General features: G+C 36.5%; 1 protein-coding gene across 1 annotated transcript; it reads right to left on the bottom strand.

Annotated features, from left to right (window-relative positions):
* Nucleotides 1-27,953: 27,953 nt before the first annotated feature.
* LOC112042983 (lachesin-like) lies at nucleotides 27,954-128,600 on the bottom strand. Its single transcript, XM_024078217.2, has 9 exons — nucleotides 128,450-128,600; nucleotides 94,661-95,038; nucleotides 76,010-76,140; nucleotides 74,633-74,818; nucleotides 41,314-41,503; nucleotides 32,349-32,480; nucleotides 31,656-31,784; nucleotides 30,883-31,053; nucleotides 27,954-30,543 (listed from the first exon to the last, which is right to left on the bottom strand). The coding sequence occupies exons 2-9, from the start codon at nucleotides 94,770-94,772 to the stop codon at nucleotides 30,164-30,166; spliced, it is 1,431 nt and encodes a 476-aa protein (XP_023933985.1). The 5' UTR covers nucleotides 94,773-95,038; nucleotides 128,450-128,600; the 3' UTR covers nucleotides 27,954-30,163.
* Nucleotides 128,601-144,179: the final 15,579 nt, after the last annotated feature.

Here is a 144,179-nt window from a genome sequence, read left to right as displayed (position 1 = left end):
TACATCCGCATTATAATAGGAATGATATATAACTATTAGAGTAGGAAGGTATATACAGTAATAATTTCACTCGGATTGCATACAACGTAGGTACAGAAGCCAGGCGAAAGCGTTGAACCTCACAGCACTAGCGGAAAGACTCGATAATACACGAGTCCTCAGCGTCGGAGCATTAGGGATGTGACCGGCAATGCATTCCGTATCTATCGATCCCGTTTCCGTAAAAATGCGGGGATAAAATATAGCCTATGACACTCACAAAGAATATGGCTTTCTAGTGGTTAAATAACTTTCTAATTCGGTTCAGTACATTCAGAGATTACCCCTAAAACAAACTTAATAATATATCGATTGTCAAAGATTCGTAACGATCTCTTACTTTTAATAATGAAATTTAACATTAATAAATTTTCAATGCCTAACCATTCGTAGTAGAACATGAATTTCGTTTTTACAGATTTACTCCATCTAAAAAATTCACACTTCACACTTGATTGTTACGAAAAGGTGGGTCATAAATGTGAAAGAAAAGAAAACCCCGAGCCAATATATTTAAATTGAGATGTATTAGCTTTTTTGCCACTAAAAAGTCGAATTGAGCCCGAAGGATTGATTTATGACCGCCTGACGGGTCATTAGGTTTTGGACCCGTTTTTCGAGCAAAGACAATTTGTAGCGACCATTTCAACCGTTGTCTAATGACTGGCAGTTTTATTTACCAAATGGATTGTCAGAATTATAAGCCGTTTAGTGTTAATTTTTATTAAAACAGAAATTATAAACCTTCAGATATTTTACTAATTTAAAAATTCTAAAAATCTGCGCTGCATTTTACTAACGAGACCATAATTTGGTCAATCTATGTTCTTAGTATTTTGTTTCTCGAAATAATTCTTGAAATAATTTTTGAAGTGATAACTTTTTTTCATAAGGAATAAGCTCGTGCTTGACCTCGATCTCACCTGATGGTAAGTGTAGATGTGGCCTAAGGTGAAACACGCTTGCCTAGAAGATGTCTATTCACTGTCATTCTAAAGATGCCCAGGTTGTAAAAATTAGGAAATGCTGATTTCGGGAAAGAGTTCCATATCCGAGCCATGCGTATAAGAAACGAAGAAGCAAATCGCTTTGTACGAGTTCTAGGAATGTCATCGACGTATGGATGGAAACCTACCCGGTGTCTTGGAGTGCGATGGTAAAAAGGTGATGGTGATACAAGCTCAAGTAGCTCCTGTGCACACTCTCGGAAATATATTCTGTAAAACCGAGAGACTAGCTACCTTCCTACGATGACCAAGCGTTTGAAGTTTTCTCAGAAGGAGTGAATCTTCGCCTATAAGTCTTCTGGCTCGGCGATCTACATCGTCCAAAGCAGCCAACTGATACTTAGCAGGGCCATCAAAAAGGTTTACCCTCCCATAACTTCTCTTATGGGAGGGTAAACCGCTTCGTAACGTAACACCTTACTCTGTCTGGCTTCCCTTTCTCACACACATAAGGCAGCAGGTTTCATCATCATCATCATCATCATCATTATTGTCAGCCGATGGACGTCCATTGCTAGACATAGACCTCTTGCATGGACTTCCAAACACAACGGTCTCGAACCGCCAGCATCTAGCGGCTTCCTGCAACTCGCTAGATGTTTTCGGTCCACCTAGTGGGGGTTCGACCAACACTGTGTGACCAACACGGTGGTTCCGGTGTGGGGTCGTCATTCCAGCACCTTGGGAGCCCAAGGTCCATCGACTCTTCGAACTATGTGGCCTGCCTACTGCCACTTCAGCTACGCGACTAGCTGAGTGAAGTTTAGAAACTAAGAGACTTTGGTTCGTTTTACAACCCTTACAACCTCACAGACTTCCACTTTATAATAAGTGGAAGTTTGTGAGGTTGTAAGGGGCAATCTTTGGATCTGTTGAACCGATTTTGAAAATTCATTTACCAATAGAAAACCTCGTTATTTGCAATCATAGTATATGTTATATCCCCATATTCCCACGCGAACGGGTACTATGCGGGTGAAACCGCGGGGCGTCTGCTAGTCATAAATAATCTTTGAAGTTAACGCGATTGTTTCAACAATTGTTTGCAATACAGATAGAATGAACGTTTTGCTTGCTTTTAAACTTTATTTGAAAAAAAAAACCAGAATAAAGAATGAAGGAGACGAAACGATTGATTGATGAACGGCTGACGGGTCATTAGGTACTGGACCTGTTTTTTCGAGCAAAGACAATTGGAGCGAACGTTTCCACCGCTGTCTAATGACCGACAGTTTTATTTACCGAAGGAAAGTCCACGTTCCATTGAACTGCTTGAAGTTACACTTCGTTTTCATTTTGAAATAATAAAAAATGGTCACGTATTAGTATTGACCTGGATGTCCTAGTGTACTGGAGAACCTAGACTGTGTGATGTTTTTAATTCTTTACAAGTTAGCCCTTGACTGCAATCTCACCTGATGGCAAGTGATGATGCAATCTGAGATGGAAGCGGGCTAACTTGTTAGGAGGAGGATGAAAATTCACACCCCTTTCGGTTTCTACACTACATCGTAACGGAACGCTAAATCGCTTGGCGTTACGTCTTTGTCGGTGGTAACTAGCCACGGCCGAAGCGTCCCACCAGCCAGACCTGGCCTAATTAAAAAAAACCTCATTCGGCCCAGCCGAGGATCGAATCCAGTACCTCCGTCTTATAAATCCACCGCGCTTACCGCTGCGCCACGGAGGCCGTCGAAAACCGATCCGAAACCAAATAGGCTAACTACTGGACCAACGAGGCAATTAGTCCAGCTTAACTATATTTAAGGAGAGGATTTAAGGAGAGGGCGCTGCGGTGTGGTGACAGTAACATTGGCTCCATGTATAAAGTGTATTTTAAAATTTAAATTAGCAAGTTAATGCATATTTTTTATGAAATACTTGTAAAGCTGTAGACAATACGCAAGTGAAAGTGTTCTAAGCGTTACTCGACGACTAAAACAGTGCGAAAAAGTGTATAAACAATAACGCTGTCTGTAGCTAACCGTTAAAAACTTAGTGAACAACAACTTTGTTCCGCAACCAACGCAGATTTTTACGAAAATATAGTTATTAGATACTTCCTTCTAGTGTTAATAGTGCTAATAACCAATAATATAAAGTAAAATCACAGAATTGAAAGTTAATAATATATAAAACAAGTGAAGTGCAAAGAGGGTAAAAAAAAAAAAAAAACACTAAGTTTAATGACAGCTATAACGACGATACACGTTATAAAATTCACCGCTTAACTAAAGTCAATCGGTGGCGTATAAAGAACAGTTGCAGCCTACATTATCGTGTCCCTGAGTTCGAATCTCGGTTTAGAGTATACATTGTTTTGGATTTTTTTAGTTTAAAAAAATATTCAAAAATGGAAAATATTGTCCAACTATTACAAAAAATACAGGAAGACCTGAATGAGACAAAAGACAGTGTAAGAAACAGCGAAATAAACTTGTTAAGTAAAATTAATGAAAAATTTGATTACGTACAAAGTAAACTGCAAAACATAGAAGACACTGTTAGCAGACAAGAGCAGCGTATAAACCAACTTGAAAAACGAGCCAGAGAAAGAAACATCATTATTTTCGGCGTAGAAGAAAAAGAGCACAACTATGATGAACTTAATAAAAACATCTTCAAGTTATTTAATGACAATATGAAGCTAAGTTGTACATATTTAGATATACAGTCGCTGAGAAGAATTGGAAAAAAAGGTGAAAAAATAAGACCTATAGTTGTCACACTTTCTACACTAAAAACAAAGATAGATATATTACGCAACAAAAAATCGCTAGAATCACTTAATTATTATATTAAAGAGGACTTCCCACCAAACGTACTATTAAAAAGACGAGAACTCCAAAAAAAGGTCAAGGAAGAAAGAGAAAAAGGAAAAAAAGTATTCATAAAATATGACCAACTTATTGTTCTTTCAGAAAAAGAAACTTCTAATAGAGGAAATAAACGAAATCACTCAGAATCTCCTCCTGTAAAATCTAACCGAATTGCGATTAATAAAGGATCAATACAAACACAAAAAAAGAACACTTTAACATCATACTGGCACAACAAAAATAGTCAAAATTTGAACCAGAAAGACAAATTTTAACTCAATCGGAATCAACCCCACCCAGTTGCAGTGGCACAGAAGAATAGTAACACTTATTTATGGACCCTCTCTCTCCTCCAACACGATTGGTCATCGTGGAGGAGTATGACCAAAACCCCCCAGTCAAAACACACGAACTAAACAGGTACACTATAGGTAAATAAATCAACGATAATCTTTTTATAATGTAACACTAGATTCCTCGCTTCTGGGAGACATTATAGAATTGAACGATACACTCAAATACAAAATAAAACACTACTATACTTGTTACTAATACAAAGTAATTGCTGAAGTGAGTCGAGACAACTGTAAAATAGAAACATATTCAGATTAATCTTTTTCTATAAAAGAGCAGGATTACATGGCGAGTTGGATTCAGTGTAAAAACCACCAAGATGGACGGATGGAAGTGAAAAAAACTGGGGGAGGCCTATACCCTTGCAGGGATCCTTTTATTCAGCAAATAGAAAAAAAAACTTATGAAAGAAAAAAAAAAAAAAAAAAAAAACGAAGAAATCAAATAAAACTTATAAAATAACTTAGGTATATACTTAACTAACAAATTAGTAATAATTTTATTTTTTACTTTTTTTCTAGCTAACAATACTAACATTAGGTTTAAGAAAATTTTGTAAGAATGTTGAAAAAGGATTAATAAAAAGGCTTTATTATTATTATAACTATATTTAAAGTAAATTAAATGTATAGTAATTAGAGTATAGAGTGCCAGTTTACTCTGAACTTACAGTAACATTAGATCTGAGAATTTATATTTTCCCCCGGGATCGAAACTGACCCAATAACATCGAATGGGCAATCGAATTATCATATCATTATAGCTTCGAAGGAGGCCCTTAGCCTGCAATCCTAAAAAAGGTTCGTAGTTGAATCGTTTACCCGCCCTTAAACTCTCCAATTCTCTGAATTAAAATTCATGAAAATTTATATTCAATCAAGTTAACCCAATACAATTTTACATGCAATTTTAAAAATTGTGTACAATAAATCTTCTAATTTTATAAATGGGTGTCTGTTGGATTGACATTATTTGACACATCAATAAAGCAACGCTGTGATTTTTTACATAACAATGGCCTAAAAGCCAAATATGTATTTTAATTTGTTTTGCAGCACTGATAAAAAATATCTCGTTTGAAGTTTTTCACAAAGCATTCCCCGACTAAGCCCCAAAATAAATTTTTAGTTAAAATCATCAATAATAGCCCATTTGAATCACACACTACCAGACTAGGCTTTTGCATACTAATGGGTGAGCAATGAGCATTGGGAAAATAGTTCGTACATAACCGGGGTTTGAAAATAGAACCTGATTCTACTACAACTTATTTAGAGAAGTCGTCAAATAACAAGAAATCGACTAAGAACTAAACATTGTTGACAAGTCACCTAATTATCTAATTATTATTATCATCACCATTATCATCTTATTGGGCCATTACAGCCTACAGGGCTGGGTCTCCTTCCTTACAGGAGGGCATAGACTCCGAGCGGGAGTTAATGTTAAATTTTTTATTGACCACTATCATATGTTAACGATGTGACCAGGACCAACAGTTTAACTTCTCCTGGCAAGAGGGTGTAGCACCACCAACTTTCAAACTTCAGACTGAGAAAATTTTTTTAAAGAAAGAAAAGTTTACATTGAAAAAAAAGCTACTTATCTGAGCTACTTCCATATGGAGTTTGATAATTACTATTTACTATGGGTGTAGCATACGTGAAATATATGCCGTTTTTTTTAATAATAATAATAATAATAATAATCGTATACTTAGTAATAATGCAGTTTACTAGCAACACCATGCTACTTAAGGAGCTTTTATACAACACGGCCACAAGCGGTCTGGTGCAGTATTTTATAGCCTAGGTATTTTTTAACGTGCAGAAATCCTCATGGATATCTTCTAGCCACAGGAAAGCAAGAAGGTTAAGTAGCACTTCAACCAACTAAAACCCCACGATGCTCCGACTCGTCTAATGATTGAGCCACGGGAACCACAACACAGCCAGCGGCACTTTTAAATCAAGCTCTCCTGTTATGTTAATCGCTTCGAGAGTTATTTCATGGCCTGATTCAGGTCGAACCCACTCGAATCTTGTAATTTGAAGCCGCAAAGGCTAGCTACTGGATCAACGAGGCAGTTTTTTTATCTTTTGTTTTGCGATCAGTCGTTAGACTTTAAGCAGGTGAGTTGTGAGACTTTAGGGCGGTTTCTGACAGGAGAGCCACAGCTCTAACGTCACCTAGTTATCGAGCACGTCAGCTCGCTTTAGGCGTTTGATTCGCGGCGCTACCACCAATGAGCTAGCGAGGCGATTGGGATGAAACGAGGCAGTTACAACAAGTATCCAACGGCCTTTACATACATAAATCATTTTCATCTCACTTCCCGCCTGTCAATATACGTGACGGAACATTACATCAACATCAGAACATCGGAATGATGTAGCAATAATCATCTTGTACTTTTCATACCGATGCTCAAAAACAAAACAATTTTTTCTCCGAATATACTTTTTTCGTGATTTTTCCGCATATTTTGCTTACCGCTTACCGCTATTTATGGAACGAACATCTATTGTTTAAACTTCTTTGTCATTATCCGAAATATGTTTCTATTAAATTTATCGTGGATATGACCTCTGTCTTCGATTTGGAGGGCGTAGGTTGTCCTAGGCATGCACCTCCAACTTTTCAGTAATATACATTTTGAGAAATTAAATATCACTTGTCTCAAACGGTGTAGGGAAAACATCGGAAACCAGAGAATTTTCTAATTAATCTGAATAAATTTCAAAAGCGATAGAAATATGCTTCAAAGAATGCAATCAAATATAATATGGTACTATTTAGAGAAGTAATAAAAAGCTCATGATTAAATAAGGCAAAACATGAAAAGCATCGAGTCAATTTCAGGGCATTTGTCTGGTGGACTTTATTTACCGGTCGAGTAGAGATGGGCACGGTATTGTCTATACATTTTTAAGTTTGATCACAGTTTAATAATAGTACAGGCTGGCATCGACTATATCATTTTGACAGCCTCCGTGGCGCAGTGGTATGCGCGGTGGATTTACAAGACGGAGGTACTGGATTCGATCCTCGGCTGGGCCGATTGAGCTTTACTTAATTAATCCACGTCTGGCTGGTGTGAAGCTTCGGCTGTGGCTAGTTACCCTACTGACAAAGACGTAACGCCAAGCGTTTTAGCGTTCAGGTACGATGCCGTGTAGAAACCGAAAGAAGTGTGGATTTCATCCTTCTCCTAACAAGTTAGTCCGCTTCCATCTTAGATTATATCATCACTTACCATCAGGTGAGGTTGTAGTCAAGGGCTGCTTTGTAAAGAGTAAAAAAAAACTTAAAACTTAAAGCTTTGGCAGTGAGATGCCGTCGGTCTTCTTCTAATGGATATACGGTATTTACCTACGCCATGAAACCAACTGTGTGATCGCTAAACTACGATTACTTGTACACAACACAAGCCTCGGGATATTTTGCTGTGCAACCAAATCAAACGGAGTACACCTATAGGCAGGTAATTTTATAATGGTCTTTGGCTTGTCGTCTTTGCTTATACTCCTCTATAGGTCTATGATACCACAAGATACAAAACACAGCAGGAAAATTTTATATAAATTATATATAGAAAGAAAGAAGAAAGAAAAAACGTTTATTTTAAAATTGTGCCACACATCACAATGCCGAAGCACCGATGCAGCGTCCGATGCCTCATATATATAAAATATAATATAATTTAATGAAATTAATGACATGGCGATTATGATAACAATTTAAAACTTGACCTTGTCCTCGTGAGTTGGCAAGTAATGATGAATTCTGAAGATAGCGGGCTAACTTTGATGGAGCAATGTAAGTTTAACAAATACCAAACATTAACTTACCATCATTAGCTAAGACTCGTTGAGCTATGTCGCTTACTTGGTTCTTTTACGGATTTCCTCATTTTTGACTCGGTCATGCAGAGATACCCCAAGCATAGTTAATTCTATAGCCCGCTGCGTGACTCCTGTTTTAACGAGTCGCGAAGCTTAGCTTAATAGGCGGGGCACATAGTTCGAAGAGCCGATGGACGTTGGGGTCTCAAGGTGCTGAACCCACCAGGTGAACTGACGACATCAAGCGAGTCGCAGGGATTTGCTGGATGCAAGCGGCTCAGGACCGTAATGTTTGGAAGTCCCTACAAAGGGCATATTTCTTGCAGTGGACGTCCATCGACTGATATTATGATGATTAGCTAAGACCAAAGCCAATTTCAAAATAATTTTCTAAATGGCAGTTAATGGCAATACCCCGTAAGATGTAAATTTATATACAATAGGCAACCAGCAAGATATATTTCCTGTTTCTCGAGCCTATAAAGATATGATAATACGATTGCCCATTGTGTATCATTGGATAGGTCTCAGCGTAGGTCCAGAGGGAGATATAAATTTTTCGCGGTAAACGCGCAAACGTACCAAACACCTCTGAATCTTTTATAGCGGTTGTATAAAAGGAATAGCACTTCAAGTTTTAATAATAACTAGTATTGCCTGTCTTGCCTTAATAGTAGTTGCCTGTAACTTGAAAGCTTGATCAGTTTTCAGTCTGAGGGCCTAGTAGCTAGTCTATGTGTTAATCCAGGCTATAATATATCTTAATACCAAATTTCAGCTAATTTGGTTCAGTAGTTGAGGCGTGATAGAGTAACAAACATTCATATCATCAAAATCACCAGTTTTCGCAAATCTCGGGAAACCATGGATTTTTTCGGGATAAACAGTTGCCTATGTGTTAATCCAGAGTAAAATAAATTTCTATTCCAAATTTTAGCTAAATCGCTTTAATAGTAGCGGCGTTATAGAGTAACAAACATTCAAACGTCCAAACATCCTTCAGCCGAAGTCGGGTAAGTCGTGTGCCTATAGATAAAAAATCACCAAATCTAAAAATTTAATATCCGCAATTCAGATTTGACTGCAACGTTCTCAACTATAACGTATAGTTGAGAACGCTGCACTCGAAATTGTAGACCTAGGACATATGATCCAGTTAGGCAGGTCTAATTTCGAGAAAGAGGTGAGTCGAATCCAACTCGGCTGGGCTGCATTCGGGAAACTTCGTGACATCTTTTCGTCCGAAATTCCTCAGTGCCTGAAGACAAAAGTCTTGAACAGTGCGTGTTGCCAGTGATGACTTATGGTTCCGAGACTTGGTCGCTAACTATGGGCCTCATAAGAAGGCTCAGAGTCACACAGCGGGCGATGGAACGAGCTATGTTAGGAGTATCTCTGCGTGATCGAATCAGAAATTAGGAGATCCGCAGAAGAACCAAAGTCACCGACATAGCTCAACGAGTTGCGAAGCTGAAGTAGCAATGGACGGGACACATAGTTCGAAGAGCCGATGGACGTTGGGGTACCAAAGTGCTGGAATGCCGACCCCCCACCAGGTGGACTGACGACATCAAACGAGTCGCTGGGATTCGCTGGATGCAGGTGGCTCGGTATCGTGATGTTTGGAAGTCCCTACAATATGTCCTGCAGTAGACGTCCATCGGCTGATATGATGATGATGATGATGATGATGAATTCAGATTACCTGTGAACTAGTTGAAACAAATGAGAGGTGAATCAATAACAACTGAACCAAACATTTTACGCATTAAAGCTTTACGGCAAACACGGTAAGATAACAAAGGTCTCTAGCATTTGGATAACTTTTTGGTACAAAACCGTTTTTGCTAAAGAGGGATTAGTGTACCCTCTTCGGACTCGATTTTCCTGCGATGCTTTATCATTGGGGCTTCCGGCTAACATGCGGTTAACTTGTAATCTTAGCTTTATTTGGACGGCGACCTAAGCTCTTTAATAAGGAGATCTTTACGCTAACCTTTTATATACCACTTTAATCAATTTAAAATAGTGCCTAACGGCTGGTGATGATTAATTTTAACTTACCGTAAATATTCCTAAAATTAGAAAACACGTATGTATTTGAATTTGTAAATATTGTATTCATCTTATAAAACATATTATAATATTATAAAACTGAAGAGTTTGTTTGTTTGTTTGCCTGTTACTACTGGTCCGATTTGAAAAAATATTTTAGTGTTAGATAGCCCATTTATCGAGGAAGGCTATAGGCTATATATTATCCCAGTATTCCTACGGGAACGGGAACCACGCGGATGAAACCGCGCGGCGTCAACTAGTATTTTTATAAATAATATTTATTCAATAACATCTCTTCTATCGAATAATACTCATAAATATTTTTTTTATCAAAAAAATTTAACCGACTTCAAACAGTCGGTTAAATATTTTTGTTCAAAAAGATCTAATTTTTCTGTTTTTAGTGTGTCCTAGCATAGTGAACGATAACGCCACAGTACGGGAAATTTCGTTATTTTCTTTTTAACACAAATACTTAATCGATTTTCATGAAAATTAAATGGGACTAATCTGGAAGTATACTTTTTCAAAAAAAAAAGAATTTTTAAAATCAGCTAGAAAATTACGAAGTTTAGTACGAAAAAAACATACTCGTCGAATTGAACCTCTTCGTTTTTGTTTTGAAGTCGGTCAAAAAACAACTGTTTGAAATAACTATATATAAAAAAAAAAAAACAAAAAAACATACTCGTCAAATTATTATCCTAAAAAGAACCTGTCGTTATTATCTAAAGAAGAGATTCGATGATCCGTAACAAATAGTTTAAACAACATTATACAAATACAACAAAGTGATACTACAAAGTGACGCTACCTAAGATAAATAATTTAATTGTGTAATGGCCTCAAAACATGTGAGCAACATGTCAATAAACAAGCATCAAAGTATTAAAAGATTTACCACAGAAATACCATTCCTTTGAAGTTGAAAATCAAAAGTGTCACTCTTCTCTTTACTCTCATCAAACATTGGCTCACACAAAAATATGGAATATTGTGAAAAACGTCGAGTCAATTTACGAGCATTTGTCTGGTCGCCTTTATTTGCCGGCCGAGAGGACCCGGGCGCGGTAAATCAGCTTACATTTTTTTTCAAAGGCTTTCTGTGTTTGACGATCCGCGCATCAGTACGGTTACAGAGTACGAAACTCTTTCATGATAATCTCACTTGCTTACCGATAAGACTACTTAAACTACAGCCTTTCTTAATGAGTACTGTTTACCAACATACAAATTAAAAATGAGGGTATAAATCACTTATCATTTCACACCTAATATAATAATTATAATTAATTTGTTCTTAAATTAATAAAAATAAATTTGATTAATAAGCTTAGAACACTTAGATATGGTTAGTATATTTTATATAACATTTTATAAACAAACCACACATAATTTAAAATAAATAAATTATTAAATGACATGCAATTTCTTACTTAATTTCTTATTTATGTAGTTAGTATAGTTATTATTTTTAACGCATATATTGTGTTTTAAGTAATATATCTATATTATTATCTGTATTGTCTGTCGACCTGCACGGCTATTCTTTAACGATGTTTTGTATAACTCGCAAGTGCGAGTTTCGAATTCACCGCTATCTTTCTCATTCTAAAGTATCGTGTTAAACAGAGAGAGATAGAGGTGAATTCGAAACTTGCACTTGCTAGTTGTAAAAATATCCTTACAAAATAGCCTAGCTGTTAACATTAAACTCGAAAACTAACTGGACGTATTTCTGTGTGGTTTACTCTAATAGATAGTCACGAATTTAGGTTTTAAATTCGTCAATGTTTTTTGTAAGTTAGTAGAAATGAGACGATAATTGACATTGTCGGAAAAACTTAAGTTAACTTTGGGAAATTTATCGAATGGGAATCGCTACATCATCCCTATGAGATTTAACAAAACAATGCATGGTAGAGTAAACGTCTTTTATAGAGCTACGTAAAAGTCCGCGAAGACATATCTTATATTTATTTTTGGGATAACTTACTATACATACCTACCTTTAAAATCTTATAAAAAAACAAAGTTGTATAAAAACAACTAGGTTTTTATACAATAATAATTTTATCCCATTTTTTTCCACGCATACGTATTTTATTAGAAAAATTGACGCGTTCACAAAACCACTTTATTTTTGTCGCACTTTTTAAAGTGCCTAAAGTTAAATATGTTTCGATTTATGTTGTTTACGTTGATGACTTTTTTATTTATTGATTCAAATTCAGGTCATTAAGGTCATTAAAACTTATAACCTAGTATTATTAAATTCATTGGCATAGAAGTGCGATTATGAAATTGAATGCATTCATTGAGCAATTATTAGATTAGTCTCGGTCGAGCGAACACGCTAATCACGTCGATTTAGATGGCAGACATGATTGCATTTATAGAAATGGGTAAGACGGATTAAAAAACTTTTGCTTTTCCATTGAAGCGGGAATTTATTTTTCTTAGACATCAATAAAATCCCTGATACATAATAATTATAGAATATAAAACAAGAATAAGAATATAAAACAAATAGTGTAAGCTAAGAAAATGAAGTTATGATTTTAAGTATTCATCCTCTAAACATACACACACAAGTACATACACACACCTAAACCCACAAAACTTTTGGTCGAATAGTTTTGGAAGTGGGCGGTGACAAATGCAACACAATCTTTGGTACTATTTCATTGTTACCCTTGCCGCATTGTGTAAATTTTTATATGTTCCAAATAATAAATTTATTTGTAAGTTATTGTGTTCTGATCAATATAATATACTCGTAATATAATAATATGTCATATTACATAATCATAGTAAGAATAATTACAAAAAGTACATTAAATATTATGCTATAATAATTTGTATAACAGATACGGGACGCCTGATAGATGTTAACTATCTTAATAATTAAAGACTTTTAACCAGTTGTTGCACATAATTACTCGGAAACGCATACAAAAATACCTAAACTAAATACTATTAAATTTTAAAACAAAATATCAACTGCTGGCTAACTAAAATATTTTCAATCTTCGTGTCCAATGTGACGATCAATCGCAAAACTAAATGACCAAGTAGGTACGTGCAATATGATCTACGAGGCCTTCGATCACCATCCATCAAAGCGAGTCGGTTTTCGCCTTAACCTCAGTGCGAAAACTCACCAAAGACATGTCACTCGACAAAAAGTTGTACATGTATCAAATTTCAAAATATGAGTTACTAGCCGATGCTCAGCGTTTTCACATAGAGATAAATTATAAACTGTGACGTTCATAAATAACGTGACTTGCTACTGGTAATAAAATTGTCAAAATTGGTTTAGTAACCCCTATACAATACCGCAAACTTTATCTCCTTATAATTTTAGTCTAGATGTCATATGGCGAAGAGTAACAAGAAGTAGCTACAGTAGACAACATTGTCTATGATTTAAAAAGATCTACGCCTTGTTTCCGAAATTAGTAGACTACCTATTTGATTTCCGATACTGGATTCCCGCACTATGGATCCCCAAAATCCATAGGCTCTTCGAACTTTAAACGTTATTTTAACATGTAAATTGTTAGTTAATAATAAGCGTTATAAGTTTTTTTCATAGTATTCATAGCAAAGAGTAGGCGAAACAATTGGTCCGCCTCAAACAAAACATTAACCAGGCATAGAAAATTAGCTATTAAGTATAGAACACGATCTATAACAATGCACTTCGAATCGCTCTTTAAATAAGTATATAACAAACTAAATATACTAAAGCGATTTTACAGAAGTTACTTGATGGCAGAAGTAAACTCGTAGTAGCAGTCATCATCATCATCATCATATCAGCCAATGGACGTCCATTGCAGGACATAGGCCTTTTGTAAGGACTTCCTAACATCACGATACTGCCACCTGCATCCAGCGAATCCCAGCGACTCGCTTGATGTCGTCAGTCCACCTGGTTGGGGGTCGGCCAACACTGCGCTTACTAGTGCGGGGTCGCCATTCCAGCACTTAAACTCGTAGTAGCAGTACGAGTAAATTATTAATATTAATTTCACTCGGTTGGTAAAAAAACAGTATCACTAACGTTCTTTTTACATGAATCCAAAGGGGAAAAATATAAATGTTTGCGTCTACCTCATAACAATAGGGGAAAAAACTTTAAGGAAAGTATAAGTCGTCAGAGTCTAAAAGCCACTCAATGTGACACTTTCATTGCGATTAAAGTTATCGTAGTCTACCTAACCGAATACAAAATTCAAAACGACAGCTTTTCTCTACGCTTCATAGAAAAGTCCCGAAAATGTTTGTTTAATAATTATAAAAAAAAGGTTGACATTATAATGGAATTGCAAATATTTAAGATTTTTTATTAACTCGTTCATCAACAAGTATTTTTAGGGGTCGCATTTTTAATTTTATTAATTCTTGAAATCTTAATCGTTATACCGGTTATTTATATCGACAATTTACTGGAAAATAGTCTTAGTAGAAAATACTGTCAGTAGAAGGTTTAATGGACTATTCAGAGAAGAGATTTTATTAACTTCTCTTTTTAAGAAGACTAGTAATTTATTATGAACCAATGATCGAGGTGGCGGTTGCAGGTTATAAAACAAAAGAGTGTTAAGACACGGAAGATACAAACTCAACAGCTCTACTTGATGGCAAAAGTTGCTAACAGAGTGGCAGAAGAGGCGTTAGTCTCAAGAAAGTCTTGTTTAAGGAACATGAGAGAGTAGACAGAGGTCACGAAAGTCGCATATTTATTAGGCATCGCAAAAAATAAAGAAGAGTTTACGAAACTGACTGCCAACCGTTGCTAGTCGGAGAAGCACTCAGAGGAGAATGAAAGAAAGAAAGAAAGAAGAAAAAGAAGTTAATTTATTACGACAGTCAAATAAGTACTGTAATAAGTTGCTGTAATAAAATCCAAAATATTAAAATTAAGACACAAAACAAGGCAACCTTTTTTTTGCATTTTGTAACATTCACAGCTTTATATTTTATGAGTAACCCGTCATAAAAAGAAAATTTTGTCGTCTGCGAACAAACATAAAATAAACAAGTTATCCTTAGGATTGTCCTCAAATAAACTCAACTGTAGAAAATAAACTCTTCTGTCTTTTAACACAAGGCAATTTGAATTTAAAACGACAAATTCTAGTAACAACATTGTTATAAACAAAGAATTGTATGCTCTCAATATGCCTTATGTATATTTTTTTGTATTCTTTAAAAATTAGCCCCTGACTAATACTTTATGAAGGTAAATGATGATGCAATCTAAGATAGAAGAGTGCTAACTTGATAGGCGTAGAATGAAAATCCACATCCCTTTCCGTTTCTACACGACATCGGACCGGAATGTTAAATCGCTTTGCGGTACGTCTTTGCGCGTGGCCAAAAATTTTGGTAAAGAGATAAATTGGAACTAAGCGCAGATTAAAGGCTACCTTTATCTTTAAAACCCATGAATTTGTGAAAAACAGGTTTTCACGCGAACGAGCAGCAAGTGACCGTTAGTATTAGTACAGACAATTATCCAACTACCATATAAAGTAGAGTTAAACTCTTTATCATTTTACATTACATTAATATCGTATGATTTAATAATGTTTAAAATTTTACGCACAATGTTTGCTTAAAATTTAAATCATTCAAGTTACATTTATGATTTTTTTAAGAATATTGTGTTTCAAAGATTTTTAAAAATGTCAACCTTAAGGGATTAGGGTTTGAAATTCAATTATAATTAAAATTAAACAATTAATATCGTTAAAAGGTAAAATATAATAAAAATAAATCAGGGTTGAAATCATAAACTGATTTCACGTATACGCAGTCACAGGCGTCTGCTAGTGCTAAGCGATATTCATCAATCCTTTGTGAACGAGGAAACCTTCAAACATGGCCGCATTAGATATTTCTTCATAGTATGTCAAATAGATGAGCACAATAAATGTTTATTGTCCACGAATTACTCAAGTGAGAAACGGTTAGAGAAAGAATGGGGTGCGCGGAAGGGACCCACAAAGGCGATCCTTCTTGGGACCGCCAACCGTGACGACGCTTACATTAAGGTTATCGCCCGCCGCCAAACTGAATACAAAGCCTCGCCTGGGAAGAGCCCACTGATTCATGAAACTGTCTCTGTATAAAACCATAATATTGTCTCCGACTATCAATATTATTATGACGGAGTGTCATAGAACGAAAGCCTGCGACGGCCAGTTACACCACATTAATTATTCCCCAACTTTTACAACTTTTTTGCAGGATATGGACATTTTAGACAGGCTACTAGAATAGTAATCCTAATGCATGATTCATATCGAAAAACGCAATGTTTTTCTACCTGATTTATCTACTATAATTATTATTATCTAACCCCAGCCTCCCCCCCTACTATTTATTTATTTATTTGCGGACAACACAGATAAACACAATATGGTAGTACGTATGGTAGAACGTTGACATCAAGGGGATTCCAGGAAATCGTTGGATTCTGACAGCTCAAGATCAGTGTTTGGAAGTCCTTACAAGAGACTTTTATCCACTAGTGGACGTCCATCGGCTGAAAATGATGACAAATGATGATTTAAATTCAATTAGATGTGCACTAAAGAATGGGATGCGTGGAAGGGACTGAATACAAAGCCTCGCCTGGGAAGAGCCCACTGATTCATGAAACTGTCTCTGTATAAAACCATAATATTGTCTCCGACTATCAATATTATTATGACGGAGTGTCATAGAACGAAAGCCTGCGACGGCCAGATTGACCACATATTTATTGTAGGCTGAAAGTTTGTCGACAATAGGTAAGTACACGTCATAACAAAACATCGTCATTTTCATCGTCGTCATTATCACGTCAGCCGATGGATGTCCACTGCAGGATATAGGACTTTTTGTAGGACTTCTAAACATCACGATAAGATTTAGTAATGAAAGTTATTCGACAAAGTTTTGGATGTATTGCATTTTTTTTATGTCACAAGCAACATGGTCCCCAACTTACTGTAACTTATTTGGTAGTACTTACGTTGTTATTTATTATCACAAGAAATAAAGGAGCGCATAAAGAAGCTTAAATGACTACTGGATGGTCTGTTTTATATTATTAATCGTGTAGTTAGCTTTGCGAAGTTGGTATATAACTTTGATGTTTATTCTGTTGACGTACAGTATAGAGATTAAATTTCAGTTTTAGTTAATGAATTCATAGTTCTGTACTCCAGTGTTTGAACGGGCAACAAATATTGGTTAACGAAGTCTCAGCAACTTTAACATAAAGACTTCGGTTTAATACTAAGGAATAGAAAAGGAAACCTAGGCTATTCGTTTTATTATATTTAAGTTGGACAAATATGATTATTTTAAATTTTTGTTTATCATCATTCCCATATTCGGCTCACTGCTGAGCTCGAGTCTCCTCTCAGAATGAGAGGGGTTAGGCCAATAGTCCACCACGGTGGCCCAATGCAGATTGGCAGACCTCACACACGCAGACAATTAAGAAAATTCTCTGGTAACCAGGTTTCTTCACGATGTTTTTCCTTCACCGTTTGAGACACGTGATTAATTATTTTTTAAAATGCACACAACTGAAAAGTTGGAGGTGCATGGCCCGGACCGGATTCGAACCCATACCTTCCGGAATCGGAGGCAGAGGTCATATCCACTGAGCTGTCACGGCTCTAGGAAAGATTAGATACGTAGTCAAATTTCGTAGTTTTATCTAATAAGGGAATTATCCGTAAAGGAAACCAATAGTCTAAGAAGTCTATTCCAAAGAAGTTTTACAGCCATCCTCGATACACTTCCTTACTATTATGTATTATGTAAATGAGCAGTGCCGGTACAACTAATCTTATCGCGCACATAAGTGGAGCCAGCTATTCCTCCCAGAAACATATTTTACCTGAAAGCTTACGTTCTTAGGGGAGACACAAAGATATCCAATGAAAATTCACTATCTAGTTATTCTCAGTACGTCTTTCTGTACAGGGATCTTGTTTAAAACGATTTCTTGGCCTAGATTGTACTGTTTTTAATAAATTTAAATAGAAATTGAATATTTAAAATAGCTTACTAATTTTAATTCAATTATTAATATGTATTTGTTGTTAACGATATCTCATTTAACGCTTTAACGAATTTGAAATATCATATTTTATTTTACATTTTACATTTATTTTACATTTACCATTTTCTTTGCATATGTTTACTATCTATAGTCACATCAAAGCTTACTAGTGATTGCCCACCAACCCATAATGGAGTACCATGGTGGTGGTATCCCCTTTCACATAAGCACTCTGTGTGTCTCGGTCTTCGACCAAAATGGTGTAATATGAATGGTTTGTGAATAATAAGAATATTTATTGTGTCTTTCAATAAAAATCTTATTCACTTCTTAACTTTCAAGTGTCTTAGATGCCCACACAGAATCACCACAAATGTTTTTTTTATTTAACACTTAGCATATTTATCTTATACGTATTTTAGGGCATAGACAACTTAGTACAGAGCTTGGAGGAATGTATACCAGGCCGCGCATTAAATATACGACTGTTTAAGTTTTAAGGAGGCTATTGCCTTGTGTGGGCCGTTAAAATAAGTATATCTAAGCTAAGCTAAGCTAAGCAAACATTAAACCTATACATCTAACTGTAGGTTTAATTTAGCTGAACCGAAATAAACCTGACGTATCGCTTCCAAATGCAACAATCGATTAGCGTAAAGTATACATAAATACCTGCCACGTTGATACACTAACGGCTTTGAACTTTGAGTATGGAGCAATAGACAGGGCAGCTATGTTTTCACCCAAACTTATGCACTGCTATGCGCCGCGAAGACATAATAATTTAGCCATAGAAGTCTCATTCATCTATCTATACTAATATTATAAAGCTGAAGAGTTTGTTTGAACGCGCTTATCTCAGGAACTACTGCTTCGATTTGAAAAATTCTTTCTGTGTTAGATAGCCCATTTATCGAGAAAAGCTATAGGCTATATATTATCCCCGTATTCGTACGGGAACGGGAACCACGCGGGTGAAACCGCACGGCGTCAGCTAGTCTAAGAATATCATCCTTCCTCTAACTTTTACTACATTTATTTTACAAAGAGGTAAAATTTGCGAGTTTGTAAGGTTGTAGGGGGCTATGTCTGAATCTTTTAAGCTGATTTTGAATGTTCTTTTACCAATAGAAAGTCACGTAATTATCGAGTGGTAATATTTTATCGTTTTTGCTTTATCCATAAGGTTTTATGCCCATGAATGACCACGCTGGGTATGCGGGTTGGTCATTCGCAGTTCTAGACTTCTCGCACCGGTGTCGCTGCTGCCCGACACCGGTCTGTGATACTTGTGAAGTCTAGCCGAATTGAAACGGTTATCCCGCCATTTATCGGTCGCCAGAGCCTCGTCGGTCCATCTGCAGGGAGCACCACGAGCAGATGAGGTTGGCAGTTGGAGAGGCTGACTAGTACTAAGCTCACCCTTACACCCCTTCCATCAAACGGATTGCAGGAACCCGCTGGATGCTGGCGGCTCGAGACCGTATTGTTGGAGGTCCATGCAAGAGGCCTTTGTCCAGCTGAGTCCTTCAACTTATAACGTCCTTCGGCTGATAATGATAATGATGGTGATATTTTATCACCATATTCCCATGGAATCGAGAACTATGCGGGTGAAACCGTGGGCTAGACTAGTTTATTATATAACAAGAGAAGCTTTTCTAAGAAGTCTAACTAGATTGTACCCATTTTTATGAGGTAACCGTTCATAGCTACTAGCTACGAGTGTACTTACATTGTAATAAATTTTCATATAGCAGAAGCAACGCAATATAAGGAGGTAAAGTGTGGTATATTTCATTTCTGCGAACATAAGCGTCTACTTGATAATGCCTGTCCTGTGATATTGGCTAATAGGACAGGAGATAGGTGCGAGAAATATTGTGGATATAAATACACAATGATATTTAAAGATGTTATACTATATTTTTTGCTAAAGAATTTATTAGTAATCTTAATGTGTTAATAACGCAAAACGTATAACAACTTAATGATTAAGAGCTCCGTATGAGTTCGAACCTTGTCTCCGACGTTGCATTTTGTGAGTTATGTTTTATAATAAATTACTATAATAATATGAATAACTCTCACGATAATTTTAATTCTAAAACACATCCATAGAAACTCTACTTGTGGATATATTAATGAATCCAATATATTTCAATTACGGTCACTTTTAGGTACACATCCATTGCTACGAAGACTACAAAAGCATAGTGTGTCAAGTGACACAAACAATAATCTATACTAATATTACAAAGCTGAAAAGTTTGTTTGTTTGATTGAACGCGCTAATCTCAGGAACTACTAGTCCGATTTGAAAAATTCTTTCAGTGTTAGATTGTATCGAGGAAGGCTATAGTTTATATTATCCCTGTATCCACGACGTCTATTAGTAATATAATAATAGCATAATAAATATACTACGGAAAATAAATTAATAGTATTATGCTCAATACAATAAAACGTTTACAGACAACATTACTTACGAATGTTATGGCAACGTGTGAATTTGACAGATTGGTTAAGTAACAAATGGGACCTGTGGAAGTAGCTTAATATTTTCGTATTGTTTAACTGATTTAAAGCAAATTAAAATTAAGTATTTTGTTTTTAAGCAGACCCTCTAAAATGATGAAATTTGGACTATTCACTGATTCAATTTATTTAAGAGAATGAGAAAAGTCCGTGGTAAGTATATCATAATTAAATATAATGCGATTAAAGGAAAAAGCTCAAGCTTGGTGGGTCGAAGCTCTATATCCGTGGGCCGTTCCAATCCTACTAAAATTATAAACGCGAAAGTTTGTATGGATATGTTTGGATGTTTGTTACTCTTTAACACTGCAACTACTGAATCAATTTGGCTGAAATTTGGAATGGAAATAGATTTTACTCTGGATTAACACAAATAGGCTACTTTTTATCTCGTAAAAATCCACGGATTCCCGAGATTTGCCAAACTTGATAATTTTGATCGTATGAATGTTTGTTACTCTCGCCTCGGCTACTGAACCGAATCACTTAAATTTTTAAGTAGAGATAGATTATAGTCTGAATTAACACATAGGCTACTTTTTATCCCAGAAAAATCCATAGTTCCAGAGGGATTGTGAAAAACTAAATTCCACGCAGACGAAGTCGCGGGCGTCCGCTAGTAGGCTAATAATTATGATTATAACAGGTAATGCATCGAATTCTTATGATTATTGTAGCAGTGAATGTGAACGGATAGAAAAATAATGAAAATGTATTAAATTATCTCCTAAAAACACTGTGGTCTCGTAGATTAGACTATACATATGAAATAGATTTATGAGGTAGATATTACAATATGTTGGACTGTTGTATGGGAGCCCCCTTAAATATAACTACCGGACGCCTGTGACTTCGTCCGCGTAGAATTCAGTTTTTTACAAAACCTGCGGGAACCATGGGGTTTTCCGGGATAAGTTAATCCAGAGTTAAACCACTCTACTCAATTCCACTTCCAATTTTAGCCAAATTGCTTCAGTGGCCGCAGAGTAATAGAGGAACAAACACACTTACACACAAACTTTCGCCTTTATAATATTAGTGTGTGTTCTATATTTAAGTATTATTTTCTCTCATTTATTTATTTCTACTTTTTTTTTTAATTTCTAACAATGTTAAACATACAAAATCTAATACAAAAACTATTAAAAATTTATAAAAAAAATAACCCTTCCGCTGGGGGACTTGAGTGCCCAAGCAACCGGTGGTCAGGGCTCCAGAGTGAGGAACCTCCTCACAATATGCACCGTCTCAAGAATATTCTGTATCCGACTCTTGATTCAACAGCTAAGCGAAATCTTGTAAAGGTGTTGGTCGAAGGTTTTCGCTTTAAGACCATAACTGAAATAACTATAGTTGACTCAACATTCCACATACATCGTGAACAAGGTCCAAGTATTTTGATACTTTTTCCTTTTCAGCTTTAACCAGATTATCGTCATGTGGAACTGTAAGATCAACATTTATTGCACGGCGCACCGACCGATCACTAGCACTATATCAGGTCTGTTTGCAACAATATACTTTGTCAGTGATAATCGTTCGGACCCAGGTAGAGCAAAGTACTGCTATTTCCAAGAACTGACGCTGGGTCGTACCTATAGTAAGGCATCTCAGAATCAATAAGGCCATACTGAAGAACAAGCTGTTGGTGGATTATATTGGCTACTTGATTATGTCTGTGCAAGCAATCGCCGTTAGTAAGTTGAGAACACCCGGACACAATATGCCTGAGGGACTCCCTAGGACGATGACACGCTCGACAGATGTCTAGAGTGCCTTTTTAAGTATTTATGATTATAGTGATAGCGTTTCTGAACATTTCAACTAACTATCACGGTTCATGAGATACACCTAATGAAAGACGGACGGATGGATGGACTGACAGCGGCATCTTAACAATAAGGCCTCGTATTCCCCTTTTGAGCGCGGAACCCTAAAAAACAGGTCATTAGCTTACTTTCCACTTTCAAACGACCCCATATCAAAGGGCACTGACATTTTCTGCAATCTCTTCGCAACAGTAAATAAAGGAGGCCATAAATTTTCATAGCTCGATTTCGGAATTTATTTATTTCAGATAAGGGTGAGAAGGGCTTATTAAAGATAATTCGATACGAATCTGCTTTGTTATACTAACAATCGTCACTTAGTAAATTGTTTTTTTTAAATAGTTGATTCTGTAAAGCAACGTTTTAATGGTTTTTAATGATAGTTTCAATTAATTTGAGAACCGAATCCAACGATTGGAGATTAGACACGTGAAAGCTCATGTGTTTGATATAAACTTAAAGGTACATACAATCCTTCAGTGGCAATTAAGATAAGTATAATTATAATTTAGAAAAACTAGCAGACCCAGTCAAGCTTCGCTTTGACTCATGTGTTCTTCTTCCCTACCCTTCCCAACCCTACTGGTATCCTACACTTGCACTACCTCTACCTTACCCTACCTCTACCCAACCCCTACCTTACCAGAGAGGTCGTCAAAAAGATAGTTATTGTTACAGAAGCCCACCAAACCGCATCGGAGTAGCGTGGTTGGTCTGAACTTCATTGCAGTTCTATAGAAGTGAGTAGACCTGTACCTTGTTATCAACATATAATCACCTAACATTTTTACAGCCCACAAGTGGGACAGGCCTCTAAGGATACGGAACTTACAACCACAATGCTATTCCAATGTAGGCAATGTTAAATATATGCCGATTCCATCAACGGGATCGAACTTAGTTCATAATATAAAGCCTTTCAATAATAATGAGGGAAATTTAATACCCTTGTGAAAGTCTGAATAATGTGGTAGAAACATAATATAAGTATTTTCATTGTTTAAATACTGGCTGTTTACCTGTATTTTACAAGTATCTACTAGCAATTATCCTGGCTTACGCAACATATCATTGACTAGCTGACGTCGCGCGGTTTCACCCGCGTGGTTTCCGTTCCCGTAGAAATTCGGAGATAGTATATAGCCTATGGCCTTTCTCGATAAACGGGCTTTCTAACACTGATAGAATTTTTCGAATCGGACCAGTAGTTCTTGAGATTAGAGCGTTCAAACAAACAAACTCTTCAGCTGTATTATATTAGTATAGATTTTGTTGTTTAAGCTGATATATTAGGTAATCGATTAATTGCGAAACAAGTTATGTCTGTAAAGCTGTCTATTATTATTTTTGTGTACCTTGTTCTTTAATGTTCTTGTTGACTGTCTCCGTGGCGCAGAGGTAAATGTGGTGGATTTGACAAGACGGAGGTCTTGGGTTCGATCCCCGGCTGGGCCGATTAAAGTTTGGTCCAGGTTAGGATGGTGGAAGGTTTCGGCGGTGGCTACTTACCACTTTACTGGAAAAAATGCACCGCCAAGCGGTTTAGCGTTCCGGTACATTGTCGTGTAGAAACCGAAGGGGGTGTGGATTTTCATTCTCCTCCTAACAAGTTAGCCCGCTTTCATCTTAGATTGCATCATCAATTACCGTCAGATGAGATTGTAGTCAAGGGCTAACATGTAAAAACTTAATAAAAGATTAAATAGTTTTTTTCAAAGAATATTTGCCATATTTTTTTTATTCTTTACAAGTTAGCTCTTTAATTTTTTTTTAAATATAGCCACTATTCCCGCTTCCGTTCAAGTAGTAGAATAAAATCTGCGTTAGGAGTTGGTGGGTAGGTAGACCAGCGGGCGGGCATCGAACCACAACTTCTCGGTGATGAGTACGGCCCCATTACCACTAAACTATTGAGGCTTATTGTGACTTGCTAGTCGTACAGCCGGATTTTCTTAATTAAGTTGGGTCAAGCCCTCAGCTGGACACACTTTAGAAGATGAAGCCAAGTTGTCACCTTTGACAAACACGTCAAGGAGGACATCAAAACTGTAGAAAAAAGTATATTACCCACCCCAACCACGACTTATGCTGATTGCAGCACCATCTTGCGACAAAACTAAACAAGGAACAAAATAAAGCTTTCAAATCAGATTTCTTGAATAATGCTATGAATATTTAATGTGCTTCAGCTGATACCTACTCCGATGAAGTAGAAATACGGAATAACTTTACTTATCCATTTTACTCACATCTACTTAAAATATTGACTCATAATATTTCCGCGTTTCCTTAAAATGCAGTTCATATTCCGCGGATTGAGTAAGAGACTGACATATTTCACAGTTCCCCGAGACTCGGAATATTGATCAGCCGAATCTCTCATACCGCAACGCCAGATGCTCACCGAAAATTACTTTCGAATAAATCCGCTGAGCGCCACATAAGTGATATACTCACGTAAAACGTGCCACGACAATAGGAGTAATCATTTATTTATGAGATACTTGGATTCGGTGATTTATTTCTCAATTTCCCAAAGCCGCAAAATATTATACTTATTTTGCTACCCGCAACTTACTTACTGTGCGTTTCTTTCTTGTTACCTGCATAATATCAAATCAAATTTATTTCTTCTAGTAGGCTTCTATACAAACAATGAGTTGTGATACTTTTACCGGTTTGGAAAGCAATCCCACCTTTGAACAAAGTAGCTCTATTTCCTCCCAAAAATTTTGGTTGTGTTATCGCCGCGTTGCAACGACTTGCAGTACGGACGGCTTCAGTGTGCTCTTGGCGTTCGAGCTGTCCACATCTCTAGTTGTGTAATTCTTTATGGGTTACTTGGGATAGGCGAGGAGAGAGACTTGAGTGGAAAAGGGGAGTGTTAGATATCTGTCAAAGGCGCCTTTAACCCTACACACATCGTTCACAAGTGCGTGACTTCACTCAAGTTCATTGTCTGCTACTCTAGGGTCTTATTTTGGTTACAGATTAATTTGTTAATTAAGTTGTCCTGAAAAATGTTGTGAACTTCTAAGTCTACTACAAGTTGTAAGTCTAAAGTCGATAGCATGAACCCGTGTCTCAAAGAGCAAACGTAATTCATTGGTCTAATTAGTCAATATCATTAACATACTCGGATCGTGATCTTTGTACATCACCCATCAACCAGCATTGGAGTGCCGTCGGTCTAAGAACAATAGGACTTATGCCCAGTGGCGTGCCCAAGGTTTTTAACTATTAAAACTTACTTATTTTTCAAATATAGGGCCTGTAGCCACAAACGCTAACGCTTCGAAAACTAAAAAAAATATGGATATGACATGTCCGATCGATAACTTCATCACGTGACCTATCGACAGAAATTGTAATATTTTTTTTTTACTTTCCGAAGCGTTTGCGAACGTAGAAAGAGAATTGACTTGCCACATTGCTACAGGCCTAGGTTCGTAATGAGTTCTAAGGGTAGGTACTGTATTTTTGTATCTATGACGTGCACGTCTGCCCTACCAGTAAAATAAGCTGAGGATGACATTTAACTAAGCGACAACTGAAGGCAGTTATTTAAGAATAACTTCATTACAAGAATTTATCTCAACGATTCCGTGAGTTAACCCAGTCTTTGTCTTAAGTACCCACATTAAACGTTTTTCGATTAGTTGAATGAGAACAGTGTATTCGATTAATCGGTAATTCGGATTTAGATTCCCAAATGGATCAGAGAGAAAACGAACTCTTTTAAATTAGGTCAAACTATTTTCAAAAAAAAATCTGATTCCTAGCTAGCTTAAAACAACGACGAACAAGATAAATGCAGAAAATCTACAGTAGGAATGTGCTAATATGCATTTCAACCTACTTATTGGTAGATTATAATAGTATAGTGTTACAAATTAATAATATTAGTAATTAATTCTACTTTGATATTGGGCCACAGTTAACGACCCGGTCTCGGTTAACTGTGGTCCTCATAAAAAAGCTCAAAGTCATTCAGCGGGCGATGGAGCGAGCTATGCTTGGGGTTTCTCTGCGTGATCGAATCAGAAATGAGAAGATCCGCAGAAGAACCAAAGTCACTGATATAGCTCAGCTCAGATAAAGTGGTAATGGGCAGGCCACATAGTTCGAAGAGCCGCTGGACGTTGGGGTCCCAAAGTTCTGGAATGGCGACCCCGCACCCGAAACCGCAGTGTTGGTCGACTAGTTGGACCGCAGTGGACGTCCATCGGCTGTTAACGATGATGATGATGATGATGATGATGATGATGATGATGATGATGATGATGATGATGATGATGATGATGATGATGATGATGATGATGATGATGATGATGATGATGATGATGATGTTGATGATGATGATGATGATGACTTTTATATCATCCGCAAATTGCTGACGACACTAAGTATATTAAAACGTCACCCAGTTCGACTGAAAACCCTCTACAAACGTTTCAAAACAAAACCAGAGCATCCTGCGGAGATCTTGACTCTGCAGCGTTCAGATGCAAAATGGACTTTGGATCTGAATAATAGGTATAAACGTAATTTGTTGAACCATAACCTAAGTCGCCAGAAACGTACCTAACCTTCACTATACTCGTTGACTTTATTGTTTAAGTATATTTATTTATTTATTTTATTTAAGTTATTTATTCTAAATGATATACTTTATAAAATGTTATTCAAATAATATTAACTATATTTAATTGTTCTAAATTTATTAATCTAATTTTTATTTTTAATTTGTTTGCTGCTAAACAGTACACATGGAGTTGAGTTGTATAGATCTCCTTTTGAATAATCTTTTTTTTTTCATTACATATTTTGTCATTTTCAAAAAATTGCTACAAATGTGACTGGCCAATGCGATATGATTTTTAATTAATGCCGAGAAAAATTTAAAAATGCGCTATATACTGGGACAATTGGAAACACTGGACCCTTGAAACCAGCTACCTCCCAAAGCTATTATGGTCCGAAGGTCGAAAGACGAAGGTCTTATTAACACAGCAACATGTAACAGTAAAGAGTACGTACTCAATTTTATAATTTGTCTGCTATTATCACCAAATCCCTCCCAATTTTCATTAATATGTCAAATGACTTAGAATTACGATTGGCTGATTGGTTATTCTAACTGCTTTAGTCTTTATTTGTTATTCTGCACATTGGAAGTTACATTTATTTGCAATCAACGAGCAGCAAGTCAATGTGGACTCAACTAGAAGTCTAAATTAATTGCTTTTAAACGTGATTGAGACGAACGCATCACTTTTGATGATGAATTTACAAAATTAAAAAGATAGAATATGTATTTACATGAGTTATTAGAATAACTAAAGTAGTCGATAGAAAAAAAAACCTCCCAATAGAATATATCTTTTATTTTAAAATATCATAAAATGATATCAACATCTTAATTTTAACATTGATAAATATAAAGTTACGTTCATACTAGAAATGTGTTTAACTTGATATTAAAATATTTACATAATGTTACTAAAATTGTCGGATATTATTGTCATAACAACTTTTATTATAATTACAATTACATTTTTCCCTTTTTATGAAAGTTACATTTCAAACATAAGCATGTAGTTTTGCAATGACAATTCAAAATAAGTTATAAGTACTGTAATAACACTTAACATAAATAATACTTATTGTAGTACAGGTTATTGTCATTAAATTTCACAACGGTTTTACTATTATTAAAAGTTATTGTCTTACCGGTAAAATTATTTTACTAGTAACAATATAATCACACTTCAATAAAAATATCTTATTGAACTGTATAATTTGTAGACAAAATAAGTCCAATCATATTGTTGTAAAGAATAATTGTAATCACCGTTTATAAAGTAAATTTATTTGAAAATATTAAACAAATCGGAAGCTGCCTGTTATTCAGCAATAGTTAATATCATTTCAATTTAATCTCTATCCATAATAAAGTTTATAATAGAGACAATAATTCTTATAAAAATGTATTTCAATGATACTCATGTATGTAAATCTAATAAAAGTATTGTCAATTTTTGAATTCTGTAGTTTTATATTGTATTATACAAAAAGCGTTATTCTAAATCTACAATAAATTCTTTGTTGTTACTTACTCGTAGTTATTAAGAACAATTAATTACATACTACGTGTTACGAAGTTCAAAAGAAACTTCAATAGCTATACTAATTGTAATTAATTTGGCTCGTCTATAAGAGCCGAAACACTTTATAATCTACACGGAAGACAAATTTATTAGGTATCATAATTATTATCCAAATTTCAAATATATTAAAAAATTTATGAATATTGTCCACAATTTAAATGTTAGAGTGAAATCAGTCAAAATGTATTTCATAATAGTCGTGCTTTGTCACATAATTTAAAGGCATAAATTTAATTTTAATATTCGCATACTGTTGTTATACATTAAATTACAAAACACATTAAAATTAAAAAGATTTACATTAATAATTTTCTAGTACTTCTTTGATAATTTGTTTAAGCAATGAGTACTCGTTTTATCTTTTCTGGATCTAATATTATTTTTTTAAAGTACAAAAACAACATTTTTTGGCAAAAATTAACAGAAACTTTATCTCTGAAACAATGAATAGAGATGCACACGAAATTTGACTTCAGAAAATTGAGTCGCACCAATCTTTTGATTTTAACAAGCTCTATTTATCGCCACTCCTTTATATATGTGAATATGTAATTAAAAATAATTACATTAATTCATAAGTGAGTAAGAATAAACAGCAAAAAGTCGCATTTACTTTGCAATACTAAATTACAATATTTTTAATAACAAACTGCTTAAATAATTATAATATTGTAAAAATGTTTTGTAATAATTATAAACTTTTATATATGTTACACAAATATACTTGCCCTCGCTTTTTTGTTGGTCTCTATTATTGTCTTTACAATCATATTGTCATTTACAAAATACTACTACGTACTTAATAATTTAAGTTAATAATAATTTTATTTCTTATACGAATACACATTTTTCAGTATAACCACGACTAAATGTCATATCAACATATTTTTAAAATATTACATTATTTTACGAATGATTATTATAATATATTTATTTATATTCATCTCTCATGATTCATTATTCTACTTACTAATTAATATACTTATTAATGTTAATACAAATATTTTATGAACATTTACTTCATAACGTTTGAAGGGTTTTTTTAATCAAATATAAAATTGTATAAATTATAAACAAACATTCTTGTTTATGATGTGAATAATATAAAAAGTTGGTTTCAAAATTTTCGAATACTAAAATGATATGACATTTTTGATATTTTTGAGATAATATTAATAATATAATGTTTAATAGGACTACCTATAACACCGTCATACATAATTATTTGTTTCAGTTATTGTCATGATTTACTTACACTACACTTACATTAAAGCTGATATTTATTTTACCGATTTACATAACAATCTCAACATGTATGTACGGGCTCAATCGTTTACAACAATCTTGAATTACAATAAGTATTCTTAGAAAATTCAACAGCCATTTTTTATCACCTAATACGAAACTATATAAAAAATCGGTTTCTTTTACAATATTAATAAACTAGTTATGACAAAGATAATAAATAAATATTGCATTGTTGTGATGTAGCGTTGTTGTAATGTAGCGTTGTTGTAAACGACGTAGGGTCGAGGCGGGCCAGAAGGCCTCACTTTCTGCCTCTCTGTCCTCTGGGCGTATTCATTTTGCGTACTATTCGAGTGTCCATATGCATTCACGTTGTATAAATTGAGTGCGTTGTTGATTTCGTGAATTTCTACGTCGACTGTGTTCTGGTTTCTGTCTTTTTGCTTCTTGTTGTGGTGTCGTTTTGGTGGCCGAGTTGTCGCTGCGGCAGTTGTGCGTTCCGTTGTTGTTGTCGTGGTTGTCGTAGTTGTTGTTGTTGTTGTCGTCTTCTGCGGCGTTTCTGTTGATATGAATAGTTTTATCGTTAAAAACTTTATTGTTAAGTAATCTGTTTAATTGGAAAATTCGCGATAATATATTTAGTAACGACATATTCGGATAAGAATAGAAAAGTAAATAAACAAGTACGTAAATGTAAAATTACGATAAATAGGTACTTATTTCGCGAAGGTAAATTTAGATACTAAGAATTTGAATAAAAAAGCATCAAAAATCAAATTGTCGAGATTAAAATAGAGTGAAAAATCATGATGATCAAACTTTTTTTTTACAAGTTAGCCCTTGACTACAATCTCACCTGATGTTTTTGTTAAGTAATAGATTTTTAAAGTATACTGACCTTTTAATGTGATGGTCACATTCGCTTTCCCATAAGCATTGCCCGCTAAGCAAGTGTACTCTCCAAAGTCACTCTTCTTGAGCCGATTCACTGTCAGGTTCATACGCATCGCGTACTCGTTCAAATAGTTCTCGGATATTATGTATTTTGAGCTATTTAATAGCTTTGCACCTGTGAAGCAACAGACATGTATTTTTAATATTGTAATAGTAGTAATAAGTAACGCATACTCGAACTATGCTCGGAGTATCGCGCGATCGAATAAGAAATGACGATGTGCAAAAGAACCAAAGTCATCGACATAGCTCAACGAATCGCGAAACTGAATGTGGCGATGAGCGGGGTACATAGTTTGAAGAGCCAATGGACCTGGGGCTCCAAGGTGAATAGCATTCCCGCTCCAGAAAGTAGGTAACAAGGAGCCACTAGATGTTGGCGGCTCAAAACAGTGGTTTTTGAAAGAAGAAAGACAAGAGATTTAGGTCCATCAATGGATTTCCATCGACTGATAACTATGAAATACTGCAATCTATCTATGTAAAAATAAATAAAGTAAGCCTACTTTAAATAAACGGTACAAATTCAATTGATATACCTAATAAATTGATTTGCCAATGTAGAAATCTAATTCTAATAGCGTACCTAATTAAACTTTGCTTTGATAGTTACGCAAGAAACCAATAGTGAGATAGATATCGGCGAAAAATTTTTAGCCGCTTTATGCTATAAATAAAATGTCAGGTATGAAAGAAAATAGTTAGAGAGATATTTACCATTTGGTGACTTCCCTCGTTGCCACATAGTCATTGCCTTGGGAGAGGCTTCCACGTAGCATTGCAGAGAGACTTGTAGCTCAGCTGCACGCCACACGACCATGCTTGCCGCTCTTACTATTGGCTCGACTGTTAATAAAAACAAACAATATATCAAACATATATTTGACAAACAATTGACTCAAACATTTGACGAAAGTCAAAGTATAACACAAAAGTAAGGCAGCTGCGTAGCCATTGTATCCTAAAAGATTAAATTAATTATTATATTCTTTGCAATTGCACGTTGTAGTGTCAACATTTCCTGAGGATGCTCCGGTTTCGGGGTGAAACGTACGTAGAGAGTATTTTGTCGGACCTGTTTGCCTGGGTGACGTCGACTTTTCGCGGATGATAGCAAAATAAATAAATCGTTATATAATTAATAACTATAAGTAGTATAGTATAAGTTAATTTTAATGTTCAAGATAAAATAAAACTATTATCAAATTACCAAAAAACATTGAGACAAATTTTATTTTATTTAATGTTTTGTTCTTAGGTAATGTAGTCTAAGTTGAAGTTTTATCTAAGTATCGGTCCCACAGACCGCTTTTTTACCACTTGATGAACCTTCAATTATGCGGCTTATCAAAACTTTTTAAAAGAATATTTCCATAGTGAATACACAATTCATGTTGCAGTTATACTTACAGAGTACGGACACCTCGTAGCGTCGACTCTTTGTGGGAGGAATGCCGTTCGCAGCGATACAGAGGTACGTCCCCATATCCGCTCGCTTCAGCGCTCTCAGAGACAACGTCGTCCCTGCGTAGTTGTCCACCACTGGGTAATGAAAAAGGTTAACGGTAAAAAAGACTTACTACACGTACTAAACTTTATATTAACTACCAGTAAGTGCCGCAAATGCACTCACTAGTATCCCTTTTTCGGGGAGACTTCTCGCTTTTGTCAACTACATGCATAGGCGTATATAGCAGGTGGGCCAGATGGGCCGGGCCCACCCAAGAATGATCCAGTGCCCACCCTAGAATACTGGGCTACCGATTTGAAATTCTATGATGGACGCGGAAATACTAATAATCTTACACAAAATATAATTTAAAATATCAAATAATAACCATTACAACTTATAATAAAGAAAAACCTATAATAAAAATTTTGAAAAATATATTAAGTCCTTTATGGATACCTACCCAAGATACAAATAAAAAATAATAAAATAAGACGAGTCAGAGTTCTTCGTCCACAAATATTGTAATATGTGTTCAGTAATATGTAGGCCCGCCCCAGGCTCGCCCCAGGCCCACCTCAGGATGTAATCCTAGATACGACAATGACTACATGCTCGACAGTCTCACGTTGACTCCTTTTTTGAGACCGCTATCGGCTTAAAGGAGGCATCGGAGCAGCAGAGAGAGCGGGAACCTGACGACCCACTCCGCAGAAGAAGGAGGGGTGATAGAAGACGCCGATATGCGCTTTGTACACCTTTTTCCACCCTTGTAGACACCACGACGACGAGCGCGTCGGCATGCGAAAGTGCCTGCTTTCGCGATCTTTTCGCATCCCAATAGGAAGCAGGTGAGTCCCATATACCCGTCCGTAGTTTTGCCTGTCACTCTACGATCGGTATGCGTAATACGCATTTCCCAGCGTCAAAAAAGTGGTTACTCTATGTAACTTCTAATAAAGAGGTTAATATATTCTCAATCACCCTAAGCTTGCTAAGCCGAATAGGAGCAGCGCAGTGAGTCAAGGCTAGCCCTGATAATGATAAAATAACATTTTCAGTAATTATTACTGAAAATATAAATAAGCTCAATAAGCGATCTTCAGCTGAGTTACGTAATTACAAACACCTGCGGCTGTTTATTTATTGCTAGTCATCAAAATTCAAAATTAATGTCAACAAATATTATTTACAACAGTCCAAAAATTAATTCTAACGTACATTCAGCAAATATCTGTAGAGTATATCAAATCATTTTACTCAATTTCAATTTATTACAGTGATTCACATGATCGCCGTTGATGGATTGATTGTTTACTCGTACATTATAATTAACACAATTGTCTCTCATTTATTTATTACTTCTTTTTTTTTAAATTTTTAACAATATAAGTATAAAATACAAAACATTATTAAAAATTTATAAAAAAAATTCACCCTCCGGCTGCGGGACATTTGAGTGCCCAAGCAACCGGTGGTCAGGGCTCCAGAGTGAGGAACCTCCTCACAATATGCGCCGTCTCAAGAATCACTGCCTTTTGTATCCGACTCTTGATCCAACAGTTAAACGAAAGCTTCTTAAGGTGTTGGTCGAAGCTTTTCGCTATAAGACCATTGACTGAAAAAACTATTGGAACAATAATAGTTGACTAAACATTCCACATGGCGGTAATCTCGTGAGCAAGGTCCAAGTATTTTGATGCTTTTTCCTTTTCGGCTTTAACCAGATTATCGTCATGTGGAACTGTAATATCAACAATTATTGCACGACGCACTGACCGATCGACTAGCACTATATCAGGTCTATTGGCTACAATATACCTGTCAGTGATAATCGTTCGGTCCCAGTAGAGCAAGGCACTGCTATTTTCAAGAACTGACGCTGGGTCGTACCTATAGTAAGGCATCTCAGAATCGATAAGGCCATATTGAAGAGCAAGCTGTTGGTGGATTATCTTGGCTATTTGAATATGCCTGAGGGACTCCCCAGGACGATGACACGCTCGACAGATGTCTAGATGTCTAGATCTTTCATATTATTATTGTCATTATAACACAGTTTTTACGCTGACTTTTTCTGCACTTCTAAATCACACGACGTTATAACTGTACAGTGTGCATATCCGTTGATAACTAGCCGAGAAGCCAGTAACTATTGACTCAAATAATGATGAAGTAGCCCATTAAAATTATAAATTTCAAGCGATCGTACCCACAGGCGTATTTCGTGGGTCGTAGTTCATTCATTTATAGCCGAGCCATAAATGAAAAACCGCTTGAGCGAAGTGCCAACTACGAGGTAGCGTTGCCAAAACGTTGTCCACCAGATGTTAGGTACATCTATCTGATTTATCCAATAGTTACTTATTTTAACTAATTTACTTTGATATTGGATTTATCATCATATCAGCCGATGGACGTCCACTGCAAGACATAGGCCTTTTGTACGGACTTCCAAACATCACGATACTGAGCCACCTGCATACAGCGAATCCTTGCGACTCGCTTGAAGTCGTCAGTCCACCTGGTGGGGGGTCGACCAACACTGCGCTTACTAGTCCATCGGCTCTTCTAACTTCGGCGCCCCGCCCATCGCCACTTAAGCTTCGCAAATCGTTGATCTATGTTTGATTGGATTTATGGAGTTTATTATAAAATTAACAGGAAAAAAATGTTTGAAAATGTTTATTATAAACTGTATCACTAATAATAATATTAATGCGAATGCTTTAAAGCATAATATATGAAAGTTTATTCTGCCTTCACAGAAAAACTACTGAATTTATTTTAGTTAAAATTGAAAAATAGATATATTGTTATCTAAACTAACTTATAGGCTCCTTTTTATTACAAAAACCTAACGAGTTGTCGCGACATATTGTAAATTTTCAGCTAGTGCATATTGCACTAATGTTTAGTAATGTTAAGTTTGCTTTTATATTTAAAAGCAAACTTTAAATGTTGTCGTTATCACCATGTTTTTGCAAGAAGCTTTAATTTACAAATAATGAAGCATTACACATTACATTACATAGTAGTTGGCGCATTTTATAACCGTGCCTTAAAGGGCTAAAAAATTTAAACCAAAGGCACACACAAGTAAAATAACTCAACTCTGTTGCCTTAAAAAATCCGCGGTAAAATAATGTGGGACATGATTCATACTGGTTGATGCATTTTATAGTCAAGTCATAAAAGGAAAACCGCGTCAACGTAGCGTAGAGCTACGAGCGTTGCCAAACCAACGCTTACCGGATGTAAACTATCCGAGACTTAACTCACTTATACGAGCCTTTTGATAGACGATATCGTTCGGACCGTCGAAACAATATCAATTCCACTTTAAAATATTTATAAAGGTTATTTCTACCAGTAACGTAGGCAACAGAGTTATTCTCGAAAAATATTTTGATACAAAGTGAATTGCTTTTATTATAATAAACAGCATACATAAATATGTTTAGTTTTATGTTAATTAAAGGCTCAATAAGGCTTCAACAAATTTAGCTATTATTTTTAGTGATTAGCTAGGTACATCTTATAGGTACTATAATTTTCGATATTTATGATTTTTTTAGTATTTTTTGTTTGTTTTGTGGTTTTTTGAATTATTTTTCACCTTCCATTTTAATTTTAAATCACGATTTTATTTTTGTATCAAAGAATTTTGTATGCCAGTACAATTTACCGAGTTATTTAGTTATTGTATTAAATCTTAGTATTCAACATTTGTACACAAATTTTACCACACCTTAGTTTTGTAGTACATAATACATTTATATTCAGTAACGGTTTAATGCCTTGGAAGCAATTTGGTTCTCTGAGCTACTTATATTAGCTTGTAGCTTTGTCTATTGCCGTTTCAACTTCACTGCCCGTTAAACTTATTGTTATTATTTCTACAAATTCCCTTGTTAAGGAGAGAAAGAGATCTCACGAGCATCGTTATATTTATTCCTTTCGTAGCTTTCTCATATAACCTTTAGGGTTTGACCCTAAGATTCTTTGATCTCAATCTGTTTTCTTAACGTTAACCATTTGAAGTTTCGTATTACCAAATCCGTCTAACCAATCTACCTTAGATTGGACTTAGGTCCAGTAAAAAAGGTTATTATTTTTTTTTCTTACAAAATATTTAATTAAACACGTACTAGATATTATTAATAATAATATCTAATTGAATTTTTTTATAAGTTTTTAATAGTGTTTTGTATGTTTTGTATGTATAACATTGTTAATAATTAAAAAAAAAAGAGAAATAAATAAAAGAGAGTATATCTAATAAATGATATCTAATATCCAACCCACCAACCCGTATTTGATCAGCATGGAGTTCTAATGAAATGTGTATACCATAAATGATTTTCGTCGTCATCAACCCATATTCGGCTCACTGCTGAGCTCGAGTCTCCTCTCAGAATGAGAGGGGTAAGGCCAATAGTCCACCACGCTGGCCCAATGCGGATTAACAGACTTCAAATACGCAGAGAATTAAGATAGTTCTCTGGTATGAAGGTTTCCTCACGATGTTTTCCTTCACCGATTGAGACACGTGATATTTAATTTCTTAAAATGCACACAACTGAAAAGTTGGAGGTGCATGCCCCGGATCGGATTCGAACCCACACCCTCAGGAATCGGAGGCAGAGGTCATATCCACTGGGCTATCACGGCTCTCTCACAAATGATTTTAAGAATGTAAAACTATTTGTATACCCGTAGCTAGTATCCCTAACGTCGAACAGTAATTCACTTACGCTATACGCTTCATACATACCGCGATGGAGCATCGAAGCTAAACCGATTATGGAGCCTTAACGACGTTAAAAATTGTGTACACGAAAGTGGCTCTTAAACTATCATTCTTTACCTTGTTACTGGGGAAAATACATTTACACGAGAAAGCGGAGGTGAAAATGCAACCTGCATACTTCGCACAATCCTTACCGAATTTCATAGCGACGAAATATGAAACTGACCCTAATGTTAAGTTATAGAATGAAAAAGAATGTTTGGAAGTAGTTGATCCTTCTTCTGTAAACTGTAAATCAATTTGATGCTAAAGTTAGAGTTTCTTGCTTGCTCTTATTTAGAGTTAGAGTATAGTACAGAAAGCAGATTCTGTCGAGAAGATGGAACAAATTCTGAACCGGTAGTAGAGGCTACTATCTAACTAACCTAAGTAAGTACTGATTGACAGACTTGACTTTGCAATAGTGCTTTTATATGCCTACTTGTAATAAACTATTGAAATTGGAATTTGAAGCAGTAACGTTCTTTGATGATATAAATAAATGTTTACTTTCTAAACAGCCAAAAATGTATATGTATGTATGTAAATTACCATAGAAGCAAAACTAAACAGTAAACGGCATTTCGGAACGAATTTCACAAATTCTCTTAATTAAGCATCGCTAATCAGGCGTGCTTTAATCAAAACATTACGCCGGCAATTCGCCGTTTAGCGGAGACTGTCAAATTAAATTTAAATGGAAACAATTTATAACTTTATTATGGCATACGACCTCGATCCTAAATCTCGGGCGCAGACATAAAATACTGCGTTACGTACAGAGCAGCCAATTTTGAAATGCCATTGCGGAAATACGATCCTTATTTTTGAGGCAATAAGGATCAAATACCTTAAAATATACGTACAACGTGTTTAGGTGTATGTATAATATCAAAAGCGCCTGCATGAAATTGTGTTTTATTAACGGGTTATAAAGTCGGAGCGCTACACGTCGTTGGCAACTTGTTACTCCACTCGCCAACGATTTAGCCATTCGCCTTAATTATTACTTACGTGCTAATTGTTTTCTGATTCTATTACATTACAATGTTTTCTTATGAATTGTTTCCTTCGTTTGTTATGAACTACAGCAAAAAATCACGTGCTATAACGTCGGAGTATGCACGACTAGTTGCGACTTTCATTTCGTTGTTGACGGGTCCAATCAAAATGGCGTTCAGGAAACGTCGGAGAGTGTAACGGAACCTTCACCTCCATTTACTTACCTGGCGATCCCTCAACCAATGTCTCAACGCGCGCTACGAGCAGCCGCACGCGCCGCTGCGTCGCAGTTTGGATCGAAACTAGTCAGGCATACCTCGACGTTATATTACTTGAGTTTTAGCCGTTTCATAATAAATTAATATGAATAACACACACGATAGTTTAGACGTCGAGGTCGCAAGATGCTAGAATGGTGACCACATTGGAAAGCGCAGTGTTGGTCGACCGACACTAGATGTACCGACGACATGTAGGGACCAATGGATGCTCGCAGCTTGCCGTGGTATTTGAATGTCCAGCAGTGGACGTCCATCCACTGATAATGATGATGATGACATAAATGTTGGCACTTTTACTCCTGTATATCCTTCTTGTCTTTTGATATAATTTTCATCATTACCTATATTCAGAATTATAGGGGTTACGCAATATGTCACACACGTACAGAATTATAAAAAATCTCAGGTAACTATGCAGGTTTCATACTTGAGCACCTAGCACATTCGGGTGCGTATTCCAGTCCGGATTAGATCCTACGCCCTCCGAATCGAAGGGTATCGATTGAAAGGAAACTGATGCGTTATCGCGGCTCGAATAAACATTCTGGCTATTCATAAGGGCATTAAAACATTATTATTTTTATCGTTTCAATATTAATAACGCAACAATGATCGCTCGTGATGTTTAGTAACGAGTAAGTTAATTAACTGTCGCGCGGCCCCGTCGCTTGCTCGGCAACAAAGATAACTAATTGTAATTAACTAATCAGCCTCCGTGTGTGTGTTTGATTAATTATACGATACGCGGATGTACGGGGATATTATAGATGTAGCTATGGGACTCTTGACTTCTATGGGACTTGTCTCTATGGGACTTGAAGAAGATCTTCATTTGATAAAAGCTGAGAGTGGCTGAGAGATCTTGCCATAGGAAATTACAGTAAACAATTATGGAGTATGGACTGTGGTAGCATTGGCAAGTACATTCATAAGACTCTATTCTTTAAACTTCAAACGTTGCTAGTTAGCCATAACACAAGGAATGACCATGTCTAATAAATATGCAATACCAGAATTAGTTTATTACGTTAATTTTAATAACATTACATTATGGAAGCTCATTATGTTCGATAAATTTTTGTTTCGTTGTTATTAATTTTCTTATTATCATCTAAATGCACGTAGCAACGTTATTGAAATTGTATGAAATACTATTTTAAACTTTAAACCACATCTTTAGGAGTTATTGACTTGACAATATTAATTTATAAAGCAATAATTTACTTGGTAAATACCTGCATAAAGTTAGAATTTATGGTTAAAGAATAATGATGTTCCGAACAGATTAAAATAATAAGAAAAGAAATCACATCAACTCTCTTCATAAACGTCTTGAAGTTGTTTGCAACTTGCAAGTAACAGCAAGGAAATGAAACGAGAGAAGGACCGAACTGCCCAAACGGCGATCTCGATTTGTTGGAGCGTGTATAACATGTCCAATTAATACTGAGGCTGCGTTCTCTCTCACTCCTCAACTATTACATCCACCCTCTGTTTACCCACGACCGCAAGTCTTTTGTTTACGCTTAATGGCTTAAATAAAACGGGTCAAATACGTAAAACAGACTCGTAAAAAGGTTTTAAATACTCAACCCCACCCACCCTAATTTACACCTTAAAACAAAGAGTTAAGGTTTAAATCACGCCACATATTAAAACACATCGGAACAAATACACATAGCTACGTCCAATGCATAACGCCCAGTAATCGCGTCAAACTGTTGTCTTTTTACCTCGCCCTACGTAGGTAGTACAACTATAAAGATAACAGCTTAGGCAGGCCGATTTCCACTTAGGCGCCCATTTAATTTCCTGACCGAAACCCCGATTGTTACATCACATTGTTTAAGCAGTAATTGAGTTCTTTGAAAGCGTTCTTTTTCAAGGAAATGAATACCAATCTCGACATCTGAGAACACTACTTTCGTAAATTAAATTTTTTCGACAAATTTGTCTGTTCTCTACAGCGTTTAATACAGCGTCATTCGCTGAACATAAATTTCGTGCTACACACAAAATGTATACGGCACGTTGAAAAACATTAACCGATGTAAAATTTATGAGAAGTGCCGGGTAACCTCCGCTATACATTCATTTTACTCGGTTTGACATTATTCAGACGTTCCCCGAAGGTTGATGGCACATTTATTACATATTTTGCGAGTTCTTTCCAATATCTTAAGGCGATATCTTAATAAATCCCATAAAACTCCAATGTTTCAACCCGGCAAGCACCTGCTCCCGGCTCGGGCGGGCTTTGAATGCTAAATTAGCTTTGTTTCTTTTTTACCACTTAGCAGAATCCACCGATATGAGTCGAATTGAAAGGAAAATTGACGTTTTATGTCCCTCTTCCTCTTGGATACGACTTTATAAAAAACTGCGGCAGCTCTCGCGAGGTATCGTCACGTGCAATATAAGCACGTAAGTGAAATATTCAAATAAACGTGTCTACCATACAAAATTTGCTGATTCATAAGTTAATGGAATTCGTTTTTAATACATAAATAACTAAATTATTACAAGCTATCAAATATTTTATCAAAACCCGTTCACCTGTTCGTTTTTTTGTGTGAATTAAAAACTAACATCCAACCTTTCAAAATATTGTATTTATAACTATGTCTTTTAAACAAAAACGTCGGAAACAAAAATTCGTCTATTTAATAAGGACTCGATAAAACGGATTATTATATTTATCAAAATAAAATATTCTACTTTATTTTTCTTAACCTGGTTGCATAGAGCCGCTTGGTGCAGGCGAAACAAAACCGTGTTGTTCAGCAGTGGACGTCTATCTACTGATTATGATACAAGAATACATATACAAGAATACTTTATGAAGATTACCTTTCAATTCACTGCCGTCTTCATCGCGGAATATAATATTCCGTCCGCCAGCTCTCTTCCACGATACCGTAGGTTCCGGCACTCCGGTGGCTGTACAGCGAAGCTCCACGGACCCTCCCTCTGGTGCACTGGCTTCGGAACCATCATCGTCTGCTATATCAGGTGGTATCACGACCGACAGATGTCCCATCTACAACAATAAGTATCATCAGTATCAACCTATTTGATTGACCAACACACGGTAATTTTTTTTTTATTCTTTACGAGTTTGCCCTTGATTGCAATCTCACCTGATGGTAAGTGGTGATGCAATCTAAGATGGAAGCGGGCTAACTTGTTAGGAGGAGGATGAAAATCCACACCCTTTTCGGTTTCTACACGACATCGTACCGGAACGCTAAATCGCTTGGCGGTACGTTATTGTCGGTATGGCCTCTCACCAGCCAGAATATACTTCCTCTAATAGAAGAGGGGACTTGGAACTTAAACTTAATAGCTCCAATCCTGGTTAGAATGTAATAAAAGTGTCTGTGAGGATCGTTTACAGATGTTAAGACCAACGAATTAATCTGCTCTTTGAGACACGAAGGTCTAACACCAGTAACAGTTCCGGGTTGAAATTTTTTACTGAAAATTACTTAGACGAAAGAAAAGCTCAGTATTTCAGTCCGACCCAGAACCTCGAGATCTGAAACCACGTATACGTATTTGGAGATTTACGTATGATTCTATTATTTGGCATGTATTATAATACAAGTATTTATACTACTATAACTTCGTTCGTAACACTCCCAATGATCCGCGCGGGGCGGGGGACGTGTAGCGATGAATGAAAAACCCACGACTGATGCACCTCACTTCCCCGCACGCACGATTTCACACCCGCGCTGTCTTTCCCCCCGTCGCCCGCATATCATGGTAGTGTTATCAACTAATTTGCCAGGATATAATAAGGGTAGGTAATATAATAAATTATTATGACTACATTACGTATCAATTAACACCTACCAAACGTCTATATTATGTCAGTCGTAACTATTGTTTATTGTTTATGTGCTGAAATATATTATAAGATAATACTGAGCTAGATTTATTACGTCATGTATTAGGACCATTATTTATTGTAGCTATTTACGATGTATTATATACCTACCTATTATATTATTAATGGACATAAGAATTTATCGATATTATATTACATTGTAACCTAGGGGATATGACCGCTGTTTTCGAATCAGAGAGCATAGTTTCAGTTTTCAGTTGCATTTTCTGAAATTAAATCACGTGTCTCAAATGTTGAAGGAAGAACGTCGTGGAAAAACCTACATACATGAGGATTTTCTTAATTATCTAAGGTAAGGTTAGATAGTCTGCATAGGTCCAGCGTAGTGGACGATTAGTCTAACCCCTATAAGCATGCAGAGAGGAGACTCGTGCTCAATAGTGAGCCGAATATGGGTTTTCAATGATGATATTACACTAGTCTACTCGTATATATTATTCATACGCATAATTATTAATAAAGAGCTATACAAGAAGGCCTACTAACTACACACATTTAAAAGTCTCATTTCAAAAGTCAAAGTAATCCTTTACGTTAATTTTTGTATAAAACCGATGATCATCATCATCAGGTGCCCTCTTCAAACTGAAGTTCAGCGATCGAACGGAGAAACCTTTTCCGATCCTTTAAAATATTTCTCAGCTGGCTGTAATTTCTCTTGGTCCACTCCTTAATATCATCCACCCATTTACGTCGCTGTCACCCTGGTGCCATTTTTCCGACTATCTTGCCTTCGAGGATCAACCTGGGAGACTGGTAGAAAGATCCTCTTTGCATATGTCCGAAAAATGTTCCGATAAAACCGATGATAACAATATTTTAGTCGCTCACAGAATATCCTAGTAATTGAAATTTTTCAAAAAATATCGACTAAAAGTTACGTTTATTAATAGCAGTGGGGAAGGATGAAATTTTGACGAGGTTAAGTCGTCCCAAAGAAAAGGAAATTCATACCGCTTGATACAAACTCTAGGTTCTCATCATTATCACTATCAACCCTATCGGCCTACTGCTCAGCTCGAGTTGCCTCTCAGAATGAGAGGGGTTAGGCCAAAAGTCCACCACGCTGGCCCAATGCAGACTTCACACACGCAGAGAATTAAGAAAATTGTCTGGTATGCAAGTTTCGACATGTGATAATTAAATTTCTTAAAAGGCACACAACTGAAAAGTTGGAGGTGCATGCCCCGGACCGGATTCGAATCCACACCCTCTGGAATCGGAGGCAGAGATCATATCCACTGGGCTATCACGACTCCTACCTACATCTAAAATATTGTCGTAATTGTAATGTTTTCAAAAAATATCGAGTAAAAGTTACTAGGTACTTCCACATTACTAGGAAGTAGGACATTATCACCAACGGCGCATCTGTAAGACAGGCTTTACGCTCAAACTATTAGTTTCCCAGCGCGGCATTATGTTGTTATAACTGGGACAAGATTGTTATTGGTATTAAACTATTGGCTTGATATCGAGTCTGGAGTTGTTTGACGTGAATAAATGGATTGTCTCGGACCGCTTTAATGGAGTCGTTGGAAATGCTATCAATTATATTCGTATCTATACATAATAAACTGTCTTGTTCTGAATTAACTAAATATTAGGTAATCTAAATAAACATAAATACATCAATATAAAGTTTGAGTATCATCATCATCATCATATCAGCCGATGGACGTCCACTGCAGGTTATAGGCCTTTTGTAGGGACTAGCAAACATCGCGATACTGAGCCACCTGCATCCAGCGAATCCCTGCGACTCGCTTGATGTCGTCAGCCCACCTGGTGGGGGGTCGACCAACACTGCGCTTACTAGTGCAGGGTCGCCATTAAGCACTTTGGGATTGGGACCCCAACGTCCATCGGCTCTTCGAACTATATGCCCGGCTCATTGCCACTTCAGCTTCGCAACTCGATGAGCTATGACGGTGACTTTGATCTTCCTCAGTGCCTGAAGGCAAAAGTCTTCGAACAGTGCGTGTTGCCAGTGATGACCTATGGTTCCGAGACTTGGTCGCTAACTATGGGCCTCATAAGAAGGCTCAGAGTCAGAGTTAAGGCTACATTAGCGCAAGTGAAACCAACCAAAATCCGTTCAGTGGTTTCACCGTAAAACAGACCCAAAAGTAGGAATACGGGGATAAAATATAGCCTATAGCACCTGGGAAAAGTGTAGCTACTCAACACTGAAAGAATGTTTCAAATCGTTTCAGTACTTTCGGAGCCTATTCAATGCAAACAAAGAAACAATGAAATATTCCCTCTTTATAACAATAATTAATACCTGTCTCCATAGCCAAGTGGCATGTCGATTCTCTTTCTACGATCGCAAACGCTTCGAAAACTAGAAAAATGTATGGGAATCTGTGTAATGGGAACAAATCTTGATCACGTGACCTGTCGATAGTAAATGTCATTCCCATACATTTTTCTAATTTTCGAAGCGTTAGCGATCGTAGAAAGAGAATCGACGTGCCACTTAGCTACAGAGGCTGATTAGTAAAAAGAAATATTTACTTTCTTAATTATGATTTTGTAAACACTCATACTCGTACAATTACATATTGATCTGTATAGATTAATATGTAATTGTATAAGTGTTTACAAAATCTTAAAATGAAGAAAATATGAAAGTAAATCAGGTGAATATTTCTTCAACAATACAAAATAAAGGCTATTTCGCAATGAAATTTTAACACTTTTATAGTGTAAAGGATTTTTATATCCTGTAGTTTAGTCCCGCAATACATTTCCCCAGCCGTCGCGTACGTGATCGAATTTTGTCAACAGAATCGAATTCACTCTATATAATGCAGTGGGTTACATAAGGACTGTGAATACCTTAAACCCTTTCTATCTTCGCGCGAGACACGTGAGCAATTCTAAATACTCGCAGAATGCGAGGAGTTAAATATACCATGAAATGGAAATTGATTTCCCATTCACCGATCTATCACTTTAGAAAGCCTTAGAATATAGATTGAAGCAGATTTTGTGATAGGAAATTAGTCACTCAATTACTATAGTAGGTAAACGAGTAAGCAAATGCAGTTAATGTTTTTTTTTAGCCAGCGAATTACCATTATGCATACCATTGACGATCAATTATTCTCACGTTTCTGGAGCACCCACGATTATAACTGATCGTGTATGGTCACTACGTGCATGACGGCTCGACTTATGAAACGTCTTCGCTGCTGTTTGCGTTGCAGAATCGTGAGAATAATTGACCATCAATGGCTGACATTATGTTATCATTCTATGAAGACAACATAATTTTCAATAACCTATCTATTCGCCATTTCGCTAACTAAAGTTAAGAAAATCTATCTTTCTGTTCTTATCTGCTTTTCAATAACCTACTAACAGATAGTTTGACTATGTAAAGATAGTTTGCCTGTTACTGATAATCGAGGATAGCTATCTATCCGTAATCTTGGGTAGGTTATTGAAAACGGCCGTTAATAGTTGTACCACCAGTAGTATTATCTCTGTGACATGTTTTTATAGCTCGACAATGTGAGTTTTGAATTCGTCTCTGTCTAGCACGATACTACAGATATAGATAAATTCGAAACTTACAATATCGAGACATCAAAAATACATTACATAATATCTAATCTAAACAATGTCAACACAGAACGACCAGATTGAATTTTTTAGACCTACATGCAATCACTAAAGTAGGTAAACGAGTAAGCACATGCAGCTCACCTGGTATTACGTAATTACCGCATATACCATATACAAGCAACTCCAAAGGATCGTGGAGTGGGTTTCATTAGGAAAGTGAACAGAATCAAATTGACTCTATATAAAACAGTGGGTTACAATAAGGACTGTGAATATCTTAAACCCTTTCTATCTTCGTGCCAAACACGCGAGCGATTCTAAATACTCGCAGAATGCGAGGAGTTAAATATACCATGAAATGGAAATTGATTTCCCATTCACTGATCTATTGGTTTATAATGCTACAAAGATTATATAAGCTGAATCAAATTTCGTGAAACAGGAAACAGGAAATTAGTTACTTACCTAACGTTCCCGCTGAAGTTGCCGAGCAAATTACCATTCTGTTAGCATTCTATGTAGAAACTATTTAACAATGTAGTGCTATTTCTGTGACATGTTTTTGTCTCGACAATGTGAATTTAGAATTCGGCTCTATCTCTCTCTGATACTATAGATAAAGATATCGAGATGAATTCTAATCTCACATTATAAAGATACGAGTTTCAAAATTACGTTATTATCGTATATTACCGCTGTAATATTCGTCTCTATCTCTCTGTCCAACAGGATACTATAGATAAAGAGATATCGAGATGAATTCTAATCTCACATTATAAAGATACGAGTATCAAAATTACATTATTACCGTATAATGGTCAAAACACCAAGGTTTGATTCGGCACCTATGTTCATTTTTCAAAATTAAGTCATAGTTAGCCTTTGCTACAAAGATTTTTATTTTACAGAGAAAAACAGACAAAAAAAATATTTTTATCGAATTTATTTTAAACTCCTCAATAAATCCACGATAATGGGATTAGACACACTCCACAGGTGCTATAGGTTAAATCCCCGTCCAAGACTTCTGACGTTTCGGGCAGGGAAAAGGAGAATAAAAAAGAAGGAGAAAAAAAGGAGAAAGGAGGGGAAAGGGCAAAAAAATACATGGCTAAAATCAAAATTGGTTTACTATTGTCAGTTTACATTAGACAGCCAAGTATTGCGCTTGAATAAGAATAAAAATAATGCATTATGTATGTATAATGTATTTCTCGAACAAGCAAATATTGATTTACGTTCAACCGCAGTGTAAATTTTTGTATCCCGAGCACCTTGTGCATGAATTATGTTAAATTTCAGGAACGGAGCGGTTATATGTGTTAGTTTGAAAGTGCGGTAAGTGTAAAGGGAATAAGGAACGTTGGAATAATATATCAAATATGTGTAATGGTGCGAATCTTTAGGTACGTACTACCAAAAGATTTCATGTTAATTATAGACAAAAAATAAAAAAGAATATTTTTGGCTATAGTGTCAATTTTATAGATATATATATACTTTTTCAAAAGAATATTTGCCATTGCTTTTTTTTTTAAATATGACCAATATTTTCATTCCCCTCCAATTAGTCGGGAAAAACTGTGTTAGGAGTGGGTATGACAAAAGACCAACGGGGCGGGGATCGATCTACCACCCGGTGATGAGTCCGACCGCTCTTACCGTTGAGCTATTGAGGCTGTTCTGCTGCTGTATATTGCCATCGAATTATATGATGATAATTATAGATGGATGTCGTCAAGCGAATCGCAGGTATTCGCTTGATGCAGATGGCTCAGTATCGTGATGTTTGGAAGTCCCTATAAAAGGCATGTGTCCTGCAGTGGACGTCCATCGGCTGACATGATGATGATGATGATAGATATAGATAGATACAGATAACAATTAACATAAAAATAACTTGTAAACGATATCTTAACAAATGTTTAGGAAATCTGTTAGCAGACGCAATACAATTTGCTAAACAAAAGAACTCAAACAATCATAGAACAAAATTGGACTGCCGCTAAAAGTTTTCCCAAAATACTCATCAACTCAATTAAGTGAAACATTTTCTCGCAACACTCCCTAAGGTAACCACCCAGTATTTTCACATTCTTTACACAACAATTTGCTCTCTGTCAAGGAACAAGGGTTGATAGATACTTTTGTTAATAAAACACCTTCTTATTATATCGTTTTTTTCTCCCTTAAAGAAGTAAGTATCCTACCTACTAATATTATAAACGCGAAATAATGTATAGATGTTTGTTACTATTTATCGTCGCCACTACACAATCGATTTGGCTGAAATTTAACATAAAGATCATCATCATCATCATCATCATGATCAACCCATATTCGGCACACTGCTGTTAGTCAGGTCAAATGCTGTTGGTTAGGTCAAATAGTCCACGCTGGCCCAATGCACATTAGCAGACTTCACACACGCAGAGAATTAAGAAAATTCCTCACGATGTTTTTCCTTCACCGTTTTGAAATACGTGATATTTAATTTCTTAAAATGCACACAACTAAAACGTTGGAGGTGCATGCTCCGGACCAGGTTCGAACCCACACCCTCCGAAATCGGAGACAGAGGTCATACCCACTGGGTTATCATGGCTCAAATAAAGATATAGTGAAGATATTTATATCCTGGCTTCAATTCTACAATTACCGTGGTATTTTTGAAAAACAGAATTTTACCCGAATGGAATCGCGGCCAACCGCTAGTATGACAATAGCTTTCTAAATTTATTCTACATAAACATCATCATCATTTCAAATGAGAAACCCAGTCTCCATAAAAACTCGGGCCCAAATTATACGAATGGTACAGAGCTGAAAATTGGCTATAAATTAGGACAATTAAGGAGCACTCATAAAGCCAATTTTCAAAGAAATCTATATTTGCCTAATCAGTTAAATTACTTTTTATAGACGGGCAATAGTTCGTATCCCTTTGACATAAAATTCATTGCATTATCAGTGTCAAACTGACAGGCAACATTTTTAATAAGGATTTGACACTAACTTGACACATTTAGTTAAAATAGAATAACAGATTTATAAGAAAAATCCCTAGGAAACTGTCAATTTGATAAACAGAAAATTTGACAATGACATTCATTGATTGGCTTTGACATAGACAGCCTGCGTTGCCAAAGACAACTGTCAATCAGTGAAATACCCATTCTTCATTTCTATATCGTTCTGAAAAGTGGCTCCAATGTCGGACATCTTCTTTAGACTAATATGTCAAGTAATTGCTGCGTATATTATTAACAAACACTAACTTTCGCCTTTACAATGCTGATGTGATAAGCAATAATAGCATTGAATCAAAACTTTAAATTTCAAAACTATAAAAAAATCCCTGTCCTCCAAACTAATGACGCAGAGCAACAGGCTTGTATGTAGCATGAAGACATACGACTTCTACGTCGAGATACGCTTAGAACAGACTTTGACAAAATTCCAATAGAGTTTGGAGTGACGGCGCGCATCAGAGATTTATCAACTCGCAGGTACAGCTATCAATATTACTCTATGTATATAAAATGCTACAAGCATTTTTAGCCTGTATGTAGACAAATTTAAGGATCAATTTCAAATGGAATGTTATCTGCTGTAACGAAAAGGGGTATAGGTTAGTTTTGTTCTGCAATAAATTTTCTCCAACATCTATGTACGTGATCGAATTTCGTCAATACAATCTGATCCACTCAATACAATGTAGAGAAAACGTATGGGAACGTGGAGGAACTTGGGGGTATCTCTGTAATCCTGTTTTTAAAAGTGTTTGAAATAGTTGAGTACCTACCCACAAATAGGTAATTGAAACGCAGCCTGGGATGCGCTTGGATTTCCTGCTTTATATTAACTATGAAATAATTACGTACCTACTCGTAGATACCTTTTTTTGGTTGTTGTTACTTAGTAACTGAATGAGTCTACTAGTTTCAAAACTCAAAATAAATTCACGAGAACAATGAAAACCGTGATCTTCAAATTTCACAATGAAATCCTTGTTTTAAATTTTTTTCCCAACACAAACAAATTGTTTTAATTTTTTTTATATTTGTATGTATTGTATATTTATTTTTGTATATTCACTATTAGCAGTCGCGTATTTACGTGAACGGTAAATACGCGTATTTACCCGTTCCCGTAATATGTATAGGGATAAAATATGACTCAATGACACTCACAAAAAATGTAGCATGGTAAAATAATTTTCAAAATCAGTTCATAGAATTCAAAGATTACCCCTCACAAGCTCACAAACTTTACCTATTTGTAATATCAGTATACAATTAGTATACCTTTTAAAAATTACTAGATTACTTTTAATCAGAGGTCGTAATTAATCTCTTTAGTTCAATCCCTCCGAGGTACGTACAAAGTTTAAAATTAAAACTTCATTTAAAGCTTCTATTGTAATCGTTTCTCGTTGAACTCGCGGCGAAAACTTTCCGCTTTGGCTCGCAAAAGAAAAAAGGGGTAACAAAAACGACACGTTAATGCAAAGAGAGGCTAACTCAAAGTTGTTCGGAGCCCAGTCGAGTATGAAATGTTGCTCAAATATAACTTTTGCATATTTGAGAAGGGAATGTGACCCATTCAGTCGTGCCCGTGGGTCGCTCGCTAGGAATTCTGTCAAAGTACAAGAACGTCCAACGGCGAATATTCAGCCGATTTTCTACAAGATGGCGGTGTATGCGGGATGCTCTCTATCTTCATAGCATTATGATATTACTGTAATCCTTCACGGATTCCTTTAAAATTTTGACCTTTTATATTTCTACTTATTGTGAATTCTAGGCTTATATTTCTGTGTTTACGAGTATATAAATATATAAAAGCGAAATGTCGAAAACCTATTGACGTAAAAAGATGAAATTTGGCAGGGAATTATATAAATTTAGTACTCGTAAATGTCCGCTAAGAACGGATTTTGCCAGATAGCCGGATTAAGGAGGTAAAATAAAGATCTTTTCTATATAGGTCTAATATTAGTACTATATACACTTGTAGTTGTATATTCTACACAGTGGCGTGCACAATGTCTTTAATTATGGAACAATAGCGGACGCCCGCGACTTCATCTGCGTGGAATTAAGTTTATCACAAATCCCGCGAGAACCATGGATTTTTCCGGGATGAAAAGTAGTCTATGTGTTAATCCAGAGTAAAATCCATTTCCATTGAAGTAGTTGCGGCGTTAAAGAATAACAAATATCCGAACAAACATCCATACAAACTTTCGCGTTTATAATATTAGAAGGATAATTGAAAATGCCTTCTACAATACAGGTTTGTTATAAGTTCACAGGGTAGGCAATAGATTTTTGCTTCTATTTAGTGCATACCTCTTTTACTACTATCTTAGTTTTAATACCATGGACGCTGAAAATTAAAGAAATATTTTTGAAAACATAATCATAATAGGGATCGTTTAACTACTAAGAAAGATCGCAACATATTTATTTGAAACTTATCACTGAACGCATTTGCGGAATATCGAGTTGCAGCTTTAATTTCAAAACATTTTCCAGACCAAGCGATTTTTAAGTAAAGTAAGTCGCTCAAGCAATGAAACACTATTCGAGTGTAATTTCACATTATCACTATAACATTAATATGTCTGTATATGATTGATACAGTAAACATAGTATTGGAATTTTAGAAATGAACCGGTTTTAATTCGGTCCTGGGCATGTACCTCTAACTTCTCAGTTTTGTGCCTTTTAAGAAATTAAATATCACGTATCTCAAACGGCGAAGGACAAAACATTGTAAGGCTACCGGAATACCTGAGGATTCTCTAGTCTGCATTGGGCCAGCTTGGTGGACTTTTAGCCTAACACATTTCATTCTGAGAGAAGACTCGTGCTCAACAATGATCCGATTATAATATGCCGCCGATAGCAATGGTGTAAATTTAAAGTGCAAAACCTGCAAAATCGCGAACAAAATGTATTTTATAATCTGTTATAAACCTGAATCTGAGAGAAAAAACTATATCACTATCCATAAATCGTTTGGTCAAAGTCGAAAAATACATTATCATGGGTTCCATTGGAAAGTCGATCGCTCAAACATTATTTTATTATTTTCGGTCATTCGTGAAAATAGAGAACGCTATCGAAATGTAAAGTTTGAATGCAAAACGAATTGGACCTTAATACATTCGGAATAACTTTCAATTTTCAGGAGACACATAAACCGCGTATGTTTGACCAATTATTCGGAGGGTGGGCTGACATATGCTATGATGGATGACCGGCTGTTTATTACGTTTTTTGCCATTGACCTGTTTGTGTGAGGCTCTGTGAGGAAGAGATCCAGCATATTTAAGTGCGTTTAAATATGCTTTCATGTAACTAAATTGTACTCAGACTAATTACATAAGGAGTAGTATCACACCAATATTCACGAACAAAATTGTCTGTCATATTGTGAGGAAAACGAACTTAGATTATGCTGTAGTTTGGTACGTTTATCGTAAATTGCGGCAAACTTTCAAGTGTAAAATGAACTGTCACCCGCACCTTGCTACTGCGCACGATTTATAGGTATTTTTATATCTTATACTAAACTAGAAATTGTTGACCGACACAAAAAGGTATTTTCACGGAGCTCTTTAACCGACGAACACGATTATAACTATGAAACATTGATTCTATTGTGACAGTTTGTATAATTACATTAGATCATTGATCATTTAGCGCGGCGATAACGTCTAGCGAAGCAGGTCCTTGGGTAATTAGTCTAAGAAATTATTATAGGTGCAATTTTTACTTATAAAGAGGTATCAGGGTCAAACAATGGACTAAGAGACTGCGATAAATGTACCTCATTTTATATGGAAAAGAAGAAGAAGAAAAAACACAGTTATTTTGATATCACAGACAGACACTTCTTATTTAATTTACTTACATGCATTAGTTATAATTATTCAGAAATAACTGGATTTTTCTTTGAGTAGTACTTTTGAAACGTCAGGTAATGTTATTAGATAATAGTGACAAAACTTAAAATTAAAGTTACGAAGGTTCTAAATGCGCCAAACGTAAGTATACTATAGGCTTTTGGTATAATATCCCATTGTGCAATGTTTTATCCAAAAAACGGGTCCCTCGTGAAAAGCAAATTCTGTAAGGGGACGCACCTGTAGCACTAACAAAAGAACGCTGACTAATGCCTCTCGATTTTTCGGCTAAGAAATAACTCACTTGTTGATTCTCTCTCCCAGCCCTCGACCTTCCTCGTTTTCTCACAATATTTCAATTTTCTAAAAGGTTTCACTCGATCAATGCCATAAATTTACAGCTTTTTTTACAAAAAGAAACTAATAGTTTAGGAAATTGTTTTTAGGTTTCACTAAAATAGAATTCCGAAACAAAAATGGATTTGGGAACGACATTTTCTGATAGATCATCATAACAACCCCCTAAAAGCTCACTGTTGAGCACTGTTACCTCTGGCAGAAAATGTGGAATACAAAATATATATGTTACTTTGCATGTTACTTTTATCTAGATATTCCATGTTTACCTTTTTACAATAATAATAATAATTTAAGCAAGTCTTGATTCAATGCTAAGTTTTGGATTGTAACTTGAAAATCGATTAACCATGTTTCTTATAACCTCTCTAATTATACGAAGAACAGAAACTTAGTAAAAACATTAAACTTTTAATGGATATAATTCTTTACTAACGTCTTTGTGAAACTTATTCAGGATGGTGGATGATACATACAAGTCTGTAATCGAGCAATCCAATTTTCTCACTAAGACATCGCAGAGCATCTTACGGTACTATAATCGAGATAAGACCTAAGTAAATTATAAGATATTTCCGTACGGGCTTAAACGAAATAATCCTATAAATCGCAAATCCCATATAAGAAGCTGAGCCACCACAATTTAGGAGTGACAAAATATAGGCCGCATTGTTTGACGTCGTTATTATAAAATCAGAGATTATGTTATCAGAGGATCTTGAATTATTTTGGCCATATAGCCTGTCGCCTTCCCGATAACCTGGATAAAGTAATAGTGGTGGGCAAGGTGGAAGGGAAACGACCACGCGGCCGATCATCTACCCGCTGGTCTGACCAGGTTAAGTCACTCACTGGACTCCCTGTAACAACAACCATTAGAAAAGCTGAGGACCGGACTGTGTGGAGGGGAATCGTTAACAACGCATCGAAGGGACTGCAGTGCGGACACGACCTTCAGCAATGAAGAATGCGACCAAGAAGAAGAAGAAGATTATAAAATCAGAGCAAAATAATTGCGTGATAAAGGGGATTCTAAATTGCCAGCTTGGATTCTTCCGAACAGTCTCATTAGTTTCCTCAAATTAAATAATTATCAATTCATATTCGGCTCACAATTAAGCTCGAATCTCCTCTCAGAATGAGAGTGGTTAGGCCAACAGTTCACCACACTCGCTTAATGCCTTTTTTAGAATTCAGAAAATTCTCTTAAATGCAGGTTTCCTCACGATGTTTTTCCTTCACCGTTTGAGACACGTGAAAATTAATTTCTTAAAATGCACATAACTGAAAAGTTGGAGGACCGGATTCGAACCCACACCCTCCGGAATCGGAGGCAGAGGTCATATCCACTGCTGTCAAATTAAACAATCTACACGAATTTCTTATTCTCTCTGTTATCTCTGTGTGATCGCAATGAGGTAAAGATTGCATTAGAACTATATCGCATAAAAAGTAACCCAACCGATAGAGTTCAACGAGTCGCAAAGCTGAAATGGTAATGGCCGGAGCATGTAGTTTGAAGATTCTATGAAGGTTGAGACCCTAAGATGCTGGAAAGACAACCCCGCACCGGAAAGCGCAATATTGGGCGAAATAAATGGGCTACAGGAAGCTTCTGGAAGCAGGATGCTTAAAACCATATTGTTTGGAAGTCCTATGGAAGTGACGTCTATCGGCTTATAATGATCTGTTGGTGAGTGTTTAAGATTGGTCTACCATCAGAAATACCGAGATTTCACGTACAGGTAGAATAAGCACGTAACTCCTCACAGGACATAAAGCACTTAAACTACTTTTAATATCCGTGCTGGTAAGTCCACTACCATCTAGACTGTCAACATCAGTTAATGTAAAACCACAGTCAAAGGTCTCACTTACCATTGTTTAAAAAAATAGAAAATGTTTTTTAAAAAACGTGTTGTAGGTAGAGTTGCCACCAGAAACACTTTACTTTAAGACTAGTAAAGCTTTAGGTTAAGATATATTTTTTTTGTTTGATCTCTTAGAAACATTTTACTACTAATAAATAGGTCGGGCGATAGCGAAAATCCGCCATGTATTCCAATTATCCGGTCCTTTGATCCGTATTTATCTAATTATCTTACGACAGAATATTAAGAAAATAAGATATACAGTCCTTGATATCTCATCGGTTTAGTTCAACTATCCAGGGTAGTAGATTCAATCTTTTGTGTTCAATCTAAACACTCAATAACTTATAATTCTAACCCTTTGGTTATTCTCGTATTGATTGAATAGCTGAAGCTTACATTATTATTTATTTATTTGCAAGGAAAACAGTAATATTAGTCATACTAAAATAGTTTTTAATTTTCTTTTCAATCAAGAAAACACCTCAGGTAAACAAAGTACTCGTATTTATTGATGTACGTATTTATAGCTCACTCACATATAGAACGAGAGAAAGTGTAGCGAAATATTACAGGTAATAATACAATACAAAATAATATTGGGTAATAACAAGATATAATAATAATTAAGAGAACATCCAGATCATAGGTACAGTCAAATAGAACTTTAATTTATAATTATGCAGGAAGCATCGATTTCTAAGTTGGAAATATAAATTATTTAAAGCTCGGATACATAGGTACGAGTAAAGTTAGGTTTAAAGTATTAAATCTTTTAAAAACTATTACAAGACTATTACGAGGGTACATTTTCAATTCCAGATCAAAGAGATCAAAAATCTTCTAAGAGATACGACTATATTTACGTACGTGCATAGGCGGAAATTGAAGGAATACTTTTTGGGACAGCCTATATAGCGTCGGAGCAACATAATTATAGTGTGAGCAACATTCACACTATAATTATGTTGTTTATTTTACTACCCGCTAATGATTGTTATTTTTTTTTCTTTTCTCTTTTTGTTTGTTATTTAATTTTGTTATTATTGTATATGTAATAATAACCAGTGCACAGTAAAACCAACTGTGGTTTGTGTTGTATCATGGTTAAGCCTAATTTTTATATTTGAGCTTAATTTTTAAAATAAAACGAATTGTTTCGTACTACGTTTAAAGGTTTAGCATATAACACCTTAAAGGTGCGGAGATCAAGTGTTATTAGGTAGCCGGCAATGCAAAATAATAAAGATAATTCTGTAAGCGCTCAAAGATAATCCCATAAATCGCTAAGCCCGTATAGGTAGGCGAGCCCCCACAATTTAGGAGTGGCAAAATTTCGTCCGCATTGTTCGGCTTTGTGTTATTATGTTAATGCGAAATAATTGTGTAACAACCTCAGACCTGGTGTCTTGCGAGGCGGATTCCTCAAAGCAGTCTGATAAATTCCTCGGCTTCCTACTAAATGCTTAGCTAGTTGCGACAATACTGCAAGTATGTGTCGAAGAATGTGTCTATAGTGCCAAGCAGGCTCTTTAGCGGGGATTCCTCAGGTCATACCTTGAGTACGGCTTACTTTGTGGATTAGTTATTACAAGCACTCACAAACATTCCTGTGTGTTAGTACGCTACTGCATAGCGAATTAACTTTGAGAATTTACTGTCTCAAATTGTTTTCTGTTTTCTATTACGCAGTTAGTTATTACAGCGAGGTATTTCCATTTACAGGTAAAGACATTTAATTATTATAATTTTTTTTTTTTTGTAATAAGGTGACCTAAGTTTAGAGACGGGGTGCCTAGTGGATATGACCTCTGCCTTCGATTTTGAGGCCGTAGGTTTGAATCCGGTCCAGGGCATGCACATTGCACCTCCAACTTTTCAGTTATGTGCATTTAAAAAAAAAAAAATATTATTTGTCATAAACGGTGAAGGAAAAACATTGTGAGGACACCGGCATACCTGAGAATTTTCTTACGTACGTGCCAATCTGCATTTTGCCAGCGTAGTGTACTAAGAGCGTAGTGTCCCTCTAATAGGTACTAAGAGGAGACTCGTGCTCAATAGTGAGCCGAATGTGGTTTGATTATGATGAGCTAAGTTTTGCTGTATTAATGCTAAGTTGGAATGTTGATTTTGCTATTGATCCTTGACTTTTGATACTAGGCATACATTTTTTATTGATCCTTGACTTTTGATACTAGGCATACAGTTATCTTTAAGCATTTACCAAAGACATTTAATATAGGTTGTCATAGTAATGGTGATAAAGTATGTCAACAGTTTTTTTACAACACTTTTTACATAATAAATATATGCGCTAGAGTTATAATTATTACGAATACGAACAACATCCGAACATTTGTAAAATTTGTCACATTAAAAACAATAAACTTTTTAAACCGTCGTTAGCAATAAGAAACGAAATAAACTCTTAATCATATAAAATCGGGCATCTATCGCAGATGGGCCCGATTTCGGCAGTAAACATTCGCAAACGGACGCTAATCCTGGTCATAAAAGTAATCCCCACATAAAGTTACGCGACGATGGACAACATAAGGGTAGGGATTTGCTCGCACGAAGATTTCGAAGTAATTAAGATAAAATGCCAGGAGTTTTATACGTAACCGGAGCTACTCGTTTTTCAACGCTCATACCGAGTTAATCCTCGAGTATGCAATAAAGCTGCTAAAGTATTTGTGTTCCAGGCGAAATTACCCATATTGAAAATACCCTTCAGCGCTAACAGCCGGATAAAGGCTTATTTAAACACTAGCTTAGCCTCTCGACTGTGTCCGCTTACAAATATCGTTTTATGGTAATTATAAACTTTAATAAAATATGTTCTAAATAAAAAAGTTATTATATAAATAATTCAAATATCTAGAGAATTTAAAAGAACATAGGTACTACAAAATTTTCAAAGCTTTCACACCGATGTTATTTTAACAAACTAGTTGTTTAGTAGATTTGTTTTTTTATTTTGGCGGGCGATTTCAGTCTCTTTAATCTTATCGCCGCGTTGCAACGACTTGCGGTACAGACGGCTTCAGTGTGCTCGTGGCGTTCGAGCCGTCCACATCTCTTGTTGTGTAATTCTTTATGGGTTACTTCGGATAGGCGGGGAGAGTGACTTGAGTTCCACTCAAGTCACTCTCCCCCCACAACTTTCACAAGTGACTTCACTCAAGGTCATTCTCTGCCATTCTAGGGTCTTATTTTGGTTACAGTTTGATTTGTCAATTAAGTTGTCCTGACAAATGTTGTGAATGAACCTTTGTTCGACATTACTTTTCTTATTTTTGTAATCAATTCTGAGTCTGTTAAAATTAAGTATCAAAGTCCATCTGGCTAGGAAACCCTAAAAACCTTACAAAAATACAAAAATAAAAGATGTACAACCCGATCGCAATTTATTCAACAATATCCCTACTATACACAGACGTGCCTCGAGAACCTTATACTATAAAGCTAAGTAACTGCTTACATTAAATTCCGGAGAATTTCCAAGCTGCTCGCAGTCAATACAGTTCCAATAGACTTACGGACTCGATATCGATTTGCAATTATAATAACGCTTTTTGTTTAGATTGACTGCGCTAAATATTTAAAGTAAACCTTAACCGTTTGCTGGGTAGATTAACCATCAGTTATTGTACTAAATACGGACATCAAGCTACTTAACAGAACAGTGGTGGATTTACCAGTAGGCTAAGTAGGTTAGGGCGGCAGATTTTAGGAGGCGGCAAATTTGACCTTTTCTCTTCTACAGAAATAAATATAATGTAAGGATAATTTTAATATTTTAGTCTTGTAGGTACGTCATGTACGTGCCTACTAAAATATTAAAACTTGCAATTTTCCAACCTATCAAATATCAGAGTTCAGTAGAGGCTCCAAAATTCAATAGCCTACTATCGGCAAATTTGTAAATCCGCCACTGCAACTAAATCGAAATAATCATCAGGCCCTAGTATAGGTAAGGACGGTAGACAATATAGAGTGGTACCCACTAACTATTAACTGTTTTGGTAAATATATACTAACATGATTCTTTATATTATCCAATAAAAAAAATAGAATGTAAATTTTTACGACAAAAACAATTATAATTAAAAACTAGTATAAGTGGACTAACTTCCGGACCGAAAACATCAATCGAGTTATAGGGGTCACTGGTTGCTGGCGGCTCGAGACCGTGGTTTTTGGAAGTCCATGCAAAAGGCTGATGATGATGATGATTATGATGAGCACTTATTGCAAAAGTTTTTCAAATGAATAAAAAAATCAGTAGAGATGTAAATCAAGAATAATAAAATTACTCGAACTTAAAATATCCAAAATTTTAGGATAGCGTGGCAATCCTATTTTTTAATAACCCGCTTAGTGATAATTAAATCAAAAATGTTTTCTTTGGTTGACTGCTGGTTTTGGGTCCCATTAGATAATTTGTTTACAATAGAGACATTCTAGATTCAATTGACAACGAATCAATTTTAAACTATTTATTTTCTATATTGACTATTGATATGTTCTGGTACTCTACGAGTAGCTGTAGCTAGTTACCAAACAGACAAGATGATGACAGTGTTCTTTAGTATTTGTGTGTGTTTGTATTTAAACCTTATATTGAAATTAAAATGACATACATAAATAATCTATACTGAAATACTCCTATAGCTTGGCAAAACCTATTCATAGTCAGCTGCGAGATAATTGAATTCACAAAGATGTAGCTCGTTAGCTATGTGTTTGTATTTAGTCACAGAATAAGTTATCAAGCTTTTAGTGTATCCGACTATCCTACTAATATTATAAACGCGAAAGTTTGTATGGATGTTTGGATGTTTGTAACTCTTTAACACCGCTACTACTGAAGCGATTTGTCTAAAATAGATTTTACTCTGGATTAACACAAAGGCTACTTTTTATCCCGAAAAAAAAAACATGGTTTCCCGAGATTTGCGAAAGCTGATAACTTTGAAGACTTCACACTCATGTTTGTTACTCTTTCACGCCTCGACTACTGAACCGAATTAGCTGAAATTTGGTATTGAGATATATTATAGCATGCATTAACACATAGTCTACTTTATATCCCGGAAAAATCCATAGTTCCTGAGGGAATTGTGAAAAACTAAATTCCACGCGGACGAAGTTGCGGGCGTCCGCTAGTTGAGTATAAAAGTGAATGACTAATTATTTTGAAGCAGTTTTACCCTTCTAGCAGTTTCAAATGACTTAGTTTACAATAAAGAGGTATACTAAGGTTCAATTTCTAGCATAAATAGATTTAAAATTTGACAATGTCTTGAGCTTTTGTCGGATTGTATATTTGCCATAGGCTTCTTAATGGGAAGGAAAGCTTTATCAAGAAATATCAGGACTTCAATTCATTTGAAATTAAATTTAACACAAATCCCGCAAAAACCATGGGGTTTTTGGGGAAGTAAGTAAAAAGTAGCCTATTATATTAATCCAGGTTTTAATCTATCTCCAGTTCAAACTTCAGCCAAATCAGCTCTGTAGTTTCGACGTAATAGTGTGACTAACATATGTACATCCGTCAAAACGATCGCGTTATCAATATTAGTTGTATGAAATACTAATACTAGTTTATTACACGTTATCAATATTAGTGGAATACTCACGATAGTTTAAATTCCATTGAGCCGTGAGCAAAAATTATGTATTCCGTTTTCAAAAGCTTCCGTGCTTTTATTACACCGGTGCCATGAATCCTACCACAGTTGCCGGCAAACAACGCTAAGCCCAGGAAGATAAAAGTGAACAGAGAATTTGTATCCTATGCGCCAGATACGAGCTTAGTCTATTTGCTGAAACACAGACTATTCAAAATAAAAGTTTAGTTTCCCTTCAATGGGCGCATGACAATAAAATGTATGGCGAAGGCAAATTCATCTCTACTTGTCTCCTGCCTGCGCTTTTGAAAACTGTAGCGGAACTTTGTCAATTCGTTTTTAGCATGTCGTATAAAACAGATAGCCCAGTGGATATGACCTCTGCCTTCGATTCTCAGGGTGTAGGTTGGAATCCGGTCCGGGGCATGCACCTCCAACTTTTCAGTTGTGTGCATTTCAATAAATTAAATATCACGTGTCTCAAACGGTGAAGGAAAAACATCATGTGAAAACTGCTTACCTGAGAATTCTGTTAATTCTCTAGGTGTGTGTATAGTCTGCCAATCCGCATTGATTCAGCTTGGCGGACTATTGGCCTAACCCCTCTTATTCTGAGAGGAGACTCGTGCTCGACTGAGTCCAAATATTATGATCACAATATCACAATGATCACAATATTAGTCAATACATCGTCATCAATATTTATAATTGGATTGAAATTTTTGACTTTGATTTCATAATAACTGTGTTTTCACAAGTGTTAAAGTTATTTACAAGGAAATATAACACAAACAACGTTTTTTTAAATTTACTTTCTTTATGTCTAAAAAAAGTCTGTATTCATGTATGTTTTGTTATGAAACGGCTGAGCCGATTTCAATAGAACTTTCACTTGAAGTTAGAGAAGGTTGCTGAGTAACAAAAAGGCTACTTTTTAACCAAAAAAATCCCCGCATTTGTAAAAAAACTGCATTTCATGCTGAAGAAGTGGCGAGCGTCACCCAATGATTAAAATATTATTGAGAATTGATACAATTATTACAATTATTACCGTAATCAAGAAATTGTTTTTTACTTCGTTAATATGACTGTTTATTGATTGTTACCTAGTAATTAATATACTTTTTATATTTCACTTATTTTTCATAGCTGGATTTCATTTTATTTTATTTTAATTACTTTTTTCTCTCCCAAAAATAACCAAAATCGTATGTACGTAGTAGGTACATACTAACAAATTTATTGAAAAGCGAACAACGCTTTCTGTTAAATAAAAAATACCACTTACAAAAGTACAAATAAGCACTTTGAAGATCTAAAGTGAAAAGTTATGAAAATATTAAGAAAATACCACCGACTCTGTTGGAAAAGTATTCCGCGATTTGGAAGTAAACACATTTTCATTGTTTTAAAACGAAACATTGTGCGAATTAAAGAAAACAGAATACCAAACATTCTTTATTGCAAACAATTTTAATGTTTCGTCAGCTTTAAATACGTTGAATATTTTTATACCTTTACATTTCTGTTAAGTGCCTCGTTGTTTCAGTGGTTAGCATAAGAGACTTTTGACCATGAGGTCCTGGGTCGACCCAGGTTGAGGTTTTTTGTAAATTCATAGCGCGGAGTTTTAGAAAGTTGATGGTAACAAGTATACATACATCCCTTTGACTCGGAGAGTACGTTAAGCAGTCTGTCAAGGTCTTCATTATTATTGAAATCTGACAGTGATCGTTTATGAATTTAACATTATCACCCTAAGCCCATCAACTCGCATTATAGCAGCGTGGTGGGTCTAAGCTGCATATCCCTTCACTTCTCCAAGGAGGGAGGCTTGGCCCTGTAGTCAGCGGCATACAATCCATCGAAGCAAAAATCCTCTGCCTACCCTGTTTTGGATAGGGATTTTCTATTTTCTTCAATTATTGCATCATCATCATCAGCAACCTATGTTCGGCTCACTGCTGAGCTCGAGTCTTCTCTCATAATGAGAGGGGTTAAGCCAATAGTCCGCCACGCTGGCCTAATGCGGATTGGCAGACTTCACACACGCAGCGAATTGAAAAAAATCTCTGGAATGCAGGTTTCCTCACGACGTTTTTCCTTCACGTGACCTTAAATTTCTTAAAATGCACACATCTGAAAAGTTGGAGGTGCACGCCCAGGACCGAATTCAAACCCACACCCTCCGGAATCGGAGGCAGAGGCATATCCACAGGGCTATCGCGGCTCTCTCTATATTGCATACCCTAGTTAAAAACCTTGTGCACATAACTGTAGTGGGCCGTTAAAATAGGCTGATAATGATGACATTTCTGTAAAACAATTAAATATTGTTTATTTTGATCTGTTTTAAACTGCCTTCCACATAAACGATGCAAAAAGCGTTTAAACTGTCTTTTTGTCGACAGAAGGCTTGCGTTATATTTGATATATCGACATTTCAACAATGGGTCTGGTGAAATGAGAAAAAAAGGTTTGAAAAGGTCATCGATCACTACTTTGTCAACAGCGCGCCCCATCAGTGCCGCAAAACAATTAGTATGACAATATTTATTTCATTGACTAGATTTTCTACAGATTAGCCGTTTCTAAAACACATTTTTTTTTATTATTCTATACGAGTTAGCCCTTGACTACAATCTCACCTGATGGTAAGTGATAATGAAGTCTAAGATGGAAGCGGGCTAACTTGTTAGAAGGAGGATGAAAATCCACACTCCTTTCGGTTTCTACACGACATCGTACCGGAACGCTACATCGCTTGGCGGTACGATTTTGCCGGTAAGGTGGTAACAAGCCATGGCCGAAGCCTCCCACCAGCAATCAATCAATTTGAACTAACTGCGGTTAATTTATATGTAGTAGTAAAGTAGGTGCGAGAGGCATACCAGCAAAACTTCTCTATAACCTGCTTGAAGACCTTGGTTTCACTAGAACTGCAAGTTCTATATTGGAACATGAATGGAAATACGCAAAGCTGTTCTAGAATGATCCCACCAAAATTTGCTGGGCAAGGAGAACAACAGGAGTGGTGAAGATAAGTGCCTTTGGGCCCCATCAGGCGATGCTTCTGCGCTCGCTAAAACCCCCGGTGACGCCGCTGAGGTCCCATAAGGAGCCTACGGCACTTACACAATCAAAAAAAAAATGAACATAAGTGATGACCCACGTTGCCAAGGGCTCGTTGATCCAACAACCAAGTCATACTGCAGTTCTCGGGTTCTGCTTGAAAATTTTCTCCCACTTTTTACCAAGCCATACTGCAGTTACTGTAATTCTCGGGTTCTGCTTGAAAATTTTCTTCTGCCACTTGCCAAATTTTCGCCGCCATCAAAGTGAATGCGGTTTAGCGTTCCGATACGATGACGTGTAGAAACCGAAAAGGTGTGGATATTCATTCAACTCCTAGCAAGTTAGCCAGCTCCATCTTAGATTGCACCATCTCCTTACCATCAAGTAAGATTGTAGTCAAGGGCTAACTTGTAAATAATATAAAAAAAAGAAAAGCTCACTCAGACTTGAATCTAGGACCTCGTTATCTAAAGCCATATAGGCTAATCACTGGACTTTGAACTTGACGAGACTCTTGATATAAAAATAGATTAATTCACCAAAAAGTGCCAAAGTACTAAGTCAATGTTCCTAAGGTTCCAATTGTCATAGAATTTTATTTAAATAATAAAATCACTAGCTACCTAGGCATCACTTAGTACTTTGTAAATCCAGCTCAGTACTCAAAGCACCCAGTTAGAAAACATGCACTTATTCCAAACAATCAAATGAAAATGTGAGAGCGAACGAAACTCTCCGAGGCATTTTTATTTAACTCGCTTACTTGCACAAGTAAAAATTCTGTAAACAATTCCACTTGTGTGGAAGGAATGTTAATTGTGCTCTTTCACTTAAAAACTTCAGCCCCATGTTGGAGTTAGCAAATAAGTTCGAAAAAAAAATAAAAAGGCAACAATGCGCATACTTAAGTGTTCCGACTAACATCTTTTTACTTTGAAAATATTTGTGTAATTGTGTGTGTACTACGGCCCCTCTCTCTCTCTCGCCTGCCTTAGCCAGACATACCTTTTACCATTTTAAGCTTTTATCGCGGGCTTTGAGGGGACGAATCAAGAAATTCCGTAACGAAAATAAATCTAACACCCAAGCCGTGCGTAGTCTAGTGGTGTGAAACTAAGGGTAATCAAAGTTAATCAAAGTTCAATTGTAGCTCAACGTAGACATTTTTATAGTAGAGGAGCCCGAGATGCTAAATTTGCAGTTACTCGAGGGGACCGATTGTATTTGGTAAATTAAATTATAGAAAGAATAAATGGTTATATACTTTTTTCGCTTTTAGCGGTGGAAAAAAAACTACAGACTTTAAAAGCAATTTTTATTACTTTTGCTTACTGAAATTGTCAGAAAAAGTTAAAAATTAATCGCGTTCGTAACTCGAGAACTAAAATATTAAAACTGTTGCCAGTAGGGTGGTAACTAGCCACGACCGAAGTCCTAACCTGGACCAATTATAAAAACCTCAAACGGCCCAGCCGGGGATCGAACCCCTGGGTTCGATCTTGTAAATTCACCGCGCATACCACTGCGCCACGGAGGCTGTCAAATTTCAAACCTGAATTTATTAAAGCCGAGAATTTGTCATGTAAGCTAGGAGCTTACATGACAAATTCTTTATAGTTAGCATAGCTAATTATGGAATTCGATCAGTGGCGGCTTTCGAAAGAAGTAGGTGCCAAGGATCAAGATCATCAAGCGTACAAATATAAAACGTAGTTGTTTGATATTTCCTACGGAGGATCGTGTCTCTAATCATCAGACCCTTAATTTCGCGAAAACCCTACGCTAGAGACATTAAGAGTTTAACCTTTAACTGTGTTTCTCAATTTTTACTGCGAAGCTAAGTAACTGGCGACAGGATATATAATTTGTCATATTATGCTAAGGATAATATTTATAATAGAGACGTGCTATCCTAGTGGACCTCTGCCTTCGATTCGGAGGGCGTAGGTTCGAATCCGGTCCGGGCATTCACCTCAAACATTTCACTTATGTACATTTTAAGAAATTAAATATCACGTGTCTCAAACGATTAGGAAAAACTATCGTGAGGAAACATGCATACTTGAGAATTTTCTTAATTCTCTACTGCCAAGCCACATTCGGCCAGCATGGTGGACTATAAGCCTAACCCCTCTCATTCTGAGAGGAGAGTCGTGCTCAACAGTGAGCCGAATATGGGTTGTTAATGATGATTATTTATATATAATGATGGTTGAGGGTCTGGAACCCTAAAACCTGCTAATTTCCAAAACCACCACAGTCCAAACTTCATAAATGGCTACTACTTACTTAGGTAGGAGCATAGCCTTACGCCTACAAAGTTTTGGCCTTCACAAAATGAAGCATGTGTGGCTATTTCTCCTCTATTTCTCTTCTTTCTCTTTTATTTAGGTTCTTAGTCCAAAATATTTGTGTAATTGTGCGGGCCCTCTCTCTCAAATTTACTTTTACACTTTACAAATGTTACATACCCGCCTGTGCAAATATAAAAGAACCTTTTTCTGAGTTGTTATACGGAACCTAAGCAAATACGGTGCGGCTGAGAGATGAGCAATCTGTCTCCCGAGGCTTAGTCAATACAAATATACATTTTGAAGTATACTATTCAACCATATTTTATATGGAAAATGTTCTATGTTAAATCGGATGAAAGTGAGCTTTTCGATGTGGAAACGCAAAGAGCTTTTGCTCGAAGTAGTGCAATGATAATAATAATAAAGTATAATCTCAAAATGTTGTTAATAGCACTGGCACAGTTACTAATTGTATAAGCAATAATCACATTATTAAATTCCTACTAAACTGTTCAAACTTTTTTCCAGTTATTTCACAATCAGTAGACTTTTTTAGTTTTAAAATTTTTCTTTGTCTTGTTTAATTTTTAAGTTCATAGTTTACTTTTAGTTTGGGTCCTTGGCTGACCTAGGACTGAAACTACAATACTCGGGATCTATTGCTAAATGAGTCTAGTGGACCATAGAGGCAGTAAAAATGTACAACATTCCTTAATTAATTTCCAATATTCCAATATTGAAAATCTTGAGGAATCCTGATAATTTTCTATACGCGTGTCAAGTCTGCCAATCTGCTTATGGCCAGCGAAGTGAACTATTAGCCCAACTTCTCATTCCGCAAGGATCAGCAAGGAAGGATGCTCAACAGTGATCTCCGGCTGGGGATCAAACACCGATTTGTAAATCCACCGCGAACACCACCACGGAGGCCGTCAAATCGAATATCAGAGAACGAAAAAAAAATTCAATAACAATACATAACGCTGATAACAAAACTGCAGTAAAACGCAACGTTACGTTCCAAAATTGAAAGGTCCGCGTTGACGCTATTAAAAACAAGCCTCCAGATAACCTCCAAACGAGGACAGTAACATTCGGTACAGTTGTAGTTTTGTGAACATTTCAAAAGTTGTTTCGCATGAAGATGTCGCGGGCACATTCCAGCCTTTGCGTTAGCATTCCCAAGCGGCATTCCTCGTCCCGCCTGCCATTGTCATCCTTGCAAAGGTAAAATAACTTAATAAGTGTCAATGTCCAAGCAGCTTTTGTGTGGTATTTGCAACATTTAAGTCAAATTTAAATTATTTTACTTTAATACTTGATGGAGTGACCGATGAGCAGTGATATCCCAGTGGTAATGACCGCTACCTGATACCGGTAATCCAACGTGAGGAATCGTGAGGAAACCAGCATACCAGAGAATTTTCTTAATTCTCTGCGTGTGTGAAGTCTGCCAATTTTGTAAATGCATTGGAGCAGCGTGGTGGACTATTGGCCTAACCCCTCTCATTCTGAGAGGCGAGTTGAGCCCAGCAGTGAGCCGAATATGGGTTGATAACGAACGAACGAAGTTGTAATAATTGAAACAAGAAACAAACAATTCCTGATTGAATTAAGAAACAAACAATTGAGCCGTGATAGCCCAATGGATATGAACTCTGCCTTCGATTCCGGGGGGTGTGGGTTCGAATCCGGTCCGGGGCATGCACCTCCAATTTTTCAGTTGTGTGCATTTTAAGAAATTAAATATCACGTGTCTCAATCGGTGAAGGAAAACATCGTGAGGAAACCAGAGAATTATCTTAATTCTCTGCGTATGTAAAGACTGTCAATCCGCATTGGGCCAGCGTGGTGGACTATTGGCCTAACTTCTCTCATTCTGAGAGGCGACTCAAGCCCAACAGTGAGCTGATTAAGGGTTGATAACGAACGAACGAAGTTGTAATAATTTAAACATAATTACCAAGAAACAAATAATTCCTAGATGTAAACGATTAACGCTAAAACAAAATTGGCTTACGACGAATCATCATCATCATCATCATGATGATGATGATTGATGAGCAACTTCAGCTTCGCAACTCGTTGAGTTATGTCAGTGACTTTGGTTCTTCTGCGGATCTCCTCATTTCTGATTCGATCACGCAAAGATACTCCTAACATAGCTCGTTCCATCGCCCGCTGTGTGACTCTGAGCTTTTTTATGAGACCCATATTTAGCGACCAAGTCTCGGAACCGAAGACTTTTGTCTTCAGGCACTGAGGAATTTCGGACGAAAAGAAAAGGAAAAATCATTCAGTCACAATTAATAACAAGACCCAATTAAGTTTAATTGATCTAGATTTAGCGCAAAAAGAGCGTAATGAAAGAGAAAAAGCTTTGCGCTAGTGTCGTTTAATGTTTACTGTCTGTACAGTAAAAACGGACAGGCTGCAGTATATTTCTTGTAACTACGAGATAAATAGGTTTCATTTGTAAAAGAGAATTTTCTTTGTCCATTTTCTGTTACCTATTTTGTTGGGAGTCTTATTATTCTAACCTAAATATTACTGGCTTAAGAAACCTTTTTAATCATTACAGTATTATTAGAAGGCTTCGAAGCAAAAGATCGTAGAAAATAAAAATATACAATTATTATTTACTTTATTTTTTTTCGCTGTTTCGACATCTAGATCGAACATATTCCTGTTTTTCAAAGGATATAATCGTATTTTTTTTTATTCTTCACAAGTTAGCTCTTGACTACAACCTCACCTGATGGTAAGTGATGATGCAATCTAAGATGGAAGCGGGCTAACTTGTAAAGCTTGAAAACACATACACACCTTTCGGTTTCTACACGACATCGTACCGGAACACTAAATCGCTTGGCGGTACGTCTTTGTCTGCAGAATGGTAACTAGCCACGACCAAAGCCTCCCACCAGCCAGACAGCTGGACCAATTAAGAAAACCTCAATCGGCCCAGCCGTCGATCGAACCCAGGACCTCCGTCTTATAAGTCCACTGCGCATACCACTGCACCACGGAGGCCGTCAAAATAATACTTTTAGTGCTTATTGTCCATACAATAACAGTGGCTATGTCATCATTTAATAAAACAGCTTCAAGACTTTGGCCTCACTGAGCTGCAGCAAGTTTTATACTAGTACAGGTACCCAAAGCTGCTAATATGATACTACCAAATTTCACTAGGCACGAAAAACAACATTAACAAAGAAGGTGAGTGATGACAAGAGATAAAGGAACTTAACCCTACACCCTGACCACGAGTCTCGAGCTCGGACTTTTTGTCTATTATTCAATGGACCCGACAACCAATCCTGAATAGGGATGATGACAGTTTTTTTAATTGTATATAAATTAAGAGTACGCTAATAGTAAAGCAATTTTGTAAAAGGAACAGGATATCTGCGATCATTACTTTCGGAGCTACAGGGATTTAAAGGGTCAGATTTGCGGCGCTGCCGCGGATCCCTGAAAAATGCCCCATACAAAATGGCACGAACTAATGACGTCGTAGTTCACATATTAAAAAATGGCACATTTAATGTAAGGAGGCTAAAACTGTATGAATTTTCATCTAATTACGATAAAAGATTTTTTAATAGATTTTGAAATTTTATAATCTCATTTATTTTGCAAATATCCAGTCAATCTTTGCTTTTTATGTATAAATTAGTTAACAAGGACCCTATTTACCCGAATGTATCTTAAAAATCAATATATTCAAACCTAGTCATCATCCCCATTCATGTAATTCTAAGCTATTCTTTATAGTTCGGATAGTATTACAATAATTTTTTCGTGAAATAGCTTTAATTAACAAACTGAAAGTAAATAAAACGTAAAGCTAAACTTCGAGTCTGTGCATTATTCTTAATAAGTCGTAACGTAGAGTAACTTAATTCGCAAAACTTCTTAACAGTAAGAATTAATGCTGAATAATTCATGCTGTATCGGGATTTAAGTATTTTTCCTTCGAAGTTTGTTTTGAGTTAAGTTTCAAACGAAACGTTTTGTGTATTTATATTTTAAGTTTAATAAAACATTCACACAAAATTATTTTAGAGTCACTTTAAAAGCCCAGCGTACTTTAGAAAGTCTCGAACAAGTCAATTACATTACGCACTAGCAATTTAAATAAAAAGCGTCCACAAGAAGTTGCAATACCTTTTTATTTGCCTTGCCTAGAGTGCTTTTTGTAGAGATTCAATATAGACTAAGATGAGAGAGAAAGGAATTTCATGTTTATTTAAGTTTGCACATTTTAAACTAACCCGTAATGTTACCTAATCCATTTACGTCCGTGTCGGTTCATTAAGCTGAATAGGCAACAAGATGATGTGGAACAAATTTTTAACTGATGCACTGAATTATTAGGTTGGAAAAACTTCACTGGGAAACCGATAATTAAAATCTAACATGTATTTAGTTCTAGTACTGAACTCTGTACGTCACTTTATACGTAATTTGTATACAAAATCCTACTATCCTACTAATATTTTAAACGCAAAAGTTTGTATGGATGTTTGTTACTCTTTAACGCCACAACTACTTAACCGATTTGGCTGAAATTTGAAATGGAAATAGATTTTACTCTGGATTAACACATAGGCTACTTTTTATCCCGAATAAATCCTTGGTTTACGAAAACCTTATGATTTTGATGGTATGAGTGTTTGTTACTCTTTCACGCCTCGGCTACTGAACCGAATCGCCTGAAATTTGAAGTAGAGATAAATTTATAGTATAGATTAACACATAGGCTACTTTTTATCCCGAAAAATCCATGGTTGCTTTTTGTGACGTTTTTGATACGTAGCCCGCTAAGTGGTATCCCGGATCTTATATTGCATGCATAACCGTTTAATTCAATATTTTTGCAAAGATTTATGGTCTTCACAGAGAAGATTATCCGGTGTCAGCTTAAAAGGTAGAGTTTAGAAGTGAACCTAATAAGTCTTTAAAATATTTACACACTGCCAAAACTAACGTATCTGAAAAAAAGTACTCTTAGGTTATCGTTTTTTTTTTAATAAAAACATCGTATGGCGTATGGCGTATTTAAATTTTAAATCAAGTGGCAACTTTGAACACGAAAAATTTTGAGGTGGCATATATTTTGTGAACGGATGCACGAAAATATGGAAGATTGCTTGGTCATTAATATAATATACTCAATCTTTGAGCAGGAGGGCCATGAATTAAAAAAATATTTTGTTTCCGGGACTATATTCCTTACTTAGTGATGACGATGAAATATTTCCAAAATACCAACCGTCCTATTACTGAACTATCTACAGAATTACGTTGCAAGCGTTTTTGTTATAATCAGCTGTGTCTGATATGAAATATCTTTCACAGAATATTGACATGATCCATGAGCGAACCGCAGTTTTTGTACTATTTCTGCTCAACTCACAAAGCGTGTCCTACGGTCAGGGCATGAAATTGAAAAACCGTGGCAATATACGGAATTATTACATTTCACCGACCCCATCTAATGACGTTAATATATTATACGCCTTCACGTTAGAAATAGCATCGATATAAATCGTTAGATGGGTCCCTCCATATTAAAGAACGCTAAATTTTATGTCATTACCCAAAGACGTGCACGCACATCTTATCTTAGTACGTAACAAGCGCATGCTGTGAGTGGACGTGGACTTAATAAAATATTTACTGTTTTTTCTTATTTTAATTCCTTAATTATGCCTTCGTGTTCATTTTGGAAGTGTAAAAATACAAGCCACAATATGAATAAAGAGAAACGTGTTACGAGTGATGATGTACTCAATGTGCGAAACCACTTACAATTCCGCGACGCGTTGAGGCCCATCTAACGATCGTTTAATAATTGTATTGAAATTTATACGAGTTTCTATCTAACCCGATGAATTTTCTACCGCCTAATACACACACATTTTCATCTTAGATATTTCTATTTTATTACAATTTTAAGTTATATTTCGGCTTCGCCTCATTGCACAATAGACATCACGAGTGCTACAATAGCTAATTACGTTAAGTGGCTTACCATACTTTTTCTAAATAATGATAAAATAAATGAAAAAATAACCAAGATTTGGTAAATAATGTATAATTGGCGTTGGGCAAGGACTTCTAGATTTAGTTTCTTACAAGGAAGCCTGAATTTTTGTAGCTAATGCCATACAACTATTAAAAACTTAAAAAAAACAATCATTGTAGCACAGTTCTCTCGTGTGGTAATGAACATTACCAAATGACCTGTAGAAATTAATAGCTTTGCGATATGGTTTGAGGCTTAAGAAGTAGAAAAAAAAATATCGAGATGTCAAAAATACTAAATACGATTAAAAAAAAGAAATCCTTCATTATCATTAATTAATTCAAAGAAGTCATCAGTCAGTTATCAATTCCCAAACCTGCCTGACAGACAACGATAAACAATGACACTGAACGTTGTCCAAGCTGTAAGTAATTAACTGAAGTGCTCGTGAGCTCTGCTCTACAAACCCTTGGGAAATACTAAAATTACTAACCCATTTACCTAAAAGCCTATACCGTATCCAGTTGAACATTAAATAAAAAATGAGCCCGGTGGCGAATTTAATTTAATTAAAAATAATATATTTTTAATATAATTAATTTAGAAAGTATTTTTTATCAAACTTCGAAATTTAAAATGATAAAATGAATAAAAATCTAAATATCTGAAACTAGCGGACGCCTATGATTTAAGATTTATTTTTTACTTTTTTGATACATCCGATCTCAATTAAATATAGCCTAAAAGTATGATACTCCAGGTTTGATGCTTGAGTAAACAAATAAATTGTAAAGGACTAAAAATACCTAACACTTTAAAAAAAATATGTACAAAAATATGGCGCCAATTAAAATCTGTACGAATTTGTTATTATGTATAGATTTCATCTATAGACTATAAAGACTAAATATATATTTTTTATTTTTAAACTTTTATTATTTATTTAATTTCTAAAAATAGTATTTTGTAATTAAGTATATCTCTCAAACCTGTACATCAATTCAAATTGGTTGTCTGGGAAACGTATAACATTTTTCCACCTGTGACTAAAAATTACACAAAAACCTACGCTTTTCAATTATTCTCTCGTGCGAGCTCTATTTTCCTAACTTTCATGTCCAACAGTTTATATTTTTAGAATGCATGATGGAAAAGTACTGTATTTTGTAATATGTTACATTTAAACTTTACAAGTGAATAAAATTGCTCTGAAATTATAGCAGAACAGACGAAAAAATAGACATACAAAATAATATGGGTTAATAAGTGAAAATATTTCCGACCCTTGTTTTACTGAACTCTAAAAAGTTATCTCAGTTTTCAAAGTCATGTAAAGCATACTATTTTTACTCTTTTGTGCTACTTTCTGACACTTTCTTCTTGTGAACTATATGTACCTACAATGCAGTACTTACTTTCAAAGTTATAAAGATTTTCTTTTAAAAAATTCTTAGTAGGCTTTTATAGGAAATTTGACTGTAAAACAGGCATATATACAGAAAGCAAGTATAACCACAGAACCCCCTACGGTAGCATCGAATTCATTCAAATTATAATTAGACTTAAATATTCATATCCAATAATAATCTATACTAATATTATAAATCTGAAGAGTTTGTTTGTTTAATTGATTGAACGCGCTAATCTCAGGTACTACTGGTCCGATTTGAAAAATTATTTCAGTGTTAGATAGCCCATTCATCGAGAAAGGCTAGTAGGCTAGATATTATCCCCGTATTCTTACGGGAACGGGAACCACGCGGTTTCACCCGCGCAGCGTCAGCTAGTCGTAATATAACAACAACCGTAACTTTTTATTGAGGTATCCGAATTTACTATAGTTTAATCCTGTATTGTACCACGACATTGTAGACGATATCTAGGTATTATTTGTTTATATAAAGTTCGTCGTTAACCACAACTAACATTGAGTTGTGTATAAATTTCCTCTTTTGAGCGCCTCGTTTTTCATGCGCTAGTAACAGTATTCAATCATCTAACAGTATTTAATATAATTGTGCTTAGTCATATAATTTACTGATAACCAAAAAAGCATTGCTTGAGTTTGTTGTTTGTTGTTGATGGCTTTTCTCATACAAAGGCGCACTTTTAATCTTCTTTTAAGTTTCGAAAGTGAAATAAATTAATTTCGAAAGTGAATTTGATATACTTACTCATCGATATAAATCGTTAGATGGGCCCCTCTATATTAAAGAACGCACAATGTTGTCATTTTTCAAACATGTGCACGCACATTATAACTTAGTATACAACAAGCGCATTCTGTGACTTAAAAAATATTTTACTGTTTTTTTTCTTGTTTAATCCCTTAATTTAGCCTCCGTGATCATTTTGGAAGTGTAAAAACAAAAGCACACACGAATATAATGAAAAAGTTGTTACTTTTCATTCGTAAGTATTTGCGAAACCAATGACAATTCCGTGACGCTTCGTGGCCCATCTAACGATCTACGATCGATGTACTTACTTGACTCTTCATCGGGTCGGTGTTGATCTGACACATGTAAGTGCCGGAGTCCTTCGGCTGTACGTTGCTGATATACAGCTTCCAAGTGTTGTGTCCGTTGTGTGTGACGGACAGACGCGGGTTGATGTTCACCATGTGTGTGTGCATCGCCAATATCATCTTAGTGTCTGACTTCAACCAGGCCACCTGGATCAGAGGATAAGCATGATTAAGAAAAAACTGAAATAGAGAATACTATAAGAGAAGCTAAGCACTAGCTCATCTCTACACTGGTAAGGCAAGCAGACCGCGCACGACCACTCAGGTCGAACGCCGGTGACAGACTGACATTGCCCCCACTACCACTATAGATGAGATAGTGTATGTAGTATTGTAGGTATCTATTTAGTATACACAAACACTACAGAGATCGTTTAACTTTTAAAGTGTCTTTTGAAGGTGTTGTTGCATAAGGTTACGATGCGTTACAGGCATGAGGGCGGGGCGTTGTTTTATTCTATTAAATTAAAAAACGGAAAAATGTTCCTTACGTATATTCTGGAATCAAATTGTACAGTACGAGTAGATGACGATATTTTGCCGAAATTCAGCTTTAATGATTTACTCCTGTTTTTTAAGTACAACTGGAAGTACCTACCCTATAAGTTTTGACTACCTTGACGGTGTATCTAAATATGCGTTTTCTGCTAAACAAACAGCTAGGTATATCTTTTTTTTTACGTAAACTTTGAAGTTTGACTTTATTACAACTTTATGAGACCGTAGACTTGAGCATACGGTTTGAGTTGCAACATGATATCTTCACGTATTTTTGAAATAAAGAGTCTTATAAGGATTCCAGTTTTCCTTTTGAGGTACGGGACCCTAAAAAAAAACAGAGAATTAATATCTCAAAATTGCCAACCGTTTTGTTGAAACTGTCATCTGTTTTTAGAGTAAGTTTCATTTTATAAAGATAATTTCGAGTGAAAAGAGTTAATAACTTTGGTATTTCGAAACTACACTACCTATTTTAACACGGTTCAGAGAATTAGTCTACGACATGGTTTAAAGTAAACGTATTTTCCCGATTCCACTTTTCCACAAACCTCTTAACCACTTGACTCCTAAATAGGCGACCGGTCGTCCGTTACGTGACATGTAAAAAAAAATATAAAGTAATCTAAGGGCAATAGGCGAGCACAGTATCATGCTCCGCGCGATAGAGGAATATAAAGATTTTTTAGATGGCTCACAACGGTAGATTAAAACTGCATTCCCTGACTGTCGGCTTCTTCAACGCAGACGGGCTTTTCGATAAAATACTCGCGGGTAGGGGTAGCGAATGGTTAAATAAACGCTTGTAATATCAGATCATATCAAGAGACATATACGTACCTTAAAAGTGCCGAGATGATTGACGGTGCACGTGAAATGAACGTCGCGCCCCTGTGCGACGGTGATGTTCTCCAATGGGGACAGGAATTCCGGCTCGGCTGGGTCGCCGTACCCCGAGCCCTGCAGTTGGCCTGCAAAATAAACGATCCCGTTTTCACCGCACCTCGCTACTGACTAACGGTTTTTCAGAGATAACAGATAACTGTGATTTCAGTACATTTACTCGTACGAGTATTTGTAGTTACAACATTATTGTGATAGCCTAAGTGTATTTATTTTGACGACCTTTCTGGTTTTGTTGGTAAAGCTGTGGTTTTCAACAGAGGGGTCCTGGTTTCGACTCTTAGCTTTCCCGATTGTAGGCATCAGCCGTGGCTAGTTACCACCATATCGGCAAAGACGTACCGGCAAGCGATTTAGCGTTCCAGTACGATGCCAGAGGTATGGCTGAACGTGTGCCTCTGCTAGTTAGCCCGCTTCCTTCTTAGACTGCATCATTTGCATGGATTTTAATTAAAAAACAAGGGCTACTTTGTTTTTCAATTAAAATAAAAAGTTTCTCAGTATTTTATTTAATATGTTTGTTTCTGTAAGTATAAAGAATCTATATTATAAATTCGAAAGTGAGACTATCTGTCCGTCTGTTATCTTTTTACTTATAAGCCGCTGAACCGATTTAGATTGACATAATTGGACTTTGGAACTGAACAAACTTCTGTCTATTCCAAAGCAAAAAATATAATTACAAAGGGGTCACGCGTGTCCACTAGTTTTACATAAATAAAATTAAAATAGGACTGTACATATTTTTTAGTCGTCATTGCGTTTATTCCGTAACGTAAGATGTAGTAGTGATTAGTAGTAGTAGTAGGAGAAGTAGTTTTGAAGTTATCGAACAAACCAATCCAATCCAATCATTATGACAAACTTAAACCATTACGTAATATCATTACGTCGACAACCCGTAAAATAACTGTTATAAAATGCAGATGCTAAATGTTGAAAATTTTAACTGGACACTGTAAAATTCGACCTCGACCTGTCCTCTACCTGTCACAAAATCCGTTCTTAGTGGATGTCTACTATAAACTACCACCGCCAAATTTCATCATGTGAGTCAAGCGGTTATCGATATTTCGCGATGAATGAAAACCCTTCGCTTTTATATATTTAAAAGAAGAAAATGAAAAAATATGTTTAATTTATTTATTAGCACTAGCAAACGCCCGCGACTTCGTCCGCGTGGAATTCTATTTTTCACAAATCCCGCATTGATTTTTTTCGGGATAAAAAGTAGCCTATGTGTTAATCCAAGGTATTATCTATCTTCGTTTCAAATTTCAGCCAAATCGGTTAGGTTTGGTTAGGTCAGTAGTTGCGGAGTTAAAGAGTAACAAACATCCAAACAAACAAACGTCCATACAAACTTTCGCGTTTATAATATTAGTACGATTAGTAGGATAGTGTTATGTCAATGAATGCTATGGCTTGTACACCATAAGACAGAAATTTAGGTTACGCATCTGTTGCAGGCGGGCAGCTAAGTTATCACTTTAATAATATCAGAAATGCGTTGTATCTTGCTTCTTACCGAAGCTTGTGGTCAAGTGAATTACAAAAATATCAAGAAATATCATTTTACATTATTCCTTGTACATTTCTTTATTTTTGACCAACAAAGCTTCCCATGAGCTTTCGTTTAGCTGGGATAGCCCAGTGGATATGACCTCTGCCTCCAATTTCGGAGGGCATAGGTTCAAATCCGGCCCGGGGCATGCACCTCCAACTTTTCAGTTATTATTTTAAGAAAATAAATTTCAACATAAACAAACATCGTGTGGAAACATGCATACCTGAGAATTTTCTTAATTCTCTACGTGTGTGAAGTCTGCCAATGTATGCCAGTCCGTATTGGCGTGATGGACTATTGGCCTAACCCCTCTCATTCTGAGAGGAGATTCGAGCTTTGCAGTGACCCGAATATGGATTAAGGATGATGATGATAAGCTTGCTTTTAATAATCGGGATCGAACCCAGGCCAGGCAACCCACGGAGGCCGCCAAATCAAATGGTTTATCTAATCTCCATATCTCTCTTGTATAAAAAAGTCAGTTTGGTCCCTTAGTAGGCCAATAAAATAGGCTGAATAATAACTCAATAATCAGTAGGTACGAAACTTTGGGGTTGCCAAACTTTCGTCGTTATCAACCCATATACGGCTCACTGCTGAGCTTGAGTCTCTTCTCAGAATGAGAGGGGTTAGATCAATAGTCCACCACGCTGGCCCAATGCGGATTGGCAGACTTTACACACGCAGAAAATTATGAAAATTCTCTGGCATGCAGGTTTCCTCACGACGTTTTTCCTTCACCGTTTGAGACGCGTGATATTTAATTTCTTAAAATGCACACAACTGAAAAGTTGAAGGTACATGTCCCGGACCGGGTCCGAACCCACACCCTCCGAAATCGGAGGCAGAGGTCATATTCACTAGGCTATCTAATCTCCATATCTCTCTTTTATAAAAAAAGTCAGTCTGGTCCCGTAGTGGGCCAATAAAATAGGCTGAATAATGATGACTAATTAACCAGTAGATCTACATACGTAGCTTTGGGGTTGCCAAACTTTAGCCTTTATAATATTAGCTAAAAACAATTGCCTTTTAAAAGCGAACAACAATATTCTGCGTAATATTCGAGCTCTACCTCGGTCCCAACACTTGACCGTTAAGTTATCACTTTAATAACAGCGTGCGTTAAACTTGCTAATGGTGCAGCATTCCGTTGTTCCCGTTCTGTCGAGTTCCGCTATACTTCCTCCACCCACTTCCGCATTGGTGTTAATTTAGCGACGCTCCAAAACGGATTTAAATTTAGATATTGATAATCGATTTGGCGCTATTCCTAATTTTATTGGTGCACGATTTATGTGACAACACTTTGGTGAATGTGGATTTATGTGATTATTGTATTTTGTTAAAATAACAGAAATGCTTCCGTCTTTTGAATTGCAAAATGGAAATTATTTGTTTGTATTATTTGCGTGGAATTCAACCTTTCCTTCTCGAGCTCTTTACTGTGAACATCAAGAAGTTATTTATTTATAAGTAAAATCAAAACTTAAGCTCAAAATTCCCTCCTCCTTTCCCAGAAATTCATTCCTTCCTCAAAAAAAGGCTGATTTTGAAGGATCGTTAAAACTACGTATCTTTTATTTAGATAAAAAATATTTCTTTTTTTTAATAAGTTGTTGTCCATACCATAATTAGCATTTCGAGAATGCGATTATTTCTTATGCGATAATCAATTATTTTCAACAAATAAAAATAAATAGAAATCTAGCCAAATATAAACAAAAGGAATATAGGTTGAATTACCCTAACAAATCGTCAATTAAAATAAAAAATATATCAATTAATTATTTTTAACAAATTAATTAATCCACGTAGCCAAATTCAAACAAATTGAGTATAAGTTGAATTGCCCTTACAATCAATTATAATAAAAAAAAGTTATCAATTAATTATTTATAACAAATTAATTAATCAAATTTTCCACGTAACCAAATTCAAACAAAAGGAGTATAGGGTCAATTGCCCCTACAAATCACCAAATATAATAAAAAAAAATCAATTAATTAATTTTAACAAATTAATTAATCAAATTTTCCACGTAGCCAAATTCAAACAAAAGGAGTTATGTTGAATTGCCCTTACAATTCGCTGAAACACGGGCCGGGCTTGGGCTTGCACAAACAAAAGTAAATTGCTGACTCTGCTGACTCCGGCTACATTATAATTGATTTATTTATGCTGATTTGAACTGTATATTTAAATTGTATATTGATTTAGCAATTGATGCATCCATTCATTCACAATCAGCCTGTTTTAACAGCTGACGGTCAGGCCTGTTTATAACCGACTTCAAAAAAAGGAAGAGGTTCTTAATTCGATGTTTTTTTTTTAATGTTTGTTACCTCATAACTTCATTTACCGATTTTGAAAATTGATTTTTTGTTTGAAAGAGTATTCTTCTAGATTGGTTCCATTTAATTTTATTGAAAATCTGTTTAGTAATTTTGTGTTAAAATCAAAATAAGTGTAACACGTCTTTGAAGTCGGTTCCATGTTTATATTAAAAATATATATCTTACAGGAGGGTTTCGGATCACGAGATCCTGGGTTCGAATCCTGAGTCCGGATATAGATACTGAATTTTTCTTTGTCTTAAATTTCTGAGCCCAGAGTTGGGAAGTTAGTGATGTTTCACCGTGCCTAGGAGAGCATGTTAAGCTGTCCCGGTCATTATTAACATCAGATAATGATCGTTAAAGAACTTCGTCACTAACAATGAGCCTTTTATGAAGGCTCAGAGTCACTCAGCGGACCATAGAACGAGCTATGCTCGGAGTACCTCTGCGTGATCAAATCAGAAATGAAGATACCCATAGCAGGCGAAACAAAGCCATAACTCAACGAGTCGTGAAGCTGAAGTGACAATGGGCGGGGCACGTAGTTCGAAGAGCCGATAGACGTTGGGGTCCCATGTGGTTGGAATGGTGACCCCGCATTAGAAAGCGCAGTGTTGGTCAACTCCCACCAGGTGCATCGACATCTAGCGAGTGACAGGGACGCTTAATGCAGGCGGCTCAGGATCGTGATGTTTGGAAGTCCCTATGACGTCCATCGGCTGATATAATGATGATGAAAGAACTTATCATTATCACCCTAAGTCTGCCAACCAGCGTGGTGGATTTATGCTCCATATCCCCTAGTCTCCTATAAGGAGGGAGACATGGCCCAGTAGTAGGCCGTAATTAAAATAGGCTAATAACACTTTGCATGCATGCGTATAACACGACCTATATAATTCTAATTAAATATAAGTCTGGACTGGTGTAATTCACATAAAATGTAATTAATGGTGTATTCTCGCCATCAGTCGCGCACCTCCAATGTACAGATAGCAATTAGCATCTGCCATTAATTGAATTTGGCCAACGGTTGTCCGAGCACCCGTGATTCGGTTCTCGGCGTTCGGCCTTCGGTGATTAGGGACCGGCTCGCTTAAAAAGGGTCACACTAAATGTCCCATACTGTGACATCAAAACGATTAATGGCTTCGTACGGGGTTTCGGAACTCCGAATATTTTCGTTCAATTCGGCTAATGCGGAGCTCGGATTTTTACTTTTTTATATTTTTTTTTACCAACCGAATTAAAGAATGATATATAACGTTATTCGTTGGACGTTTCTAGGTAACGGCGTTTAGTTAATAAGACATATTACGGTAAAGACCTTTCTTGTTTTATAGATACGAGTAAAGCCGTGGAATAAATGAATTAAAGAAATTAAATTGTATATGAATGTTCTTTAACAATAATATTATTACAAAACTAGCCTTTCTTTATTATAAGTAAAGCGTGTTCAGTTACGTAGACCCGTTTGAGTTTGATTTTTTAATCCCATTCCCCACTAACTAGTTGGGAAAGACTGTATTAAGAGTGGGTACGACAATAGTCCAACGGGGCGGGGATCGAACCACCACCCCTCCGTGATGAGTCCGCTCTAACCATTGAGCTATTGAAGCTTGCCATGTGGCATGAAGATTCTCTTTCTACAATCGCAAACGTTTCGAAAATTTAAAAATGGGAATGATATTTGTTATCGACTGGTCACGTGATCAAGTTACCCGTATCGATCGGATTCCCATATATTTTTAGTTTTCGAAGCTTTGTAGGATCGACGTGCTGATACAAAGGTCGTTATGACAACTTACATCAATAACTATAACTAATATTATAAAGAGGAATGATTCAATTGTTTGTTTGTTTGAATTGCATAAGCCAGATCATATTCAATCGACACGACAATAGATCCAGTAGTTTCAGAATACTACTGAACCGATTTGTCGTTGACTAATTGAACGGACCGACCGATACTTCATCTTTTTGAGTGTTTATGTATATATTTATAGATGTTTGCGGGAAACTAACATAATAAATATCCACGTTGCGTCGTTGCGGTTATAAATCAAGTTACATTTAAATAACCATCCCATACAAAATTGTTTGCGAACAACCGGTTTGATGTGAACCACAATGTAATAAGTTTATAAAGTGATTCCTATGCGACATATCAATTTCATGGACACACTTCATTTACATTGGAAACTACTAACTTATTTGTATACCCGGTATTAAAATCAAATTTTATTTGACGGCGGCCTCCGTGGCGCAGTGGTATGCGCGGTCGATTTACAAGACGGAGGTTCTGGGTTCGATCCCCGGCTGGGCAGATTAAGATTTACTTAATTTGTTCAGGTCTGGCTGGTGGGAGGCTTCGGCCGTGGCTAGTTACCACCCTACCGGCAAAGACGTACCGCCAAGCGATTTAGCATTCCTATACGATGCCCGTGCCGTGTAGAAACCGAAAGGGGTGTGGATTTTCGTCCTCCTCCTAACAAGTTAGCCCGCTTCCATCTTAGACTACATCATCACTTACCATCAGGTGAGATTGTAGTCAAGCTAACTTGTACAGAATAAAAATAAAAAAACAGGTTTAGTTCACAAGCCTTTTCAAACCTCAAGTTTGACTATATGTAACGTAATGTAGTTTGACTATATGTACCTAATGTGTCTCTACCACTCTCTCTTATGCTAACCTCTTTTCAGCAAAATCTGCCTACTGAACCAGTGTTCAGAAGGCAGGTTAACGCCCGTATTACAAATCTATTTACGATATTCTGTAACGATGATTTTAGAACTCGACGGTGTACTCTCAAATTCACCTCTATCTCTCTCTTTTCGACGACTCAAACTGTCGAGATCTAAATAGCATCGTTTTTAGAGATTACTTTCTGTCACAGTATAATTAGTAGATATTCACATCATAATTGGTACCTGGAATGCCAAGATTTTCGTCTCAATTAGACATCCATCACATCCAGGAATTTTCAGCGCGAAAATCTGCTTCTTTTTCTTTCAAGCGTAGGAAAAGTAGGGACATTATTATTATGGTTACGTGGTGTTTAAATATTTTATAGCCTAAGCTTTCTGGCCAAATAAAATACTCACTTTCTTTGATATTCCAAACTATTATATATTGCAAGAAAATATAATCTACGAAAAAATTACATTACTTATGCCTTAAAGTGCAGAATCAAACGTGAAACTGCATAATTTCTCTGGAATGTGGATTATCACCTATCCAAGTATTGAAATAAGCGTTGAAATTAAATTACACATGCTCATTAATTTGGAAAGAACATTGATTCATTGCGAAATGAAATATGAAATCATTACCGCCGCAATCGAACTTTTGCATTTTTAATCACTAATTTATCTGTGCCAATCGATACAATCACAAATGGAATTATGGCGGAATTCAATCATTATGTACATTGTACAGTTTAATTAATCTTGGTATACTCGGAGCTCTAGGTGCCAAGCATCTCATGGCCCGTGCCATGGAGAGCACGTTAAGCCGTCAATCTCGGTCATTATCATTGATAGTGGTCCTTAATGATTTTAACATTATCACCCTAAGCCCGACAACCCGCATTGGAGAAGGGTGGTGGGTCTCAGCTTCATATCGCCTCACCTATAAGGGGGAGGCCTGGCCTTGAAGTGAGCCCTTAAAATAGGGTGATAATGATGATGATGATGATAGTCAATATTTATGTGCAGTATTGAATGTTAATATTAAAATAAATACTACTTCACTCTCAACGCGCGTTCACGAGGTAAAAGGTCTTGATAGTCAAACATACAACTAAGTGGTCCTATAAGGGTTGTGTTTTTTCTTTTCAAGTACGGAACCCGGAAAAAGAGTTCGGTTTAGTTAAGGATTTCTTATAAAACTTAATTTAAAAATCATGCATTTTTTAAACTTTCCAAACATCAAAAACGCTGTTGTCCATTTTGTGACGTCACAATGTTATTTGATGTATTAAATGTCAAATTAATTGTTAACTCATATTTTTGTCAAACGCTTCGTTTGTAAGCGATTTGTTATGGTGACGTCATGAAACAGTTGAAATATAAACCATCATGGCCGACAGGCGTATTGGCTCGTATTGTCAAAAACATATTTAAAAACTAAAATTTTCATGTAGTCACGTCTCAAAAAAATATGAAAAAAAAATCAATCTAGTAGAACAATATAGAACTATTTAGGACCATTTAAAAAAGTGTCGGCTAGCCTACGTTCAATACCTTTCCGTAATACCAGCCTAAGATCAACCATTATCTTAAGACAGGTCAAGAGATTGTTATCTCTACCCGTATCAATTAACGCCTCCAGCTGTAAATTGGTTCTCTTGTCGTGTGTACTGATAATGATAGTCTATTAGCGTACTGACTTTCTACAATCGGACTAATGCACGCCATTGACGATCAATTATTCTCACGTTTCTTCAGCACCCACGACTATAACTAATAGTGTATTAAATATTGGATAGAAGCAGGCGTTACTTTGCGGAAGTTCATCATGATTATATAATGATTTATTTATTTTGCTATCATCCGACAAAATACTCTCTACGTAGTTGTAGAGTCAACATCTCCTGAGTATGCTCCGGTTTCGGAGTGAAACGTACGTAGAGAGTATTTTGTCGGACCTGGGTGTCGTTGTCCCATGGGTTCGTCGACTTTTCGCGGACGATAGCAAATTAAATGAATCATTATATGATCGTGTATTGGTCGCTGCGTGCATAACGGCTCGACTTATGAAACGTCTTTGCTGCGCTGCAGAAACATGAGAATAATTGACCGTCAATGGCTGACTTAAACAATCTAAACAATCGGCCTCATGCACTATTGAGTCTTATATGGGCATGTCTCTCGATAAGTTCAAAGTTTTTATTATATACGCAACCTTATAGAAAAGTCGTATTATAGTGTTAATGACTATATAAACGACAAAAAACGCATGGAAGTGAAATGTATTACATGACTGTCTACTTATGTTAAATGGTGATAGACTAAAAAAAAGCCTGGCAGAGTTTGTTGTGGGCTCTTCTCGGACCAAGGCGTCAAAAACTTAAAATTAAATTTACGAGGGTTCCAAGACCCTCGTAAATTTAATTTTAAGTTTTTGACTAATTATTATCACCATTATTTTATAATATTAATTACTGATATTTCGAAGGTAAAGGTTGTAAACTAAGCTTAATTGAAACAAATGAATATTGACTATAACAAAAGATCGAAGTGGTAGTAAAAATCTCCACAATTAATATTTTTGCCCAAAGTTAATTTGATGGTGTATAACTAATAACCATCCTTAACCATAGAGTTATAGTTAATTAGAGGGCGCACCGAGGTTTTACCCGCATACTTCCCGCTCCCTTGGGAATACGGAGATAGAATAAATAGCTTATGTTACTCACTGATAACTTTCCATTATTCCACCAAAGTCAAATTCAAAATTCGTTTACTTCTTAGTTTACAAGCATTATTTGTCGTAAGGTTATGTTATGAGATAATGATAATAAGTTTTACGACAAAGTTACGAGGGTTCCAAATTCGCCTTGATCAGAGAAGAGCCCACAACAAACTCACCCAGTGTTTTTTTTGTTTATCACCATTTTACAATGTTCTCTAGGATCGCCAACTTATACTACACTACAATATTTCGTACGAGCAGGTAAAGCCTTCGTCTACTCTGTCTCTGGTCGTGTTTATGTACTCCCGCTTCAGATTACGAGGAAGGAAGGAGAAACTGCGCCAGTGTATCCCACACACTTTTGCGATTTTTAAAATAATATTTCCCTGCAAATCTCAAAAATCCGATAAAGTCCGAGAACTTTATTATAATATTAGTTGACGCCGCGCGGTTTCACTTGCGTGGTTCCCGTTTCCGTAAGAATACGGGGATAATATATAGCCTATAGCTTTCCTCGATAAATGGGCTATCTAACACTAAAAGAATTTTTCAAATCGGACCTGTAGTTCCTGAGATTAGCGCGTTCAATAAAACAAACAAACTCTTTAGCTTTATAATATTAGTATAGATTACTTCGTATGATTTAAAATAGAAGCTAAACTAAATTGTAAATATCTACGTAAATTTCACGTACTTACTTACATTCAAAATCGTATCTAGGTTAGGAAGTATTTTCCAACAGATGCATGCGGTTTTAAATAATGCCGGTTTGCTAACTTTGAGTCTCTGTTTTATGTGGACTCATTAATCAGTATTTTCACTGCCTATTCGCCATTCCGACTATGATAGTTCAATTTGGCGACGCTCCCAAAACCGATATTTAATATGTGACTTGTGCATATTAAAGAGCTATGGATGCGTAAAATTAATTCAATTTACTCCGCAGCGTACCGTTTCGTGAATATAAAATGGGCAGAAAATTAAAATTGTGTCAACTCGCTGGCAGTTAATGGGTTTCCGGATCAACTACTGATATGCAGTTATGAGCGTTAATTAAATCACATTACTATGTATAGAGCGAAATTTCATGCATGCTGGACGTATCTAGATGGATATATATAGATACTAATGGATGCCTACGACTCCGTTCGCATTTTACAAATGTTTTTTTTTTTAAGTATAAAAGTATGCCCTATGTTTTAGAGTCCAATTTATCTCAAAGCCGTGAAAAGGAAACAGACAAACAGACAGACAGATAGATTTACTATCACGTTTATAATATTTGTGTAGATTTGTATTAGAATCGCACTTTGTTCGAACTCTAGGAAAAAATGCTGCCAAACTTACAAAAATAACATCTAGCCTTAATTTGAATTATATCCTACTAGCTGACACCCGCGACTTCATCCGCGTGGAATTCAGTTTTTCACAAATCCCGCTGGAACCATGGATTTTTCCGGGATTTAAAGTAGACTATGTGTTAATTCAGAGTAAAATCTATTTCCATTCTAAATTTCAGCCAAATTGCTTCAGTAGCCGCAGCGTAAAAGAGAAACAAACATACTTACTCACTTTCACACTTACACACAAACTTTCGCCTTTATAATATTAGTGTGATTCGTGCTGGAATTTCAGTCGAATGAGGCTTAACAGCTAATAATGTCTCACGGGGGCAGACCACGGTAGAACGTACTCTTACTCGAATATACCCTGCAAAATGTTGCTCTTTTAACCACTATGATTTCTATGTAATATCAGGTAAGACTTTTCCGTCCTACTAGAAAAAAAACTAGATTCGTACAAATAATTTTTATATTTATCCTTACGTACATCCGTACTACTAATCTCTATGGTCATTGACCTAAAGGACCATAGTCTATGCCCTCAAGTTGCCGCTCAAAGTTTTAAATTTAATTCCAGAAAACAGATATTGCAACGTAAAACTATCACAGTATTAGTTAAATCTGCAATGCGACAAGGTACGTAGTTTGGAGTTGTTAAAAGTTGTTTGTAACTATCCGTGATAAGAACGACGACCTCTTTAGTGTTATAGTGACGTCTTGGGTTGATTACTGGCTATGATCAAGTTTAGCTTTTAGCAATTAATAGCTTTTAAAGGCACTTGATATTAGTCTGGATTCGACTGATTTAATGTTCCCTCTATACATCTATGGTTATATAATCAACTGTTACTTTATAATTCCTCTATCAATAGTAATAATACATATAGGCAATTTCCTGGACACCATAAGGCTTTCATACAGTCAAGAGAAGTTTTTATCACCATCGAATGAAAATTAATAACCCTAGGCAATGGCTGTCCCAGTAACTTTAACGAGCGACGGCCCCGTTTGTCTTGATCTACGACTAACACAGATAAAATAACGCCTATGTGGCCCTCCAGAAATTAAATTTAATGTTCTTGACCTTTTAAAAATAGTCATACAACGTATTCACACAATAGCAGTTTCATGTACCAATGAATCAAAACGAAACGAAGCATTAAATAAATAAATATACTTTATAACACATTTGTAAAGTAAAGTATCGTAAAGTATTCACCAAATACCTAATTTCACCAAAATCAGTAGTCTCATTACGCACATGTGCCGTAATGTAAAGTAAAACGCACATGTGCTGTAATGTAATTTAAAACGTTAATCATCCGTCTAAAAACGAACGGTACTTTTTTTAAGACTCAGCAAAGAGTTTTTATGGCAGAAAAGAGCTCAACATTCTATGAATATAATTAACTTTGTGAGGTAAACTATAATATTATTAATTTTGACAATAAATTACATTATTTATCTGTAACAGAAACACAAAAATATTAATTTACTTTATTAGTAATACTGGCTTTAATTGGTGCATTTGCCTCAAAAAAAAAACGAACGCACTTCGGTATCTGTGTAAAAATTACAATGATATGTTTTTCATATGATGACATCAAAATGTCGTCTATGGAAAACAGGAAAATCAACTAATTCATTTTCAGAAAATGTGTTCAAAGTGTGTTTCCTCGCAAATGTGTTATAAAACGTCGTATGACATACGTGCGCTTTGATAATTACAGCCTCTGCTTCCTTACTATAGCTCTCGCCAAGGCTCGAGCTTACCCCACTTATATTATAATGTACTATAAACAATACACACATCACTATCTAGCCCGAAAGTAAGCGTAGCTTGTGTAACCATAAGGTTACTAGGATAGCATATTTTATCATATATCATCATCATCATCATTATCAACCCATATACGGCTCACTGCTGAGCTCGAGTCTCCTCTCAAAATGAGAGGGGTTAGGCCAATAGTCCACCACGCTGGCCCAATGCGGATTGGCAGACTTCACACACGCAGAGAATTAAGAAATTCTCTAGTGTGCAGGTTTCCTCGCGATGTTTTCCTTCACCGATTGAGACACGTGATATTTAATTTCTTTAAATGCACACAACTGAAAAGTTGGAGGTGCATGCCCCGGACCGGATTCGAACCCACACCCTCCGAAATCGGAGGCAGAGGTCGTATCCACTGGCATCACGGCTCTATATTATCATATATACTACATATAAATACTTAAATAATTTATAAATACACCCAGATACTGAAAAAAACCCTGCTCATCACACAAAGATTTACCAGTAGCGGGAATCGAACCCACAGCCTTGGATGCAGAAAGCAGGGTCACTGCCCACTACGCCACGCGGCCGTCAATATAATATCTAATATCATAGCGAAATTTCGTTTAGGTACTCGAAGTATACTTTATCACTAAGTAATATATTCTACAAGAAAACCATTCACACAATACTTCTTTCATACTTGTAAGTAATACATCCTAACACTACACAATATTACTAAAGAAAAAAGTAATATCGCAGATATTGAATATCACACCTATTCACACTTTACCATCGGCTAGGACAAGTTTAATCAAAATATATCATTGTACGCATTTCATATTTGGTTGAAACTGTATCCGATTATGCATTCCAATTATTCAGTATTTCACGCCCATCGACGCCTATAATTACATTCTGATAGAATTGCATTAAACCCCGAGCGTTCGTTTACTAATTTCCATTCAATTTATCCAATGATTAGCCTTAATTCAGTGCGGTTTTTAACGTGTCTATCAATTACAAACCGTATAATTTGTTAAAGTTGTTTGAATTTCGGTGTTTTAATTAAACAATGTTCAACTTACAGTGTAAAGTTGCGGGCCTTAAAGAATTAAAAGAAAAGGCTGTACAATTATCTAACTGTAATGTAAATACAGGTTTCTTCCGTTTTCCGGTAATGTCAGCCAATGACGATCAAGTAAGCTAACATGCCTGCAGCGCTAACGGTTTGACAGCCGATAAAACTGATCGTGTGTTGGTCGTGATCCGCATGATATCATGCGCATCGCTGCGAGCATGTGAGTTTACTTGATCATTGCACTATTAATGCCTAGTATTCATTTTATTAATCATGCAACAACTTGCACTCTATCATTATGATAGTATGATCTGTATGTACTCTTTTATCTCCTCTCATCTAACAGTGGAATTCATAAACGTTGTAAGACACCCACAGGGGAACATTCACCCGCTGAGTGTCAAATTCTCAAACAAATAGAGGCTAAATTCGACACTCAGCAGCTGAATTATACCCTGGGGGTGCCCCTACTATGTCTATGAATTCCACTGTAAGTCCTCTTTCATGGATTCGAACTGATGTGATAATAAGCTTAGAACTGAAATCAACTTACAGTTATAGTCTTTGATAACGCGGTATCGAGTTAAAGTAGGCTTATTTAGTAAGCAGTTTTATTTGCAACATTGAAAGTTTGCTTGCTTCAGCGACTCTACTTTGGAAAGCAAATCTTACTAAAGAGAACCGTTTAGAAAAATGTTAGTTGTCCTTACAAAATAATCATGTGTGTATGTCTGTTCCTTTATTACGCTGCGGCTACAGAAGCTTTGGCTGAAATTGCGAATGGAAATAAATTTTACTCTGGATTAACATAAAGGCTATTTTGCATTTCGGAAAAATCCATGGTTCCCGCGGGATTCGTGAAAAACTGAATTCCACGCGGACGAAGTCGTGAGCGTCCGCTAGTTTACAACAATTTTACATTTACAATTAACAACCTTAACGCAGTGCAGTTTATAACGCCTGTATGAAATACAGGGCGATAAATGGGCTATCTAACACTGAAAGAGTTTTTCAAATCGGACCAGTAGTTCCTGAAATTAGCGCGTTTAATCAAACAAACAAACAAACAAACTCTTCAGCATTCTATATTAATACTAGCTGACGTCGCGCGGTTTCACCCTCGTGGTTCCCAATCCCCTAAGAATACGGGGACAATATATAGCCTATAGCTTTCCGTGATAAATGGGCTATCTAACACTGCAAGTTTTTTTCAAATCATACAAGTAGTTCCTGAGATTAGCGCGTTCAAACAAAGAAACTCTTTAGCTTTATAATATTAGGTGTATATAGAAACAAACCGAATAATTTACGTATTGCTGTTTCAATTTCGGTGTTTAAATGAAACAATGTTGAACTTCCAGCGCAGAGATGAGTTGCGGGCGTTATACAATTAAAAGAAAAGGCTGTTGAAAGTGTTTTCAATTAAACTTGGAATCCGAAGGCAACGATTCCGTGCGGGTTGCTAACGTCGAGCGAGCTACGTGGGAGAATCCGCGGTATTGCTTTAACTGCAACACTTCCGTCCGTGCGGGGTGTAGACAGTCGTTAAAGTGCAACAATTTGCCCCATCATGTACACCGGGGTTAGTTTTATTGCTACATTAGTGGAACTAGTGTACACATGTAGGTACAAATGTAAATCGTGTGTGTGTGACATGTTTCTTAATCAAGTTTATTGTGGTTTTAATTGAGTATGACATTTATTGCATTTTTAAAATATTATCTGGAAATTTCAATTAGTTTTTTTAGACGGTCTCCGTGACGCAGTGGTATGCGCAGTGGATTTACAAAACGGAGGTCCTGGGTTCGATCCCCGGCTGGGCAGATTGAGATTTTCTTAATTTGTCCAGATCTGGCTGGTGGGAGGCTTCGGCCGTGGCTAGTTACCACACTACCGGCAAAGACGTACCGCCAAGCGATTTAGCGTTCCGGTACGATGCCGTATAGAAACCGAAAGGGGTGTGGATTTTCATCCTCCCCCTAACAAGTTAGCCCGCTTCCATCTTAGACTGCATCATCACTTACCATCAGGTGAGATTTTAGTCAAGAGCTAACTTGTAAATAATAAAAAAAAAAAGTTGCGTGATTAGTTCAGGTTAGGTTTCATATATAATTTTGACAATACGAGCCAAAACGCTTGTCAGCTATGATGGTCTATATTTCAACTGTTTCATGACGTCACTTCTACAAATTCCTTACAAACAGAGTGATTAAAAATAATATTAGTTAACAATATTAGTTTGACGTTTAGTACATCAAGTATGTTAGTGACGTCACAAAATGGACGTCAGCGTTTTTGACGTTATGAAAATTTTAAAAAATACGTGATATTCAAATTGAGTTTTTTATGAAATCCTTAACTTTTATTAATTGATGTTGATATGTGTCGAACCCTTTTTGCATGTACTACACCATATTAATATTGTTTATATTAAATTTGATATGAGTTCAAGCCAAATCGAATTGAAGCCTTAATAGCTCAGTGGGTACAGGGGCCGACATCATCACCATGAGTTTGTGGTTCGATCCCTGCTGTGGGTCAGCAGGGATCTCTTACCCACTCTTAGCACAGTCTTTTCCGACTAATTGGAGAGGAAAATTGGTTATTACACGTAAGAAAAACCGAGTGACTGTACCTTGTATGTAGACTACCTAAATAACATAAATTTACAGAAACGTAAAAGAATAGTAAATTTGAATATCCCTCGTCAGCTCTTCATGTTGTAGATATATTGAAATCCAATTCATATCGGTTTCAAATTGAAATTTTAATTAAGAAAATTTTGAAATATTTTAGGAACTTCACGAAATGGAACCGTACCAAGGTATGGCTCAATTAATTTTTTTCAGTATTTTTTCGATATCTTTTGGACTTTGCACGTTTTATGCAATCGGAATGAAGGAAAATTTGAATGAAACTTTTTAGGTCAAGGATTTACTATAATTATTTTACCCTATTTCAAAAATTAATTCTTACTAATTATAAAAATGCAAATGAGAGTTTGAATGTTACTCTTTCACATCCAATCCATTAAAACGATTTTAATAAATATTTTACCAATGGAAAGCTATATTATCGGCGAGTAACGTAGCATATATTATTGCCCCTTGGGCACGGGATCTACTCGGGTAAAACCACAGGGCGTTCGCTAGTATAAAATAATATGCATTACCCAAGCATTGTTTAATACCAACATAGGTACCTACCAACAACGTTCTTAAACAAAACCGTGAATTCTCAGCATCGTAAATCAAACAATTTCCCAACTCACAAAATCCGTCTGCTGCAGCTACAGTGAAATTCGCAAAAGATTTTCAAAAATAAATATATTATTAGAAGCGAAAGAGTTGGCTTTGGGCTACGATATTGCAAATCATGCACCCGCAAGCAATAACTTCTTGTACCTACTTGGAGTCCTCTCCATATTTATAGACTGACTGAAGCCGAACTGTATTAGGTTCAATTCCTAGACTACAAATAAAGCTCTTGTTAACTTTATGTAATTGTACAGGGTATCCCGTAATTAATGGATAAAACGCAACTGGTAGATACACCACCTAATTATCTAAAACTTATTTGAATAATATACCAAAAATCTCGTCATCAACCCATATTCGGCTCACTGCTGAGCTCGAGTCTCCTCTCAGAATGAGAGGGGTTAGGCCAATAGTCCACCACGCTGGCCCAATGCGGATTGGCAGACTTCACACACGCAGAGAATTAAGATAATTCTATGGTATGCAGGTTTCCTCACGATGTTTTCCTTCACCGATGATACCAAAAATCGCTAGGGTTAAATTATATTTTTTTTCGGATTTTTCAAAAATTTCTATCTTGAATCAGTTTTTTTCAATGATGTAGCTGCTGAAACTATGATTTTGAAGATCTGTTTTTTTAAACATTTTAGGGAATTTAATTTAAATAAAATATAAGTTATTTGAAAAATTATAAGAAAAAGAAAGCCCTTATTCAATAAGAATCCATCCAATTCGTGTTTTCTCAGAAATAATATAGAGGCTGCGTAACGTAACGGAATAATTAATTAACAAATAAAATTGTCTGGAATTCCTTTGATAAAGATTAAGAAGTATAAACTTCGGCAATGTTTTAGTAAATATATTGGATTATTCTAAAACATAAAGACCGAACAAGTGCGAGTTGTCGGACTCTAGCATCGAGAGTTCCGTACAAATTGGAAAGTTATTAAGTTTAACATTACAGTACTTCTTAAATAAGGACAAAAAAAATAGCTTACTTTTTGGTTTTTACGTCATTATGTGCGACTCCACCTCGACTCATAATAATCCACTCATCTTCTATACCTACTTATAATAAATCTATAGAGAGGTCAATTCTGTACATCAAATATATTTCCAAATAACAGGAATGATTAGTGATCGATACTGATGCCAAAAATGCAATCGGTAAAATTTTTGTCTGTCTGTATGTTTGTTATAGAAACAAAAACTACTCGACGGATTTTGACAAAACTTGGTACAATTATTTTTCATACTCCTGGGCAAGTTATAGTATACTTTTCATCACGCTACAATCAATAGGAGCAGAGCAGTGAAGGGAAATATTGGGAAAACGGGAGAAGTTACTCCATTTTTATATATTAGCGATACTACTGTAAGGGCTGGATTTAAGAGGTCTAAGGGCGGATGAAGTCACGGGCGTCCCCTACTAATTAATATAGCAATACTATTGGACGCTGCGCAGTTTCACACGTTTCAGTGGGTTATGGGATGAATATGCCTTTACTACTCGCTGCTAAAGTATGCTTTCGGTCGCTGATAAACTAACATTAGTTATAATTGGTAAAAAAAAAATTTAAATCGGTTTAGTAGTTCAGTAAAAGCTTAACTTTTAAACTGACTTTTGAATTTATATTTTATAGTACCGAGTATATATCTTGAGGAAGAGGCACATACTGTGTACCACATGCATGGTGTGTCCTCGGTCCATCATCTTTCGCATTATTATAGATGTATACACGAATAAATACACGAGATGTATAAACTCAATACTAGAAACCATAGATCAGTAACTAAGATCTGCCACTCACCTGCAACTATAGTGAGAAGTGCGAACGTAGAAACCAGCGGTAGTCCCCCTGTTTCCATGGCGACGGCTCTCGCTCGCCTCCTCGCTTCCGCAGCCATAATGTCAACAGACATTTGATATTCCAAAATCCAGCCGAATCTTACATTTCGCTCGTTAAGACACCCTTTACATTATTAAAAATGTATCTTCTCTCATACATATTTATAAGGGTTCAAAGAGATCACTACTTATTTATAAGTCCACCCTTTCTTTTTTTCTTTGTAGTATTAAGTCATATAAGTATTTCTCTGTAAGCTTATCATCATTAGTCCAATATTATACGAAGTATTTTCTATTTATATTACTAAGGACTTATTATTGTCACATTTCTTTATTTGATCTGAAACAATAAAGGAAGATTTGTTAACAATAGATCATGTTTAGTAGAAATACAATATAAGTAAGTGAGCTAAAATTAACGTTAACGATTCGTACGGTCGACTCATTTATTTCGTTCTTGGAACTCAGTGACATGAAAAAAATATTATAACGTTTTATCCAATATTTACACAATTTAGCAAATATAGCAAAAAAAACGAAAGAACGAAAGAAAAAAATGTATTTAAAAAAATTGTGCAATAAGCCACAATGCCTATTGTAGTGACTGATGCTTCAAGCACCTGAACAATTGAAAATTAAAACTAAAGTAGTTGAAGCACGAAATACGTAACAGAAAGCGCTGGTCTTGGCTGTAACATAAAAATATACTCTATGGATAATATCTGACATAGCTCAGCGAGGCGCGAAGCTAAAGTAGCAATGGCCAGACCAAATAGTTCGAAAAACCGATGGACGTTGGTGTCCCAAGGTGCTGGATTGGCGACCCAGTACCGGAAAGCGCAGTGTTGGTCGACCCCACCAGGTGACCGAGGATATCAGGCGGGTTGCAGGGAGCGGCTGGATGCTGGCGGCTCGAGACCGTTTTGCTCGGAGCTCCATGCAAGAGGCCTATGTTCAGTAGTGGATGTCCATCGGCCGATAATGTTGATGGTGATGGATAATAATTGCTTGTTAAAGTAGAGTATAAGATTTCTCATCAGCTCTACAGTATTTTTGTATGGTAGGAATCCTCTTACTATAGAAATACATACAACCTATACAGGTTTTTAGATAAAAAATTTATGAGTTTCTTAATGATTAAGATGCTTGGAGGCCGTTGGATCAGCTTCCACCTTCACATAGGAAGTAAAACTATAAGAAATGTAAACAGTAATTGTTATCAATTGTAAATTGTTATAATACTGTATGACTTTTTCAAAAGAGCAACTGTTGAGTTTCTTGCCGGTATCTACTCAGCAGAACCTGCATTCCAAACCGCTGGTAGAATCTTTACAAATAGTCAACTGACGTGTCAAAAGTGCTTGTAAACAGAGCCTACTTGAAATAAATGATTTTTGATTTGATTTGAAACTAATAATAAAAAAAGAAAAAAATCATTTCACTTAGTTATTTCCGTAAAACCACAAGATAACAGTGTGCTAATGTTAACATGTCAGACAAAATATTCTCAACCCACTTCCTACTCCGAAACCAGAGTATTCTCTGGAGATGCCAACTCGCATGAAAAACCATGCAGGTTTGCGCGAAAATATTTTTTTTTTATAATCATGAACTTTCAAACTAACGCTTGCTTGAATTACACACTGACAAGTAATTAGATTAAATTAAATTAAACTAGAGGGCGCCTGCAAATTCGCATACTTTCCGCGGATGAAGTCATTATTGATTTTTCTAGCATAAAAAGTAAATTTTGTGTTACACGCTTTAGTCTATCTCCATTCCGAATTTCAGTTAAATCCATCAAGTAGTTTTTGCGTGAAAGAGTATCAAAAACTTAGGCGTTATCAAAATTAGTAGAAAATTATTTATGATTTAAAATTAAACTTAAATCCTGTAAAACAACAGTTTATGATTTCTCGTATCTTGTAAGCTGAAGACTATTATTGTCATATTGCAGTTGGTCTTTCATTGTTTGATTTGAAACAATAAAACGAGTTTTTCTTATCAAGAGTCTCCAGTACACTCCGAACCAAATCTCGCTCTTCATTCTACAACTATTGTTCGAATAAAGGTTTTTTAATTAATTACTGAGACTTTTTTTATTTGAATTGAAACGATTCTTGACCTAGAGACAGTTAATATGTAGGTTATATCTGACTTTTGGTATAATAGAAAAAATATAGGTTATTCAGTGATTGAGTAATAAATATGCACAAAACAGTCGTTAAGTTTTTTGAAAATTCCCAATAGTTGTCGTTATTTTCTTAGATTTTTGTTCCTTCTCCAAAGTATTAAATAAGAATTATTTTTACGTCGTTCTAAAGTTATGGCATGGAAAATCGGTTTTGGTTGTTATATTGTGTTTGGTTGTCACTTAAAAGAAAGAAAAACTCATATAGCCTTACCCAGAATTCGAACCCAAAACCCTGAGAACTACATAGGCTAACCACTGGACCAATGAGGATGTTAATACAAGTAATATTTTCTTATTCCTGAAGCTTTTTATTTGACTAAATCTAGTCCAAAGTGCGGGTAATAAAATTCCATTTGCACAACCGTCAGTCGGTACTATAAATTAAGATTATAGAACCTAAAAATGTCTTTTTAATAATATAAAATCCCCTTGTAGCAGACTACGGACTAAAGAGGTCGGAAAAGGGAGCAGACATTATAAGAGGTTTAGCGATGAAACAAGGACCTACATTTTTGGGAGTTGTTCAAATTAATTTTAGTATCGAGCAATAAAAATTATTTAGACATTTTATACTGTCTGCAAAGTATAAAGACACTTTCTTCATATTTTATTTTTTAAGAACCCGAGTGCTTTAACTTTATCCAAAATCGATACACATTTTAAGGATATAGACCAAGAGACAGTGATAACAAGACATACCTTTTTTATTATTTACAAGTTAGCCCTTGACTACAATCTCACCTGATGGTAGTTGATTATGTAATCTATACTAATATTATAAAGCTAAAGAGTTTGTTTGTTCGTTTGAACGCGCTAATCTCAGGAACTACTAGTCTAAGATATAAACGGGCTAAATCGTTAGGAGTAAATCCACACTTCTTTCGGTTTCTACACGGCATCGTACCCGAACGCTAAATCGCTTGACGGTACGTCTGTGCCGGTAGGGTGGTAACGAGCCACAGCCGAAGCCTCCCACCAGCCAGACCTGGACCAATTAAGAAAACCTCAATCGGCCCAGCCGGGGATCGATCCCAGGACCTCGGTTATGTAAATCCAATGAAGATTTGACAAAGGGAAATCTATTGAGTCATCCAACTAAATGTTCGAATTATTTTGTAATTTTTAGTGCTTGCGTGTTTTTTAGTTTTTAAAACTATTATTTTTATTTAACGTTATCTTTGAAACAACTTAAATGAAACTTAGATACCAATTTAGATTATGTTTTTGATCTCTAAATTCACTTACAAGCTATTTGGAAATGACAAGAACGTGCGTGTTTGTAGTAATTCTACTACTGGTTCGAAAGAGACAAAAGTAACCAGAAATACAAAAGTAGCTAATGGGAATGAAATATATTCATGCTTTTGTTACCTAATATCAACCAGTATCAAATTTCACGTAGCAGCTTATTTCTATTGAGTAATATTAAATTGAAAGCGACACAAATCGAACTCCTACCATGGTTTTGGTGAACACCTAAATACTTTCAATACAATTTCCTATTACGCACGTGATAAAAATATTCAAAAATTTCCCCGACGTCGAATACATATATGTCGCGCGTAGACATATACGTATATGTCTAGGCGCGCACAGTAGTTTTTTATTACACCCTGTTTCCGCGGCGTGGCGTGAGCAAACTGAGATAAAACAGAAATGATTGCCGCTCTGTCGGTATATTGTTTTAAGTGTTTTGTTCCATTGCAGCCCCTGTGTGCCGATGTGTTCGTATAAATGGCGATCTGCCGAGCGTACGCGCCGCGTATACGAAACGTATACGAAGCGTATCCGCGCGTATCTACGGTGTAACGAGTGCACGGCCCAGTAAGTTGTTTAATTAATATCAGCTCTTTAGCGTTTCAGATTACTTATTAAAAACATTTATCATTTACACAATGCAATTTTATTTTAATTTGTTTTCAATTCACACAGTACAAGGCTCCAGTTTACCTCAAATTGTAGGTTTAACTAAAGTACTATTTTGAAAACTTGTTTTTTCTTAAAATTTATTTTTAGTTCTTAAATATAAATAAGTCTTACAGCTGTTATTTATTTTAGACGTGACTAGAAATATATCAAATCCTGTCGAAATAGTTTCAATAGTTATTTCTAATACAGGTGCACTTTATATGTCGGAAAAGTTGCAGTAGATGCTATCTCTTATTGCCAGAAAATAATCATTTTAACGCACAATTTGACAATATTATCTACACTACAAAATAATACTGGAATTTATTACGACAAACTGGACAACTACTGCACTAAAAAATGTAAACAATGTATGTATTTGCAATATTTTAGTTGTTATAATGACATGATACAAACCAATATTACACGTAAATACGAGTATTGTTGAATTTCATTCGTTCCTTCTCGACATACCTATGTAGTGCTTGAAACGTTTTGAAAACAATAAAGCTGTTTCTAGGGTTGACTTGAACGGAGATGAATTTTAGACGTTGTGTGAAAGATTCGTCTCGTTACTGTTATGATACCTTCCGATATAATTATTATGAATTCAGCAGCACTATCAAGTAACAATGTTTTGTATACCTCGCTAATGCGAATTTCGAATTTTATAGTACCCTGAGAGACAAAGAGAGGTAGGAATGAATTCGAAACTCGCACTAGAGTGATTTATAAAAACATCCTACTGTTTTGAGCTTCACAGTGCGGTGAGCGAAGGCGTAGAGCGTTGACAAACTCGTAAAGTGCGGATAAGTATCGTTTGCGGCGAGGCATATAATAGTTTACAGTGGGCGGTCGGTCGGGTCTATCAATTGGAACACGCTGTAGTGGCGGCGACGTCTTTGGCGCACGGCATCGCGACAATAAACAATACAAACAACCCTGCCCTGCGTTTGACACCAGACCGTTGGAAGTGGATTAGAACGCTCTACAGGGAGTTCGGCAGCATTTAGGGAGCGTAATAGCCTTCCGCCGTGACCTGTTTTAGTTGCGACAAATAGAGATTTACGGGATTGCCTCCCGGGGATTTTCGGAGGGAGCCGTTCTTTCCTAATAAAATTGGATGGCGTTTACTTTGCGGTTACTTTATACGAAGCTGTTCTTATACAATACGAACCGTTTTTTAGACAAGTACCTTTTTTTTTCGGGGGGGAAATCTATTTGTGAGGTACCCGACTTACGGGGCGACAAGTCGGGTTATGTGGGACTTAACCACTAAAACCCCCTCGGTGGCCACCCTCAGTGCATCCGTTGCACTACGCCTCTAGTGCTCGTCTAAGAGTAAGAATATATTGCTTGCGACTTCAAATTCGTACTATTACTGGACGGACCGTCCTGGGACGGTCCCCCGCTGCCGTCTTCGACCTGGATCAGCTCGTTCACGGCTCCGTTCAGCAGCCTCCTTCTTCTGTTTCGCAGAAGGAAACCTCTGTCTTCGTTCGTTAGACAAGTACCTATACGAGCTACCTAATTCAATTTGTAAACTTTTACAAATTCGGGAATCGTATTGTCAGCCGATCCTGCACTCATTGTGCAAAAGTGTCCAACAAAGTTTCGAACGATTCCATTTCCCTTGAATTATGTGGGGAAAAAATTCTCTCGGAAAATGTGAAGGGAAATCTCATCACGAATTTTAATGAGAACGACGATTCAAAATATTTTCATTGGGACAAAGTTACATAGTACCTGAATAAATATGCACGGTAAAATTTGGGAAATATAATTGTCAATCATAATAAAGGTCTACTTGATCGACAGAATCTAAGACGTAACTGTTATCTATACTAATATTATAAAGCTGAAGAGTTTGTTTGTTTGTTTGATTGAACGCGCTAATCTCTGGAACTACTGGTCAGATTTGAAAAATTCTTTCAGTGTTAGATAGCCCATTTATCGAGGAAGGCTATAGGCTATATATTATTCCTACAGGAACAGGAACCTCGCGGGTGAAACCGCGCGGCGTCAGCTAGTGTTATAAGTGTGTACGTTTGTATGTATTAAACGCAAAAACTGCTAAGCAGTCTTGGATCCATTTTAGCCACCGTATAATAAAAACTCGATTAAAAATTCCACATTAAACGTTATTATCAGTCTATCTTACAATTCCCTCTACTCTTGAAACTACTTAGCTTAGAGATTTGTTATTTTATTTAATACTAGCAGATGCTGCGACTTCTCCCGCATACAATCCTTCTATAAAAGCGAAATATCCCACCACGCATTATTATATCTCAAAGGATTGACTTTTCCTACACGCCCACCAATCATCGTTATATTTCAACCGACTTACGCAAAACCTTGACAAATTATATACTGAAATCTTACGCATAAATCACTCTATCTATTGATCTAAACCGCACGACGATCCGTTTTGTAATTTTTGAGTTTATCGCTAACAGACAAACCTAAAAAACTCGGCGGAGGGCTTTGTTTTAAAACGTACGTAATATACGTGTCGTACGTACCTCACCCTCGACTTGATAATATGAATTCCGAAAAAATGCAATCTTTGCGATATCGAAGCATTATTTGAAAGCTAATGCGAAACAGAGTTTACAGAGTTTAACCTCGTCCCTCGGATCGTTATATTCATAAAATGGGTATTAACCCTTAATATTAGGGACGGTATCTCCTTTAAGACACTTCGTCGCTTAATAATTTTACATTTGTATACAAAGACGCCATGTTCAGTTATCTCACGAGTGCCACACACCGATATGACTCTAGCCAGGGCCTGCTCCTTCCATTGTCATATTTACATTGAATATGTTCAAAGCAGAATTAAGATTAAACTAGAAATGGAACAATGTTCGGAATACCATTTATACGAAGTTCGTCAAGGGATTACATGTTCTCATTAGAACTCCGTTAGTTTATTGTGATATACAAATTCAAGTGATTGCCGCAATTTCGCAATGCATGTTATGCTAAACTAGCGGACGCTCGCGACTTCGTCCGTGTGGAATTCAGTTATTCACAAATCCCGCGGAAACCATGGATTTTTCGGGATAAAAAATTAGCCTAGGTGTTAATCCAGAGTAAAATCTACTTCCATACCATATTTCAGCCAAATCGCTTTAGTAGCCGCAGCGTAAAGGATATGTATAATATGTTTTCTACTATTTTCTTTGTTATTGTTTTTCTTTTGTGCAATAAAGTATGTTAAGTTTCACATTAATCTTAAAAACGTGAAAGTTTATGTGTGTGTATACGTGTTTTTTCTTTACGCTGCGGCTACTGAAGCGATTAATCTGAAATTTGGAAGGGAAATAAATTACTCTGGATTAACACATAGGCTTTTTTCATCCTGGAAAAGTCCAAGGATATAAAAACTGAAATCCACGCGGACGAAGTCGCGGGCGTCTGCTAGTATATAAATAAATAGTGCTTTTAATTATTAAAAGTCATTGAAATCATTGAACTACTGAATTGAATGGATTTGGCTAAAATTTAGAAAATAGATTATAACCTGGATTAGCACAAAGGTTACTAAAGGTTAAAGGTTACTTTTATACCGGAAAAATCTATAGTGCCCGCGGTATTAATGAAAAACTGAATTTTATGCAGATGAAATAGGATGTCATCTAATGAGTAATTTTATTTAAAAAAAAACCTTTTTTTTCTTTACAAGTTAGCCCTTGACTACAATCTCACGTGATGGTAAGTGATGATGCAATCTAAAATGGAAGCGGACTAACTTGTTAAGAGGATAAAAATCCACACCCCTTTCGGCTTTACACGACATCGTAGGCAACACGTCTTTGCCGGTAGCCTCCCACCAGACCAATTAAGACAACCTCAATCGGCTCAGCCGGAGATCGAATCCAGGACCATCTTGTAAATCCAACGCTCATACCACTGCGCCACGGAGGCCGTCAAATATATTGTAAAAGTAGCATCTTGGATACAAGCGATAATAGCTTCAGGTCAGATATCGACAAGCGGCGATAGTAATAAAGCCTCCACCCGGAAATTAAAAAATATCCAAAGAAATAACGATTGGGACATAAATCCCGCCCTGGCAGTAGGCCAAACTAACGTAATAGTCAAAAGAAGTACTCTAGACGCTTTATTTGGCTTAAAAAAGTTTCCTTTCTCTCATATAGTTGTGTTAAACTAACTTGAAATGAGATAGAGGCTTAAAACTGGAAACTTGTCTCGAGCGAATGCTTGTCTCATGTAAGACAGTCATATTATTAAACGACCGCAGTAAGATCCCCTCTAGTTCCTACAAACCGGAACTTTCATTTCATCGATGCTCTATATTTTAAATCCAAACAAGATATAGCCGCTGATTTAAGCACTGATTATAGACATTATCGGAGAGTAACATCATCATCATTATCAACCCCTATTCGGCTCACTGCTGAACACGAGTCTCCTTTAAGGCACCCAATGCGGTTTGGCAGACTTCACACACGAAGAGAATTAAGAAAATTCTCAGGTGTGCAGGTTTCCTCACGATGTTTTCCTTCACCGTTTGAGACACGTGATATTTCATTTCTCAAAATGCACTAACTGAAAAGTTGGAGGTGCATGCCACGGACCGAAATAGAACCTATACCCTCCGAATTCGGAGGCAGAGGTCATATCCACTGGGCTATCACGGATATAATAGGTCAGTCCCTACTAATGTAGTTATCCTACATTTAGACCCCCCCGAACTTGAACTATGCGGATTAAATCGCGTGGTTTGATTAGCTTAAAAAAATGGAGAATAGGCGAGATATATTTAACGACCTCTCTGGCACAATTGGTAGTGCTGTGGATCTCAACAGAGAGATCTTAGGTTCGATTCCCAGCTCGGGTTAGCTTAGGATTTCATATTACCTAAATTGACTGAGGTCTTGTGGTAGACATCGGCCGTAGCTAGTTCCCACCCTTTCGACAACAACGTATCGCTAAGTGACTTAACGTTCCGGTACGATGCCGCGTGGAAATCGTCAGAAGTATGGGTATAATAAACTTGTACCTCTTCCAAGTAAGTAACATCTCAGACTAAATCATCACTTTTATACTTTTTACACTTAATTTGACAGAGCTTGGTTTTGTTTACTATTGAAATAAAACTAAAAGGCCCTACTCACACATCTGCCGCAGGGGCAATCTAGGGTGTAGGAGTGGGGATGACCCTTAATTGCATCCTTAATTGTGATGTGTGTAGGCATGCCGGGGCAATTTGGGAGGATGGCCCTGCGGCAGGGCGGCAGGGGCGCGAGACTATCCTTGATCCCTAAGTCGTCCCTGCCGTCGGTGCGTGTGTAGCGCGATTGGGGCAATTTCTCAGTCAGTTTGTCAGCAGCTGTCACACGGAGTGCACGTACAAACAGCGTAGAATCAAAATGTGTACTTTTATAATATTCATGTGGCATAAGTCACTTCTTTTCTGTAGCCATTTCTTCACCCAGTATCTCCTTTTCCTTTTTTTTGAGGTAGCACCACAGAAAGCGCCAAGGCTACTCCAATGTTTTGAGTAGTCGATAATATGGGTGCCATTCTCAATACGTGTGCTAAGCTCGGTTTATTCTTGAACACTGCACGGCAGGCAAGTGTGTAGAGATACTCCCGATATCGGCACAACCGCCGTGCACCCTAGATTGCCCCTGCGGCAGTTGTGTGAGTAGGGCCCTTTAAAGGGCAAAATCCGTATGATTTTAAGAATGTCTACCAAAAAAAAATAATCAAAGAAAAAAACAAAATACAACTACTACAATTTTTTAAAGTTCGATGTATCTTCAAAGATACTCTATCAAGTTAAGGGTTAACATCAGTTGTAGGTAGCAGTCAAGACTTAACTTACTAACTAACTTGTTGTAGAATAAAAATATAACTAATTGACAATTAAGATAAATACAAGAAAAGAGAGTAAACTTTGCAATAAACAATTGCATTTTAAACAAAACTCAACTTGAGTTATTGTCGCGAAACATTAAAAACCTTTTCATTGAATTAATTGCGATGCCGTGTCCAACCTTGGCACCCGACGGCCCATTTTATCTTTATACGTAATTAAAAAGTTAAATTGTCCAGTTAATAGCACAATTGTGTTGTGGTAGATGACGCTGGATTAGATCGCTTTCGAAAAACTTCAGAATTCTGATCGTAATTTTCACGAAATGTCGACGAGTACGAGTATTAAACGCCCCGCGGCTTCAACCGCATACTTTCTGGTCCTACGTGAATACGGGGATAAAATATGGCCTATGACACTTTTTTTTTATTCTTTACAAGTTAGCCCTTGATTACAATCTCACCTGATGGTAAGTGATGATGCAATCTAAGATGGAAGCGGGCTAACTTGTTAGGAGGAGGATGAAATTTCACACCCCAATCCGTTTCTACACGACTTCGTACCGGAACGCTAAATCGCTTGGCGGTACGTCTTTTGTCGGTAGGGTGGTAACTAGCCACGGCCGAAGCCTCCCACCAGCCAGACCTGGACCAATTAAGAAAACCTCAATCGGCCCAGCTGGGGATCGAACCCAGGACCTCCGTCTTTTAAACCCACCGCGCATACAACTGCGCCACGGAGGCCGTCAAAGTTTCCAACTCACAAATAAGTAGATTTGCATAGATGAATTAATACATTCATTCCTCTATCCAAATCTGATTTTAACTGAAATGAATTATTGAGTGGACTGAATGGAGCCTATTTTGGCGACAATGTTCTAGTGCAAATGACCATCCAATTTGATATTGAATAAATAAACTATATGTGTTTGAAATTAGCATTCTGATTATTTTGTGTAAGGATATATAGAAAATTTAGAAAGCAAAATTTTGTATATGATTGTACATGAACTTTGCACTACACTCTTCCATAGTAAGGTTTGACCAGCACATAGAGCAGCTTTGGGTTTTACCATCTCGAATCTGGCAATTTATCGCACATGAAATTTGGCTGGTGGGAGGCTTCGGCCGTGGCTAGTTACCACCCTACCGACAAAGACGTACCGCCAAGCGATTTAGCATTCCGGTACAATGTCATGTAGAAACCGAAAGGAGTGTAGATTTCATCCTACTCCTAACAAGTTAGCCCGCTTCTATCTTAGTTTGCATCGTCACTTACCATCAGGTGAGATTGTAATCAAGGGGTAACTTCACAAAGCTAGGCAAGTTCCCATGATATGGGGGCGACGGGGGGAAAGATATGGCGGATGTGAAGTCGTGCGCGGGAGGCAGAGGGAAGGACTGCGTGGGCATGAATACGTGCGCGCGGGGCATCGCTACCCCCTCCCGGCCCGCGCGGACCATCAAAAGTGTTAAGAACGAAATGGCCAAGCTATAATCATCATTAAAAACCCATTTTCGGTCAATTGAGCACGAGTCTCCTCTCAAAATAAGGGGGGTTAGACTAATAGTTCACCACACTGGCTCAATGCGGATTGGTAGATTTCACACGCGTAGAGAAGTTGAGAAAAATTCTCAGGTATGAAGGTTGGCTCACGATATTTTTCCTTCACCGACACACAGACTAATAGCTATACATAATAGCCAGGCTGCTCGGTACGCAGAAGGGTGCGAGTTAACAGTCCGATTAATTTCGTATTCCAACTTCGTCCCACTTCTCAGCTTATTTTAAAACGATTTTATAAAAAAAAAAAAACATACATACAGCCGAACGTAGAACCTCCTCCTTTTTGGAAGTCCGTTAAAAATATTGTGTAATCCGTATTTCCAAGAAAATAAAAGTTTCTCCAGCGGACCTAGTAAATCACAATAAGTAATTAGCTTATCTTTTCCCGTCACGCGGGTTGAATGAAAAGGGGAGAGAGTTCACGTTTTTCCTCGAGACAGAAGACTAATCTCGAATTAATTTATAGATAAAGCGGAGGCGCCGGATCAAAGAACTTACTGACTTTGCACTCTACTTTAGTAGCATTTCATACATATTCAACATGTAAAATAGAGAAAGGACTATATATTGCTAGACGCCCTGCGGATCCACCCGCGTAGTTCCCGTTCCCGTGGAATTTGGAACATAATATGACACTCGCAGATAATACTTCACAATTAAATCAGTGTCAAAGTGTATTACTTTGTAACTGTACGATCGATATTTGTTGTCTAATTTATATAGCCCAGAATTCAGAAATTTTTCAATTGATTACTATCAAGTTGATTTTTCGTAAGTAGCTTCATCTTGATGAGACGCTTTTTTATTTATGAACATTTTTGATTCTGGTAGCTAACTGGGTTACCAGGTAATGAAAGCATGGAGCATCGAAACGAGATAATTTTTAGGACATTGTGGCTGTGAAGTTGTATAACTATTAATAACTAGCTGACGCCGCGCGGTTTCACCCGCGTGGTTCTCGTTCCCGTAGGAATACGGGGATTTTATATAGCCTATAGCCTTCCTCGATAAATTGGCTATCCAATACTGAAAGAATTTTTCAAATCGGACCAGTAGTTCCTGAGATTAGCGCGTTCAATCAAATAAACAAACAAACAAACAAACTCTTCAGCTTTATAATATTAGTATAGATTAAGCAACAGTAAGGGGGAGAGTAAGGGGTAAGGGGTAAGGGGGGGGGGGGGGGGTAAGGGGGAGAGCGACAATAAAATCTAGTCGGCCCCAACAGTCAACCTCACCTGCACGCGCCGGATGGCGGCGGCAACCGAACGGTTTCCGCGGTGCCCCCTGCTAGACAACGGACGAGGCTCTGGCGACCGAACAGTGGCGGGATAACCACTCATGCCTGACAGGACAACTTGTTAGATGAGGTTTCAACAGCCTGGAGAGACAAATCATCTCCAAAAAGTTTGGTGCAGAAGGCAAGGGGAAACCACTGCAACTAATGTTCCCAAGAAAGTCTTTAGAATGAAAGTACAATTGAATAGATCACGAGTGCCATGTGAACCGCGTAGGAACCGGCGCCGTTCTGCTTCCGGGGCTAGCGGTGTGAAATATGCTACCGGCCATCGGGCAACAGGGGACCAGGTTGCCTATGGAAATTCAGCTACTGGAACATCTACGAGTATAAAGCTGTGGCATCTTCAATCGATAGGAACGTGGAATGTACGTGGTTTACTTTGTCCCGGGAAACTGAATATCGTACAAAAGGAGATCATCAGATGCGGCTTGAATATCTGCGGACTCAGTGAAACACACTGGAAAAGAAACGGACATTTTCTTACTGAGTCCCATATCGTATACTTTTCTGGGAACGAAAGTAGCAGTCACAACGGTGTTGCTTTATTAGTGCCCGCTCAACAGAGAAACTGTGTAATTGGCTATGAAGCGGTAAACGACCGAATAATAAGTGTCAGACTTAAAGCATCCCCAGTGAATATAAGCATCGTGCAAGTTTATGCTCCTACTAGCACAGCAAGTGATGAGGCAATCGATAAGTTCTATACGGATCTAGAGAGTACTATCAATAAAGTCCCTAATAGAGAATCTCTTATGATACTTGGCGATTTCAACGCCAAAATTGGAGAAAACTCGAACCAGCTTAGTAAATGTGTGGGTAGGTTTGGGCTTGGTGTCCGGAACGATAGAGGGGAACGTCTCATGCAGTTTGCAAATGAAAATGACCTAGTGATAGCTAATAGCCTATTTCAACATCATCCTCGTAGGCTATACACTTGGACATCACCGGATGGTAAACACCGCAATCAAATAGACTACATTTTAATTAGATCGCGATGGAAAACATCCATTAGAAATGCCCATACACTGCCAGGAGCAGATTGCGGCTCAGATCACCAACTTCTGATCGGAAAGATCAAGCTTAAACTTAGGGCGGCTCGAAATATCACGAAAAATACCAGAGTCGAAGTGCAAGATCGCTCTAAGTTTTACGTGACTGCAAAGCAAAGATGGCTGCAATGGGCCGATGAAGATCCTGCGGACGTTACACCTGACGTTCTATGGGGCCGCACAAAAACATTAATTACGGAGTCTATATCGGCTTCCGCACCAGCAACTAATTTACGTAAGCGGCAACATTGGATGTCTGATGCCACTCTTAGACTGGTTGACCAGAGACGCGATTTGAAAACTTCAGGGGCAAAGGTTTGTGATTTAAACAAATTATCAGCGCAAGTACAGGCAGGTTGCAGGCGAGATTATAACGATTATCTCCTAAGGATTTGTGAAGAAGTCGAAAATCACTCTAACAGACACGAGTCCAGGGATCTCCACCAAAAAATTCGGATCATCACCAAGTCAATTTCTTCTAAGACCTGGGCAATCGAGGATAGTGATGGACGAGTTGTCACTGAGCTGGAGAATATCACTGAAGTTTGGAAAAATTACTGCCTGTCCCTGTTTCAGGATAATCAGTCCGAGAACTTCCAAAACACAGAGCCTGGAAACGAGAACCTGGAGCCAGACATTCTTAAATCCGAAGTTAAGGCCGCCATTGCACATCTAAAGAACGGAAAATCTACAGGTGGAGATGCTATCCCTATAGAAACCATAAAAGCTTTGGATGATATAGGTGTCCATATTTTCCATAACATTTGCAACAAAATATGGCAATCAGGATCATGGCCGAAAGAGTGGACGCACACAGTTTTCGTTCCTTTGCATAAAAAGGGCTCCACAAAGAAGTGTAGCAATTACCGTTTAATAGCTCTTATTTCTCACGCTAGTAAAATTATGCTGCACATTCTTAACGAACGACTGAAAAACTTCCTGTCGAAAGAGATCGCACCAGAACAAGCCGGTTTTGTAAAAGGCAAGGGTACCCGTGAGCAGATTTTAATCGTTCGCCAAATCATAGAGAAGGCACGTGAGTTCAACAAGCCGACCTACATATGCTTTGTTGACTTTTCGAAGGCGTTTGACTCTGTGAAATGGCCTAAACTGTGGACTGTGCTACTAGACATGGGTACACCAAAACATTTAATTCATCTTCTTCGACGTCTTTACGAAGATGGAACTGCATCTGTGCGGACGGATGACACTATGTCGAAAAGTTTTCATCCCAACGCAGGTGTTCGCCAAGGATGCATAATATCACCGCTCTTGTTCAATGCGTATACCGAACTGGTCATGCGAATTACTCTCGAAGACTGGACTGACGGCATCACTATTGGAGGATACAAGATATCGAATCTACGATACGCAGACGATACCACCTTATTTGCGACTAGTGCTTGCAGTATGGAACGACTACTTCTCAAAATGGAGCACGTGAGCCAGGAGTTTGGATTAAAAATTAATCGCAGCAAAACCAAGATGATGATCGTTGATCGGGCCAACAACAACTCGCCAAAAGTTACTCACATAGCGAATTGTGAGGTCGTTCCGTCTTACATATATCTAGGAGCTTTAATCACAAACAGTGGCGGTTGCGTAGACGAAGTTAAGCGACGTATGGCAATCACAAGAACCGCAATGGACAGGCTGAAGAAAATATGGCGGAACAAGAAGGTTACCAAAGCCACCAAGATCCGGCTCGTAAAAACTCTTGTTTTCCCCATTTTCTTATACGCAGCAGAGACATGGACCTTGCGACAAGTCGAGAAAAAAAAGATAGATGCTCTGGAGATGTGGTGTTGGAGACGAATGCTGGGAATCTCCTGGACTGAGTTTCGCACTAACGTCTCTATACTCCAAGAACTCGACATAAAACAACGTCTCTCGACATTAGTACACAGTCGCATTCTTCAGTTTTTTGGACATGTCTCCCGGCGAGGGAATGATTGTATCGAACGCCTTGTTGTGCAAGGGAAGGTGGAGGGAACTAGGCCACGCGGAAGGTCACCCATGCGATGGACCGACCAGATTAAATCTGCTGTAGGCGGTCCCTTGCATGAATGTACGCGACTCACTACACAAAGGGAGAAGTGGCGAATGCTCGTGAGGCGTATTACATCTGCCTCCAATACGTCCTAAGGACCACGACCGCTCTGTCAAGAGCGCAGCGACAAAGAAGAAGAAGAAGCAACAGTAAAAAAAAACATCTACAAAGGCGAAGAAGGCATATCATCTACGAACAGTGCGTGTTGCCAGTGATGACCTATGGTTCCGAGACTTGGTCGCTAACTATGGGCCTCATAAGAAGGCTCAGAGTCACACAGCGGGCGATGGAACGAGCTATGTTAGGAGTATCTCTGCGTGATCGAATCAGAAATGAAGAGATCCGCAGAAGAACCAAAGTCACCGACATAGCTCAACGAGTTGCAAAGCTGAAGTGGCAATGGGCGGGGCACATAGTTCGAAGAGCCGATGGACGTTGGGGTCCCAAAGTGCTGGAATGGCGACCCCGAACTAGTAAGCGCAGTGTTGGCCGACCTCCCACCAGGTGGACTGACGACATCAAGCGAGTCGCAGGGATTCGCTGGATGCAGGCGGCTCAGTATCGTGATGTTTGGAAGTCCCTACAAAAGGCCTATGTCCTGCAGTGGACGTCCATCGGCTGATATGATGATGATGATGATGATGAAAAAAAACATTGAATCTGGTAAAAAATAAATTTGATAAAAAGCTACTCACGGAAAATTAACTTGATAGTAATCAATTGTAAAAATGCTCCACCAATCCTGGGCTATAACATTCAAGACGTAGAAGAATATATTTTAAAAAGAAATTGTCTGAACTGGTATAGATTGAATTTCAAATTCCATCTACTATCAGCTATCACAAACCGAGGCGAAGTTTAAAAAAGTCCCCAATTAATTAGATTCATTGCGGCGAGAAGTTTGCTCGTTAACCAACAATTCCCTTAAATTCTCATTCAATTTACTGAATCCCTTTGCCGAACTTTTATAAAGAACCGACCTGTCACGTGCAAACTATAAAAAAAATTACACTCTTATCTAGCTAGTAATCTAGTCTGTGACTTCGTGCGCGTCAAATTTTTCAAATGCCGCTGGAACCATATCTTTGGCTGGAACCAAAGTAGCCTAGTCCCATTAAAATCAATCCAGCCATTATAAAGATTAGCTCGTGCAAAAGAAAGACAGGTAGACAAAAATTTTAAAAAGTTTGATTGTGTTCTAGAACCGTGTAAATAATTATAAGCTTAAGAAAACACAGTTGTTTTGAAAAAAGATTAATTTGCCTGGACAAAAAATAAAAAAACAGACGAAAACTCTTATCATAGATGTCGCCTTCTTTTTGTCATATTGCGGCGATAAAAAATCGTATAGGTTATTATAGTTTTAGCTGTCAACAGAAGAGAAAACATTTTATTAGATAGAAAAATAAAACCAAATGAAATGTCGTGAAATAAAATGAAAAAATACGCAAGATATACTACATTTGAATTTAATTAAAACTTTATCAATGTGAAACTGCCAGAAAAACGGTGATCAACAGTTTTGTTCAAACTGTAGGTAGATAGTCGAGTTACATTTTACTGAACTTTTTTTAACCGACTTTCAAAAAGGAGGAGGTTCTACGTTCGGCTGTATGTATGTTTTTTTAAAGTATATCAGTGAGTTGTGATTCTATCACCGATTTGGTAGAACAATTTAACGACAACAGCAAAATAATAAAGTGATATATTTTGTATAGTTGTTTTCAATAATTCAATAATTTCATCTATCATCATAGATTCATATCTACACTTCGATTTGTTGCATAGCAATTTGTTAATTTGCCTACAATTGATCCATATCAATTTTTATTGTTTGTATATTTATTACTTACTCATTCACACTCAAATACACGTTGAACATGCGTTTTTTTATTTTAAAATACATAATTACTATACGCTACTTTCTTTACCTACCGAAAAACTAAAAATTTCCCACATTATAAAAAAAATCTTAACAAAAGAAGCCGAAGTCTCAGTGAATCAGATTTAATGACAAGAATTAAAAAGAAACATTAAAAATCCAAAGGGAAAGTTAATACACTTAATAATCCTTAAATTTTTAAAAGTAAAGGCTATAGAGTACGCTTGTATAAGGGATCGTCTAGACGGCCACAATAGCTCTTTTAGAGCCTAAACAAAGGACACAATGCCAATCGTAAAGTCTATTATGTACAGTAATACACAATGAAGCGGTTTTAATCATACGGAATAATGAATTTTAATCAAGGTAAGAGTTCACAATGACAATGTTTTGACTTTTTACAATACTTTTACGATAGCTTCTCTGATACTTATCGTCATAATACTCGTTTATGCTGTTCAACAAAACATTTTTTTAAATTATTATTTTTTTATATATTCGTTTCTTTCATTACAGCTCTGACGTCTAACGCAAACCTTAAAGTTATTAGTTTCTTAAAAGAGTATTTCCTGTCATCATCATCATCATCATATCAGCCGATGGACGTCCACTGCAGGACAAAGGCCTTTTGTAGAGACTTCCAAATATCACAGATTAAAGAATAATAGGCAGATAAAGCGCACGGAACATGAAAGAGAAGCAGCCATTCCAAATACAAATTCAAAAACGAATACAATCTCGAGTCAGTACGACACAAAGTGTGGCATCAGTAATTTTCAATATTATTCAAGAAAAATGGCGTCTTATGTTTTTAAATATTTTAAAAACTAAAAAGTAAGAGGGTGTATTTTTTATTGCTTATTAGTAGTCTATTATGATATCAGTTTACGTAATTGTTGTGAGTGTTAAATCTTGAATTACAAATTATGAAAAAAGTTTGTATTTGCGGATATTAAGAAGATGCGTGACGTTTGTTTTTATTTTTATGGGTTTCACCGGCCTCACAGCGCTGCTTGTTAATAGACTCATTCTGTATCGTTCTTTATTCTGTGACTGTAGCGATTACATTCGTTGGCATAGTTTTTATTAAAATAAAATTTTGATTATTAAAAACATAATAATTTAAATAATGTTTGCGTTATAATAGACGCGACTAACTCACGTCACGTGTCACTTATGTAAACTGAGTAATTTAAAATAAAATTAAATAAATAATTAAACGAATTTATAAATTAAATATTTTTTTGTACTTGTTTTTACGATTAATAGACACATTTTTTTATATTTTTAAGTGTACATATTTATGTTTGTTTTGTTACTACTTTGACATCTAACACAAAATCTACTACTACTCGTATAATTTTAATGTTTTACTAATTATTTTATTACTGAATAAGGTACATTAATTTGTAATCTAAACCTACCAAATTACATAGCAGAGAACACTCACAGTTTATATTAATACAAACGTACAAAGTCTATTTTCAGCACGTTAGTAATTAAAATTACATGGGGAGATAGAATAAAAGATCCAGGATAACTCTTCTTTGTCTTTTACCTTTTGTGAGATTTAAATTAAAAGAATATTCAAGTATTCCGTCGTGAAAGTAAAGATATATATAAGGTTATAACCTAGCCTACAGTGGCGAGCACTTCATATAGGCAAATATGCACTGGCTACTCTGAGTACAAACATGTACTGGAGAAGGAATTTTCCCTTTTATATAATTCTATACAAGAGACGTGATAGCCTAGTGGATATGACCTCTGCCATCGATTCGAAGAGCGTAGGTTCAGAACGTAACAAATGGAAGGATTTGGTCTCTCTTAGATCCCGTTCCCGTACTAGAGGGATGAAAGTAGCCCGAGTAGTGAGTGAGATGAAAGTAGTAAGTATTTTACTTATTGTACTTTGGTTTTTTTTAATCAATAACAAGTTACCTCTTGACAGCTGTCTTACTTTATGTTAAGTGACAATGCAGACTTGGAAGAGATACAAATTTTTTCTTTTTTTTATTACTTACACGTTAGCCCTTGACTACCATCTCACTTGATGGTAAGTGTAAGATGGAAGTGAGCTAACTTGTTAAGAGGAAGATGAAAATCCACACCCCTTTTCGGTTTCTATAAGACATCGTACCGGAACGCTAAATCGTTTGGCGGTACGTCTTTGCCGGTACGGTAATTAGGATGGTAACTACCACTAATGTCTGGTCTGGTGAGGTGGTAGCCACGCCTACTACTAGACCAGACCTGAGTCAATTTATTGCATATTAAATCCTAAACTGACCCGTATGTAATTTAACTGTCTGTCTTCGACATACTTGTAATATACATACGGAGAATTTATTGTTCGCCGCCTACCGATCGCGATGTCGACGTTGTTTTTCCACAATTTTCCTATCGACAATTTCAGAAAACACATTCTAATCGGTCCTCTGTGAAGCAATATTCTTGAGGGACACATTCTTTTACGTAAATAGGTCGGAGCCATAAAAAACATGTAAAATAGGGAAGCCGCCCTGACTACATGTGAATCTAATTCAAAATTTTATTCGTATCAATATTTTTTATGCTCAGATCATAAAACATGCACGATGGGCGTCACGAAGATATCCAATCTTGCAAATATAAGATTTAATTGAAAAACATGATTCAAAGCTATGTGTTTATTTGAAATTATAAAAATAAATATTATAATAATAAAAATGTAACTTTCAGTGTATAGGAAGACTATAAATAAGTATAAAATAAAAAAATACTGATTTTTTCAAATGTTTTACAAGAAAATGTTACATAACAAAAAAGTAGTATTTTTTTGAAATATTCTTGGATTTTTAGGACGAGGTGTACAAATATTTGACGTGACAACGTCTTATAATTCGATGGAGCCGGCTACACACTCGAAAAAAGATGACGTCTAGGGTTGCCATCTTTTTTTACAAGAAATAAAGAATATTCTGGTCTATGAAAATTATTAAACAGTATTTTAGGCAAACGAAAATTTTCTTTTGAAAAATGAAACCATTCCATCAGTTTTTTCTTATGACGTTATCACGTTCAACTATCGTCAGTAAACCGACTTTACAGACAACCGATTTTTTTAAGTAAAGAAAATTCTCACTATAGTTATGGTAGTCAAGCATTACACTATCAGATTTGATTACTGAGAAGAGTCGATAGTAAGAATAGACCCTATGTCCTGTTTCCTTTTAAAAGTCCTATAATACTCAAAAATACTGCTATTTCCAGATGTAGCTAGTCGTATATTTATGGAGCTTAATATTAGGTCCGCGGTGAATCCCAGACTCGTCCTTTATTTTCTGTTGACACTGTTTGTTCCGAACACAATGGACCTAATCATTGTTCTTACATTTCGAGAAATCCCGTATCGCGTTTTATACCATTTTCATTTCAGACTTTAGGTACTTACGTTATAGGTATCTAATTATATATAGCAGGTTTAGATTAGTCATCATCATTTTTTTCATCAATACCAACCCATATTCGGCTCACTGCTGAGCTCGAGTCTCCTCTCAGAATGAGAGAGGTTAGGCCAATAGTCCACCACGCTGGCCCAATGCGGATTGGCAGACTTCACACACGCAGAGAATTAAGAAAATTCTCTGGTATGCAGATTTCCTCACGATGTTTTTCCTTCACCGTTTGAGACACGTGATATTTAATTTCTTAAAAATGCACACAACTGAAAAGTTGGAGGTGCATGCCCCGGACCGGATTCGAACCTACAACCTCCGGAATCGAAGGCAGAGGTCATGTCCACTAGGCTATCACGGCTCTAGATTAGTAAGCCTCAAAAACTTAACAGATAAGGGGTACATTGAAAAACTTCTAGTACCTACAATACATGCCCGTAGTACGACTATACTAATAATACTATACTTCTACTACTATTACTACTATACTTCTAGTACACTACTAATACAAAGTACGAGTATACTTTATGACTGTAGTATTATAGGACTCAAAAGGTGATTATAAAAATATGAAAAGTAATGTCAAACAAAGGTTATGATTCACAACACTTGTCAGGACTACTTAATTAACAAATCAAACTGTAACCAAAATAAGACCCTAGAATGGCAGAGAATGACCTTGAGTGGAGTAACGTACTTGTGAACGATGTGTGTAGGGTTAAAGGCGCCTTTTACTGATATCAAACACTCCCCTTTTCCACTCAAGTCACTCTCCCCGACTATCCCAAGTAACCCATAAAGAATTACACAACAAGAGATGTGAACGACTCGAACGCCACGAGCACACTGAAGCCAACACGAGATCGAGCGACGTCATATTCGTCACAGACTACTATTTCCAACACTAAACGGCGATAACAGTAGTACCTTTTTTGTCCGGGTTTTTGATAATGAGTCATATAAAAAGTTGTTAATTTTTAGTATTTTTACAACATATCCTAGCAGATGTATGCGATTTCGTCCGCGTGGAAATCCTGAGCCACAAAATTCTTGATTATAATATACGTAAAAACCTTCTTTTTCTATCTATTTATAGTTGAAAACCGCTTTAAATTCGTTGATACTGTTTGTTTACGTTTGGTGTACAGACGGCGGGAACCGATTTTGTTTATACTAATTAAATAATAATTAACATATGTTACACAAAAATAATTAACACAAATATTACTTACATTGTCTATGTATAAATTTATAACATAGTTACTGGGAAACATAAAGTCTCCCTGGAGACCTTCCGAAAATAAAGACAAAATTGTTATGTGGAAAAGAAGCTATGCCGGAGGGGCTCTTATAGGGGCATGTATTGGAAAATGTCTGAGTTATTAACACAGGGAGGAAAATTCACAGCACTAATAACAGACTCGTGTACACTTATTGAAGTTTTATTAGTAAATACCATCTTGAAACTGAATCCCGAAAGAATTTTCCCCATTATTTTCATTATCTTTGTAAAACAATACCATCTTAGTTTAATTCTATAAGACACAGCTTAATTTACCATCCACTCTAACTTTTATTAATTTTTAAACCTTACAACTTACCGACAAATAAGTACCGCCAAGCGATTTAGTACCAAGCGTTCCGGTACGATGTCGGAACCGAAACCGAAAGGGGTATGGATTTTCATCCTCTTCCTTACAAGTTAGCCCGCTTCCATCTTAGATTGCATCATCACTTACCATCAGGTGAGATTGGTCAAGAGCTAACTTGTAAAGAATAAAAAATAAAAATAATTAAAATCTAATGAAAGTTTATATTAGTTTTCTAGTGGAAGAAGTCGCGGTCGTACGCTAGGTTTATGAAATTGCATGTAGCGTATTGTAGCATTTCCGATTGAGCCGTCAGATCTAATTAAGTAAAGCAAGTAGGCTTTCACTCGATATTTGCTCTGGTAGGATGCAGTAGGCTACAAGTTATACAGCCTGTAACATTGCAGAGTACACATAGGCCGACCAACTTCAACATCCGAAACAAGCAGAGCAAATGTATCTGCTTTTAGGCATTTCAAGATTAAATCGTTTTGTTTCCACATTGTATAGATGTTCGGTAGTGCTGTTTCGTGTTTGCAGGATTTTTTGCCCACAAACTCCTATATTTTTACGTTTCCGTTTTCGCGTTCCGGAGCGAAATTGGCAAAGCGAAGCATTTATGAAATCATTGCGGCTGTAAATACCGTTTTTCGGTTATTGTTTGAAAATGGAGTTTTAAATATTATCAAACGTGATTCTGGTTAACAACTAATGTATTTGTGTGCGATAAGAAAGAAAATACTATGTACGATTCTTTAAGAAAAGTATATTAGGGAGTGTTAACTCCCTTCAATTATATTATTTGCAATATTATCATTTATTTGCAACCTGAGATCTCTAATAATTCAATTAATTGAATAATTGAATGAAGATTTCATACCATAATTTTCTTGATTAGCCTATTTGGTACCGATGCATGTCTCGATTTCTATATGCATATTTTCTTTTTTCGTCCTTTTTAAATTCTTTTTAAATATAGTCGGGTTATGGTTTAATTTTTTTTTTTTGGTGGACAATAACGTATATTTCATTCAACAAAGGAGCCGTGATAGCCCAGTGGATATGACCTCTGCCTCCGATTTCGGAGGAATGGGTTCGAATCCGGTCCGGGACATATGCACCTCCAACTTTTTAGTTGTGTGCATTTTAAGAAATTAAATAAAATCAAACGGTGAAGGAAAAACATCCTGAGGAAACCTGCATACCAGAGAATTTTCTTAATTATCTGGGTCTGCCAATCCGCATTTTGCCAGCGTGGTGGACTATTTGCCTAACCCCTCTCATTCTGAGAGGAGACTCGAGCTCTGTAGTAAGCTGAACATGGGTTGATAATGATGATACATAAATAACCACTATATTATCACTTGGTGTAATTTACATAAAATAATGTAAAAAAAACTCAGACTATAAGACTCGGCAAAATGCTTAGTTGCAAATAATGTTTATCATCGATCAACATCTGAAACCAGTCCAAAGTAAATTCACGTTTATTTCAGCTTAGTCGGAAATCATCTCGGAATTTGTAAGTCCTAAATACTGTTTTATCAGCTTTTAATGTTCATCTTAGACCGGATTGCTGATAACGGCTTTCATTAACAAATTGCGCTACGCTTAATAATAATTAATGGATACTGTAAAAGGAAACGTAAAATTACACAGAACCTTTAAAGATTTAGATTACAGCTTCCGCCTTAGTGATTATATAAAGTGTACGTTTTATACGTAATTATATAATTGCCAATGTTTATTATGTTTTTTAGTCACACAAATATGGAATTAGGTAACTTGAACCGATTAGATAAGACGACCATGGTGTTTTTTTTTCTTTTCCGATAGATAATTAAGTTATTTTGCGTAAATATTATGTTTCTGTAACTACATGGGTTTTTAGATTTCCGAACGTACGTAGAACTAAAACGGAACCCTTATTTTCTATTCAATGACAAAGTTAGTTTGAGTAGAATTTGAAAATTATCGATCTCTGAGATTCGAGTTAATAAGGGCTAAATGTGCCGTAATTTGTTATTGTATATTTTTTAAAGAATTAAACCAATATTGGCATTCCCGTCCAAGTAGTCGGAAATACTGTGACGGTGGGTAGTACAATAGTCCTGATTTTGCTATCTTTACTGGATTTACTTACTTAGTTTAATGATCGGTGATAAGTCCACCCCCTTACCGTTCACAATTGAGTCCGGCATCCGATTATCACCACAAAGCGTCAGCTTTAACGTTTATTAAGATCAGATTAGCTGAGTTACTAATTTTTACATGAATGCCTATTAACAAACGTTTACTACGTCAACGTCGTTCGAAGAGCCGGTGGACGTTAGGGTCCCAAAGTGCTGGAATGGCGATCCCGCACTAGTAAGCGCAGTGTTGGCCGACCCCCACCAGGTGGACTGACGAAATCAAGCGAGTCGCAGGGATTCACTGGATGCGGGTGGCTCAGTATAGTGATGTTTGGAAGTCCCTAAAAGGCCTATGTCCTGCAGTGAACGTCCATCGGCTGATATGATGATGATGATGACTACGTCAACTTCGGTCAAAAATAAGAACGGATTTTTCATAAAAAGTGATAATTGTGTATATCCATATAGTCATTCTGACCATTCCACCATTACGCAGTCGTAGTATAAAATATAAAAATGAGTGCAGAATTATCTTTAAAACTCTCTATAATTAAAATGCTTGCTCTGGTAGACAAAGAGACGTTACTGGAGCTTAAAAGCGGCTGCAGTCCAAACAAATTACTTACTGAAACTTTGAACTTGTCCAAACTCTGACGAACTAGATTTTGTGTTATACAACACAAAATAGAAAGCTACTCATAATGTATTAAAATTAATATTTTCTTCTAAAAGTGGAAGTAGGTAAAACTGTCAATTTTTTAAGAGTTTACGCCACCACCATTTAAGCAAATAAAGGCTAAATTTTGCGTGTGTTCAAGTATGTGTGAGTGTGTGTGTGTGTATCATTAATAGCCGATGGATGTCCACTGCTGGACATAGGCCTCTTGCATGTACTTCCAAGTGCAACGGTCTCGAGCCGCCACCATCAAGCAGTTGCCTGCAATCCGCTTGATGTCCTCGGTCACCTTGTGAAGACTGTGTTAGGAGGGGCGGATATAGGTCGAAGGCGGGGATCTTAACCATGACCTCTCGATGTTGAGTTCAACACGCTTTTGAGGCTATAAGACTTTGTGGTACGGAATTAAAATACTTTGTATTTTAATTCCATTATAATTTCCAATATACTACTAAATATTATACTTTGTAGTTACAACACCCTCACAGGGTTCCATTTGTAATAATTATGACATTTTATCTATGGAAATCATGGAAATTTAACTTAAATAAATAAATAAATCTTATAAGATTATGATTATCCATTACTACTGGACGCCCGCGAATTCAGTTTTTCACAAATCCCGCGGGAGCCATGGATTTTTCCAGAATGAAAAGTAGCCTATTTTGACACATAGGCTTCTTTCCAGAATAAAATCTATTTCCATCCCAAATTTCAACCAAATTGCTTTAGTAGTCAAAGCACAAAAACAAAAACATATACACTTACACACAAACTTTTACCTTTATAACATTAGTGTGATGTGATTAGTTTTCGCCGCCGTCAATGTCCTTCTCCGAGTTTAGATATTTATTATCTCTTTACTAAAAATCAAAATTCGTTCAACTATTTAAGCATCACTAGAGTTACTTTCGCATTCAAAAACTTGCTAAAAGCGGGTCATTCATCGATAGTTTTTAGGAAAAGCTCTTCAGCTGGCGTGCTGCCAGTGAATAGTGATGACGTCTTGCTCCGAAGTTTATCACCAAAATGAACATCTGCCGAATTAAAGTAGGCACCACTGCCAGACTTCCTCTCATACACTCTCTTTATCAAAGACCGCGCCGTCGACGCGCGTCTTAGAAACGCGCGTCGACGGCGACTCAACACTTAAATAAGCTTTATAATTTTTTTGTTGTATACCTACGCAAAAGTTTACGATTACGAGCCATCACACGTATCTATCTATACTAATATTATAAGGCTGAAGAGTTTGTTTGATTGAACGCGCTAATCTCAGGAACTACTGGTCCGATTTGATAGATTCTTTAAAACTATAGGCTCTATATTATCTCCGTTTTCTTATGGGAACGATAACCACGCGAGTGAAACCGCGCGGCGTCGGCTAGTACTCTATTAAAAGTCAATGTCGCGTAAACAAACCGAGTATAAAACTATTCACAAGTGTTTTGAAGCCTGCCCCAGTCAGCAGACAGATGCTCTCGAGGGTGACAAATGTTCATAAAATTTACATAACATTAAATATCCAGACGTCTGCTGGTGTTGATATATGTCACAAAATGTCATATAGCACCGGCTCAAAGTCACACACACGATGGAATTATTCAAATAAACTTTACATTCGCCTCAATAAAAACCTCCAGCTAACAGTGCGAATATAAAAGTTTGCGATATTAATTTCAGTTGTTCGCATATTCATGTACACAGCCCGCTTGCAAATGTTTATATTACATGTTTAATACGCTGATTTTTAATACAAAAAGTTACACTTATGTAGATTAATGTCGAGCCTTGATGGCCCAGAGGATATGACCTCTGCCTTCGATTTGGAGGACATAGTTTGAAACCTTTCCGGGGCGTGAAACACCAACTTTTCAGTTATGTGCATTTTAAGAAATTAAATATCACTTGTCTCAGTGAAGGATTAAAGTGCAGAGCAACGCATTGTTTAAGACGTTTTCTTAGCATGCCCTGTGAAATAGTAATCTAGTGTGCCTAGAGGTTTCAATATTTTCATACTGTTACTATCCCGTTAACGTAAACGCGATTTTATATGGAATTGAAACAGTTGTCCAGTAGTGCCTCTAGATGGCGCTGTTTCAATTCCTTAGAAATTCGCGTTTACGTTAACGCGATAGAAACAGTATCAAACTGCCACTAGGCCCTCTGTTATAAGCAACAGCTTTTTGCTTAATTTAAGTTGGATAATTTGTTTAACTATTAGATAATGTAAAATGATATTTTCAATTGAACTGGGGAGTGTTTTCAGCATCATGATTTTTTGTCTGAGAATCATGATGTTGAAATGCCATACCTGTTATTACTTTGTTTGATAATAATTACTATTTGACGCCATTTTGTATTTTCATAAATGTTTTGATTGCAGTTTTAAATTACAATATTCTTTCGTAAGTAGGGGGAAATGGCGTTATAATTCAATCATCATTTATATATTTTTTCTTACGATTGCTGAGAAAAATTCTATGTCATTTGATTAAAATATATAACATACACAAATGAATATAATTACATTTACATACTCTATGAAAACTTCTGTTAAACCAGAAAAAAAAGTATAATATCTGGTTTTAAAAACTCGTTTTGGCTCTATCGCAAGGAGGTTTAATGTCCACTTAGCTTTCTTTGAACATTAAACTAATAAAAGATAATCAGGAAAGCTCTCTCAAAAGGATTTTGTTTTATAAGTTAATATCACGACGAGAGACGAGTTATTAGATGCCTAGAATTGAATGAAAACTGACAGAACAGAGGGATAGTTTAGCAATACGAGCAACACTCAGTATAGAAAATTACTCATAAATAAATACGAGAGCGCAGAGTGTATTAATACTAGAAAGCTGTAAATTAGCATGAGTATGTACCTACATAGAAAATGTGAACACAGTCGTAAAATAAAATCTTGAAATTTTTTTAGTGGTAGAGTGGGGTTGATTTTTTGTTGTCTTTTAAAAATATATATTAAAGTAAATATGCCTACGTTTTTAGAGTCGACTAGGTACCGACCTATATGAGACCTACAATTTAACTTAACGATACAATACGAGTCGATAGTTGGTAACGCCGACAAATATTTTATTTAGTAAAATATAGTGTTTAATCATAACACGTTGTTTAAGTTTGTTTCTCCGCAAAATATCAACGAATCCAAGGGGTAACGCCAACCAATACAGATATTTTTTTTGTAAATAAAAAAACCAATATCTTAATAACTACAAAAAAGTGTCTGCATACACTTGCCGTTAACAGTTGTTAGTTTCTCACAAAATAAATCATTCGTAACAAACTTCTAGAAAGTAAAGCCTGCTTCTTTTCATTTCTATGTAAATAAATACAGAATATAGCATGACCATAAACATCAAACGAATATTTTCATTCATTGCTACACATGCAGCATAATATTGCAGCTGCGTCTCCATTAAGATTGTATAGCGGAGTAAAACAAAAACAAATAGTTTAAAATAAGAGAAATAAAACAAGACAACGTTTTATAGCCACTAACAACCACTCAAAGGCAAGAACTTTTTATTTAAAGACCATAACAGCGAAGTTTTTAATAGGATTAATCTACAAGAAAGATTTATCAGCCAAAACTTGTCTACATTTTAAAATAATCTCGAATTTTTTTGTTGTAATTAGTTTTCTTAAATAAGATTAAATCCTCCAACAATATTTTTGAATAGGTAGATGAAATTAAATAAGCTTTTATAGCTGTCCTAACTTTTACAAGGGACAAGTTATAAAAAAAAACAATGCCATGGATCTCATTATGAATTTGGTTGCAGCAGACTAGCTGACGCCTGCGACTTTGTTCGCTTGGAAAATCCTTTCCCTTAAAACAAAGAACTGACTTTCATAAAAAGTTCCCGTACCGACTCGTATTACCCTCTTCCCATTTTACCCATAGGAAGATAAAAAATATTTTTATTTTTTCGACTGGTGCTTCCAGATATAAGCCCGTTCAAACAAACACACTTTTCCGATTTATAATTTTACTATAGATTCTAGGATTAGAATGGAAAGGCTAACTTTGCTTAGTATGCATAAAGAAAAAATCTTTCCTTATTCTTTCTTATTACCTATAATGATGACCCAAATAGTAAAACTAAATAACAATATTTTTGTAATGTAATGATTGAATAATATTTCTACAAACCATAACAAATATAAAATATCCAATAACATAATGAAATCAAAATATTGGTCTCTTATGAGTGAGTTCAGACTCTAACGAGGTACCCCCATTAGAGTGATGCCCCATTATTGCGTTGCGTTCCGTTAAGAGGTCGCAGTGTCAACGTTGCGTCACTTTCCGGACATTTTAAATGATATGCCCCACTATAAAGTATTTTTCAGATAGCATGGGTACCGTGACAGTAGCCTAAGTGACGTTCATAATTCGTATTATTATCGTGAATCGCGGCAAATTTTCAAGAGAAACAAGCTGTCAGCCGCACCATCCTGAATGAGACGAACTGTAGTGTCGCGTCGTCGCAGCGACGTTTCAACGGAGCTCCGTTGTTATGACGGACAGTGTTTCACTTGTTTCGATCCATTGTTGAGACGTCGTGCGTTATCAGTCAATTACAATATTTATTTTTGAAATATTTGAATGACTCATACATACAATACAAAAGATTATTATAAAACACTGTTCGTTGTCGCACCAGAACCCCAGCAGGGCAGCGCATCACCTTTCCCCCGGCTTCGTCTCTCTCATACGTTAATCCGACGCAACACGTTTATGCTGCATAAAAATATATGTCAAACAAAGTGGTGTCGACGCTGCGACGACGCAACATAAAGCAACGCACTAATGGGACAGAAGCTATACTGATATTCTTTAAAATTATTCAGATCAGAATCGGGAAGTTGGTGAAGTTAAACCCCCCAAAAATTATCACTTCAAGTTAGCCAATCTGGATTGCAGCAGCATGGTGGGCTTAATGTCCCTTCTTATAAGAGAGAAGCCTGACCCTATAGTGGGAATTTACAATAAGCTGCTTAGTGCTTATGCTGATAATGATTACGCCATACTCGATGTAATAAAGAAAATTCAAATAATAAACCGTATACTTCGATCCAGTATTCCAATATCTCATCCGGGAGTGCGTATTATTGCCTGCAGTAATAAACAAGCGTCAATGGCTCTGCGATATAAGAACAAAATGAAAACTAAATTCTAGCAATGATGTTTAGCCCGTAAATAACTAATTTTCAATAAATACATATAAATAAAATTTAAGTGCGATTTTAAAATAACTGTTTAAGATCAAGTGCTTATTTTCGGTTATTTACACAATGCTAAAATATAAACAAACTATTTAAAATGTTGGTCTCTTTGTCTGGGCTATTCTCTGGACCGATTTTACTGGGACTTTCTCTGGAAGATGATACTTTTTATCCCAGAAATATCAATGTTTTCCGCGAAACTTGTGAATATCACGCAGCCGATTTCATGGGCGTCCGCTAGTATAATATAAAAACCTCAATAGTTCCACGGTTAAAGTCATCACCGGTAGGTCATGGGTTCGAACCCTGCCCGTTGACCTTGTGTCTTACCCACTCCTACGACCGAAGTATTTTAGACCGTGATAACCGTTCTTTATGACCGTTCACTTTAGTTTTTTTTTAAATGACCCATATTCTCCATATTCAAAAGAAAAAAAATATGTATCTATGTCTTATTGTTTATCATTCTCTACACCCAATCTCAAAATTTCAATCATTAATACATAGTTTAAAGCGATGATTTCGATAGAACTGACATATATAAGTTTCAGTTGTTTATGACAGTGATACATTTTGATAGCCTCCGTGTCGCAGTGGTATACACGGTGGATTTACAAGATGGAGGTCCTGAGTTCGATCCTCCGCTGACCAATTAAGAAAATCTCAATTGGTCCAGGTCTGGTTGGTGGGAGGCTTCCGCCGTGGTTAGTTACCACCCTACCGACAATGACATACCGCCAAGCGATTTAGCATTCCGGTACGACGTCGCGTAGAAACCAAAATGGGTGTGGATTTTCATCCCACGCCTAATGCAATATCACTTACAAGTGAGATTGCAGTCAAGGGCTAACTTGTAAAGAATAAAAAAAGGGTTAATTATTTTCCGAATTTCTATTATTATTTATTTAATTCTGTTTTTTACTTAAACCAATCCAAAGTTATTCAAACTTTGGTTTTACTTAATGCTTTGATTTAACGTTTAATTCGCCAGCGCACGCAGTTTCTTCAAGCATTTAAAATCGGTTTAAATGAATTATGTATGGACCCAACAATTGGACCTATATCAAAAACTTGACACAAAAATAATGTCACTTGTCGATTATTTTGTGTTAAAAAAACCTGTCACCCGGCGGTGTAAAAGGCTTTGTCGCTCACTTCATTCATCTCAAGTGAAGCATTGACAGATCTATTGTGACCACGGACAATACACCACACGAATCTGGTGCAAACGCCTTGTCAAGCTTTCGGAAACATTGTAATTACCTTATAACATTCTAGAGAGGGAAACCGGGATAGCCCAGTGGATATGACCTCTGCCTCCGATTCCGGAGGGTGTGGGTTCGGATACGGTCCGGAAATGTGTGTTGTTTTCAGTTGTGTGCATTTTAAGAAATTAAATATCACGTGTTTCAAACATGTGAAGGAAAACATCGTGAGGAAACCTGCATACCAGAGAATTTTCTTAATTCTCTGCGTGTGTGAAGTCTGCCAATCCGCATTGGGTCAGCGTGGTGGACTATTGGCCTAACCCCTCTCATTCTGAGAGGAGACTCAAGCTCAGCAGTGAGCCGAATATGGGTTGATAATGATTTTTTTTATTTTCAATTTTAAATAAATAAATAATCGTTTATTTATCACACAAGGTTTACAATTTTTCATGAAATCAAGAACTGGCTATCCTAGCTAGATTTTGATCTGTGTTTAGGATAACCAACCCTCTCCCCCAATTAGTTATAAATATAACAAAAAGTGTAAGTGCATTTTAAACAAGTTTGGGCACTTAACAATATAAAAATGTGTATGTATGTTTGTGTGTTACCTTATTATTGTTATTATGTTTTTGTGAACATTAAATTCGCTGGATGTAGCTAAGTGGCACGTTGATTCTCTTTCTACGAACGCAAACGCTTCGATAACTAGAAAAAAGTATGGGAATGACAGATCTTGATCACATGACCGTCGTTAGCAAATGTCAGACTATACATTTTTCTAGTTGTCGAAACGTTTGCGATCGTAGAAAGAGAATCGACGTGCCACTTGGTTACAGGGGCAGATTCGTAATGTTTGGAAGTCCCTACAAAAGGCCTTTGTCCTGCAGTGGACGTTCATCGGCTGATATGATTACGATTCTACAAAAGACGATAATTTTTTTTTTATTTACTAGCGGACGTCCGCAACTTCATCCGCGTCAAATTTAGTTTTCACAAATCCCGCAGTAATCATGCGTTTTTCGGGATAAAAAATAGCTTATATATTGCTTAATAACCTTATCTATCAGTCAGCGAAAGGCTCATTAAAACTGGTTCAGCATTTCTACAGATTAGCTCGGACAAAGAAACAGAAAAAAAAATTTTGTTTCATACTTTTGGCCTCGCCGTAGTCGGGTAAAACGGATTTTTGTGTTTTAGAATCGTTAAATAACTATGAATATAACCACTGTATAAAACACTAGATTTAAATCACGGACGGACACTTCAATTTTGTTCTTACGTAGGTATTGTGGAGTATTTATAAGCAGCTACATATCCTTTACGTTGCCGTATTTTTAGTTTATTTATTTTAATCCAACGTAAACAATAGAATTATAAATTACATAAAATACTATGTAAACTATTTTGTCGTTGAATTTAAAACAGGTGCCTACTTGTCACCGATAATTATTTTCACTTCCGAGGTTAAAGTTATGACAGACCTTAAATAATAAGTCGACACAACAATGGCATTGAAAATCATTAGATAACTAAACATTAGACATGAAAAAAAACAAACAAAACGAAAAAAAAATAAAGCTAATGTTTACAAACAAAGCAACTTATTGGCAACTTTTTGAAGTGATACAATGCGTTTGAATGGGATTGCAATCTTACCTTCGCCTGAACTGCACCACGATCGCGATCCGCGAGGCGCGAGAGAGACAGCGGTTCCCAACTTTTCCGCCAGCGCTTGGAGAGCAGCGCGACCCGCGGGTACCGGCGATTCATTACCAACGAGCGTGGAGGCTGCACGCCGCGCGCCCCGCGCCCCGCACTTCCCCGCATGCGCCGCACTTCGCCCCTGTTGCATCTGACGTCGCCGTCAAAACGTAAACGCTATGAATACGGTTAATCGGCGGAATCTGGCGACAATCGGGCATCGCGAGATTTCGCAGCCTTGAATATTATGGAGCGCCACTTGAGTTTGAATTTGATTAATTTTCTGGGTGAACGCCTTCCTTTTCGCGCCGCTTACCGGAATACTATTGGATGTAATTGCTGATTCAAAACTTTATTTACTTGATTGATATATGAATTGGAAAATTGTTGTTTTATATAAAATAAAAAATACACTTAATAACAAATGATAGCCAATTTATTTTAAATTAGCGTATTGGAGGTTATACAATAGAGACGAATTTCTTAGTATTCTATTAATTGACCGTACCTGTGCCGGGTCCATTGTGTAGCAGACAGAAAAACTCTAAGCAGAACTGAAATTGCAACCAGAGTGTAGGGTTAAGGAAATGTAGGTTGTTGACAGAGGTTATGATAGATGGACCATTTTCGGCTCACTGCTGAGTCTACTCTCAGAATGAGAGGGGTTAGGCCAATAGTCCAGCACGCTGTCCCAAAGCGGATTGGCAATTTTCTTAACTCTTTTTTTTCCTGGTACGCAGGTTTCCTCACGATGTTTTCCCTTCACTGTTTGAGATACGTGATATTTAATTCCTTGAAATGCACACAACTGAAAAGTTGAATGTGCATGCCACGAACCGGATTCGAACCTACGCCCTCCGAAATCGGAGGCAGATGGGCTATTACGGCTGTTATTCTTTACAAGTTAGCCCTTGACTACAATCTCATCTGATCGTAAGTGATGATGCAATCTAAGATGGAAGCGGGCTCACTTATTAGGAGGAGGATGAAGATCCACACTCCTTTCGGTTTCTACACGGCATCGTGCCGGATAGCTAAATTGCTTAGCGGTACGTCTTTGCCGGTAGGGTGGTAACTAGCCACGGCCGAAGACTCCCACCAGCCAGACCTGTACCAATTAAGAAAACCTCAATCGACCCAGACGGGGATCGAACCCAGAACCTTCGTCTTGTAAATCCACCGCGCATACCACTGCGCCACGGAGGCCGTCAAAACACTGAACACAGCAATGTCGCTTGAAATAAGCTTGATTGTTGTAATTTGTAATTTGTTGTTGTTGTAATTTCCCACAAAAGCTCTTTCAAAATGAACTTTTACAACTGCCTGTTTTCCTTCATAAATCACCATCCACAAACTACGCGTAACTGACGTGTATGTAACAAAATCCATTTAAGACTCTGAATTATTTGCAATCAAAATTGCTACATCAAGTCAATCAATCGCAAAATTAATGCTTAATTACTGTATTTGAATGTCTGTTAATATGTCTAAACAAAGCAAGCGTTATAATTGGATATCCCATCCCTACCATCTTAATTGGCAGCCTCGGATACCTACATTCGGCCCGACACCGAATCAGATTATTAGCTACACATAGTACAACATTCTGAATTACGTAACTAAATCTGATAATAATCAGGTCTGACAATCGATTAACTTTCAGGCTTTCGTATTAGGTATCTGGTAGGATACATACGGCTGGTCGCGTTTGAATTGATTTACTTAGATACTCTAGATCTACACATACATATATTAAAATAGTCGCGAACTATGTTTTGTTTCATATTGCACTAGCGGACGCCCACAACTTCGTCCGAGTGGAACTCAGTTTTTCACAAATCCCGCGGGAACCATGATATTTTCCGGGGTGAAAAGTAGCCTGTATATTAATCCAGAGTAAAATCTTTTTCCATTTAAAATGTCAGCCAAATCGTTTCAGTAGCTGCAGCGTAATTTCGCCTTTATAATATTAGTGTGATTGGACTTTTTGAATTACTGAATCAAAAAAAAAACTGTTTATAGAATTTTTGTCTATTTGTCTGTTCATATTTTGATTAGTGTTCGCTAAACTCAGGAACGGCTAAACCGATTAGATTGCAGTTTTTACTGATGTATTTTGGCAACTTTCAGGAATCACGTAGTGTTTGTATTATTAAAATCGGTTCATAAGCAAAATAGTTATATTGAAAAAATAAGCGCTGACGCGCTTTGTGTTTTGGCAATTTATGTGATCAAGGATCTGAAATTTCGAACGCTAATTTTGAATTAGCGAGAAGTTGTAGAGATGACCAGTAGGGTCAAATATTTTATTAATTTCTTGACTTTAATTTATCTGTAGATAATAAAAAAAATCTATTCATTTTTAAATATAAAGGCTCGTACTTAAAAAAATATAAGCGCAAATACGTTTAATCGCCATGAACCTTCATCAGAGCAGTACAAGCTAATACTTAATCCTTTGGAACATGTAAGACCTTATTTATAGCTGGGCTAATAGCTTCTAACCCAAGACCGAGCTTTACCGAAAATTGAACAGAAAACCATTACGCCAGAAAGATACAAAATACGGGAGGAAAATAAATTTATAAAATATTTTCTGCTGCTTAATATAGTCCCTCGGGCATTTAAGTTTTATAAAGTGTTTTTTGTCATTCATACAATTCCTTTTTTTATGATAAATTATAAAATACATAATTATCGTACAGGCGTACCACTAATAATAATATTAATAGAACAAATAACGTAATCCAAATCCATACCTTGACTTAGTTGTTTGTTAATACAAATTATTTTGTATATTATTAGATACTTAAATCTATTACCTACCTACTGTACTCTAAGAGAAGTTTCTTGTCAGCGACTAAAATGTTCTTTTTTATGCAATATAGGCTCGCGCTCGACAACAATTAATGATGGAATGCATTAATTCGGTCTAAGTTAGAGCGCGCTTACCTAGATGCCTATTCACTCTTGCTTTGAAGGTGTTCAAATTATAAGTGTCAGGAAAGACTGACGCCGGAAGGGCATTCCAAATCTTTGCTGTACGAACTAGAAATGTTGATGAAAATCGTTTTGTTCGAGTTGCCTGGACATCCACAAAGTATGGATGGCACCGTTCACGACGTCTTACTTTTCTGTGGTAGAAAGGAGAAGGAGGAACTAGATGGTGAAGTTCCTGAGTACACTCACCAAAGTCATCATTCTCAACCCATATTCGCCTCACTGCTGAGCTCGAGTCTCCTCTCAGAATGAGAGGGATTAGGCCAATATTCCACCACGCTGGCCCAATACGGTTTGGCAGACGTCACACACGCAGAGAATTAAGAAAATTCTCTGGTATGCCGGTTTCCTCACGATGTTTTCCTTCACCATTTTTTGAGACTCTCACCAAAGTATATCCGGAAAAAACCGACAGATAAGCTACATTGCGACGATCTTGCAAAGTCTGCAATTTCGGAGAACGGGTCATTACTAATGATTCTTCTTGCACGGCGATCTATCGAGTCTAATGCATCAAGCTGATATTTCGCAGAACCATCCCAGAGGTGACTACAGTCTAGTTAGCTAGTTAGACATTTGAATATAATTATTTTTTAGCAATTCGTTATTTCTTAAATAGAGAAAATTGCAAGTACCTAAACTAATACCCTATTACAAAACTGAAGGAGTTTCTTTAAGAGCAACAACCTTGCATCATTAACAAAGTCGTAGGAGTTTATAATAGAAAATTGTTAAAGAATATTGTAAAGCTCGATGTTCGATGAAATATTATGAGCATAATTGATAGAATTTGAAGAAACATACTTTGTTAGAATAAATATAGATATAATGAAGTCTTACGGAGTCGCAGTGCATGGAATAAAGTCACCGCGGCTTATTGCCTCTGATGACAGAAGGGCTGACTCATATTTTACGCAAAGGCTGGTGGCAATGCAGCCAATATGCTTGCCACCATTCCACGTGGGCATATTTTGTACTAGCGGACGGCTGCGACTTCTTCCGCGTGGAATTAAATCTTTCACATATCCCACGGAAATCATGGATTTTTCCGGCATAAAAGGTAGCCTATGTTAACCTAGAGTAAAATTAATTTCCATTCCAAATTTCAGCCAAATCTCTTAAATATCCACAGCTCAAAGAAAGACAAACATGGAATATGTTTGTCTTACACACAAACTTTCTCATTTATAATATTAGTGTGATAGCTATTAGGATAAGTAAGCTTAAGGTTCCTATGTTATTCCTTTCTCAATACAATAAAATATCAGTTAGGCGCAACTTCTGAATGTCCTCAACACACGTACACACAACGTTTCAATGCAAAGTTATCGACAATAGTCACAATGGTATACAGGTTGATGACCACTGTGTAAACGCTATATGGGATCGTTTCTGTTAACGGTCGCGTATAACAGCAGTATTGTGGTTCTACAACACTCAGATAATGGTCAGAGGATTTAGATGCAGTTGTTGTTAAGTAGCCAGTTGCTACAACCTTGTCAACTGGGTTGTGACTTGAGAAGATGAATGAATAGAACTGTCAAGTATTAAGAAATAAACACTTTTGGCACTTTTGTTACAAGTTCCTCAATTGCAGGTATATTAACATTCATTATTTGTGTTATTGAGGAGGGGAGGTATCAATTTTGGTATGAATAAGAGGGTATATCATGACTTAAGCTCAGTCGTTTGTTAGGCAGCGTAGACACCGTCACGCTGCCATGTGTTGTAATTATTGTTTATCATAAATTGTTTAGTGTGGGCACGGAGAACATGTCAGGCAGGGTAGATGTGTGGTTTTGCATTCTAAAAGGATCCTTTAAACCTGCTCCCAAGGTCACAAATCCTGGATTTCCAAACAAGTTCCTCTCGTCGTCATCAACCCATATTCGGCTCACTGCTGAGCTCCAGTCTCCTCTCAGAATGAGAGGGGTTAGGCCAATAGTCCACCACGCTGGCCCAATGCGGATTGGCAGACTTCACACACGCAGAGAATGAAGATAATTCTCTGGTATGCAGGTTTCCTCACGATGTTTTCCTTCACCGATTGAGACACGTGATATTTAATTTCTTAAAATGCACACAACTGAAAAGTTGGAGGTGCATGCCCGGGACCGGATTCGAACCCACACCCTCCGGAATCGGAGGCAGAGGTCATATCCACTAGGCTATCACTGCTCCTTAGTTCCTCTACCACAACATAATGGTCCAAAAAGTTTGTGTTTTAGGGGGTAATCTCTGTATCTACTGAACTTATTTTAAAAAATCTGTTGTCCATAGAAATCCACATTTTTACTAGGCTATACTTAGATACTATATCGCCGTAATCCCACGGGAACGAAGAGTGAGAGGTTGAAAACGCGGCGTATCTGCTAGTCGTTTATATTGATAACCGTGCTTCGGAGAGCACCTCGAAAACCGTCGGTCCTGCGCCTGATCTCTCACAGGTTGTGTTGGTCAGCCGTCCCATTGGACTATGAGAGTGAGGGAATAGAGAGTGCACATGTGCTTGCGCACACACTTGTGCACTATAATATCCTGCATATATGTTTAATCTCGACATGAGATTGGCCGCCGTGGTTAAATGTCAGAAGCATATTATTATTATGTTCTTAACTAGCGGATGAACTACCTCACTGCCAAATTCAACTTTGTACGTCAAGTGTGTTGTATTCGAGATTAATACATTGATTGTCTTGATGTTAATAGTATGGATGTTACATGAAGCCCTGATTTCGTGATGAGTGACCTTTCGCTTTCATATATTTCGATAAATAAGTACAATATAAGGAAAATGTTTGCGGATATTCGAATCTTAATGAGAAGCTCCCACAAACTGACTTTGTGGAAAATAAATAATCTGATAAATAAATGCCCTTCAGCATTTGAGGCGCTTTGAGAGATTTCGAAGATAAAGAAAAATGTGGACAGAAGGGGCGCGTTCAAGAATACCGCCAGAACCTTCAAAAAGAATGCCTTTGAAATGTTTGTATTATTATGAATATTATTTAATCCTATTAAAAGATGAAAGGGCGTAGAGAAAGTACACATAAATTGCGAAATGCCTTTAATAACATTATTACTGTTTTCTCATATAAAATGGATATCAGTAATAATCATCAATACATATAAACAAAATTTAAGTGTCTGTCTGTTATTTTAAAATAACTGTATATTATCAAGTGCTTAAAGTTATTTACACGTAACTAAAACACAATCAATATTTTAAATATGTCTATCTGTCTCTTTGTCCGGGCTAAACTTTGGAACTACTAGACCGATTTTAATGAGGCTTGCACTTATAGATAGAGAAGGCTATTGAGCAACATATAAGCTATTTTTATTCCGAAAAAGTCCATGTTTCCCGCGGGATTTGAGTAAAACTAAATTGCAATAGATGAAGTTGCGAGCGTTCGCATGCGTTTTCATATTTATGATTTAGGTATATCACGAGCTTGTATTTAAAAATAATACTATATTATGAAGGTGTGAGTTAATTAAATGCGGTGAAAGGTACAATCTGTTGAAATGAGAGCAAAACCTGTAAACCGCGTCACATTATTCATTAAGCCACATTTGAATGGTTCATTTGTTTTCGTTTTGGCTCCCGAATTAGATTAACCTTAACGCGACAAGTTAGTCCGGCGATTAAACAGGTAACCCTTCAGCCAAATTAGGTCGCTCCGAAACCTTCGTCAAAGTCAAGTTAAAAGTCAATCGAATAACAACTTTGGAAACCTTGGTCTCTTTTCAAGTTTAAGGTTCGAGTTCACCGACATTCGTTTAAACATAATCAACCGTTTAAATAAGTTAAACGCCGTTAAGTCCAAATTTCCTGTTCACCACAGCTCATATGCCGGTTAAGGACGTAAATCGGGCGTTTATCTTAACCGAGCGTGGATACCTCGGTTAAGACGTCTTTGACAGACATAAGTGCAGGTTATGTTTTTGTAACGCTCGCAAGTTTCGCGAAGATTACTTTATCAACTACCAAAATGCAAAGGACCCCTAAAATTATAGAAGAGTTTATTTTTCATTTCAGAAATAATTCATTTTCTCTCAAAAATAAATCACTTCTTAGCTTTGAGGTTTTATGCCACTGGATGTAGGCAGCTTCGTTTTCGAAACAAAAAAATATAACAAAATGACAATCATTTATCAATTTGACATGGTACATAATAAATCGGTGTAGCCAATACGTATTTTTATAAATCCCTACAAATCGAAGCAGAAACTCCCCAAATTGGGGAAAGAACATACCGCAATTTCCCATAAAATCCCCGCCATTTGGGGAATTCCTCGCAAGTTGGCAATGCTGTTATAGATAATAAATAAATTGTTCATAAATCGTTCACTCGTAGTTCTCCATCGCTCGGTTTACAAACCAGAGTCAAAAATCGTCTGGTGAACAGGAAAAAAACGCTCCTTGTTCAAACTATGTTTAATATTTGACGGGCCGGTTCTGCAAACGCCGTTTATATGAAAGTCGGTGAACTCGGGTCTAAAAGTATCATTAAATCGGATTGTGCAACATCCTGAACGTATAAAGTTTTAAGGACGTCTTATTAAATTCCAATAATCTTATAAATAATAATAATCTTAGGAAATTTAAGGACAATCCATACAAAAAATGCGATTCTAAGTCGTAGATACAGCCAATTAAAATTATTATAATGATTAGAATATTAAAAAATTATTATATTACTGCAAAGTGACCAAAAGTATATTTAATTGTTAAGTAACGGTGCAGTGTAATAGGGATGATGACAGTTTTTTAATTTTAATTGTAGATAAATTAAGAGTATGCTAATAGTAAAGCAATTTTGTAAAAGTAACAGAATATCTGCGATCATTACTTTCGGAGCTACAGGGATTTAAAGATTCAGAATTGCGGCACTGCCATGGATCCCTGAAAAAAGCCACATACAAAATGGTACAAATTAATGACGTCATAGGTACATAAAGATCGTTAGATTTGTATGGGCAGTCAAACAAAATTACTAATATCTTTGTTATTTATGCGTTTATGTTTATAGTTTACATATTGAAAAATGTCACATTTAATGTAAGGATACGAAAAACTGTATGAATTTTCATCTAATTATGATACACGATTTATAATAGGTTTTGAAATTTTATCTTATTTATTTTGCAAATATCCAGTCAATCTTTGCTTTTTATGTATAAATTAGTTAACATTGACCTTATTTACCCGAATATATCATAAAAATCAATATATTCAAACCTAGTCATCGTCCCTATATATAATTTTGTATTGGCTATAATTTGGTAAAACGTTAGCTACGGAGAAGTTCGGTTTCTCGTGCATTGGATACCACCTAAGCGAATTGAGCTGTATTACGTACATACCTATTTAGTTTGTTGCAAATCAATAATTTCCTGTTTCAGAGAAAACCGTTATCATCAAAGCAGGCATTAAGTAAACTATGACCCACGTTTTGATGCCATTGATACGCCTGCAGGCTAATTCAAAACTTCGACGTACGTTAGATGACATACGACATTGAGATTCTATGTAATAAATGCATCTGGTGCCTACTGACAACCCTTCGTGGATATCATACAGTAGATAGATGACATTACTCAGTTGTTTTGATGTTTAATTTAATAGGTTGTCAATAAAGACCAAATTAGTGAATAGGTCAGCTTGTTCCTGATAGTGGAGTGCAATTAGATATTTTATACCTCGAAACCCAAATATTTTGTTCATCAACATCATCATCATATCAGCTAATGGACGTCCACTGCAGGACATAGGCCTTTTGTAGGGACTTCCAAACATCACGATACTGAGCCACCTGCATCCTACGAATCCCTACGACTCGCTAGTCCACGCACTAGAAAGTGCAGAGTTGACCAACACTGCGCTTTCTAGTGCGAGGTCGCCATTCCAGCACTATGGGACCCTAACATCCATCAGCTCTTCGAACTATGTGTCCCGCCCATTGCCACTTCAGCTTCACTTCGCAACTCGTTGAGCTATATAAGTGGCTTATTCTTCTGCGGATCAACAAACAAAACAACAAAATATCTTCTCAGTGAGGCAAAGAAGAGATATTTTATTCACAATGCCTAAATTAAGTTTACTAAGAACACCATGTCAAAACCATATATACGAGTGTCTAACAGTCATTATTGTCTATTATTAAAAACGTGGCGAGCGATCTCGTAAGAGCAGTGATAGCCCACTGGATATGAACTCTGCCTCCGATTCCGGAGGGTGTGGGTTCGAATCCGGTCCGGGGCATGAACCTCCAACTTTTAAGTTGTGTACATTTTAAGAAATTAAATGTCACGTGTCTCAATCGGTGAAGGAAAACATCGTGAGGAAACCTGCACACCAGAGAATTATCTTCATTCTCTGCGTGTGTAAAGTCTGCCTATCCGCATTGGGCCAGCGTGGTGGACTATTGGCCTAACGTCTCTCATTCTGAGAGGAGACTCGAGCTCAGCAGTGAGCCGAATATGGGTTGATAACGACGAGCGATCTCGAGGAAGGAACGTCGAACTTTATATTACCTACAGTTAATAATAGGTACTTAATAATATTTATTATCATAGCGGAATAACATAATAACCTTTTTGGTGAACTGCGCGTAAAATTAAACTACATTGAAAGGGTCCAGTGTAGACTGTAGGGCAGGTCGGTGAAATCAAACGTAAATAAGCAAATAGATCCCAAATACATTTATAGTATTGGGTAAACCGTTCTGAATGTTAATTACTTTCGGCTAAGTGAATTTGTAAATTATTGTTATTTGTGATTTAAGTTTATATAACAACCGTTATATAAAGATATTCTATTATTTTAAGAGAACTAAACGGTTAGTTCAAAATCCTTAATTTATACTGTAAAGTATCTCTTGATAGGTATATTTTGTAGGCAATAAAGTGAAATATATTGAAAAACTGCTTTTGGGTGTATAAAAACGACCTCCGTGGCGCAGTGGTGTGGGCGGTGGAAAACGGATTTACAAAACGGAGGTCCTGGGTTCGATCCCCAGCTGGGCAGATTGAGATTTTCTTAATTGGTCCAGGTCTGGCTGGTGGGAGGCTTCGGCCGTGGCTAGTTACCACCCTACCGGCAAAGACGTACCGCCAAGCGATTTAGCATTCCGGTATGATGTCGCGTAGAAACCGAATGGAGTGTGGATTTTCATCCTCCTCCACTAGTTAGCCCGTTTCCATCTTAGACTGCATCATCACTTACCATCAGGTGAGATTGTAGTCAAGGGCTGACTTGTAAAGAATAATAAAAAAAGTTCTTTTCCTAATCGTACGTTACTAAATAATGTTACGTTAACTGTTTTTATAAAACTGACTTTAATTTCATAACTATGAATATCATTAAACAGCCTAAGTCCAGAAAATACGACTAGGCCACAGTTTATATATTTTTTTTTTATTTAGTGACAATAAGTAAAATGTAGATGATTATACTTACACCACTGAAGGTTTATACGCGGCATCATACGGTGATGCTAAATCATTTGCCGGTATGTCTATGCTGGAAATGTGAAATAAAAACAAATTATGAAGAGATCAGCATACAAAAGGCGGCCTTATCGCTAAGTAGCGATTTCTTCCAGGCAACCTTCGGTTTAGGAAAACCTAAGGACATCAGCAGGTGGCGTAAAACAAAAATAACCATAGTATTAGTAATCAAATCGATTTCAACATTCTTATGGTAATATTACTTTAATCCTTCCGCATTACATGTCTATACCAAGTAAACCTTTTACTATTCAACTTTTCTACCGATCGATAAACTATGATTGCAAACAAAAATTTAATATAAACGCAAACACATAATTTCAAGAGGCCGCGACTCGCGGGCTGCCATCGTTTGAACGGTGATAGGAATAAAGGATACGGCAAAGGGACCAATAAAATATGTAGATGTGACTGCGACCGTATTTTTCTCGCTGTAATCTGCATTATTCAGGCTTTGTCACGAACTTCGACAGTTTAACAGCGTTTATCTCTCGCCTTGCAAATTGAGCTACGACTTTAAGACAAACGGGAGTCACTTTCATTACCATAATGGGGCTGCCCGATTCTTTGTTGGTGAACCGACGATAGATTGGAGCGGACGTATATATACTACTCTTACATATATTTTTGTCTTTAGTTGGCATCTACTTTTTTGTCCGCTCTACTACCGTCAGATCTATAGGTGTTCTTATATTCTCTGTTATTACGAGTTTTCAACCCATATTCGGCTCACTGCTGAACTCAAGTCTCCTCTCAGAATAAGAGGGGTTAGGCCAATAGTCCACCACACTGGCCCAATGCGGATTGGCAATTTTTTTAATTCTTTTTTTTCTGGTATGCAGGTTTCCTCATGATGTTTTCCTTCATCGTTTGAGACACGTGATATTTTAGTTTCTTAAAATGCACACAACTGAAAAGTTGGAGGTGCATGCCCCGGATCGGATTCGAACCCACACCCTCCGGAATCGGAGGTAGAGGTCATATCCACAGGGCTATCACGGATTATACTAAGTTATTACGAGTACACTTACATATATTTTTGTCTTTAGTTGGCATCTCTTTTTTGTCCGCTCTACTTCCGTCAGATCTATAGGTATTCTTATTAGGTAGGTTATGTTAGGCCAATAGTCTACTACGCTGGCCCAATGCGGATTGGCCGACAACACACGCGCAGAGAATTAAGAAAATTCTCTGGTATGTAGGTTTCCTCATGATGTTATCCTTCACCGTTAGAGACAAGTGATATTTTAGTTTCTTAAAATGCACACAACTGAAAAGTTGGAGGTGCATGCCCCGGATCGGATTCGAACCCACACCCTCCGGAATCGGAGACAGAGGTCATATCCACAGGGCTATCACGGATTATACTAAGTTATTACGAGTAGATTACGATATTTTAGAGATTCGTCGTTTATTTGTAGGAAGTTTTTAATTTTAGTAGACTACCGTCCAATTTTGTTAACAAATTCAGGTGGAATAATTTGATCATAGTAAGAACTAACATTTTTATGCATAAATCAAAATTCTTATTAAACGATGACAAAATGTGTCGCAGACTTCTTCTTTTGGATCAAACGTTTTTCATTACCCTAAACGTATTACGTACCCATTACATTACGTGGCCTCATACTTAGCTCAAGTACTCATCAACATGCAAACTTTTCTCCCTTAGATTCATCTTATGCGTTCAAGTTAATCCCGAAATATCCCTTAGCCCACCTACTACTATAATAAACGTTTAGCCGGTAGAAAGTGCGGACATTTGACTCTAACAAAAATTTGCTCTTAAAAGCTTAATATCTTACAAACGGATCCCTAAATCGAAAAATATTGGCAGAAGACCCCTTATATCTTTCAAAAAGACCTATCCAACGATACCCCACACTATGATATAAATATATCCAACATTTATATTTTGCCTACCATAAAAAAATGTTTTTTCACATTCACATTCACATTTTAATACATATACTCATAGTATTTGCGTTAAGCCGACAGATGGATGGATCGACGGACAGACAGACATGGCGAAACTATAATGATTTTGTAACTAACATTATTCCAAACTTTTACTTAGGTATCATCATCAGACTAATTTTATATTCCTGCGCTAAGTAAAGTTTTTCTCTTTCGTAAACGAATGGAATATATTTTTTCTACACACAACGGTGTTCCAATTACAAAATTTATCGTCTGGTTACCCCATTTTATTACCAAAGTTTAATTGGCCTTTTTTGGTAGATAACTCGGAAAGCAAAAACATTCGAATAACATAAAGTACCTAACCTTAATTCGGCTATTTATGTACCGCACCTCTGAGCGACCCTTTAACGAGCTACATAATTGTTCATTATTTTATCACATTTTTCGTGCTTAGATAATAAGTAGTCAACTTATTTTGCGTGAGAATTAAACCTTTATAAAATGAGGTTTGTAGTAATAAAGTTCGAGTAAGTTTATCACCAAACTGTAGAAAAAAAAGTCATCAAATTCAAACCATTCTAATTAAAGTAATTATGGTGATAATGATGATGATTATTGTAAAATGATAATACAAAAATATTGCTGTCGTATGCCTACTTCTTGAATATAAATTGAAAGTAATGAGTAGATGAAATTGCTATTACCATAAATTATTCGTTTTTACTTGAAATAACAAATCAATGTACCAGCTACAAATCCCTTCCAAGTAAGTGAGAGTATATTTCTACGTAATAGATATTATACTCTAATACTTAAAGGAAAATTTCAAAAGCTATAATATTTCTTTCATATTTCGGTATGAGAACCCCTGAAAGGAATCAATAGTTGAGTCGGTGGCTAACGCTTACCCACTCTATCAGCGATTAGTTATGGTCTAGTGGATATTTGGCCTTTTGCAACATATTATAACTTACATTTCACATTTCCTTATACTATGTTAACACATAGTACGTATAAAATGTTATACATAAAATGTATTTCCACCTTAGGTTTTATTTTACCGGCTACTCTTCATCAAAAATAATGTCATAAATTGACATGGTGGCAGTACTTTCTCTTAGGATCTTTTTACAAAGAGCTGTACTATTCAGTATAGTACCTCCTGTACCTACCGCATAAGGTAATGTGAAAGTGTATTACTAGTATATTCCCACGAACACATTTAGTACAAAGGCAACTACGTGAACGCCGCTTGAATGACCAATGCATGATTCATAACCACTTACAAAAGTTCTTGTCGGTCGTGAATTTCCTGGTCAAACGTCAATGTCATTTGACCGTTTGAAAAATCGATCTCACTATTGCTATTATAGGGAAACTCTTGAAAAGTATTTGCGTACACTAACTATAGGTACGTATATACTATATAGTATAAAGTATATATTAAATAGTATAAATTATTTACGCTTTTATTACTTTTATAGTCACCACATACTGTGATTTTTGCGGATAAAATAGTTTTATCGCATAAAAACTTACACATTACTAATCAGAATACAATCTTCCTTTTAATTTTATTTGTAAAATAACAATGAAAAACGAGATCAAGTTGTTTTACTCTTATACATACAAACTTCGGCAATAACACTAGGTACAAATTTTCTTTAATATTTTCATTGGTATGTCTTTTTTTTTTAAAAGCAACCGCTTAGCTAAAATCACGAGTGATGGTAAGCGATGATGCAGCCTATGGTGGAACGCGCTTGCCTAGAAGATGCCTATGCGCTTTTGACTTGAAGATACCCATGTTGTAGGTGGTAGGGAAAACGGAAGCTGAAAGCTGGAATTGTGGGTAGATGTCAATAGCTGCTAGTTTACTATTTCGTCTAAAACTAAGACTCAAATAATATTTTACACAGTTTAAACAAGTATAATTTTTAAAAAGAAAATACAAACAAAAATGTTCTTTGTCTAAACTCATCCAAATATATATTTTAGGGACAGCTGCTGACATTTGCACAATAACAGAAACTCATTATCAAGTTCTTAATAAAAGAAAAGGCAGCACTGGTAAAGTGGCAAAAACATTGAATCGGAGATTTGTCGCAAAAAATGTGACAAGTCATCAAATCTACATATTTTATTAGTCTCCCCCTCCAAGTTCGACCCTCCACTGTCGGTTGGGTTCTGAGGGATGTTCTTCGTTATTAACAAGAAAGTATTATCGACATCGGAAATTTTTCCTACACAAAATACCGAAATATATTTATACTCATTGGTGTGTACAATGTACATGGTTGTTAACTAGGGAAGGCACTATGCAAAATAGGCAGGATTTTCAGAAAAATTCCTTCTCCAACACAAGTTTACTTGTAATGAGTGCGAGTAGGCAATGCATTTGTACTTCTATGAAGTACTAGCCACTGTTTATATACAGGCTGTCTCGTAATTAATAGATAAAACGCAAATGGTAGATACACCACCTAATTATCGAAAACTAATTTGAGTAGTTTTCCAAAACTTTCTAGGGTGACCAAGTAATATACTTTTTCGGATAATTCAATTTTTTCTATCTTAAATCAGTTATTTCAATGCTGTAGCCTGCTATATGTAACGATTATTGTTAAACATTACGGATTAAATTACCAATGTATTGTAATAATATTTTTATAAATAATGTTTTATTTGTTTTGTACAATATTTTTGAAGCTACCTTCAATCTTCATGTTTCTAGCACACTGGACTGTACTGTAGAGGAGAGCATGAAGGATTTCTACCAGTAAGTACATCAGCGCACACATACCTACTAGCAACGTTATCTATGCGCCGATATGCCACGACATTCTCCAGTGTACTCGTCAATACTCCCGGAAAAACTGCACCATAAAATTAGATCACGGAGATTAGATAAGTATTTAAATTTAATTGATTTAATCTGCTCCACAAGAGATGGGCTCTTGTCAGGCTTTAGGAAGATTTTCCCGCGCACTATTAATAGCCGGTAAGGAACATAATTTATCATTATAACATAGGTGTCTATTTCAGAGTTTAAACTATCGTTAGTGTTTAAATTCTTCCCTTAGTCATGAGCTGGTTCTTGCAACGCATCACGATCCAAATTGTGAATCCCACCACTCAACCCCTCTCCCAGCGCGCGATGCGAGCAGCTGCGTGTCGCGCAGCCGCTTCGCAGTTTAGATCGTGCCGCGTTGCAAGAACCAGCTTATGACTAAGGGCCCCGTATGGG

The sequence above is a fragment of the Bicyclus anynana genome, chromosome 10 (genome assembly GCF_947172395.1).
Source record: "Bicyclus anynana chromosome 10, ilBicAnyn1.1, whole genome shotgun sequence".
NCBI lineage: Eukaryota > Metazoa > Arthropoda > Insecta > Lepidoptera > Nymphalidae > Bicyclus > Bicyclus anynana.
The sequence above is the reverse complement of the archived record's forward strand: the minus strand, read 5'-3'. Positions and strand labels throughout refer to the sequence as shown.

Excerpts from the sequence above, each read along its gene's own strand:
- LOC112042983 (XM_024078217.2), bottom strand. The coding sequence starts at position 94,772 with ATGTCTGTTGACATTATGGCTGCGGAAGCGAGGAGGCGAGCGAGAGCC. Across the intron at positions 76,141-94,660 it reads ACTTCTCACTATAGTTGCAG|GCCAACTGCAGGGCTCGGGG; the intron begins GTGAGTGGCAGA and ends TTTATTTTGCAG. Across the intron at positions 31,054-31,655 it reads ACGAGGGAAGTCACCAAATG|GTGCAAAGCTATTAAATAGC; the intron begins GTAAATATCTCT and ends GTTGCTTCACAG.